General features: G+C 34.7%; 1 pseudogene; it reads right to left on the bottom strand.

The window, feature by feature from the left end:
• Positions 1-39,176: 39,176 nt before the first annotated feature.
• Positions 39,177-118,242, bottom strand: LOC149574745 (autophagy-related protein 18g-like; annotated as a pseudogene).
• Positions 118,243-144,179: the final 25,937 nt, after the last annotated feature.

Genomic DNA, 144,179 nt, shown 5'->3' with positions numbered 1-144,179 from the left:
TCTTTAACAATAATGCCAAAGACGTATTAGCATCTTAATATGCAAGTGTAGCTATTGTAGGTTCATTTAATTTCTCCCTCTATCACCTTGCTTGTGACTGATTTGGAACATCAACACTTTAATTACTTTAGGCATGAATCCTAAAGTAAACATCCTTTGCATCAATGTGTAAAATCTTCAATAGTCAGCTCATTTGATGCAGGGTAGTCTTGCTTATTCTTAAGTAGCCTTGGTTAGGGGTATCACCCCTAACTTACCTCTAATATACTCAAAAGCATCTTTAGGTAGTGCTTTTGAGAATATGTCAACAATCTATTCTTTTGAGCTAACATATTCCATTCTTACTTGCGTATCTTCCACCAATTCTCTTACATAGTGATACTTGATTGCAAAATGCTTGGTTTTAGCATGCATCATAGGGTTCTTTGATATGGTGATAGCACTTGTATTATCACAATAAAGTATCATAGGCTCATTTACTTCTTCCTTCCTACATTGCAACAAATGTTTGATCCATACAATATTGGTGCAATTTATAGTAGCTGCAACAAATTCAGCTTCAACAGTGGACTATGAGGTACAACTTTGTTTTTTTTTAGTCCATGTAATCAATCTTTTTCCCAAGGAAAGTGCTCCTCCATGAGTGCTTTTTTCTGTCATCAACGTTGCCTCACCAATCTGCATCAGTGTAGGCCCTTAGCTCAAACTTTTCACTCTTCTTGTAGTATAGACCAAAGTCATCAATTCCTTTTGGGTACCTCAGTATTCTCTTTAGTACCATTAAATATTTTCTCTTGGATTTGTAGAAAATCTTGCCGCTATTCCAATATCTAATGCAATGTCTAGCCTACTATGTACAACATATTGCAACTTTTCAATCATTGATCTATACAATGTTTGATTTACTTCAGTAGACTCATCATTCTTGGATAGCTTATGTCTTTTTGCCATTGGTGTGTTGACTGATTTTGACTCTTCTAATCCAAATGTCTTGAGTATCTCCTTAATGTATTTGGATTGGGTCACAAATATGTCATTCTTCAATTGATGTACTTGTAATACAAAAAAGAATTTGATTTCTCCAAACATTGACATCTCAAACTCATGCTTCATTTGATTAGCAAAATCTTTGCATAGACCATCTTTTTCTCCAAATATTATATCATCAACAAAGATTTTTGATATCAAAATGTCTTTTAACTTTTTCAGCTTTGATGTACAAGTTTCTATTGTCATCTATTCTCTCAAATCCTATCTTCACAAGAGATTTGTGCAGTCTCTCATACCATGCTCTAGGTGCTTGCTTCAAGCCATAAAGTGTCTTGTGTAGTTTGCAGATTGTAGGAGTTGAGAATCCGACTCCGATAATGCACCAAGATCACCTGTAATGCAAATAGCTTGCTAAAGAGAAACCTAGAGAGCAAAGAGCTTGAAGCAAATGCCGCACAAGAGAATATTTCACAATAAAAAATTAGAATTGCTATGTGAAAATGGAATGAATTTACAATGGGAGAGAGACCTCTTATAAAGGCCTCATGGAAGCTTGTAGAACAAGCTGGAAAGAGGTAGGAGATAAGGTTGACAACTAAGCACACATCCACAAGAGGTGGAAAAAATAAGTGTGTTAAGGGAACAAACTCCCGTGTTGTCAACAACTAACCTCAACTACACCCACTTACCTAAGTAAGCTTAAGTAATAGAATAAATAATTAATAATTCATTAATTATTTTCTCTAACACCCCCCCTTAAGTGCAACTTAGGGGAATGCCTTAAGCTCACAAAACAAAGGAAAAATGCCAAATGGGTCTTGACAACGAGGCCATTTTAGGTACCCAAGTACAATGCAACTAAATGCATCTTCTGAAAATGGAAAAAGAGGGAAAATCCAATGGGAAAAACCCTCCTCCAAAAAGAGGTAAAAACAACATGCTAAAAAAAACATGAAGTGAAGGGAGGAAGGCCTCAACCAATCCCCCCAAGGACAACTTCTGTAACCCCAAGCATTGAACGTAGTTGAAGAAAGCGTGGCGATGCAAAACCCTTAGTAAAGATGTCTGCAACCTGACTAGCGGTAGGAATGTACTCCAATGCAATAACACCATCCTAGATCAACTGATGGATGAAATGCAAGTGCAACTCAATGTGCTTGGTACGTTGATGTTCCACTGGGTTGTGTGAAATGTGGATGGCACTTTGATTATCACAGCACAAAATAGTAGGACGATCAGGGGGAAATACAAACTCAATCATCAACTGATGAAGCCATAAAGCCTCCTGACTAGCAAGAACTACATCCCTATACTCAACCTCTGTAGATGAAAGTGCTCGAGCATGTTGCTTCTTGCATGACCATGTGATGGGACCAGAGCCAAAGCAAAACACAAAGCTAGAAGTAGACTTTCAATCATTGACATCACCGACCCAATCTGAGTCAATTTAGCCAACAATGTGTGGAGTCCCCGTAGTGTAGTGAATGTCATACATGAGTGTGCCCTAAATGTAGTGCAGAATACACTTGGAAGCTTGCCAATGACTCTCATGAGGGTCTCGAGAAAACTAAGAGACTAGGCCAACCATGGAGGAAAGATCAGGGCGTGTGTGTGTCAGGTACAACAAGCTGCCAACCAACTGTCGATACAAAGTAGCATCCACTAAAGGTGAGGAGTAGGAGGTAGACAGAGTGACACCTGACTGAAATGGTGTAGGAGCAGCCTTACAATCATGCATGTGAAAGTGACTAAGCATGTCAAGAGCATACTTCTGCTGATACACACAAATGCCAGTAGGAGACTGATGAATATGAAGACCAAGAAAGTAGTACAGCAAACCAAGATCAGTCATCTCGAACTAGTCCATCAGTGCACGCTTAACTACCTGTAAGGATAAGATCATCAACATACAAAACAAGAATTGAAATGTCATCACCAAGATGTTGAATGTACACTATGGGATCGAAATGGCAACGAGTGAAGCCTGTAGATAGCAAAAATGAGTCCATCTTCTCATACCAAGCTCGAAGGGCTTGTTTGAGACCATACAATGAATGCCGAAGCCTGCAAACCAAGGTGGGATCCTGCACAAAACCTGGAGGCTGCTCCATCTAAATCTCCTCAGTGATATCACCATGCAGGAAGGCACTTTTCACATCCATCTAATAGACTGACCATCCCTGTGAAGCTGTGAGGGATAAGACAAGGTGAATAGAATTCATCTTGGCAATAGGGGCAAATGTCTTGAAGTAATCAACACCCTTGACTTGCAAAAAACCCTTTGCAACAAGATGAGCCTTATACTTATCAATGGAACCATCAACAACAAACTTAGTGTGATAAATCCACTTACAACGCACTAGTTTTCTCCCCTTATAAAGAGAACAAAGATCCCATGTGTGGTTCTTCATCAAGGAAGAATATTCCTCCTCAATTGCACTGTCCCATTTTGAATGTCCTGTCACCTCTGCAAAAGTCTGAGGATCAGTACTAACAGCATGACTAAGTAGACTGGAACTTGTAGTGTGAGAACAGGTGCGATAGGATGTGGATGGGTCACCAGCTAAAGATCTTGCAGCCTCAACAGTAGCTCGAGCCCATTTAGGCATCTCGAGAGGATCCTTTGGTGGAGGTATATTGGGATCACCATGTCATCATCCTCATCATCCGTGAAACAAAGTGGAGATGAAGAGGGAGTAGTGGGAGCTGGAGGCAAGGAATGAACTGTAGAAGGGCTCTTATCAAACTAGACATCCCGTCAAAATAGGACCTCTCTAGAATCAAGATCAAATAACCTCTAAGCCTTTACATCCTCACAGTAGCCAACAAAAACTAGTGGTCATCTCTTCGGTTCCATTGCTTTCCTCTTAGCATCAGGTACAAATGCATATGTTGTACTCCCAAAAACTCTGAATGATGACACATCAGGCTTGACATGGGACCAAGCCTCCTCAGGAGTCATATGTCGAAGTGCCTTATGAGGCATCTGATTCTGAATGTAATTGGCACAATTGACTGCCTCTACCCAAAAACATGAATCCATGGACCTAGAATGAATCATGCAATTTGCCATCTCCCAAAGGGTTATGTTCTTCCTCTCAGCCACCCCATTCTGCTAAGGAGTGTAGGGCACTGAAAGCTAATGTTGAAGACCATGCTCAGAACAGAAATCTCTAAAAGCTTGGTTCACATACTTCCCCCCATTGTCCATGCATATCCGCCAAATAGAAAGCCTAGATTGCTTCTCTAAAAATGCATTAAAAACTCGAAATTAGTCGAAGGCATTAGACTTGTACTTAAGAAAGTACACCCATGTACATCTGGAGAAGTCATCAATAAATGTAAGCACATATCTAGCACCCAAAAAAGGAGTAGGAAATGATATGAGGTCACTATGAATCAACTCCAAAGGTGCTAAAACACAAGTGGCTTGTCCATGTGGAAAAGAATCCCTATGTTGCTTGCCAAGTGCACATCCCTGACAAACACCATCCAGACAAGAAATCTAGTCAAGCCCAAGAACAAGTGCCTTTGTGCTCATCAGCTTAAGATATCTATAATTGACATGCCCTAAATGTTCATGCCAAAGTCTACTTATTGAATCTACATGTGCAACTAAGCATGAACCTGTGTCATCAGAAGACTCAAATCCATCAAATTTATAGAGGTGAGATGCAGAGTCAACACTCCCAGTGGCCACAATCATATCTGGATCATGCAAGTCCCGGATAACCACATCATGTGGTGAGAACTCGACTGTCTTCCTAGAGCCAGAGTGGCAAATCTAATAGATAGATAGAAGGTTCATCAAAATATTAGGAACACAAAGTACATCCTGTAGAGAATCCCCAGCCAAAACGACAGTGCTAGAACCCAAACTAAAAGTTGTGACGAGTTCCCAACTGCAATCTGTGTGGTGGTGCAAGGAGCAAGTGAAGTAAGCAACTTAGGAGTGCTTTTTATGTGGAGAGAAGTCTCGGAATCAAGAATCCATAAAGGTGCTAAAGTCATAGCTCGTACAGAAAGAGCATGACCTTTCCCTACAGGTGGAGATGAAGACTAAGGAGCTGAAATGTGATGCTCCTTCATGGCTTCCTCTAAAGCTTCTAATCATTTCCAACACCTATAAACTAAATGTCCATCTTTCCCACAAAAACTACAGTTCTCACTCGATTTCTTCTTAGTCTTTGAGGTAGACTCACCCGACTTTGAAGAATCTTTACCCTTGGGAGGGTTTGCTGGAGGATTAGCTGGAGGCTTAGGATCAGATTGTGGTGTATCTTTCTTCAATTTTCCTTTCTTCTTTGATTTATTCTTAGAATTTTGAGCAACCAATGCTTGGCTGGAAGAGCCAGAGCCATCCACCTGTTGGATCTTTGCCTATTCCTTAGTCAACCTGTCACAAAATGTCTCGAATGAAGGCATCCTATGTCTATCTCCAAGGGCATCCATGGTGGAGTAGAAAGTAGAAGAAAAGACCTGATACTGCCCCTTTAGCTTTGAGAGTATCAAAAATATGCACTCATCATCGATTTTGTTCTTCCCACATCCCTGTAAAACTACACGTAGGGATTTGAACTTCATCAAAAAGTCTTCGATGGTGGGAAAGTTGCTTGGTGATAAAGAAGTCAATTTTGCATCCAACTGAAGTGCTCAGAACTCATTCACTTATCCAAACAAAGTCTAAAAATTTCTACCAATAAGCCCATGGAGTAGTCAAACCATCCAAGTAAAATAGTAGACTATCTAAAATGTTGAGTGCAATCAATCCTATAGCTTCATCCATTTTGTTTTTGTGCTATAGAACCTCAAAAGGTCACGTAAAAATTGGTTGATTCTCATCCAGACAAGACCATAGACCTCTTGACATGAGAAGCCTAGTCATTTGTACCTTCCAAGTGTGATAGTTGTGCAGAGTAAGATGGGTCACAGATGGATCCGCCATTGAGAGAAAGAAAAATATAGAAGTAGAAGGGTCTTAACTAAAGTAAATTACAGAAAAGAAAGACACCCTCCCAAAAAGTACAAGAATATCACTCAAATACAATAAAAACAACTATGGAAAGCGAGAAAATTGGAAAAGAACCTGGATTTGTTGATACAGAATAGGAGGAAACACAAGCCTCTACTTTGATGCCAAAAATGGGAGCTCAAATGAACTGGAATCTTACAAAACTAGCACAGTGTCTTCGTCTCTAAGTTAGCTTTCTGACACTTCTTTCGAATCAGAAAAAGACCTCTGTATCCTCAAGTTATAGCCAAAAAATTGACTGCTACTCCAAAAATGCACCTTGCTAGAAAATTACAAGCACTGGATTAAATTTGATGCTCGTATGGCTATCACTAGAATGTTTCCAAAATGATGATGTCAGCTGTTAAAATGATGACATCAGTGGCCAAAATGATGACATCAGTAGCCAAAAAGATGACGTTAGAATGGGTGCCCAGAAAGGTGATGTGAGCTAACCAAAAGATGACATCAATGTTGTATGATTGCCAAAAAATGATGTCACATGTTGGAGTAGCTGCTTGGCCGAAAAATGGTGCAAACCACCAGTGGCAGTGGTGCCTGAGAGGAGAACCTAGTGGCACCACTGGCAATGGTGAACTCCGGGTTGCGTGCTAGCAGCGTGGGGCTAAGGGTGGTGCTACTGCAAGAGCTGCCAGCGGGGAGGGGAGCTGGTGGTGCGTGAGCGGCCTCACGGTGGCGCATGAGCACTACTGTAGCGGTGCACAATTTAATAATTTAATAATTTCTTTTGCTCTATTCATCCATACGGCTACCTAGGAGGCTAAAAAAATTTCCATAAAAATGCTTGAAGCCAAAAATGAAAAGTTTTATATGAATTTTTAGCTATAAACGACGTTCTGGATCCAATGGCAACATCTGTTTGGGCTAAAAATGATCTAGAAATTTGCTCTACCCTTGATTTGAAAAAAAATTACACAAACAAACTAGGGTTTGTGACTCCAACTTATGGCTTCAAAAATCCTTTGAACAAGAAGCAGCAAAGAGGCTCTGATACCATGTAGGAGTTGAGAATCTGACTCCAATAGTGCGCCAAAATCACCTGCAATGCAAATAGCTTGCTAAAAGAAACCTAGAGAGGAAAGAGCTTGAAGCAAATGCCGCACAAGAGAATATTTCACAATAAGAAATTAGAATTGCTATGTGAAAATAGAATGAATTTACAATGAGAGAGAGACCACTTATAAAGGCCTCATGGAAGCTTGTAGAACAAGCTAGAAAGAAGTAAGAGATAAGGTTGACAACTAAGCACACATCCACAAAAGGTGGAAAAGATAAGTGTGTTAAGGGAACAAACTCCCGTGTTGTCAACAACTAACCTCAACTACATGCATTTACCTAAGTAAGCTTAAGTAATAGAATAAATAATAAATAAATAAATAATTATTTACTCTAACACAAACTATGTCCTTGTTCTTGTCATTAACAAATCCCTCTAGTTGTTTTATGTATATTTCCTCTTCCACTATACCATTAAAAAAAGTAGACTTGACATCCATCTGGTAGACTTTGAAACCTTTGTATGCAACATATGCAAGTAGTGTTCTTACTCCTTCCATTCTAGCAATAGGGGCAAATGTTTCCCCATAATCTGGTCCTTCTTATGCATAGCCTTTGCAAAGTAGTCTAGCTTTGTTTCTTGTTATCTCACCATTCTCATCAATTTTGTTTCTAAACACCCATTTGGTACCAATTACATTCTTGTCAGTAGGTCTAGGAACTAGGGTCTAGGTTTTGTTCTTCTCAATCTGATCTATCTCCTCTTCCATAGTCTTATACGAGTCATCATCTTGTAATGCATTGTTGAATAGACATGATTCGTTCCTGAGTCTATTCCTTGTCATTGGTTAGGCATCCTTCTCACCAATGATTTGATTAGTAGGATGATGTCTTCTTACATATTTGGCTAACCTTGGTTCTATCCTCCTCTCCATGTTTGATCCTTCAGCTTTAGAGTCATCTTGATCTTCTCCATCTGGTACTTCATCATTCCTCTCATATATACTATTTTCAGAATTAGAATGTGCATTTTCTACATTCTGCAACTCAACTTCTGAATGTAGCTTGGCTTTCATTGGCTGTGACTTGGTTGATACTAAAATTTGTTGTTGATTCCCAACTTGATTTACAGCATTGTCTTCAACAGTCATACCTTCATAGAAGTATACAAAGGATCTATAATCCTCTTATTGCTTGCACTTATCAACTTGAACTTTTGCATGCTCATCAAAATTTAGATTTGTACTCTCCTCAATTTTGTTAGTGTTAGTGTTCAAACACTTATATGCTTTGCTTCTAGTGGAGTATCCAAAGAATATGCCTTCATCACTCTTTGCATCAAACTTGCCATTTCTAGTATCTTTAAAAATATAGCATTTACAACCAAAGACTTTGAAATTTTTGACATTAGGTGAGTGACCATACCATAGTTCAAAAAGTGTTGCATTTGTACCTTTCTTGACTTGAACTCTATTTAGTGTGTAGACTGCAGTGCTTACAACTTTTCTCTAGTACTTTAGAGAAAAAAATTTCTCCATCATCAAGATTCTAGCACAGTCAATCACTAATCTATTTCTTCTTTCAGCAATACCATTTTGTGATGGAGTTCTTAGTGCTGATGCTTTCCTTTTGATACCTTTGTCATTGCAGAATATTTCAAACTCCTTTGATGTAAACTCGCCTCCTTTATCTAATCTTAAGCATTTTTAGATTCTTCCCTATTTCCTTCTCAACTCTAGCCAAATACCACTTGAACATTTGAAATGCATTAGATTTTTTCTTTAAAAACATAGTAGTCATCATCCTTGAATAGCCATCTATAAATAACATTATGTATCTATCTCGTAGGTAGCTTTGCACTTCTATTGGACCACACAAGTCTGTATGGACTAGCTCTAGTACTTCTTTGGAAGTGTATGTTTTGCTTTTTAAACTAGACTTAGTCATCTTCCCTAGTTGACATTGTTTGCATATTGTGTTTTTAGGTTTCTTCAATTTGGGCAACCCTCTAACTTTCTTTTTGCTGATGCTAATTAGATTGTCAAAATTAACATAACACAATCTTTTATGCCATAACCACACATCATCAAGTCTAACAACAAGACAAGTTGCATCTTTTATCTCTAGGTAAAACAAATTACTCCTAGTTTGTTCACCTTTTCCTATTAGATTTCCATCAGTGTCATAGATCTTAGTAGTTTTGTTTCTAAATTCAACTTTACAACCTACATTGCCTAACTGTGACACACTCAACAAGTTGTACTTCATTCCTTCAACATAGTATGCAATATCACATGAAATTTTCTCTATGAGTTTAATAGAGCCTTTTCCTTTGATTTGACATGGAGCATCATTACCAAATCTAACACTATTTCCATCATGTTAAGTAAAGGTAATGAACTTAATTTTATCTCTTGTCATGTGATGTGAGCATCCACTATCTATGATCCACTTGTCATTCTTGTTCACACAGGTAACCAATGTTGTTGCTTCATCTTCATCTTTATCTGACTCATCCTTCATGGCTACATAGACTACTTCATCATCATTCTCATTAGAGTCTTCTTCAACAATGTAACATCTTTTACCTTTTTCTTTGTAGTCTTTGCTATCATCTTCTCTCTTGTTCTTGTACTTGTTTCCTTCTTTGGAGTTCTTCTTCTGTGTACACCTTGCGGCAATATGACCTACTTCATTGCAATTGAAACATATTATAGAGAGATTACCTTTGAATTTACCTTTGCCTCTATGGAATCTCCTAGCCAATAGTGCTTCTAACTATTACACATCTTCCTCATCAGTGCTGGTATCACTGGATGCATGTTTTCTTTTTCTTCTCTTCTTGCTTGATGTCTCCTCCTTAGTGTCTTTCATTGTCACCTTGGCCTTGAAAGTAGATTCAAGGTTCTTAGGTTTGTAGTTATCAAAATTGGATAGCTCAAATGTAGTAAGTCTTCCCACAATTCCTTCAAAGGCTAGTGTGTTTCCTTGTACACACCTTAATTCTTGGATGGCTTAAACTCTAATAGCATAGACAGGGAGCAGAGTTCTTAAGTATTTGTTGATGATAGTTTCTTTTTCCAATTGACCACCTAGACTTCTTACTGCATTTACTACTTCTTTTCTTCTAACAACATATTGAGTAGCATTTTCTCCTTCCTCCATTTTCATGTCATCAAACTTTCCTCTTAGGCTTTGTCTCTTTGCTCTTTGGACATTCTGATCTCCTCCATAGATATCTAATGGGGCTTTCCACATCTTGAATGTAGTGTCACAATCTTTGATGTCATCATATTCTACATAGCTGAGTGTAGAGGTGATCTCTAGCATTGCTTGATTGTGCTCCTTGCTTTTGCTCAAATCATCTGCAGTAAGAGGTCCAACTGTATTTGCATGTTCAATTCCAATTGAGCTTTGTGAATAGTCACCTATTGATCCAAGTTGCAATTTCATCAAACTCTACCATGTAGCAAAGTTGTCTTTGTTAAGCTTGGGAACTTCTCTCTTAGACATCTTGATCTTCCTACTTCTCATAACTTGAAACTAAATCAGCAGATGGCTCTGATACCAATTGTTAGAAATGTTTTAAAATAAATGAGAGGGGGGGGAGGTGGTGAATCAGTTATTCAAGTTCCAAATGTCCTATTCAAACTTGCTCACTAAGTGTAGTGAGCCCATTCAACCATTCATTCACCTAAGCATTAACTTTTATAATCAACAAGTTACTATAAATCAGCATGCAAGCATAACACAAGAAATCAAAACATAACACAATGATTTATGTGGAAACTCAATTTGGGAAAAACCACTAGTAACATGCTACTCAATTCTCACCCTTCTAAAGTGACCCTGTGAAAGGCCTATGCTATTAAAGGCTTACAACACACTGTTAAATGTGACCTTGCTAGAGGATTTAACCACCTTATTAGAAGTGGGTCTGGTTAGAGGACTTTAAAACATTCACTTGGAATGCCACCCTATTAAAGGATTTACAAATGGGTGTTAGGCCAACCTAAGCCCATAGGATTTTCCTCCTATCCTAACTGATACAATTGCTAGAAAGTAACAATTAGGAATTTTGACATGATTATAACATACAACTCAACTTGTAGATCCCAGATCACTTCTTAGCTCATACCATTGCCTGGCCTTCAATCTCTGCAACTTTGATAGCTTGCCCTCCTTTCAAGCTTAGTCTCCTTAAGTCTCCATGCTCAATGTACTAGTGCAATAATCTCTTCTTGACCACTTGTAGAAGTAGAACCTCTATACTCTTCCTTCTCCTATATGCCTTCTTCTTGACACCCTTCAAACCACTTCACAATTTGGCTCTTTAGCAGCAACATCATCAACAACATTTGCTTCTTGGTCTATGACTCCTTAAATATAAGTCTTGGATTTCCTTTTCTCACTTGATTCTTCCATTATTTAGTTTCAATTCCTATGGATTATGTAGGATTCATTGTATCTAACCCATATGTTGTAATTTCAATTCGTATGGATTAGGTAAGATTCATTGTATCTAACCCAGATGTTGTTTCCTCTAGAAACTTCTTGAATAATCCTTTTTGAATTTACCCAAAAATGGTTTACATAGAGTTCTATGCCACCAACTCATCATCTTTATCCTTCAAATGGTTCACAAAATTCAAGGTAACCACTAAATCAACTCAAATTTGGCAAATCTTCATTATTTAAAATAATGCAATAGCTCAACACTATTGAAATATTGGTGCTCGACACATACTGTGTTACTCAACATCAATTATGTTTTTCCTAATGCTCTACACCTAAAGATCACTCGACACCAACTAGGATTTTTTGATGCTCGATAGTTAAACTTCACTCGACACTTGAAGATCACTCAACACACACTAGAATTTCTTATTGCTCAACTCCAACTGAGAATTTTCTTGTCTTCAACTAGCTTGCTTGGCCCCCACTAATGAACTTAGTTTAAGCTTTGCAATCAACCTTTTTACAACTTATTCCTCCAATGTTTCTAAGTGTGACCAACCTTTGTATCTTTGAGTATGTTATCAACACATAATTTAACCATTGTCTTAATTGATCCTTGCACTTCATTACAACATCATAACATCATTGGAGAGTTGAGAGATATTTTGATTTCAAAGTATGCTAACAACCTCAATCTTCTTCAGTTCATCAATGAAGAGGTCCATCCTAGTGGCTCTTTCATTTGGAATGTGATGCAGAGCCACACCTTGAAAAAATCAGGAGGGATCAGTCACTCAAATTGAGTTGCTTCAAGGGGCATCTACAAACTTTAGGATCACACACTAAAATCATACCAAAATGATGTAGAGAAAATGAAGAATAGACCAAATCTCGATACTGATAACATTAACAGCATTAGGACTCACTGACAGCTACATTACTTTCATTGATTCTTCTTTATGACTTTATACCATGCCACCACCATTTCCTTGACAAGAATTGGGATCTCCTATTGTTCTAATTTATCTACTTAAAGAAAATATGAGCCTCCGCGCTCAACTACACCCATGTATCTGGTTTCTTTGCTCATCCACAAACATGTAAAACTACACACTTTTCTACCATGTTGTCACATGCATCCATGCCACCGCCTTTAAGCTATGTGATCAGGTTTCAACAACCCACCAAGGCCACTTTAACGGCGATAAATATGGGCTTCCACTTCCATCTATGACCTGAGCATCTACAGCAAATAGAAAATGCATTACTTACTTATCACGTTTCAGCTTCCTCCAAATTTGGCTTCTCCCCAACTTTGCAGCCGACTATTCTATTTCCATTATTGGCTCTCTCCATACTAGACTAGAGCCCCCCCTCTATTGTCAAATAAACTTCTAAAGCCTCGACATTCACATGGGTGTGAATACTTGCTATTATACACAGCCACCCCTTTCGTAAGCATTATGTGTTCAAACAGCCACAAAAATGAGTTGGTGAAACTACTTCCACCACCTTTTGATATCAATGGGGCAACTCATTATCCTAAACATTTCTTTTCATCCAACATGGGATTGGTAAGGAGAACCGAACATGACAACATAGATATAAATGGTAAGTACAAAAACAAATCCTCTCCTCATTAACCACAAAACACCAAAAAACTTATTACATGCATGGCTCTTTAGTTAGAGATCAGAGAGCCTATTTTTATCTTTCCTTGCACAATGAAAGATTAACTGTCTTGTAACTTCCCTCTCCATTCGAATTCCTTTTTACATAACAGATTGGCTATTTAAAAGCTCTACACTGCTAATGGCCTCTACACTGTGGCCTCTGGTTATGCATCTCTCCTTCCCCAAATCTAGGGCCCAGCATGGGCAAAAGCCTAGCTTTATGGCCTTACTCTGAAGATTAACTTCTTTTTCTGGACTCTCTTGCAAGATGGCATTCTCATGGTTGACAATCTCACCAAACGTGGCACCATATTACCCAATAGATGCATCCTTTGCAAAAGGCATTGTGAAAGTGTGGATCATCTATTTTTACATTGCCCCTTCATTGTTGATGTCTGGTCTCACTTCCTATCCTTTTTCAAAGTTTCTTGGTGCTTTATACACCCTTGAGCTCTTTGTTCAATGGTAGTTTGGTTTGGAAGGAACACACCCTAATTCTTTATGGATTTGGGCTCTCCCCCATCTCTATTGGGGGGTGTGGAAGGAGAGGAAGAACCACATCTTTAGTGATAAAGAGGCAAATGAGTTGGTTGTTTTCCAAAAATGCTTCCATGCCCTTATGGAAAACCACACCATTGCCAAAGGCCCCTCCCCTCCCACTCTCAAGATCAAGAATAATAGAGAGAATTGTTGCTGGTCCTTCCCCCTTGCTAGTTGGCTCAAGGCCAACTTTGATGGGGCTACTAAAGGCAACCCAGGAAGGGCTGGAGTGGGGAGAATTATCAGGAATGAACATGGCAAAGGCATTGCAACTTTCGCTACTCCCATTGGGCGACAAACTAATCACTTTGCTAAGGCCTTGGCTACTCACCAAATTATCACAAAGATGTGGGAGTCAAATGTCCCTGGTTAGAGAGAAACTCCAAAAACATTATCAACTACCTTAAGGGGAAAACTAAACCAACCTGGAGTACAGTGAATATTATCGGGGAGAGCATTGAAAACCTTCAAACCTTCAATAAAATTCATGTGGCACACAAATTCCATGAAGCCAACAAGGTGGCAGATAGGTTGGCAAAGTAGGGAATAAAAAATGGTGAGGTGGCTAGATGGATGGATGGAAGTGACATTCCATCAAAAATTAATGAAGCCATCGATATGGATCGAATCCCAAGAAGATTGGGTATTATTAATGATAATAATGAATATTAGTTGTTTGCATGCTGATTTCAGTACACACTTGTGTGTTCTCAAAAGGGTAATTACTTTCTTTTCAGGAAGGCATAGATCTATGAAGTGAAAGTACAAACTCATGGGTACTCCCCATGTCATCAAAATCTTTCACCACAAGCCAAGCATCCATTATGACAAGGAAAGTGCTAGAAACATGAAAAATAAAGGAGTCTATAATTGGAAAATTTTGCAAGTTTCAGCTCTCAGAGGTAAAGGCAAGAAGAGAGTCATGGTGGGCGAATGACACAGACGAGAGCCTAAGGATGAGGCCTTGAAATGGGAGAGAACTAAAGTCTGGAAGATCCTAAACAAAGGGGAGATCACCAATTACATTGTGTGGCTCCATGGCTGGAAACCTTCGGTCACCAAAGCTATGGTGAAACATTGGAACGAGGGCAATGTGGAGATTGATGGGGTGGACTTCAATATCACTAAGGAAATTATTTCTCATGTAACTGGCATCCCCATTACTGGGAAAAAATGTTACAGAGACTGCAAAATCTTAAGGCAAGTGGTGACGGAGTTCACCAAAAACTTAGAGGAGAAGAAAAAGCTGGTGAAAAGTGGAACCCACTATCTCCCGAGGTCTATCAAGCCCATTTGGAGGTTCGTGGTGAGAGTCATTAGCAAATACATAACTCTAGACACCAGGTTCGATCACACCTGCACCTATCACTTCATGCTGCTAAACCACTTTAGGTGCAGAGCTAAAATCTTCATTCCTTTTTACCTCTATTCATCGATGAATGATAATATCCAAGAATTTCAAGATAAGAAAACAAGGAACCTTACTTTCCATGAAGGGTCGCTCTTACTGTTATATGAATATTTCAAGTCTAAAACAATAAGAAAGAAAATTAAGGGAAAGAAACAGGGCAAAAGGGTTAAAAGGGATTTAGGTGATATTGATGAAATTTACTCCCCCTTTGAGATTGAGGAGGTGGAGTTGTACATGGATTCGAAAGATTACGAATCTCCTTAGTGCAATTTGGACATGTCTCGCTATTTTAGCGAGGTTGCCACTCCCCCTGAGACTGGGAGAGATACCTCTTCAAAAAAAGGGTATAATGAACAAGACGATGGCATGGAGATTGGGGGTGATAATGTTGATGGCGAGGAGATGACCAAGGCTGAAAAAGGAAAAGATAGCAAGAAGAGCAAGCAGAAGATTATTATCAAAGTGCCTTCTAGTAAAGACAAGGAAGCCATGGAGACTACCAAGAATAAGAGGAAGAAGGAAGAAGTCAATAAGGAGAAGTAGGGAAAGGGAAGTGTGATGATGGAGGAGAACCTGATGGACAAGCCTGAGCAATATTCCAACTTGGAACCTTACTAGGGTTACGATGATGTGGGCACTTCCACCTATAGGTGCTCCATCACTGGCAAGGATAGGAAGGTGATCTGGAGAAATTTTGACCACACCACTTCCAATTTGAGGATTAAGAGAGAGATAATCCATACCCAAGTTCCTAAGAATGAGGAGGGCAGGATCTAGATAGAAGAACTTAGAGACCCTTCCTTGATCATCCTCAGTGACATTGCTAGGGACAACCCTGAGATGGATGTGTTGAATAATGCTAAGAACAATGCTATGTATAGCTACAGGATGGCTAAATGGATCTACCATGAGATCCTTGATCTTAAACATAGACTCAGTGAGTTGGAAAGGGAGACCTACAACCTTAGGAATAGGGTTAATGAGGATGAACTCAACATGGACAAGAAGTTGGAGGCTTTCAACACTACCTCCTTGGATATGGTGAAGACCTTGCAGGGAATATCTGAGCAAAACCTCAACATCCTCAAGGATCATGATAACATAAAGAGGCTCATCCACCGTGGCAAGGTTCAAAGTGGCAAGGAGAAGGAACAGGGTATAAATTAGAAAGACAAGCCCTTGGAGGAAGGTGTTCAAAAAAGAACTAGGGTTAGCATCAGAAAGAAAGACACCACCGCCCCTGAGCAGGACACTATGGAAAAGAAGGAGGAGATGGGCAAGATGTTTGAGCTTGAGATCAATGTTGTGGAGATGCTCAAAGATATTGGTTGATCTACCGTGGCCTGCCCTAGTTTTTGGCACTCTTCCCTAGCTTTTTCTTGCTTTATGTTTTAGGGAGCTATTATTTTTCTTTCTGGCTCTTGGTGGCCTTTTTCATTTAAATTGTTGACTTTCTTTTCTATGTTTGGGGTTTCAGGGCCCTCTTAAAGCCTATTTTCCTTAATCAAAAACATCATAACTCAACCTTTCCTTTACGTACTCTTGTTACATCTTGTTGATCAAATCCTCGTCATCAATCAACCAAGTGATAGTACTTGGATCTTATAAGCAAATGTCATTCCTACAAATAGTAGGTTTGATATCAATGAAAAAATAATGATTGAAAACATTCTTTTAACATCAAACTTCCTTCTTTGCTTCAATCTCCCTCTTTGATCTTCAACAATGAGCTTTTCAATCAAATTTCCAACAAAATATTGCCATAATAATTGCTTCAAAGGGACTAATTTAAGAGATTCATCATTAAATACATCCACCTTACAAGAATCTATTCTAAGTTCCCTCAAGAACAATCCCTTTATCTCTTGTATAGTGATAGATCAAAGATTGAAGCTCTAGGGACTCGAACATCTCTTCTTGTGACTTCTTCTTTAGGAACATAAACGTATTCCTCTTCTTCTTCATCATTGTCTCCATATGGTAGATTCGATTCTACATTTTTCTCTATACTTTGGATAGTTTCTACCTCAATTGTAACCTCTTCTTTATTAATCTCATCCTCCTTTTCTTCATGTATGTCATCACTATGCCTTTCATGTGGTGAAGCTATAGAAGGCAGTTTTGGAGATTTTGGAGATGGAGATCTTCTTGCTGGATCATCTGGTACTACTACCTCCATACTTGGTGTTTCAACTATTCTTGGGTCAACATGCCTCTCTCCCATTCTCCTCCTTTGATACAATCTTAAGACCTCTAGGATCTCAGGAGCTTTTTCTGACTTAGCATCATGGGCTTGTGATTCCTCCCTTGTTCTCTTTTTTCCTCTTCTCTCTTTTGGGACTATATCAGTGGATTGCAACAAAACATTTAAGCTCTCTGCATCATCAACAAAAGTTAGTTTTGTCTTTTTTGCTCTCCCCAGCTTCTTAGTCATAGTGTCATATATACTTTGGAAATATCCCAAAAGTATTCTCAATCTCTATTCCAAGCTCTTACAGACTGTGAGGAGATCATATTTTGGGTCCTTTTCTTGAATCTATTCCAATGTCTCCTACTACATACACCAGTATGCCTTCTTTCTTCTTTAAGATTTCATATCTTCATCATTTCTAATGATGTCCTCTAGGTAATCAAATTCATGTTTACTCCTTGGAGCTTTTCTTATCTTACACATTAATCTTTCATAAAATCCTTTAATATCATTCATCCTTTTTTAGCTAACCTCCATGTTATAGGGTCTGAGTAGTTAAACCAAATAATTTCTCCCATCTTTAATAATTACAAAATGATGAAAAATTGTGAGGTTAGGAAAAAGAGCTCACTTTCTATCCTTCTCTAAAGGGAAGTCAATGTCTTGCAACATAGAATTCCACCTCATAATTTCAAGCAAACCAATTTTAAATGGGACATATTTTTGGAGCACAAAAGGCCTTCTTGGAAGTCCATATATTCTTATGATTGCAATGTAGGGGTAGAAATAAATGTCTCCCTACTAGTGGCACATATTTGGTAGTGAATTACAATCAATAGGTCTCAAGAAAATCTTTAATGAATGGGGAAAATCAAAAACAACTAGTAAAATTATTCTCCTCAGGGCAATTCCAAATTGATTCTCAAATAGTACAAAGCTTGAGACTTCCCAATCCATAGACATAATATTTGACCATAGTTGGACATGTAATTGATCATTGTCCCTCTCAAGCTCAAAATCCATGTACTCTATGAAATAGTTCTTATTATGAAAGAGAATCATATGCATAAGCAATGAATACCATTTGAAGTCTATGGATTCTCCTTTCTTTAGAACTGTCAATCCTTGATTTATGTTTATCTCCAAGAATTTGGGGAAATTATAAATCACTATATCCAAATACTTTTGAATTCTAAGGCACATCTAAATTGTATTTTTCTTGATTTTTCTCATGTTTGTGAATCCCAACACCTGATAGAGGGTAGTGTGGGTATTCACCAAAGTGTCATTATAATGTTCACAGTTACCTATGATGTATGAAATAGCCAAAGGTGTCAATTTAATCCCATCTACTTCTTTCAAGGAGGAATTTATCAAGTTTTGTTACTCATCTTTCCCTGCTTGATCAAAAGATTACTCAAACATCTTCAAATCCACTCCATTAGTCACATCTTCAGCAAGGTGGAGACTAAAAGCTTCCCTAACAAAATCAGTATCTATTTTCAGTAGGGTATCCCCATTTATGTCCCTAATTACTTGTGACAAGTGGTCATAGTTGTTTACCAATTCTAGAAGTAGGTCAATATCAAGGAAAATTGTGAGCATTACCAATTTATCTAAATCACATTGTCATACATTATTGAGGGGGCTTTCTACATCAGCTTGGCCATACCACCATCTAAACATTTCTAAGCCTTTAGTGGGCATGTCCATATCACATACATTTTCATACTTTTCCTTCAAGCCTAGATGTACCACATTCTTCAAAATTTTCCATGCTTCATTTGCTTCTCTGCCCTCTTTTGACATAGGAAATTGTCAGCATAATCATCTTGAAGCCTTATATCCTCATAATTAAACTTCCTAGAGTACCTTTTTGAAGGTATTTTTCTTATAACAAAGGATCAACTCAACTAGGGTTTATCTAGGGCTTAAGAATGCAAATAAGAGGTTACTTATGATAGTACAATCCTTAGATGATACAATTTTCCAATTCATAGCATAAGAGGATAGAAAAAACAACTTACTTGTTTACTTCATGAATTTTAGAGCATGATAATTTTGATTTTTTTAAAAATCCTCAAGCTTGAAATTCTGCTTCTTGTAAATTCAATATGTAAATACACACAATTGAAATGAGGTGTCAGCCTTTAAAATCCGTTGTATTAGCATTAAAATATCTAATTCATGCAGAATAACTATCGTGTTTTCATGCTCAAGAAAGCTTCCTTTCTTAACTTTGTAATTAGTTTGAAAATCCATCATCGATCATCTCCTAACTTACATCAAATGGTCAAGATCTCTTTTGACTCTTGTTGACCAACTGACTCATCCTTTGGGACCCATCACTAAACAATGAGGGATTAGGAAGGTGATTACATAAGGTCCTTTGAAAATTTGACACATTTGAGTAGGAGGGACATGTGGATACATCACTCCACATTGTAATACAAATACCAAACCCTCATCATAACATGTGGACTGTTCATCTACCTTTTTATTCTCAAGCATATGGATAGCTGATCTTTACTAAGGGATTGAGTCCCACCATTGATTTATCCCTCATTCTCTGTATTTCTTTTAAGTGGCAATGAATCACTTTGGTGCAGGTAGGACACGTGGAAGCATCATGCTTCATCACCATGAGAGAACAAGTCTTTAGTGAAGCAATGCAGACCATTTAATTATCTTTTAGAAATAATAGTGTAAGTTCTTATGTGATAATACTTATTGACATAGTCCACATGGCCCAATCATTAATAAGGTCCCTATGACTCCTCGGGTCCTAGTAGAAAATCTCTCTAGAAATTGAGACATGTATCATGATCTCACTTCCTCGCTATAACCCTTGTCATATTTTGAGAAGCCATGATAGTCACTAACTCACAAGGAAGGGACCCACTGTGATAGAGAAGGGAAAACCAATTCTTAAATCCTTGTGGAAACCTCTTAACATATTGGTTGTACAACTCATACCTCTGATCCATCTAAGCTAGCTGTCATGGATAGGCGAGGACTAATCAAAACATGGTTAGTTCCTGCTAGAACTAGTCCCACTAGAAAATTTCATCTTGAGTTTGACTCCACATATCAACATCCCACTTTATTGCTATAACATCAGCCAAAGGTTGCGGGTTAACGCAAGTCATTGATTTGTATCTTTGTATTTTCAAGCATATGGGCCATTATTGGATGCATGTCATCATCACATTTTAGATTATGGTAAAAGAAGGTTTTGAAGGGACCCCGAAACCCTTTAACAACTAGGGAAAAGATAAAGCAATAAAACCACTAGGAAAGAAGTCCTAAAACCAACAACAAAATTAAGTTTTACAAGGACATGGAACCACTAAAATAGTTTAGACTAAAAACTAGTTAACAGGACCAAAAACTAGTATCAAGGACCACATCCAGAAAATAGGACCAGAATAGGACAAAACCAAAGAACAAAAACCCAAGGCAACTATTGTAGCTCTGTAATCATCTTGATAGCCTCTTTACCAATCACAACAATATCCTGGATGGAATCAATAGCTAAAGCAATAGCATCTTTTAGGGCTTTCTTCCTCAAGCTTTGCCTAGTTCTTTTGCTTGGACCCTCAGGAGATATAATTTCTTCATTGACTCTTTCGCCAAGGCTCACAGTAGCAGCATATATACTAGATGTGACTTGTTCCATCCTTGTTCCACTTTCCTTGATAAGAATTCTGAGATTTTTCTCATAGTTTTTGAGTTTATTAGGAATATCTCCCATTTGCTCTTCCAAATGGCTTATTTTGGCATGGTCAGTATCCTAGATGTGTTGCAGAGTTCCACTTTCTTCTTCAACCCCATCAATTCATTATAAATCCAATAATCAACATGGAGAATGGATTCAGCTTTGAGCTTGGCCGAATGCAGGAAGGAGAGCTTGGTTTCCCTCTGTGGAGAATCAATGGTACCATTTTCAAACTCATGAGGAGGGGAGCGAACCATATCTACATGTTCCTCCCTATCCCTCTGTTCCTCCTCCCTAGTCTCAATAGGGATCTCATTCTAAACAAGGTCATCCTTGTCATGACCTCCAATCTCTATAGTAGGTAAGGTAGGATTAACCATTTGATCCTCCTTTCTCACCTCAATAGGATTCATAGTAAGAATATATTTGTCTTTAAACCCTCCACCAAGAATAGTCTGAATGTCCTCCTTTCAGGGTTGCTTTGTTATGAATTTCCTTCACTTATGTCTATCTCATTTCCTTTCTCAATTTTTTCTTTGGTCTCTGAATATCCTTCCAAATTTGAGCTAAAGTCCCCAACATCCATACCATCCTCTTCCTCACAGATATCATTCTCTGAGCTAACAATATTCTTAGACTCATAAACCTCTTCCACAACTTGTTTTTGAGTATTAGAGGGTTTACATTTGGGGTCCTTTTCTTTCCCTTTTACACTACTCTCCTTCTTAATATTTTTTGAATGAGAACCCTTATGTTTTTCAGAGAGGGTAGAGGAAATAGATTTATTTTTACAATAACCCTTTATGAGAAGAATCGGACCTTCATGCAAAATAGGACAAGACTCCTTCTTCCTATGAACATTCAAACATTGAAGCAAAGAAAAACACAAATAGAAAGGTAAAGAAAGTCTATCCTTATGCCTAAAATGATTGAGAAAAACAAAATGAAATTTATAAACCCTTTTATTTCTATCGTTGAGAATGAAATACTCATGAATACAACATAGCACATCCCTCCAAATTTCTTTTATCTGCTCCACATCAAAGAAATCTCCATTCTTTTCCAGTTGTTTCTCCTTAGCATTCAACGTCATAATTTTTTTGTAGGTAGCATTGGAAATATTGGTCTATTTGGTGAACTTAATGCCATCTGTAGGGAGCCTTGTGATCTCAACAATAAAATCCTCTATTAAATTCATAGTGACTCCATGAAGAAGGACCCTGTGAGCGGACCAGTTATTAAAAAAGGCATTTGTGATATGGGGTTTAAAACCATGCAATCTCTCTAGGTAACTGGTCACCTTCCCTTTCTGTAAGATGTTCCAAACTTCCTTTTGAGCCTTCCATTCATCACACTTTTTAGGTTCTTGCTATCGTGGTTCACCCCCTATATTCAGAAAATAGATAGAGCCAATAACCAGAAACAAACAAACATAGAGAGCCAAGTTAAAATAAAATCAGATTTTTGTCACTTGAAAAGGAGCTCACTTATTCAATGATATGTGCAAAGGCCACATTACATTCATATGAGTGTACTTTCATGGGGAGGGTGATCTGATAGCCATAAGGACACTCCAAGAAATCATTAAATTTCTAATCTAAGAAAATCTTTCCCACTTTGGAGTGAATGGCATCATAATTAATGATAGCTTGTAAATCAATGTGATTTTTTAATTCATCAAGCCACCTCACCTTATATCCTGACTATACTGCATGATTGGCTATCTAGTTAGTAGTCCCATTGGCCTCTCGATAAGTATGGGAAACGACAACTTTTTCAAATTTATGTATTAGGGATTTGATCTCCATGACCATTGCTTCTATTGTCCATGAAATTGAATTTTTGTTATTCAAAATGTTAACAATATTCAAAGAGTCACCTTCCAACCATAGATTAGGCTATCCTAGATCAACAACAATCTTTATAGTGTATAGGGCAGCAATAGCTTCAGCAATATGATTGTTAGAGTGACCTATGGGAACTGCGATTGCATTTATTACATTTCCCACATGATCTCTCAAAACTCCTCCACATCCTGCTCTTCCTAGATTGCCCTTAGCAACTCCATCAAAGTTCCCTTTAATCCAACCATTGGGAGGAGTATTCCATATTATGGTCAATCTTGGATTTTTAGTTTTCAAATTAGGATATTTAGATCACAAAGGAGTATCAAATTGAAATGTTGGACTAGTTTTACTTTGAGAAATAAAATTCTCCTGAAGGCTTTAATGATACTTTGTCCAAGCACCCATCCTAGTACTTCTTTATTTCTGAATATTCTATTATTTCTCTATTTCCAAATGCCCCACCAAAGATGAGAAAGAATTAATTTCCAAAGAAATTGAACATTAGGATCCTTCGAAGGAAAATTCCAACTTTTAAAAGAAAGTTCAACATTGTTTTGCTAAACCCAGGTCAAGCTCCAGTAGTTAAGAATCTCAACCAAGACTTGTTGAGTATAAGCACAATTCATAAACAAATTATCTCTATCTTCAAAATCATTTTTACATAAAGAACACCTATTAACTACATTAATGCCTCTTTTTTGTAGATTGTCCAATGTTAGAATTTTATTTTGAAGCATTAACCAATAGAAGATATTAATTTTGGGTATGAGACCCTTAATCCAAGCACAAGACCACAAAGGATGATTTCCCTTTTCCTTAGAAGCAAAGATAGTAGAAACTTTAAATAGGCCACTTGGATCAGCATTCCATATTATCTTATCTTCAAGAGATGGATAGAGAGAGGAAACATCTAGAGACAGTTGAATGTTATTGAAACCTTGATCAATATCGGATAAATTCACCCAGGAATTATTCTGCTAATAGTGAGACACTAAAATGCCATATCTCTATTTGCATATATCAACCTAAGCCTTATCCTAAAAATCTTCAATCAGAGGATGATCCTTTAACCAAAAATCTTCCCAAAATCTCAGCTTGTGCCCATTTCCAATTTTCCAAGAGTACCCTTTTACAAGAGTCTTCTTTGTCCCCTGAACAGCTCCCCAAATGATAGAAGGATGAATAACATCAGGAGAGGAGAAGAAATCAGCTAGAGAATTAACATTGAAAAGGTACTTGTGTTTCCAAATGGCACTCCAGTCCTTGTTATCGTGATAAGTTCTCCATCCTTGTTTAGCCAAGAGAGCTTTATTCATACTTCTAATATTCCTAATTCCTAATCCTGCTTCATTAAAGGTCTTACAAACTTGATCCCAAGAAATTAAACGCATTCTCTTTTTGTCCTTAGTGCTAGACCATAAAAATTTCTTTGAATTTTTTCAATAGCCTCTGCAAATTTTAAAGGAATTCTAAAAAGACTCAAGGCATAAGTAGGTATGCTTTGGAGACAAGCTTTGAGAAGAATTAATTTTCCTGCTTGACTTAGAAGATTACCTTTCCAACCTGTCAGTTTCTTGTTAAATTTATTAATGAGATCAACCCAAAAGGAATTAGGGACTTTCAAGCCTAGAGGAAGACCCAAATAGGTTGAAGGGAGAGACCCTATTGAACAACCCAAGATCTTGTCAACATCATGTTATAACACCATTCAGGGAAGGATACTTAGTGATATAGTGATGGATGTTGATCTGTCTTGGCTACTGGCTCAGAAAGAGAGGTATTTGGTTCCGCTATCTCCACATGGCATCATCATATGTTCTCACTAAAATACAAGTTAGGCCTTGAGAAGAGATGCATTTTGTTGATATGGGATTCCACCATTCCATGTGTTGAAAACCAAATTACACTAAAGGAAATTAAAATAAAGGTTTCACCATTTGATTAAAAGATGACCTTGGGTGACAAAGACATTAATGCTTAAGATATGCACATAGGGAACCCCCCCACACACCACCCCCTGACTCCCACCCCCCTCCATGATGATACAACCCTTGTTTAAGTGTTTTAAGTCACATACATATTAAAAGGGAAAGGTTGTGGGGTCACAACTTAAAATGATAACACCTAGGTGTTAGGACATTAAAAAATGATGGAAACCCCCTCCTTAAGTGAAACAAAAAAGGTAGTAAAGAAAAAGAAAGGCTTAGGGGATTTTCTAAAATCAACCTAGGGTTTTCACAATAAACCCTTGCAACTGGGCTTTATTCAACAGAAGGACAACCACATGCATTATAACATGAACATAAGAACCCTAAAGTGAAAATGAAAAGACTTTGGAAAAACACACCAACAATGTCCATATTGGGCATTATAGAATGTAATATTTTAAATAGTATAAATAAAATAAATGTACATGGTAAGAAGAAATAATTATATTTCAAGAATATAAATTTAAAAAAAATGAAAAGGAAAGCACTAAAATTTAACAATATGTTAGAATTGTACTTTTGAACTAGGGAGACTTTGTATGTCATTTCTTCTTCAGGGACATGCTAAATAACTTAAAAATATTATAAAGTTTATGCATTCTATTTAGTAATTTTCAAACTAAAATAGACATTAAACTCTTAAAATCTTTATTGAAGCTTTCATAAATTCATAATTTTAACTTTCATAAATCTATTTTCAACTTAAAATAAATAAATTATCAAAATTTTAGTTATTGCATTTCTAGATAAGAATAGCTCAAGTGAATTTTAATAGAGCATAATTGAACATATGATTTTACATAAAATTACAAATTAATTTTGAAAAATATTATGATAGAAAAAGTATAGTGCTCCAAATTAATTCAAAGCATATTTTTCAAATGTTATCACTAGAGATTACTTGATTGACAAGTATACAAAATGTCAAGCCATGAAATAACACAAAAGTTAGAGCACATTTGATTATTTGACCAAGTTGTGCACTAGTATGATACTTCTTATATATAAGTATAATGATAATGTCATAGTTTATTTGTGTAGTGTAATTATGATATGTGTTTAAGAACTAAAGATATTAAAGATACATAGATATCAAAGGATGCCTTCTAAGGTAATCTATCTTCATTCTATGGCCTTTTATGTTAATTTTTGGCATGCAATTTATGGTAGATAGTGACAATGTCCAATCTCCACTTTTTCTAACAAATTCATTCTCTTTTAGCCTGAGTTGTCAAATAATTTACATTTTCATTTTAACTACAGGCTCAACATGAAGGTATCTAATTTTTCTATTGTATAAATTATGACTAGTTTCAATGGTTGTTCCATTGACATTATATAATCATGCATGTACTTTTAATGTCCAAAACTCATCCTTAACCCAAAATCTTATGAAAATGATTTGTTTTCAATTAAGGAACATGCTTATTTTCAGACAAGGAAAAAAAGCTTGTATCTAATAATTTTAGTTCATAAATTAATATGAAGAAACATTACTCCTAAGAGAAGTGATGTAGGAGCATCCTAGGTTGCCTTGTAATCCTTTACTTTTGTCCATTTGGGTAGTTTAACCGAGTTCTAGCCATATTGACCAAGCTCTCTAGCGTTAACCAAGTTCGCATATGTGTACTAAGTTACAGTTTTGAGAAAGTTCTTTTTGATATTATTGAGTTGTAGTCTTTGTCAAGTGTAGTGCTAACCAAGCTAATTAGTGTTGATCAAGTTCCTTTAGGGTTAACCAAGTTGTTCAGAGCTAACTGAGTGTTCCTTTAGGTGTTGAGTGAACCTATTTTTTGTTGATGCTCAAGTCCTTTGACCAAGTTGTTTGTGTTTTGGATCTTAGTTTGAGCCAACTCATGTATTTAATTTAGATCATGAATTTAATCATAGGATGTTGTCTAGGGATGAGTGTTGACCATTTTGAAGTCAGCCTTTCTATTTTGTAATGTTCTAGAATATTTTGTAAGTCATTTTGGCAAGTATAAGTAGAGGTATTTGATTTAGTCTAGGGTAGAACTTAAGAGAAATTAAGAAGAAAAAGGGACTTAGATAATTTAGAGCATATGTTGCAAATTTTAAGTTATATTGTAGATCTTGAATTTGTGTTCTTTTGTATCTGGTCGTAACCCAGAAGGCCTTACAACTTGGCATTTATTTTGAAAACTTGATGAATAAATAAAAGTGTTTGCTCTCTCTCTCTCTCTCTCCTTCCCCCACTTCACCCCCCCCCCCTTGGTGTTGTTCTCTATGTGGTTTCTTTTGTTGTGTTTACTTAGCAAGGTGTTTGAATAGTTAGGTGTGCCCTTGGCCCTATATGTTGATACCTATTTATGTTCTTGAGAAACCTTGGAGTGACATCAATATGGATTTTGTTCTTGGATTACCTAACATAGAAAAAGAGTATGATTCCATTTTTTTTTTTGTTGTGGATAGATATTCTAAGATGGATCATTTCATACCACGTAAGAAGACATCAGATTTTGTGCACGTTGCTTAGATTTTCGTCAAAGAGATTTTTAGATTTCATGGATTACCAAGAAGTATTATTTCTGATAGAGACAGTAAGTTTGTTGGTTATTTTTGGAGGACTTTGTGGAAGACGATGGGTACTAAGTTAAGACTTAGTTCTACATTCCATCCATAGACAAATAGATAGACAAAGGTTATAAATAGAAGCTTGGGTAATTTGCTAAAATGCTTAGTTGGAGACAACCCAAGTAATTTGGAGCTAGTATTGGCATAATTTGAGTTTACATATAATAAATCTGTGAATATGAGTATAGGAAAAACACCTTTTGAGATTGTTACTATAATGCAACCTAGAGGAATATCAGAGAGAATTGTTGAAGGGGAAGCATTCACTATTTTTATGAAGTCTTTGCATGAGGAAGTGAAGTTGAAGATGGTGATGAGGTGATGGTTCATTTGAAGAAAGACAAATTTCCTATTAGAAATATAGTAAGTTGAAGATGAAGAAGTTTAGACCTTGTAAGATCTTGAGGAAGTTTGACAATGGTAATGCTTATGAAGTTGATTTACCTAATGACATGCATATGTCTCCTATATTCAATATTGCTGATTTGTATAAGTATCATGCATTAGATAATGAGGTTATTATATTAGATGATTATCCTAAGATGAATATTAAAGAGGTTGATCAAGTATTGGATTCGAGAGTTGGTAAGAGCACAAGAGGAAAATATTACTATGAGTATTTGGTGAAGTGGAAGAATAGACCAATTTGAAGATGCTACATGGATTTATTAATCTGAGTTGGATTTAGCTTAGGTTGTGATATTTTTGTGATTTAGGAGAATCGTTTCTTTCAACCCTAGTTGTCTGATGCAAGAGCATCCTAGGTTGCCTTTTAATCCTACACTTTTATTCATTCTGGTAGTTTAATAAAGTTCTAGCTATGTTTACCAAGCTCTCTAGTGTTTATCGAGTTCATATGTGCATGTCAAGTTACAGTTCTGACCGAGATCTTTTTGAGCTTGCTGAGTTGCAATCTTTGTTGAGTGCAATGTTGAATGAGTGGTTCAATGCTAATTGAGCTGGTTAGTGTTGACCTAGTTCCTTCAGGGTTAACCAAGTTGTTTAGAGTTGATCGAGTGTTCCTTCATGTGTCAAGTGAACATGTTGTTTGTTGATCCTTGGGTCCTTCTTTGATTGAGTTATTTGTGTTTTGGTTCTTAGTTTGAGCCGACTCATGTATTTAATTTAGATCATGAATTTAATGATAGGATATTTTCTAGGGATGAGTTTTGACCATTTTGAGGTCGACCTTTCTATTTTGTAATGTTCTAGAATCTTCTATAAGTCATTTTGGCAAGTATAAGTAGAGGTATTTGGTTTAGTCTTAAGAGAACTTAAGAAGAAAAAGAGGCTTAGAGAGTTTGGAGTAGATGTCATGAATTTGAAGTTGTATTGTAGATCTTGAAGTTGTATTTTTTTTTTGTATCTCGTCATAACCCAGAAGGCCTTATAGTTGGGCATGTATGTTGAAAAATTGATGAATCGATAAAAGTGTTTGTTCTCTCTCTCTCTGCTTGGTGTTGTTCTCTACATGTTTGCTTTTGTTGTGTTTACTTAGCAAGGTGTTTGGATAGTTAGGTGTGTCATTGGCCCTACCTAATCATACTCCTCCTTGCACCAAGAAGTTAGTAGATGGGTACATGGGTTGTGTATGTAGATGTAAAATCAAGAATGATTAGAAAATGGAAAATTCAAAAATTGGGTTTACGCCAACTGCCACATTGAAACAGGATGCATGTTTTACTCCCCACCATTCCAGATCCCAACATAGAACTATGTCAAGGCCTTCCTCCTATTGAAGCTCATAAATTTCCTAATATGTAATTTCCTTTCAATACACATTTTAAGAAAATCACCTTAATCTATAAAAGGCTCTTAATACCCATTTCAGGAAAATTCATAGGAAATACCAAAGACATATTTGTTGTCCTGAGGATGGCAATAAGAATAGTGATCCAAATTAGTGAAATGGTTCTAACTATGACTATTGAAACAAAACTATAAATCATTGAAGATCATGGTCTTCAAAATTATTAAAAAGAAATTGTTGCTAGAAATAGTTTCACCTTAATTCCATAGTTTTCATTGTTGGGCATGGTGGATGCTTTGGCTTATACAAGAAGAATTGAATTCTTTATGATCAAGTAGAGAGTATTTTTAGTATGGTGACTATATTATAATGTCTAGAGGAAAAAACCCTAACCTTACAATATTCATGAAAAGGAATTTGCAAAGATTAATTCAAAATACATTCCCAACCCAACATGGTTGATGCACCATCAGTTCTTGAAAGAGTCAATATCTCCATCGACTAAACACCATCTAACCCTGAGGGACTATTAGCATGAATGTTGATGCCATTGATTTGGGGTAGTATCATAAGGATTTCCAAAGCATTGGATATATTGTTAGCATGATTGACATGTTGCATTCATGATTGTGCTTATCATTGATGACAACATAGTATGGTTTCTATGAAGACTAGTAAAGCAACATACATAGATCGATGTACAAAAAAATGATTGATATTTAGATGAAGCACAGTTGAGGATGTGTTCTACACTGTGTCTTGATGGTGAGGTTAATCGTGCATAAAGAAACTTGAAGACGTATAGAAGATATACTTGATTTACAAAGACTAGTACAAAGATAGAGTACTTGATAAGCAGATTTTGATGACTGGATTGTATCTCCTAACAGAGATAGAATCAAGATATATGCAAAGGTATATAGTGATAGAGGATAGTCTAATGATGACATCAATGAGTGCATAAGTCTAAGATTCTCATGTGTAAAAATTTGTAAAGGTTGTGAGCTGACATGGTTTTGTAATTATGAAATAATCAATTATCTTAATGTGGTCCTATTATAATTAATTGGAAAAGCAAAGGTTGACTCAAGTATTTTTTTTGAGGAGATGGTATAAAGAAAGTGCTAGAAATAATAAAATTCAAATGAAATAAAATGAAGAACAATAAATTAATCCAAGAGAGTTTGTAATGAAAATAGTTACCATACTTTACATGACCTTTCCAAGATTAGCACAAAAGAGGAGACAAATATTTTGAAAGGGGAAAGCAAAGAAAACCCCTTGTGAATTTTATGAATGAGGAAAATTCCTAAAGAATGAAGAGAGAGAGGGAATAAGATAAAGTGGAGCCACAAGCTCATTACATGAACTACACAATGGTTATGTGTTGTTGAGAATGAGAGAGAAGCATCTCTTATAAAGAGATGAGAAGAGAAGTTATTTAGTTACTCTCATGTGAATGATTGCCACATTCATAAATGTGTGCATAACAAGTGTCATAATCCTCTTAAGGAGGAATAAATATTTTCCTTGTATAAGGAATTGCAAAAAAAGAGTTGTCCTCACATATGGACAATAGGACAAACAAGCGACATGTTTGCACATGTGGACTAGAGGACAAATAACATAAGAGATATCTTGGTTTATCCCATTTAATAAATAAATACAACCAAGGAAAGATTACTAATTCTAACACCCCCCTTTAATATTTACTTGGGGAAATTACATCAAAGGGCATTAAACCCAAAATTTTACAATGAAATTCTAATTTCTCTCTAGAAAGAGGCTTTGACAATATATCAACAACTTGGTTTTTGAGAATGTCTTCAATTGTGCAAGAGGATTCTTGTGACTATGGGTGGATCTTTGTACAACCAAGAGAAGTGGATAGGTCATTTGAATATGTTACATCTTCAAGTTGAATCATGGTGCTTAGGATATGTACACCAAATAATAATGTCTTGTATGTGCTTGAATGAATTACCTTAAAAACAGACACAAGAAACAAGACAACTATCCACAAGGATGATCTCATCTAAGATTCAAATTAGTAATCCTTTTGAATAAGGATAAGAAAAATCTTATAGAGAAAAAAAATAGGATAAAGATGAAAAAGTTGCATGTCACCACAAAGAAATGGAGTTAACCTGATATCAAGATAAATTATATGCTCAAAAAATTATCAAAGGGACAAAGTGATTTAAAATATTGATCAATGTTCTCATGAAAAGTATATACTAATGCACAAATGACCACAAACAAGGCCAACTAATGAAACTTGCATCAACAATGCATCAATCATGTGGATATAGACAGTCCACTAATGAGTCATCTCACTGCAAGTAAATGGGTCATGACTCCATAACTTGCATGACTCATGATCTAAGCAATAAAGTATGTAGAGCATTATCACATTATTATATGAATTAAATTAAAATGAGAGACATGCTTATCAAATCAGAATTATCACATCATGATGTTTGTAGGATACTAAAGGAAAGGATTATGAGGATTACCAACATATTACCTTCAAATAAGATCAAATCATCTAAAATTGGAGGGAAACTCCAAGAATAACATCCTTTTCATTAAGGAGCAAATTGAAACAACATGGAGGGAAACTCCATAAATATCAACATTCAAGGTAGAGCACATAGAACCAAATGAAGGGAAAATCCATATAAATATCATTTTTCAAAGTGAAACAAATAGAACCAAATGGAGGTAAACTCCATATAAATATCATCTTTCAAAGTGGAATAGATAGAACCAAATAGACAGAAAATCCATATAAAGTGAGTGCACACCAATATAGGATGGAGGGATACTCCATGGGCTAGATAAGGAAACTATGTATCAAATATACTGAGGGGACCTCATGATATGAATCAAATATAACTAAGGGGACCTTCATAGTGAACCTTAAAAAATTGGCTCCCTATGCAACTCAAAAAATCCAAATAACTTCATATCAATCAATGGTATAAAACCATAAAGTGCCAACATAAGCATAGAATGATGCTATAAAAGCATAAAATCACAAATATGTGCAAATCAATAGATCATAATAAAGTTGAAGGAAAATGTGTAAGATAACTCATAATCCAAAATTTTTTAAAGGTAAATGTAGTGATCCAAGGAAGATCAATGAGTAATAAATAATAAATAAATATCAAGTAGAAAACTCCACTAAGGGTAAACATGGGTACTTAATTTAGTTTTTGAAGGAATATAACAATTTTTTAATCATCATAGTCATATTAAATTATATATTTATCTGGGAATATATGTGTGCACCCATATATACTCAAATAAATATACCCTTAAAATGATATATACTCAAATAAATTTTATGATAACTCATAATAGAAATGATTCAGTAGGCATAGGAGCAATCATAGATGATTCTTAGATCAAGTATCATAGATCAAGAAAATCTTGAATCAAAGAGAGTTAGGAAAAAATTGACACTAGTTCTCCTTTCCTATCAAATTTTTTCATATTAGATAATCACTTAATTAAAAAAATGTAACTACAATATTGAAGCTTAAAAAAAAACTTAGTTTACAAAGATCTTAATTCAACTATGAATTTGACATAAATTGATATAAGAATAAAATAGTAGATATTAAGTTCTAGCTTAAAAAAAAACTTAATTATAATAATCTAATAATTTTTTCTTGTAAATAAGCCTTTTCAAACTATATATATATATATATATATATATATCCATTAAAAGTGGACATTTCACATTTCATTGTATATAAAGTTCAACTTGAAAACATAAGTGGACCTTTTTTATGTCATTACATCAAAATGTAAGTTTTTACGTCTTTGCATCCAAAATGTGAGATATAACTTAAAACATGCATATTCCTCCAATATATATATATATATATATATATATATATATATATATATATATATATATATATATATATATATATATATATATATATATATATATATATATTATAAGAAGAAGGAGAAAACTAAATAAGACATACTCCCCATAAGCCTAAAGATTAAAGGCTATGACTTTAAATTTTAGATTTAATAAAATTAACTTGTTATTCAAATCATCATGTCTCAAGGAGACTTTTTTCAAAAATACATGCCTAGAATCAATACTTACATTTTCTAATAATAAAACAAGACACGTGTGAGAGCTAGAGGGTGCTAACCCTTATTTGAACAAACATAATGTTGGTAATTTTGTAAAAGACTTAAGTGGTTTAGCCAAAAATAAAAATAAAAATATATTGCTCCATGTCATAATTATGAATGTTTGCATATAAATGAAAAAAAAAACTACGAATATAAAAGGAATGATAATTGGCTTTAAAAAAAAAAAAGTAGAAATAGAGGAACATTTTTAAAATGCTGAAAATAGTAACTGTAAAGGGATTAAAATAAGAGAGAGAAAAAAATAGACAACTAAAATAAGATGAAAATAATAATAGAAGACATTACCAACTATAGCAAAAATGCATAGAAATGATCATTATTCCAAAAATCATTATTCTAATAAAAGTAAATATAATTATATAAAAGATGAATGTTCAAACATTTCAAAGATTTTTAATTACATATAAATTTCAATGATCATAAAAAAATTATCAGTCAATGTTAATTTGTATTTTTTTAATTAAATGAGAAGGAATAAACATCCTAACTGAATATATTAAAAAAAAAAAACTTTTTAAACCACAAACTACTCCACAGTAATTAAAATAAAAGAAGGAATAGTCAAAGGGCTTAATCTTCCTAGAAAAGACATTGCTTAACTATCATAGACCATGCTCAAGTAGAGGTGTTACAAACATGATGGATTGGGCTGAATTGTAGTGACAGGAAAAGAAATGAACGTAGAGAATAGTAAAAAATGAAATCAAACATCAATATTCTCTGACAAATACCTAAAATAGTGTGTATGCTCAAACTAATGAGTCATCTTGCATGGAATCTCGTGGAGAAATATCAAACTCTGGAGCAAATAAATTATGGCCATGAGTGTCATCACTTATTGGTGGTTGAGTGTTATCTATAATTAAATCTTTACCATTACTCTCAAAATTTTCAAATTAGGTAGACACTCCTACTTCTTGGATCATGATGGTTTTCGAACTTATATATGATTGAATAATTATCATATTCATTTCATGTTTCAAAACTCATCTTAAAATGGGTGTCAATTAAATTTTACACAATATATCATGCATAAAGTGTCATGATTTTGAAATATAATATCATTGTTTTCTGAAAAAATCATGAAATTGTATTTGGTATATAAAAATCTATGCTAATCTATATAGGATTATAAACTATAAGCTTATTTAGAGTGATAAAAATAGTATGGAATTTTGTCTCATCTATCAAGAAAATAGAGACCAATTTGATTGGAATCAATGCTATCATATTCATGATGATTGACCCTATCAGAAACTATGTAGCAAACCTATAACCACAACCATGCATTAGTGTGGGTGATTGATAAATGGTGACTAAGGGTGGTTGCTCATGAAAAAATAAATAATTATGCATGTAAATAATGCAATGCAAATCATATTGTACATATAATGCAATGCAATGAAATATGAAACAAAAATGAACTTGGAAGATGAGAGGAGGTGAGATCACATACCTAGCAAAAGGAAACTACAAGTAAAAGCAACATGAAGGAGGGCAGCTAAGGGAGAGACCAAGGAGCAACACCAAGAAGTGGAGGAAGGCCACAGAGAGCAGTCGACCCATAGTTAACCAAGCACAACATGTCCACATGAAAGGAGGTAGTAGGAACAAAATGGGAATTAGCAAGTCCACATGAAAGGAGTTGGTAGGAGATGGTGAGGCTCAGCTCATGCAAGGCAAGAGGAGCAAGCTGCAAGGGGAGAAAGTGACTTAAAGAAATAACCCTCCAAAGCAACATAGAAGCTGTTTAAACAACTCTTCTACAATTTAAAACAACACAACAGATAGGAGAATGAGCAAGAACCAACAAAAGAAAAGGGAAGGCAATGAAAAAAGAAGAGGATTCAAAACACAGACAAAGGTACTACTAGAGGAAGGACAAGAGAGGTATGAAAAAAAATAACTTAGATTTGGAAATTTAAAAAAAAAGAAACAGAGAGATGCTAAAAAAGAATTTTGAAACTGAATATTGAATAAATACAAAAAGAAATAGAGTGAAATATATATTTAATTTTCAAAAAAGATATTTGAATTGGTTTTAACCAACTAATGTGTGAAATAAGATATATGGAAAAAGATATTTTAAATTATTGAAGAATTTCCTGTAAGGGAAATGTTAGAAAAAATAAAATAAAATTTTGAAAATATTATAAAATAAATTGCACAAATTATAATAATGATAACAAAATATTTATGAAAATAAGTGTTAAATGCTACTTGTTTTGGCAAAAAGTCTTCCAAAACAAGAGCAATTTTTTTAAAGAATAACCCTTTGGTAGTAAGCCTTCCAAAGAGGGTTAGAGAAAAATAGTAGAACAAATATTAAAAACTACACACACAAGATGTTAGAATGAGCTAAAAAATGACACACAAAAAAAAAAAAAATCTTCTCTCAATAACATCTCCAAATAAGGTGAACTCTAATGAAAGGCATCCTTTAACACTAAAACTGAAAACAAGGATTAGTAACTAAGCTCTGATACCATGTTAGAAATAATAAAATTCAAATGAACTAAAATGAAGAATAGTAAATTAATCCAAGAGAGTTTGTAATAAAAATAGTTACCATACTTTACATGAGCTTTACAAGATTCATAAAAGAGGAGACAAAGATTTTGAAAAGGGAAAGAAAAGAAAACCCCTTGTGAATTTTATGAATGAGGAAAATGCCTAAAGAATGAAGAGAGAGAGGGAATGAGATAAAGTAGAGCCAATTACATGAACTACATAGTGGTTATGTGTTGTTGAGAATGAGAGAGAAGCATCTCTTATAAATAGATGAGAAGAGGAGTTATTTAGTAACTCCCATGTGAATGATTACCATATTCATAAGTGTGTGCATAAAAAGTGTCATAATCCTCTTAAGGAGGAATAACTATTTTTCTTATATAAGGAATTACAAAAAAAGAGTTGTCCTCATAGATGGACAATAGGACAAGCAAGTGACATGTCTGCACATGTGGACTAGAGGACAAATAACATAAGACATATCTTAGTTTATCAAGTGATTGAGATTGTGCAAACAAGAGTAGAGTGCTTGGTAAATATGAGTAAGCAATCCAAGGGATTATTGGATGCAAAGTTGGTGATCTGGTATAAAAATTAGAAGAAGAAGAAGAGTAGTCTAGTTAATAGGATAGAGAAAGATGAAGTACAAGTACAATTCATTCATTTCTATTATTCTACAAGGAATAATACATAGATTATTTTCATAATGGGTTCATTGGTCTTGCCCTTAAAGTTTTTTGGATAGTGGGTCTATCTATCTTCTACAACTCCTAACAAGATTAGCACAACTCTTAACATGGTTCGAATCTCCTAATAGGAATTCAAAGTCCCATAATAAGGACTGATATGTACTGAATTTTCTTATTGAGTCCTAACATGTTCCATCCTCTAACAAGGAATGCTTATATTAGTACATCATTTTATGGGTACCATCCCCATCGAGGTTTTCCCTCTAATCAAGGGTTTCCTTAGTTAACATATATGGTGTTATTGTGTATGAGTATCTTGTTATGGTTTCTAATTATATGGCTCATATGGTTAAGGATTAATATGGTTGATAGTTGTTATAATAGTTGGATAGTTGATTCACCCCCTTCCCCCCTTTCAGTTATATTAGTGGACTTTACATCCTAACAGGGACCTTTGGAACAAGTATGGACATCCATCAAATCATAAAGGGTGGAGGTTTTTGGTTAAATGTTGCAATTTCAATTGTCTTGGTAAATATGTATGCAAAATGTGGAAGCAAATAAGGCATGCAAATATTCTCACTAGTACAAAAACAATAATATATGACTAAATAAACTACTAAAAACTACAGATATATGACTAATTTGATCATGTGACCATTAGAAGTTTATTGCCAATTATTAATTTAATGATTAAATTGTTTAATCATTAATTTGGTAGTATATTTGGTAGTTGACTTGATAGTTTATTTGGTAGTTGTTTAGTTATTTATTTGATAGTTGATTTGGTTAATTATTTTAGTTTTTTTTAAATTTATAGTTAATTTGGTTACTTATTTAGTTGTTTATTTGGTAGTTGATTTGATCATTTATTTGGTAATTTATTTAATTTTTTATTTGGTTGTTTATTTAATCATGAATTTAGTCATATTAGGGTATAGCAAGATCAAACCACCATCCTCCTACTTATAATGGAGGTGCTTTTCCATTAAGCTAGTACCCTTTAAAGAATCATGCAAAAAAAATTGAATTCATTTGAGGATGTGTGCTAAGTTTAATTTTGCGTAGATCACAATAAAGAATTTTCTATGTATTTAAAATAATCTTTTCCAAAGGGGATGTTTATTCTTAAATGGGAAAAATGGATGCTAAGATGAAAATATCAATTGATTTTCAGACTTTAAAAGGTTAATTAAAAGATGGGTATAACTGTAGTGGGTATAATAGAAACATGTGAAGATCAGAGTTTAACCATAATAATAGGAAAATTATTGCCCTTTAAACCATTTTCCACCTATTTAACACCACAACCAAACACACTTATATGGAAAACTACAAAATCATAATATTCCTTATAAAAAATAATTAATGGAAAAAATAAATTTGAAACAATCTTTTAGTTAGAAACAATCTCTATGAAATGACAACTAGAGACATTTATAGGTTGCCTAAAAATTGTGAACATTTGCACTCTGTGATTAGTTAGTATACTTTTTCAGTAGCTCATTGCATGGTGTCTCCTTGAAGAACATTCACTGAGGCATATCCCCCAATAGGCATAAAGAATATTACATTTACAACTCAAGAATATTAGAATTAATTATGATAACTCAAACTAAGTAGAACTCAAATTGTGTAACATACTTTGTGGGAGGGATAGCTCAATTATGACCTTTCAATGTAGGAATAGTTTCATGGACCCCTACAATAGTTATGGGTAATACATATATTATGTTCCATAACCTCCAAGATCTACACAAGCTAAGCTTACCTATAATATAATGATTAGATGACATGTTAATTTTTATTAACATTTATAACATATCATGTGTACCAAAAAATTAAAAGAGATATAACAATGAAAAAAAACTAAAATATTATTCATTATTGATTAATTACCATCCTTAAGAGAAGCTAATTGTTTCACAACATGCACCAATACTCGCCCGGTTCTCCAAACAATGGTGTTGACATCCTCCATGAGTATTTTTTGGCATTGTTGCAATTCTTTTCACATAACTAAAAGATTCACAATAAGAAAAGACTATCACTATTGTACAACACTATTGGCCACATAAATGTTTCACATAATATTTGAAATAGTAGTTCCCATATTGTAATAGTAGTTTCCATAAATTTAAATAAGAACAAGTTTCTTGAATATGTAGTTTTCTCCTATACTTATTATATTTTGATTAAGTTTTACCTCTTTAGCAACCAATAGTACATTATGTGTTATTAGAAAAGGTGGAGTGTTAATGAAAGGAATCAAGCTGATAAAAACTTGAATTAAGGTGAGGCTTTAAATGACCTCACAATATCTTATGAAGATGTCTTATCTAGAAATATAAATTTTATAAAGGCAATGGGCTAATATTATAACATAATCCTCTTAATTAATGCTTATATGTGCTTACATGTTTATATGTACTTAAAATTAGGACTACAATAAATCTACACTCTCCAATTTGTACCAATTATGTCAAACAAAGACCAACTTAAAATTACAATTTTGATTCTCTAACACATTTTTTAAGTGAAAAAGACTTTACAAATCAAACCATCATTGCAGAATTATTAGTTTAGAAAAACAATATTACTAATGATGCTTCTCTTCCACGTCAGCCTCTCATTTTCCTAGCCCTCAACTATTGGTTAGAATAGTTTCATTTTTATAGTGTCCTAAACCATTTATGCCTATCAAATCACCTGAAGTCACATGTTTAGATATATTATCTATATCCTCTTCTCTTTCCACCTTGATGGGTATTTGACAAGCATCCCATTTTCTAAGTGTCTCAACAACTACTCCTAGGTGTTGTTCAAGGGTTGGTTTACAAGGTGCACAACTTATTCCATAAGGCATATCAATGTAGTACCTTATTTCTATCCCATTAGATAGATGCAAAGAATATTCTATGAATTTCCCAAAAGGAGAGAAGACCCATAGCTCATCCTTTAAACTAAGATTGGCACTGCTAGATTGCATGCTCTACCCACCACTCTTACTTCAGAAAAAAATGACACCAATAGAAGCTGTCTTAGACTCCTACCTCTTCCCATAATTTCAACTCCACTCATAGTGTTTTTCCAACCACAATTCCCATTCTATATCCTTCTCACAATAGATAAGGTTATAGCTAGTGAAGGTTGTGGAAGGGCTTGTTGATTGGCCCTCAATGGCCTGGGGATTAATCACCAATCAATTGTTTGATTGTATATCAATAAGGAGGCCATGTTTTCATCCACAATATTTACCTAGTGGGTGTTCAAGCTCATAATGCCACCAAAAGGTGATATACAAAAAAAATATCTTGTGCCCCTAGATGAGATGATAACAATCTAGTCACTGTCATTGCTAAGACTAATGTCATGTATGACCACATTTCTAAGTTTGTAAATGAGTTTGTAGAGATGTGCATATAAATTTTTCACATGAAAGCTTGAATAATTAGATCCATTACCACCTAAAAATAACATAATTTGAAATAAGTTATGATTATTCACATTAACAAATGTACTCATAAGAAGAGTGTCATCAAGATCAAAGAATAATGGAGAGAGGGGGCTGGTATGTGCCCTACATTGAGTAATAACTGATTTGGTAACACAATCTCTCAAAATAATTGTTCTAGCATAGTTCAACTCATGTGCATACCTAGGTAAACCATTGTTGTTGTGTCTCTATCTTAGGCTTGTTGATCTTGGAGAATTAGCTCTATCTAGATGAAACTTAGAGAAATACTTTATGAATGTCTTGTATCCCATATCTCCAAGGGTTATGATCCCTACTACAATTTTCTTTCTTGATCCCTTTGCATAGTGTACAACTAAGCTTCTATTTGTAGGTGATGCAGATGGGCTTACACTAGGAGATTGAGTAATATGTTGTGGACTAATACTACCTGTACTTGAAATTAGAGCTTGATTACCAGGTTATGGAAACCACTATGGGCCCATAATTAAATGACCACTTCCTTGTACATCTTGAAGGATAGGGTATGTAAGAACACTAAGTGTATCATAAAAGAGTTACTGCATTATAACAATGTATTTGAGAAGAAAGGGAAATGGGTACAAATCACTGATTGCATCTAAGTAATTAGACCCAAAAACAATAGTGCATGACATGTAGGTATAACATGTCATGCTTTAGTTCCCCTTAAACATGAATCTTCCTTTCAAAACCACTCATACCTAGGATGTAAATGCAAATATATTTGGAAGTAATGTATGAAAAACTCATCATATGATTTGAAAGAAAGAACAAGAAGTAAAGGTCAAATTCTTGTGCTTAGAATGTCTTTTATAGTTTGTGCTCAGATATTTAAACTAAAATGGGATATACACTATTAAGTAGTGAAGTCCCATATATATCCATTGAAGCACAAAACATGTTTCAAAATTGATTGGGTTACATATACAATAGAGAAAAATGTCCTTAATAAGGCACAAATCATAATACTATTAATGAAAATGAAACTTACCCACAATGCTTAAAGATCATGCCATAAGGTTGTGAACTATTTTGGCCCTGCATCCATACACAAGGAACCACACTTATAAAATCTAAGACACAATCTCAACTAATCCAGAATACAAAAATTTCACTTAAAATACTTTTAATTTAAAGTGAAAACTTGATGTCTATAAGCCTTAGTACAAAGAAATCTAGATCATCTCATGTGAATCAAAGAAGTACTTTCAACCTTAGATAAATTTAAAATGGAAAATATTAGAATGCAATGTATTAATCCAAATACTGGTTCATAATGAGTCCATAAGATAGACAACTTTTGACACTTCCTAGAAGAAAACAACCTAATGTAGGTATTGTGGAAGCTTAAAAATTAAAAAAAATGATGATACCTGCTATATATTTTGATGATAATAGAGCTATGTATAAGTACACAATGATATCAACATGGATAATGGAAAGATATTTTACCCATAAAGAAAATATTATTTGAATGGCTTAGAATTTTTATAAATAGAGTTATTGCTATTCAATGTATCCCTAGGATGCAACCTAGAATATATGTTGGTGTTCTAGTACGTGGGTGTCTTAGAAATAGATGAGTCTTTCCTATCTTTAGGAATATCTGAAATATCCCCAATAGGTATATTATGCAACTACCATTTTTTAATAATGTCTTTATTGTCTTTGTTCCACAACCTTTTTCTTCCCTACTAAATTCCCTCATAGTTGAGATGTAAACTCAATTATATTTTCAACTATGAACCCAAACAAAAATTTATTTTCATTCCATCCAGAACCATGGAACTAATATTACCAATATCATATAGGCAAACAATTGTAGTCCTTTACATTTAAAATGACTTCAAAGTTCTTTGTGGTATCTAATATTGATGTGCATTTAACTGCTATTTTTATATAATGTCTTTATTGTATTTATGCCACAACCTCTTTCTTTCCTACAAAGTTCCCTCATAGTTGACACATGGTTCAATTATATTTGACTTTGTACCCAAATTTTTTTTTCTTTCCATTCTACTTGGAAGCATGGAGCTAATATTGTCAATATCATATAGGCAAATAGTTGCAGTCCTCTTCATTTAATAGGAATTGAGAGCACTTTGTAGAACTAAACATTCCTGAACAATAAAAAGATAATTTAGATTAGTTTGTTCACATTTAAATGAGACTTGGAGTCGACAAAAAAATGACAAGACTTAGTAAGAACTTGGAAAAAAACCAATTTCTAGTGAGTCTCACCTAGTGTAAGTTCTTAAGGAGTCTTAGACCCCTAAGAGACTTGGCTAGGGTCACTTGGCTCAAGACTTGCCAAAAATTGGTGAGTCTTGGAACTATGGTACTTTTTTTTTGGTGAAGCTTCTAGAAATTATTTCCTAGAATAAATTTGGTCTTTGCATTTAAGTTTTTTTTTACAAGTATTTTTCTTAAATTCTGAAGTGGAGACTCCTAACCATGTTGATTACCTTTAATTTTGAAGTAGGTGTATATAGTTATGCATAAAGGCATGTTATATTCTTGGATAAAGGCTTAAAATTTCAAGAATAAAATTTTATCCTAAGGAAGTATACTAATCAAAACTAGACAACCATATGTTCATCATCTACCTTATTGTTTATGGTAGATTATTAATAAAGTGTTTCACTAATAGTGAGTAGTTATTAATGCAATGTGAAGTATACTTTATACACTTGTAGTGCAATGCACTCAATGAGATTAAGTAAACAAAAAAAATCCAATTTCTACAGTTCATGAGTTATCTTTTTGCTCTATTTTCTCTATATATATGTTAGTGTGGGGTATTTTGAATCAATCCTTTCAAAATTTCTTTAAAACACTTATTTCCAAGGGTTTGGAAAAGGATCTATATATAAATTTCAAAGGAACCATTGGAAAATATTGATTCTCTAGAATTCACAAGTATTTTGGACATTCTTTCAAATACATTTTGTTTTAGATCAAGTTCTTTTGCTTAAAGAAATATCTTTGATGCTCTAGCATGAAAATTACCCCCATTTTTTTATTGTTACAACAAGTTAAAAAGTATTGATTAATCATAAAAAGATTTAGGATCTTCCATAGTTTTCTAAAGTTGGATAAAGTTTTGATTAAAAAATTTGATCATTTCCAATTGCAAGACAAGGATCTTATACTATTTATACCCTCTAATTTGGGTTTTTTTTGTTCAAGTATTATTATGATAGTCACAATTATAGTCAATGTGCTCTATCATTGAAAATGAACTTGTGATGATCAATAAATATTTTTTTGGTCCCTTGAATATGTCAAAGATTATTCATGAAATATGAAATGAACATGGAGATACAAATCATAGACTCTTGGAGCCATTTGATAGACACTATTAAGAAAGTCTAGGTCATGTTTCTAATACAAATTAGGCATCATTATGAATATTCATGGCCATGGTAATCTATATATAGATAGTAATCATAGTATAGTACCCTTGAAATTTTATAGTTCTCATTGTTAGTAGAAGTAAAAATATCATTTTATGTTGTTGAGCCGCCTTTAAATGGGTTAGGAGGTTGGGTGGAAGGTGATTAAAGAAGGAAAAATACTCAAGAGATTTGAGGATTTAAGTTTATAGCGAGTTGGCACATGCCATTTAAAGGTTTGATGATACAACAATATCTTGTTCAATATTATCATTTCCTTTGATTAATTCCATTAAGACATGTTTTAAAAGTTAGTTGTCTCTAGGGCTGATAAGAATTGGTTAAAATCTCTCTTTAATTGGACAACATCTCATCTTGGCTTAAATGTTAACAATCAACCTTAAACTTTGAAACTCTTTAAGGTTTAACTAAAGCTCATCGATCCATGTTTCATGCATATCTTCCCTATTTAATATATATATATTTTCCAAGGTTGATAAGAGTTGGTTGAACTTTCTGTTTAGTTGCGTAACATCTAATATTGACTTAAGGGTTGACAATCAACCTTACACTTCCAAATTCTTCAAGGTTTCATTGAAGTTTGTGGAACCATGTTTCATAGGCATCTTCCCCATTTTAAAAAGTTATCTTTTACATTTTCTGATTTATTTCTACAAATGATCTTTATATCCATGTTACTAAAATAGAAAAAAATGATTCAGTCATATTCATTAAGTTATTTTCAACCATAAAATTATGAAAGTTTAGCGACATTAGTAAAAAAGAGAGTAAGAAGATAAATTAATTCAATGATAAAAATAACATATATATATAATATGGCATAAAAGAATACCTAGATACCTCTATTAAATATCACAAATTATTAATGTCTTCTCACTACCTAATCCTCTAGCTACATCCTACCATGTAATTCCAACAAATACAAGTCTAAAAAATTATACCTGAAACAAACCCTAGACAAACTTATAAATATGTTTTATGATCATCTATGTAGAATAAGTTAAAACAAACTACTTACAAGAGTTTTGTAAAGGTAGGCTTGCAATTTGGATTTGTTGGTATTTCAAAATTGTGAAGTCAAAAATATAATCTCATTCAAATTATGTAGGTTATAAGAAGAAAAAATTATAATTTAATGTATTTTTCTATAAATAAACCAATAAATAATCTAGACAACATTTAGCATAGAAGTTTCCTGAATAGAAATGAACTTAAAATATAAATATTATTTGATTAAAATAGATAGCAGCTCCGATATGCAATATACTAATAAAAATAAATTCATTTTGAGTAAGCACTACAAACCACTAGCTTCTCATTCCACTAGCTTATCTTAAAACTATCATAGGTGAACCAACGGAGTAGAACCCTTATTGTTGAGGATATTCTATAGATGTCCACTAAAAATACAACCCAGTTTATTTCAAATAGTGATTCATGATTCAAAAGAAAGTTTTTTCGTTACAAAACATAAGCCTCTTGAAAAGAATCTGAACCATCACAATCCAATCTACCATATCCTACAATGAAGGTATATAAAAGATAGAGAGGAATAGTTGAGTTACTGATATTTTGAGTACTCGCTTGTCTCCATGAATAATCCAAAATATATTCTATATTGTGTTTATGGAAAACTGTAAGAAATTATTTCCAAAGTGTTTCTTTAAGCATGTGATTATATGTATAATTTATTAATTCATCTAACTAGGAAAAAAAAATCCATAACATTCACCAGATAACCTTTCAATGGATAAAATGTATCAAATTTGAAATGTCCCTTTACTGATTGTGTATGATATTTCCAACCTCTAATCAGATCTTAAGATCAAACAACCAATATTTCAAAGATCCACCAATTTCTCAATAAACCCCAAATCGGGTATGCCAGAAATAGTGCCAAAAGCTTCACAGCTTCACCTATTATTAATAAATCTAAAAGTGGAAATTTTTACAGAAATTTGAGCAGCATAACAGCCTATAAAATGAAATTTCTAAATCAGTATAACATGCACACAATAGCTCCCAAACGGAGGACAAAAATAATGCTCATCGGGCTCTCGAAAATAGCACAAAATAGCCTGAAATCACCACAAAAACTTAATAATTTATCACAAAAGTATAATCATATCCAAATACATATTTTCAGCTCTATTTTAAAATTTAAAAGTCTGATATACAGAAGTAACCCAAACTAATATGAAATACTCAACTGGAAACACCAAACTCTTACAAAAAATACACCAGAAAACTCACAAATCTGCATTGTTCAACACAAAGGCAAACTCTGCATGAGCATGCACATGGAATGGATTCAAACTCCAATCCTTAGCCTTCCTAGAAACCTAAAAAATCCCATTCTTGGGTCTCCCTGGAAACCTGCAAACTCCCGTTCTTGGGTCTCCTTCTCCACAGGTTTGGCAGCCTCTGAAGAATAACAAAGAAATGAGCCAAAAATCAAGTTTTGGAAATCAGCCCAAAATGCCTCCAAACCCCTTAAAAGAGGGCATAACCCTAAATCATGTCCAAGAGGGGTTAATAAAACATATTTTAATAATAATCTTCATTTATTAGTCCATTAGCTTCCAAAGATTATCCCCTTTTTCCAAAACTTCACCTTTTTGGGCCTGCCCACCTTAGCAAAGATTATTATTTTTAATTATATGAAAAGGGGACATGACAAGTCCTCCCCTCCAAAACATTTCTTGTCCTCAAGGAATGGCTATGCAATAAACCAATCAATCCACCTGGATCCCAAATGTAGTCATGAAGTATACTACTACCAATTAACACAGGCTCCTGCAATATCCTCTGCAATATGACCAAGAGGAATGCATAATCAAACTGACAATTATAGCTCAACCAAACTCCAAAATCACAACTTCCACAGTCAGAAACCCATGAGACACAAACTCTTAGAACATCAAAACCCAAGTAAAGTGGACTACCAACACAGTAAATACCATCAATGCATTCCACTGGCCTATACAGAATGTACAATCAACTCTGCAACAATGGTGAATGCTCCCGAATGAAACTATACCAAGTATGGAGAATCCACACACTATACAATGCCTGCAGTCAACAAAACTCTGTAGATCATCAACCACTATCTCATAACTATAACTACCATGCACCCCTAATGGTGAAAAGCCATCACAAGATAAACAACAAGAATTGGAACCCAAACCAAATTTTCCTGCCATCAATTCCTCAACACAAGGATCAAATGCTAACTGATGTACATACCTTGCAATATAATGTTGATAAAAAAAACCAACCTCAGTCAATAGCTCACCATGAACAAGTGATACAACCCACTATGACCGATCACCAGCTAAGTCAAGAGATGTCATAGCCAAAGGAGTAGAATCAATAACAACACCCACTGAAGCATCACTCTAAAACTCTTGCTCTAAGTCATGTATTATCAAGCTATCAACTGTAGAACCTATCGCCATGTCATGCCCATCACAACTCTCATCCTGAGGCATTAAACTATCCCATAATTGATGATAAGCACTAGGAACCAAAGTACATCTCTGTATCATCATCTCATCAACATGGTCATCAAAGGTAAATTGATGAGCATACCTTACAATGTAATGCAGATAGAATGCACCAATATCAGTCAGTGGCTTAGACTGCAATCCAAATGTAACTCTCAATCGATCACTAACCAAGTTGGAACTGACTACTACCTCCAAAGACATTGCCAAGGGAGTAGTATTACTAGTAGGAACCATGCCAACTATCGGCTCACCAACATCACACATGGTCTTTGATACAACATCTCTAGTCTTCATGCCGTTAGTGCTAGAGGTCACCACCATGTCAGGCATACCACAACAATCTACTACAGCACCCAACTCAACTAAACCTGACTCTAGTGGGGATGAACCCGATATGCCAATGTTAGTATCAAGGATGGATGCATCCCCATCTCCACTATCTTCGACAATCTCGACCATGGACATCCTCAGATCATCAAACACCACAACTTGTGACTGTACAAAATCTAGTAAAGATTGTAGTTGCTCTAACTCCATGGTCACCTTAGCCAAATAAAATTGTGACTCCTTGAAAGCCAACTGTGTACTCTCAAGAATCTTAGAAGTCACCTCAAGCTGCTGAGTAAGCTCACTCACCTCATCTTCCTTGGCCAACAATGCATCGTATGCTGTACTGCCCCACTCCATAAGATAATCTCTATTAGCTACCAACTGCATATAATCCTGTCTCAAAATTTGGATAGCCTCCCATAAAGAGTGGAACTCTATCAAGGAAAGATAACTGCCTCCTTGCTCATCACTAGTAGGAGAACCCCATCTATAAATGGCTAACAACTGATGAGCAGCATCAAAATGCTGGCAAGCGATAGCAATGTCTCACTCACTAACTCTCAACTGATTAGACACATGATGACACTGGCTAGACTGTCTCCTACAAACCTCCTCTAGTGCACTGTCTAAAGGAGTATCCTCAAAGTTACTAGTCTCTAGAGTATTACCATCCATATCCTGTGAATCAACTCCAAAGCTCATATCAACATATGGAGTATCAAAAACTGTAGCACTGATGTCTAACTCCTCTGTACCAAAAGAAATTGCCAAGGAAACTAAGTCTTCAAAACTACCCACTGCATCCTCCTAGATGTCATCAATGCCAATATGATCCTGGGACTCATTGGTACACACTGCCAAATATGAAAGATCATCAACACATTCTAGCAAGTATGGTCGACTGGATATATGAACAAAGCCCAACACTGGTGTATAAAAACTAATACCAGCATCGGACAAGCTGCTGGCACAAGAAAAGACAACACCGTGCAATCTACTAATCAAATCCATGATAGCACCCAAACAAACACTGCTACCAAAAAGTGTTAAAGATCTCCAGTCAACTGAATCCCAAATGACAATATAATAATCTCAAGTCCATATCTATAAACTAGAATCAGCTGGTAACTCAAGAAAACTCCTCACCTGAGTAATATGACCAATACCAACTAACTCTACATACCTGTCATGATGAGATAATGAAGTCAAAATACTGTCTTTGTTCACTTTCAGCTGGCTGGACAAATCATGTGAAGTACTACCAGTCTCAACCTCATGTGTCGAAGCATCTAACTATGCCTGATACTCTCTCTTAGAAAAGTCATGAATGCTCAATGTCTGATCATCTCTACCAGGTATCTTACCATCATGCACAACAACATCCTCATAATCATCATCCTTGAGGTCAAATCTATCTATCACTCTTTGACTAAAATCATCAAATGTAGCTACCTGATCATGACCTTGAGTAGTCATTCCATGATACCACCAATCATAGGCTGCATCTTCCAAGTGTAGACTTGCAATTTGAACATCATCACTCTCCTTCATGGGGTTAAGTGTGAAGAAGGTCTGTAATTTTTGTAGCCATGCTCTAGCTGAAATTTTATTTGTTCCATCAAAAGTAGGTGCTATAAACTTGCTTATTTTATTTTTAAGCTCTCTTCCACTTATGTCATGCTCCCTTTTGTACTCTTTCTTGGGCATCAAAGTGTTCATCATATCCACATATTCTCTAAAAGGAACCAAACTACGAAATTCATCATCTAAGCCATTGTAAGTAGCTCTTAATGTAATCAAGTTACCTGTAACCTCTTCCACAGGATTAATGGCTGGATTTGGTACTGGTGGCTCATCTGCAGGCAAGAAAATAGTTTTGGTTGATTTAGATGGTGTGGATTTCAGATTTCTTGGCTCCTATGAAGTGCTCCCTTTCTCATTAATAGATGCAACTCCTTGTAGTTTTTTTGTCAATAGTCACAAAGCCTCTCTAGTTTCTGCCAAACTATCCACTATTTGCTTCTGAGTATTTTGGATGTCTTGGAAGAATTTCTTTGCCATCTCATCTGGATTAGCCATACTTTTTCCTTCCCTGGATTTTATACTTTTACTTTCAACTGGAGGTTTGATCAAAATTTCTTTATTCTTTTTTCCCTGTAAATATCTCTTTTCTCTTTCACTTAGTTGCATGCAACCATAAATTTTGACATGCAGCTGATTAGAAGCAACATGCAACCACCAAATTCACCAAGAACTAACATGCAAATGATTAGAAGTAGAATGCAACCATAAATTTTGACATCCAGCTGATTGGAAGCAACATGCAACCATAAATTATGACATGCAAGATTTGGGTAGTTATCAAAACTGACATGCAAGATCTGGGTAGTTGTCAAAACTGACATGCAAGATCTGGGTAGTTGTCAAAACTGACATGCAAGATCTAGGTAGTTGTCAAAACTGACATGCAAGCTTCTACAAACCCTCAGGCTGGCAAGATCATGGCTCTAATACCACTGAAATTTCCCTTTACTGATTTTGTATGATATTTCCAACCTCTAATCAGATCTTAAGATCAAACAACCAATATTTCAAAGATCCACCAATTTCTCAATAAACCCCAAATCGGGTATGCCAAAAATAGTACCAAAAGCTTCACAGCTTCACCTATTATTAATAAATCTTAAAGTGAAAATTTTTATAGAAATTTGAGCAGCATAAAAGCCTATAAAATGACATTTCCAAATTTGTATAACATGCACACAATAGCTCCCAAACGGAGGACAAAAATAATGCTCATCGGGCTCTCGAAAATAGCACAAAATATCCCAAAATCACCACAAAAACTTAATAATTTATCATATAAGTATAATCATATCCAAATATATATTTTCAGCTCTATTTTAACATTTAAAAGTCTGATATACAGTAGAAACCCAAACTGATATGAAATACTCAACCGGAAACACCAAACTCTTACAAAAAATACACCCCAAAACTCACAAATCTGCACTGTTCAACACAAAGGCAAACTCTGCATGAGCATGCACATGGAATAGCTTCAAACTCCCATCCTTAGCCTTCCTATAAACCTACAAAATCCCATTCTTGGGTCTCCCTGGAAACCTACAAACTCCCCTTCTTGGGTCTCCTTCTCCACAGGTTTGGCAGCCTCTGAAGAATAACAAAGAAATGAGCCAAAAATCAAGTTCTGGAAATCAGCCCAAAATGCCTCCAAACCCCTTAAAAGAGGGCATAACCCTAACTCACATCCAAGGGGGGTTAATAAAACATATTTTAATAATAATCTTTATTTATTAGTCCATTAGCTTCCAAAGATTATCCCCGTTTTCCAAAACTTCACCTTTTTGGGCCTGCCTGCCTTAGCAAAGATTATTATTTTTAATTATTTGAAAAGGGGACATGACAAAATGCAACAACAAAAAAGGAAGAGCACTGATGTAGGAGCATCCAGAGGTAAAAGGGTAATCCTATGTCATCCAAAAAATATACCTAGAGATAGTTTCTATTTCATGTGTTTTCATTTTTGGATACCCATTTGGGTCAAATAAAGGTTCCAACTTTCACAATTCCACTATCAGTGTTCTGGGTTAGAGTTTTTAAGCACCTTGGGATATGTGTAAATGTCAAAAAAATAGGACTATATAATTGAGCCATAATTATGGTGATTTATAAGGTGTAAATTGGAGGGATGATTAAAATTGTAATTTAGAACATTCTAGAAAAAGAATCAAGTCAAAAGGTTGCACAGTTTGAAAGTTATCGCAGTTTTTCAATTTTTGGAGACCTCCTAAGAATGCTTCAAAGTTAGGATTGAGGCACTAAATGACCTTTTATGTGCCTAAAAAATGGGGTATGAGTGAAGCTCCTCTATAGATCTATAGAGAACTCTGAGAGCTTTCCAAAAATGTAAACAATTTGTTAATTAGAGCTATAGTTCAAAAGTTATGCCTCTCAGAAGTTTGGCTACCATTTTTGGATTCTTCTAATTTTACGCTGACTTCTAAAGTGACTTCTAGAGCCTTCTGTTTTGGTGGTGGATGCCAACTAGAAATTTCTAGAATGTATTCCTAATCCTTAACCCTTTGGGGTCTATTTAAGAACATTTTTGGCATTGTAAAAGTTAGTTCCAAGTGGAGTTTGAGAGAAGGTACTGGGAGAAGAAATTATCTCCAGATTTATACTATTGTAAGCCCATAGGGCATGTTTTGGAGTCTATTTACTCTGCACTAAGTGTATTGACATACTTTCATAGTTAATAAAATTTTCCCTTTCCTGTTGTGTCCATTCTATACTTGAGTTTTTTCTCCATCATGCACAAAAGTTTCAACTTCCTGCCAAAGTATAAAGGGATAAATTATCTAACTCATTCTAGTTCAACAATAATTTGTATTAATATATCAATATTCTTCCAAGGATCATGATTTTAGTCTACAATTAATCCTTAGACTATATAATTACACATACCAAATTTATATTACACGTGAATGTGAACAAGATTCAACTTTACACAATTTAGTAATTTACAAAGACCAAATAGACATTGCACACAAGAAAAAGTATATGGCTAGATTATTTAAATCATTTTGAGCCACATGATAATATGTTTCAATTAATTAATATGCTTCTAAATATATGGATTTATAGAAGAATCTAACTCTCAAATTAACTTTAAGCATTGAATTCAATAATTACATAGATGTAGAATAGTTTCTTATCCTTTATGGGCTCTATACCGAACATTTTTTTATGTTTTCTAAATTAATAGCTTCTATAAGTTATATAAAAATAATAAAAAATAAAAAACTATATGCATGGAAGACCTTTTGGGTTGATTTTACCTTCATAAAACTTCAGTGGTAAGAGAAAGAAAGAGAATATTCAAGCATAAATAGCCATCGGTTTGAATCGATGGTTGAGATGGGATTTGTTTTCATACCAATTTATTGACTTTAATTTGCAAGGAAGAATATAGGAAACCCTACTCACTAAAGTCTTATAAAAATTGTATAGTTGTCTATTCAATCTATCCACATTAAAAAGAAAAATAGATATTAAAAAGTTAAAAGCTAAGGTTTTTGAGCTACACAAGTCAAATTAGAAGACCTCATTATGATAATAGATAGCTTCTATTATGATAATAGAACTGTTTTATTGTTTTCCCTTGTTTTCATGAATTATAGTGCATATATAAGTCCCACAATAAATTTAGATAGATTGAATACCATTATGCAATTTATTATATCTCAACTTTCTTACTTGTGTTTGATTATTATGGATTTTACTTGTGTGCTCTTGTTTTCCATAGACAATAATTTATCCACTCTAGTTGATTCTTCAGGGGATTTTTAAAGCTATAGAAGTTGAGGCATTGACCTGAATTCTCCTACTAAAGACATTATATGTTTTTATTAGAAAACCATTTCATTTGATGATATAAGCTTGCAAGACCAAATTAGACATCAAGCATCATTCAAAACTTTTAATGGACTAGGAAAAATCTATTTGGTATCTCAATTATCTTAGTTTATGTTTCAACACATTGGATCATTTCAATGTTCATTGTGCCCATTATCTCTATTTTAATACCTAAGTAATCAAAATATACCTTCTTTTTACAATGTGCTAATGTTTGTGATAAAATGGTTAACTGATAAAGACCAATTAATTAAAGTTTAAGTAAATAAATAATAGGTCATTCTATGGGAAGATATAAATGTTTAAGGTGCACATCATCCCCATTTTAATACTTGAGCTATCAAAATAAAAATATTTTTGAATCTTGTAATGCTTGAGTAGAAAAAAATCCACATGTCATAGGAAAGTTGAGAAGATAGCTACACAAGGATGTCGAAATTGCTTTTGTCTAAAACCGTTCTAATTCATAATAAATGAATAATAGGTGAGTGTGCATTTGATGTAAGCTTCTCTTTTAGGTAGATGGTAACACTACTATCTCAATCTTCTATTGATAAGACCTAAAGATCATTTTTTAAAGAATATAGAAATAAGCCTCTCATAAAGAAAAATTTCACTTAGGTACTGGTATATGATGCTTGTAAATTAGGTGTTCCAAATTTTTTTTTTGATAACCTTGGTGTTGAGATTATTTATAGTAAATGTTACTTCAGATGCTATATCAATTTCATTAATAAGAAAGATTGGGGTATGCTATCAAACATTGAAAACTCAACTTGCTTAATACTAATTTTCTAGAAGCTTTCAGGAAGAGGAATCATTACTTGAAACCCTTCATACTTAAACCTCATTAGGGTATATTGAATGGTTCATGAAATGATTTTGTTTCATTGTGGGTTTTTCTGGAAAGAGTTTTCAAAGTTGAGGTCTATAATCTAAGAAAAAACATAGTGCAAAGCCTAAATTTGTGGGTTAGCTCCTAAACTACTATAGATTGTTCTATTGTAGAATTTGTGTGTGATCAAAATTAGATTTTATTTAAGTGGGAGCCCCTATTTTTTCTTCTGCACTAGCCACTCCTGGGTGTTGAATGATAATTTATATGGGGAGTCCCAAGATGCATAGCTTGCACCTGAAGTACTTGTATAAGGCCTATAAATATTTAATATTAGAAGTTTAGAAGGGAAGAAAGGGATCCCTTTTTAGTTATAACTATGAAACTTTAAGTTGAGAAGGGAGGAGGAAATAAATAAAGTAGATAAAATATTGGTAGGATGCACTACACTTTTTCCCTCTAGATATAGATTGAAAGGAATTGTTACTACTTCATGTTAGTTTCAGGGGTAGGAATGCTCAAAACTTAGTCGATATTGCTAGAAGATCCAGTCCTCTCACTTTCTGCTCCAAGAGAAATTCTTCCCTCCACAAAAAGTTGCAAGCCTAACATCCCATCATAATATAAGCTCACAAAAAGGAGTTACTTAGCTACATTATAGAAGTTATTCTAGAAATGAAGAGAGAGTTTCTTCTAGTAGATAAGATCAATTACTTCATTCTTAGTGTAGATCTAAATTCATTCTGGTGTGAGATTAAATTTGAGTGAGTAGTGTGTGATAAGTTGACTTCACCATAAGGTGGCTATGTAGAAATAAAAGGTAGCTCAAGGGGTTTAATTTGTTGACATATCAATCAATTTTTTTATTACTGACATACACTTATTTAGATTGTAAGTATCTATGGAGCTTATTGTATAGTTAATAGTGTTAACCAAGCATTTAAGTTGTTATTGAGTTCTATACTTGCTACTGAGTCCTTTGAAAAAAAATTAGTGTGTACTGAGTAGTTACAACTATTGTGAAGATTAGTAGTGTAAATCAAGCATCTCAGTGTATGCCAAGTTTACCAGTGCAAACTAAGCTATGTAATGCATACCAAGTTTGAAGTTGATGCAATGTGAGCCTAGTATTAATTGAGCTACTGAGTGTTAACCAATTGATTTTAAGTTTATACCAAGCTCATAGTCGAAGCATTGACTAATTTATACAGTGTAAATCAAGTGATTCAATTTATATGCTAAGTCTCATAGTATTCACTGAGTCACCAATGTAGACCAAGTTCAAGACTACTTGGAAGTGATCAGTATAGATCAAGCTTCTATGTTTACCAAGTGCATGATGATGCCAAGCATTGATAGTGGATATTGACTACTAGAACCTCACTAAGCCAGTCTTCAAAACTTGAGTGACCAACTTTGTAATTGTATAATTGGATTGTTATATATGTAATGAATTGTATCATATCCAAATATATGGATAAAATTTAATGTAATCGAATGTAATCAAAGAAGAGCATAAAGAGTGAATTAAAAACTCCACAATAGTATAAGGAGTAGCAAAGATATATCTATCACAGCTAGGTGATTTATACACTCAAAGGAATCTGACTTAGCAAACCAAGTTGCAGATAAGAGATCAGCTATTGCTTCATCCTAATAGGTGGATTAGTTAAATCCTTTAACAAGGTAGACATAAAAATCTTATGCAAATATCTTTACTCAGTGCATACTTCATTGTATGTTTGTAAATCTTTTAACAAGGTAGACCTAGCAGTCCTTATTGCTCCTAACAAGGTAGATCATTAGAAGTGATAAATGTAAGCCTTAATAGACCAACTTTATACTATAGTACTAAAGTTTGTGGGTATCATTCCCCACCCCCAATTTTACTTTCTATTTAGAAGGTTTTTGGTTCACCAAATCTATGTGTTAAAGTGTTATGTATGCTTTCATATTTTTAGTTTCTTATGCATGCAATTAGATCAAAATTTATGCAAAGGATTAATTGGGTAATTGAAGATAAAAGTTTTTAAAGTTACTGTTTCACTCCTCCCCTCTCAATAACTTAACTTTTCATAATATTTACAACAATTGGTATCAGAGCCATTTGGTTCTTAGAGAAAGTTAAATAGGTTGAGAAAAGATCAAAGACCATGAAGATATTCAAATTTGACAAGGCTATTGGCAATGAGAAGCTAGATTTTGAAATGGCTATTGCACAACTCAAGAAAGCAAAAGAGAAACTCTTTCAATCCTTGAAAAGAAGAAAAGATCTTGCAATTCAAATGAATTCTCATCTCTACATTGAATAAAGAATTGAAGACCTTCATCCATCAAGTAGCTCATATGAAGCAAATGAAGCAATTAAAGAACTCTTGGAAAAGAGTGGTTCACTACAAGAAGAAGTGAGAAAACTAAGAAGAGAACAAGAAATTTAGCTAGTAAGGCTATGTGAAGTCATGGAAGAGAAAAATAAGATAAAAGAAAAAATGGAAGGAAAAGATAATAAGATTCAACATCTATCCCTTCAGCAAACTAACTTCATTAATCAGCTCACCAATGCAAATAAAAAAATTATGAACTTGAGATCTGAGAATGAAAGATTGTAGAATGACCTAAACTCTCAAAGGAAAATCAATGAAAGAATGATGAAATATCAAGTAGACATGAATCAATTGAATGAGAAAAATCTCTATAGACCAAAGGGAAAAGAAGGAATTAGATAAAAAGAAGAAGGTGAATCTTCTAAACAAGGAGCTCAAAAGAATCAATGACCTACTTGCAGTCATTATGGTAAGATAGGTCATACTGTAAGAATTTTCTTAAGGGAAAAATTCACCCAAGAACCAAGAACTCAAACACAAGCACACAGTAGACCAAAGAAGGATATGATCAATTAATCAGAGTATGTCCGAATACATTGCTCTGTTCAGAATGTGAATATGCTATGCATAATTTAGAGTACACTAGGAGTGCCTGATTATAAAGGCAACAGGAGAACTTCTAGAATGCATAGAAGTTAGCACCATGAAGTGTCAAACAACCAAGCACATGTCCACCAGATATGGATTATCCTCCATTAAGCACAGAAGTAAGTGCGGTGATGAGAGGATAAGCCTAGAAGAGTGGAACACGCAAAACAGTGTTGTAGACACCATGTGCTCAAATAAAGGTGCAGACTCCTGTGTTGTCAACATGACAAATCACAAGGTGGCACAAAATCCTAAGTGTCTCATAATAAAAATAATAAAATAATGCAAAGTAATTAACTAATGCATTAACCTAAGTAAACTTAAGTAAGTGTAAATAGTAAAGTACTAATTTACACCAACACCCCCCCTTAAGTGCAAGTTAGGGGAATGCGCTTAAGCTTACGAGCTAGGATGAAGATGCAGAATGGGTCTCGGCTACTAGGCCATGTTAGGTACCCATGTACATAATGAAATGCAATGCAAATCTCCAATAAAGCGGGGAAAGAGGGAAAACCTCATGGGAAAAACCCTCCCCCAAAAAAAGAGATAGAAGAGGGATGCATTGATGGATGGAGTAATCAAGACCCCCCCATTATGACATACATCCAATATATACATAAGAGAATGAAAGAAGGAAGAGAGATAGAAGAGGCTCCCCCCCCCAAAAGAAGAATGCCAATATGTGAAGGCTCCTCCGATGAAGAAGCAGGTCCAAGAATGCAAAATGGTGTTCCTCCCCTTAGGAAGAAACAATGCCCAAGGTACTATCTTGAAGATGTGTGGTGGCCCAGAAACCTGCTCAAGTATCCCTGTACTGATGCTGAAGTTCACCCCATCCAACTGTGCTGAAAAGAATGAATGCAGATCTGTCAAGGATGTCTGTTGAACCTGTTCCATGAAACCATCTGTCTCCTCTACTGACAAAGAGACGTCCACTAATTTTTGTTCATAAGGATCCACAATCACGCCAACCTATGTAGATTGATCATGTAGAGAATGGACATGAGGGTCAGAGTGAGCCCTTGCAACAACTGTAGAAGTATCATCATCAATGAGAAGATGTGTGTCCTCAAGTCTGTCTCCCAAGTCAAATGAAGCTGGAGCTGGAAGACGAGATGTACCATGCTAAGATGGACCTTTCACTGTGGCAATATAAGCACGTGGACTGGACTAATGTGACCTCTCACTGCAACTGTTGACAGAACCCCAGATATCAGAACCTGTTGAAGCACTATCACTTGTGTCACGATCAGTTTCCACTATGTATGAAGTGTGAAGAGGAGTGGAGGAAAAGCTCAGAGAACTTTCCTCAAAGTGAACATCCTTCTCCACAAAAATCTCATGTGTCTCTAGATCAAGAAGTCTATAAGCCTTCACATTGTCTTCATAACCAATAAAGGTACAAGGCCTAGGTGTCTATGCCTTGCAACTCTTGGAAGAAAGGTTTGCCCATGCTGGACAATCGAAGACTCTAAGGTGACTCACAACTGGTTTTCTGCCGCACCAAACCTCAAAAGGAGTCTTGCCATCTAAGGCTGGATGAGGAGATCTGTTAAGTATGTGAGTAGCACTACTAATGGCTTCAACTTCAAGTGTAGGATCAAGAGACTTGGCCTTTATCATGCAACTTGCCATGGTCTTGAGAGTCCTAATCCTCATAGCTACAACATCTGTCTTGTGCGGACTAAATGCTGGTAAGTTCTGAAGATCAATCCTTTCAATTTTACAAAAGTTCTTAAGTCTCCTATCAACATATCTGTTCTCATTGTCCACTCTTAATACTTTGATGGCTTTCCTTGACTTGTGTTCAGCATGAGCCTTGAATTCTTGAAGCTTATGAACTACTTCATTCTTATGATGAAGGAAGAAGAACCAAGTGAATCTTGAAAAGTCATCAACAAATGCAAGTATGTAGTGGCCTTGGCTGACCGAAGTCACTGCAAACGGTCCTGCTAATAGCATGTGAACTAGCTGAAGAACAACTGGAGCTCGAGAAGACTTCCCTTTATCATACTTCTCCTTGAGATGCATATCCACTGAACAAGATGAACACTCCCCCTTAGAAAAGTTGATGTTGGGTAGACCTTTAACCATGTGTTTTGAGCAAAGTTGCTGAAGGGAGCGGAAGTCAAGGTGACCAAACCGCTCATGCCATAAGTTGTTGTTTGAATTAGAGTGAGTTAACAAGGCTTGAGAAGAACTCTTAGGTACAAAATGGGAGAAGGAATAAAGTCTCCTATTATCATTGACTTTCCCAACTGCTACCAATGAATCATCTTTTAGACTTCGCACCATCACTGAATCGGGAAGGAACTCAACCTTATGACCATCTCCAAGGTGAGTGATTTGGTAAATGGATAGTAGATTGGAACTTAGATTTGGAACATAGAGAACATCTTTGAACTCCCCATCTTCCATTTCAACATGTCCTTTCCCTTCAACTTCCATTTTTGCATCATCTCCCATGAAGATGTGTGGTACCTGTGACTGCTTCAATGAAGAAAAATCTTGCTTTGAAGAACCCGTGTGGTAAGAGGCACCTGAGTCAAGTATCCATTCCAAAGAAGAAGTTGTGTTTGCCATAAGTGCTTGACCTTTACCCTTTGAAGAGTTAGGAGTAGAATCCTTGGAAGTACCTGGCACTTGAATTCTGTTCTTCTTGAGTAGATTTTCTAACTCATCGATTCTTTTTGTTTTGCAATGATGCTCATCATGATTTGGCTTTTTACAGTATGCACAAAAGAGTTTGTCCTTCTTGTCATTACTTCCTTTCTTGTTGGAAGAAGAACCACCTTGTTGAGAGGAATCATGTTGTGTCTCAGATTGTGTTTTCTGCTTCCACTGCTTTTTCTTGTTCTTGCTTTTTCCCCCTTGACTCGATTTCTGAGCATCATTAGCCACCAAGGCTTTGGTCTTGGATGACTTGAGAAGACCAAAATCCACCAAGTGAGATTGTTCAACAATCAACATGTCCGCAAATCCATCAAAGGAAGGTTTCTGGTAAGCAGATCCCATGGTTAACTTGTGAGTATTAAAACTCGAAACAAAGTTGGCATACTCTTGAGGTAGCTTTTTTAGGATGTGATGTATCAACCTTTCATCCTTCATGGGATTTCCACAATCTTTTAGAAGTGTCCTATACTCATTAACTTTGATGATATAATCCTGAATTGTGTCATAATTCTTAGGATCTAAGAGAAGTAGATCATCCTCAATCTGAAATCCCTTTTCTTCATCCACTTTACCATACAACTGCTCAAGTTTATCCCAAGCTTCCTTAGATTCTGAACAATTTTTAATGTGGAAGAGAAGATCTCTATGGACACAATTCCTGATAACACCTAAAGCTTGTCGGTCTTGAAGTTGCCAAGTAATGAGTTCTTTAGCATCAGCAGGTTTAGTGATTGTACCATCAACATATAAACTATATCCTTTTTCCATTAATCTACTCCATGTAATATCTTTCCAAGTAGAATAGTTGCGTGAAGTTAGAGGAGGACATTTAAAAACCATGATGCAGAAATGAAGAGCACAAAATAGAGACACAAGAACACTGTACACACCCCCTGTTCACTCAATCAAAAGACCCCCCCAAAAGAGATGCTGTTGGCACTTTATAAGTAGTGCGTTTACAATGAGCCACTTGTCAAAAATGAACAAAGTGGACTGTCTGATTTGGCTTTTACAACTACCTTATGAGGCTGAAATTTGTCACTTAAGCACTGCAGCTTACTGTTACAAGAATTCTAAAAAAGAAGGAAAGCTTACAATGCCAAAGAAGGCCTAATTCTGAAAGTGAGAAATTTGTCCACACAACCCTAGAATCTGACTTTAGATCTGGAAAGTAGATGAAAAGACATGCACTTTCAAAAAAAATAGAACCTAAAAAAGTGACCTGATGTGCCCGTACGGAGCTTCTGAAGTTGCAAAAGGCAGGATTATGCAGGTATAGTCACCAAAAAATGAAAATTCTGCAAAATTTGTGCACCAAAACTAGAAAACAACACCACCAATGGAAAATTCAGGAAATTCTACCTGATTTCAAAAAAAATTGCACCTGAATCGGAGTTCGGATGACCAAGTTACGAGCTCGCAAAGTCAGGCTGCCAAACTGAAAAGCAATATGGAGAGGGGTCTAGAGGAGAAACTGAGATGCTAAATTTGACGGTCAAATGACCATCAACGCAGTTATAAAATGCTCAGAAATGACGTTCAGATGGGTGTCAAATTTAACACCATAAAGTGATGACATCATCAAAGAAAGAACGCCATGTGCTAACGTAGCTGCTGAGTCAACTGTCCGTACTGTACGGTTGTGTCCCATGGCAAGTCAACTGCATTCCAAAAGGTGACGTGGCTATCATGGTTTGTGTGGCAAGGATCTGTCCACGTGGCATAGACAAGGCAAAACGAGTGCCGAAGCCGAGAAAAATGCGCGGGTGGGCGGGAAAACCAACACAGTACGACACCGAAATCAGTGCATGTGCTGCCGGAGAATGGTAAATCGCACCCAAAAAATCTCTGCGTGTAGGCAGGACTTTCCTTCGTTGCCAAAAAGAACAAAACGCATGCTGCCAAAAAAGAAACAGCGACCAACGACGCCGGAGAACCTGCTGCGGGGGATGGAGAACCTGTTGCCGCCGGAAAACAAAAAACTCGCGCGGAAACCTTGACCCTGGAACTGTCTGCAGACTCTGAAAATGACACTGAGTTTGCAGATTGTGGTCGGAGAACAGGATGCAGCGGGAGAGAGTTCCGAAAAGTCGTTGCCAGAAATGTGTCTGCGGGTGCTGGGGGTCGCGGATTGTGCCAAAACGCTGTCGCCAATGGGTTTGGTAAACCGCCTGGCCCGTAAAAGAATATCCTTCTGCAGCGAAATTGAATGTGGTACGGCCGTGGGATAATGGAATTATACCCGACAAATAATAGAAGGTACCTGTAATGTAATAATACCTTCCAAGTGGCAGATCCGGGGGTTGATAGCCCGGCCTGCTAAAAAAATTTTTCTCTGCTGTGTGCCCGTAGGGCAAAAAAGATTTCTGAAAATACTGATGAAAAAAATGGAAAGTATAGAGAAAATAAACGTAGATCAGAAAATCAATTAAATCTGCAAAAGATGATCATACCCATACCGCAAATCGGTACCTTCGGGTGCCGGTTTGCAAAATTTTTTTGCCTCACGATCGATTATGGGCCAAGGTAGGCGTGCTTATAGTCAATTTTCACTAGTTCAGTGTTTCGGACGCAATGGAGAGGTCAGATTTGATGCTGGACGCTCCCAATTTCTGCAGCACTCCGGATTCAGGCTGAGGTGATGAAGCAAGAGGTCTCGAACGACTTGTGAAGAGAAAGAATCTAAGCTCTGATACCATGTAAGAATTTTCTTAAGGGAAAAATTCACCCAAGAACCAAGAACTCAAACACAAGCACACAGTAGACCAAAGAAGGATATGATCAATTAATCAGAGTATGTTTGAATACATTGCTCTATTCAGAATGTGAATATGCTATGCATAATTCAGAGTACACTAGGAGTGCCTGATTATAAAGGCAACAAGAGAACTTCTAGAATGCATAGAAGTTAGCACCATGAAGTGTCAAACAACCAAGCACATGTCCACTAGATATGGATTATCCTCCATTAAGCACAAAAGTAAGTGCGGTGATGAGAGGATAAGCCTAGAAGAGTGGAACACGCAAAACAGTGTTGTAGACACCATGTGCTCAAATAAAGGTGTAGACTCCTGTGTTGTCAACATGACAAATCACAAGGTGGCACAAAATCCTAAGTGTCTCATAATAAAAATAATAAAATAATGCAAAGTAATTAACTAATGCATTAACCTAAGTAAACTTAAGTAAGTGTAAATAGTAAAGTACTAATTTACACCAACACATACATCAAACAAATGTTGGAGTAATGGAAAAAGAAAATTCAATGGAAAGTACTACAATTGCAACCAACATGGTAATAAGGCTAATGAATGAAAAGAGAAACCAAGATTTGAAGGCAAATGTGCAAGAAACATGGACACAAGTCATCAGAATGCAAAACCAAGATATTGAATCTATTAGAAAAAATTGTGAAAGCTATATTTGGTTGGGACTATAACACTTGGTGTAGATGTCATTACTCTAGATAATTCAAAAATGTTGGAATGAATTGTGTAAAACATCATATGAGAAAAAGAGATACTACTAAAAGATGTTTCATTTGTACAAAACTTGGTCATCTTTCCAAGAACTGTATGAATATTGGAAGAATTGAAGATGAAAAGAAGGCAAAGGCTGATAACATTAGAAAATAGATAAGACAACAATAGGTTCCAAAATCTACCAAGAATGCAAGTCCAAACAATGATGAACAAGTCATTCAAGAATTGGGTGACTCGACTACTTCTACTTGATTTATCAATGGAGAACTAGAACTAGGTTACCAAAGAAGACATCCAAATCAGTTCTAGTTGAAAAGACAAAAGATCCATATTTGTATTCAAGATACAAAGGGAACATCGAGCAAAAGGGTACTAGTTACTATTGAGTTATTTTCCTTACTAAGTGAGGTCAGGTCACAAACTCTACCAAGCAAGGTCAAGAATAACTAAAATTTGATGTGGCTACTAAATGATGGAATACTCTACCAAGTAATCAATGCAAGGGAAGTGGATGACTTCAAGGTGTATAATGGAAAGTACCAGACTTCAAACACACTCCTACAATTGCTGAAACCTTAGATCCGAGTGGAGTGTAGTTACAAATCCCTCCAAAGGTACTATTGATTAATGACATTAATTCTCATTTTAAATGCACAATTCAAGCTATTGGTACTTTGGAAATGGACAAAGCCCTAGAAAAGTTGTGTGTAAATGGTGTTTTGAAACTTGAGCATCAACACCTTGAGACTAAAGGATTAACCTATATTCCTTACATGCCCCATGAATTCCAAGTGAAATGGATTAGATTTATTCTTAGTTAGGTGCATAATGTATAGTTATGCTTGGAGTAGCCAATTTTGATCATGAAGAAGATGATTCATAGAATCACTGGTCTCCCAATGTTGGCCAAAGCCAAAACAACCAAAACCCTAGGTTAGGTAGAACTAGAGAAGAAAATCCTAGTAGAATGGGATGGTAGCGAGATGAAGATAAGTAGTGTCACTGACATGGAATTAAAGTTTGGTATTCATATCATTGCACACAAGATCTATAGGTCAAGTAGGTTGAATAGTGTGTTATGCGAAGTAGTTGACCTTGCATACAAGGTAGTCAAGGACAACCTTTCTCTTAACCTTGCTGAGCTACTATTGAATTAGTTCAACAAGAACATGGAGAGAATTAGGACATCAAAGAATAATTCATGTAAGTTTGGCTCTTTGTTGGTATGTTTATTCATTTATATTCATAAATTCTTTCCTTCAAAAGGTTTAGTTCTATGGAAAAAAGATGTGTCATTACTCTACCAGATTAATGAGTACATTTCTGAGATGGGAGAGAATTACACTAGTATCATGGATAACTATTTTGATGCATTTTAGGAGAAAATGAATAATAGATTTAGGATTCCAAGGAAATTAGTTGAAGATTACAAGGATGATGTGTGTTTCATGGTAGATAGTGATAAGGTATACATTTAGGTAGCTAGGCCTAGAATTGCATGGGTGAAACCTCTGGGATATGAGGTCAATATTGATGAAACTAAGGATATAATAAAGGCACTAATAAATGAGCTAGTGGATGCCAAGGCTGCATATTTTGGTACCTATGATGAAGCCAAGGCCAAAATAGAACTAGAGATCAAGCTCCCTCAAGTGGTTAAAAAAGGCAAGAAAAGGATTGCCAAGTTGAAAACTAGTTCTACTCTTTTGTTGACCAAGGGAAATGGTGAAGATGAAGAAGTAGATGATGAAAAGAATTAGAGAAAGAGGAACCACTAAATAAAAAGGGCAAGGTAATCATTACCAAGCCTACCAAGCCAATATTTACTAGGAGATCATCAAGGAGGAAAATTGATAAGGAAGGAGGAGATATAATATTTAGGAAACCTCCACCCACCTTCCAAGATAGATTGAAAGAAATGGAGGCAGTAGCTGGTATAATTTTTTTTAAAGCATTAAAGTATGAAATCAAGACTAATGGAGAACATAAGTAGATTGAAGATCTAGTGATGGACAAAATGGGTAAGTGGAAATACTCACCTGACCAACTTACTTCTCAAATTCCTAATATTTTGATGGATAAGATTAAGCCAAGATGGGAATTTTCCATGCAAACTATAAAAGACATCTATGCACAAACCCTGAGGCAACTTATACTGAGCTTAACAGACAAGGAGGTTAAGGAATATCTAAAGAAAAATGAGGAGAAATTAACCCTAAAATTTAACACTTGTTTAGTACTGATGAAAGACATTGAGCATGTTTTGAAGAATGCAACAAATACATGGAAGAATGTATATCTTCTTCATGAAATGAGTGATTTCCCAGTCAGCATAAGTGACAAGGATGATGAAGATGATCAAGAAAAATATGAGGAAGGAAATGATGAAGAGAAAACACATTTTGAAACTATTGATTATAAAGAGGAACAAGAGCAAGAAGCTACCAAGGAAGGAACACATGATGATGAGGAAACTAATCTAGTTAAGATTGTTGTAGCAATTATTGCCCCACTGCCTCACTCTCCAAGAAAATTAGTGACAACATCAAGCACAAAGATAGCCTCAATAGGATTGATTATGACTACCATTGACAACACAAACATCCAATCAATCTTTTCACCAATTCAACTCAACATATCATTGACTGAAGTATCAAGTACTTCATCTACTGAGCTACAAGCTCTTCCCTCTTCAACTGTGATTAAGACATTAGTTTTGGACACAATAATTTTGGATACATCAATTTTGGCTACTTCAAGTACTTCTACTAGTATTTCTACAATAAGTGCAACATCAATTTTTGTGGCAAGTCCTATTATGTCTACTATTGTTTCCATTCCTAGTAAGAAAGAAATAAGTGCAAGGATAGTTGAGACCAAGCCTCAATTGAGCACAAAATTTTTGGGCAAAGGAAAAGAAAAGGAGGAGGAAATAGACCTTGATGAGGAGATAGTGATCTCAAATTGGGACATATCCAAACTCAATCTAGATCAAATGTAGTCATTTGATGAACTTCTCCAAAAGAAAGCCAAGGAGTAGAGGCTAAGAGAGGAAAGAGACAAAGAATTTAAAATCATTCAGGATGCCAAGAATATTTTGGTAGAGGCTATAGGTATAGAGGTTGATTCTTCTCAACTAATTTTGTATCAATTGGTAGAGGTAGTCTAGAAGTTTAGTAAAGATGTAGATGGACATGACAAGTTATTGTAGAAAGTAGAGAAGAATTTTGAAAATAAAGTGTTAGAGAACATTGCTCAATAAATTGCCATCTACCACATAGAACTTTCTACCATTTTGGGCTCTCTAGAAGCTTCTTGTACTAATGTATCATCAATTTTTGGTAAGTTATGTTATGTTTCAATTTCTTCTAAAGAAATAAAGGACAAATTTTCCAAGATTGATGAAGACCTCAAGGTGAGTGCACAGTAGTTGCAGCTTGATCCAAGTTCAAGTTTTGCTCATTTCAATAAGATTAGATTTTTGACAAATATGTAGGTATAATTTACTTAGAGAAGAAGTAAGAATCATATCTACATTGGTAGATATATAGAATATGGTTCTCCTTAACATGGATGCACTACAAAAGCTTATTGCACATATAAAAACCCTCATCTATGACAATAATTTCTCCATAGAAAACTACATGATTGAGTTGTCAATAGAAGTGTAGATTGAACTACACAAATGTAAGGTCTTGTAGGACAATTGGGAAAAAAATTTGGCACTCATATTAAAGGTACATTCAAACTTCCTATCTCATTTTGGCATTACTATGTAAATATATAGAAGAAATTTTTGGCATTACTGTCAAAAAGGGGGAGAAAGATGTATAGTTGTGTAAAGGGGTAGAAAAATAAAGAAAGATGTAAAAAGTTATGGGGGTGAAAATGTGTTGTAGAAAAATGTAAAAAGAAGAAGAAGCTGTAAAAATGATGGGGAAGAAAGATGTGAAAGAAGAATGTACATCATGTACAACAAGTGTATACTATATATAGCAAGGAGATGTATAGTATAATGTACATCATGTACAACAAGTGTATACTATATATAGCAAGGAGATGTATAGTATATTGTACATACATATACATATACATATACATATACATATAGATATACATACAAAAACACACACACACACACACACACACACACACACACACACACATATGTATGTATGTATGTATGTATATATCTTACAAAACCAATTATGAAAAATCTCAAAAATAGTATACTTTACTGAGTTAGAATCAAAAGGTGATAGATAAAGGTATTTAGGAACTTTTTGAATTTAGTTTTGGCTGATAAGTGTTTTTGTCACTAATGCCAGAGGGGGAGATTGTTGACATATCAATCAAGTTTGCTATTAGTGACATACACTTGTTTAGATTCTCTACCTAGCTTATTGTATAGTTAATAGTGTTAATCAAGGATTTTAGTAGTTATTAAGTTTTATAGTTCATACCAAGTCCTTTGGACAAATTTTTGTGCATACCAAGTAGTTACAACTATTGTGAAGATCAATAGAGTAAACTGAGCATCTGAGTGTATGTCAAGTTTACCCATGCAAACTGAGCTATGCAGTGCTTACCGAGTTCATAGTTGAAGTGATGAAAGTCATGTTAACCAAGCTACTCAGTGTTAACTAGGTGATTCAATTTATACCAAGCTCATAGTGAAAGCATTGACCAAGTTACATAGTGTGAATCAAGTGATTCAATTTATATACCGAGTTTTATAGTATTCATTGAGTGACTAGTGTAGACCAAGTTCAAGAATACTTGGAAGTGATCAGTATGGACCAAGCTTCTATATCTACTAAGTGCATGATGATGTCTAGCATTGACAGTGGATGTCGAGTACCAAAACCTCACCGAGTTAGTCTTTAGAAGCTGAGTGTCTACATTTGAGCTGAGTTTATAATATTTGTGTAAACTTGTATTGTGGTTGACTTTGTAATCGTATAATTGGATTGGTATATATGTAATGATTTGTATCATATTCAAATATATGGATGGAATGCAATGTAATCAAATGTAATCAAAGAAGAGTAGAAAGAGAAAATTAAAAAGGTCACAATAGTATAAGCAGCATCAAAGATATATCTATCACAACCACATGATTTATACACTTAAAAGAATCTCACTCAACAAACAAGTTGTAGATTATAGATCAATTACTACTTCATCCTAACAGGTGGATCAATCAAATTCTTTAACAAGGTAGACCTAACAATTTTATGTAAATCTCTTTATCGAATGTATACTTCATTGTATGTTTGTAAATCCTTTAACAAGGTGGACCTAGCAGTCCTTATTGCTCCTAATAGAGAAGATCATTAGAAGTGATCAATGTAAGCCTTAATAGGCCAACTTTATACTGCAGTACTAAAGTTTGTGGGTATCATCCCCACCCCAATTTTACTTTCTATTTGGAAGGTTTCTGGTCACCAAATCTATGTGTCAAAGTGTTATGTATGCCTTCATGTTTTTAGTTTCTTATGCATGAAATACGATCATAATATATGCAAAAGATTAATTGGGTAATTGAAGAAAAAAGTTTTAAAGTTACTAATTCACCCCTCCCCTCTTAGTAACTTAGCCTTTCATAATATTTACAACATAAGTGTCAGTAGTTCACTCTAGAGGAGGCATTTACCATGTTTTTGCATTTTGGTTGTTTCTATATTCATTATAGGATCCAACACCTAGCATATGAATAATTTCAAGGCATTTGAAGCATTTAATATAGTCCAACCTATATCAAGCAAGATAAATTTCAATCCAAAGAATCATAAACTTGTTTGTAGGACATGTGCGAGAATTTAAAGCATATTCTAGGATGGACAATCAATTGCTAGAGTTCATTGAATATCTAGATTGAATTTGTGTGTAGACCTATATGTACTACATTTATACTATTAAATTTTATAGTTATGCATTCTAAGTATGTACCTTAACTTGCACAAATATCCTTATATTTATAATTAAATTAAAAGATTTATCTTAAAATCCTTCTACTTGACACTTGATTCTTCCAACAAGGAATGGGGCAAAAGGAAAAGTGACAAATTTTGTCATGAGTGTGTAAGAATGTATTTAGATAACAACCAATTTTAGAATAAAATAGTAAGGACAAAAATATCAAAAATCATGGAAAAGACTTTTTTAATACAACCCTATTTTTCTTAATAGCTATTTTTGTTCTAAGATTCTTTTTCTATAATGGGAGATTTGTATGCTTACTTAGAGGATATTGGTGGATACACAAAGAACTAAGAAACCTTGCAACCCAAAGAGAAAATATGCATAAATAGAACAAATATGCACAAAAATTAAATGAATTCATTTAGCAATTGTATTAGTTTATATCTTTTAATTTTGTACCAACTATAAATAAAATGAAACCCTAGTTAAAATAATGGAACAAAGTAAAAATTATATTGACCTTATCACCAACACTATCATTCAGTTGCTCACTACTATTGGATACAATTGTCTAATTGTGTGTTGTCTTTGATGTTACACAAATGTCATATCAATTATTAGATAGTTCTTACCATGCTCAGTTGGATAGCAAAGAAAAGTTTTGTGTCTACTGAGCATTCTTGAAAATTATTCTATTTAGACAGTGTTTACTAAGCTCACTTGGGCGTCGAAGGAAAATGTGGTAGAAAGTAGTGTTAATCGAGCTCACATGGTTAATGAAAGAAAGTTAGTGCTTACTAAGTTCACTTGATCTCCAAAAGATTTTGCAAGGTTTAGAGTGTTAGCTAAGCTTCTGTTGGTTAACATAGGAAATCATTTCAGGAATAGTGTTCACCGAGCAAGGTCAACTAATGATAGATTTTGTTAATTTGAGAAATAAAGTTTAATTGTTTCAAGTATTGATTCTAGCTGATAGAGGTAATGTTTATTGGTGATTGTAACTTGTAATTAGGCTGACTTGACAATTTGTAAGGTATAAATAAAAGGTCAAGTTGAGAATTCCAAAGTGTAATGAGTGAGCATGCAACTGTATGTTAGTCCTTAGATAGTTTTGACATTTGAGTGTCAACACACTTAATTACTTTTTATATTGAAGCAAAGTACATTATGTATGCTGAGCCACAATGTGTGCCAAGCTAACATTTCAATAAGTGCTAAGTAGTATATAAGTGCTGAGTGATATATAGGTGCCAAGTCATAATTGATGTTGAACACGTCAGAATTTAGTATATGCCAAGTGAGCCAAAATCATATATGTGTCAAGCAAGATAGAGTGTAGTTGGTGCCAAGTGATCTAGAATAGTATGTATCGAGCACCAATAGTCCAATATGTGCCAAGTAACACATAATCAACATATGAGTTTGTGCCCTCAAAAACTCAAATGTAAACCATTTTTGGAGTTGACATAGAGGGATTTTGAAATGGAAAAAGGATAAGAATGAATCATTTACATTCCCTATGCAGTCCGCATGCAATCTATTAGAATAATGGAGAAGGCATGCAACCAATGAGAAAAATGCAAAGTATGAGCAAGAATTTGAGATTCAATATGGATCATAGATCCATACCTAACCCTAAGTCTTTGCATTCTTTAAAAGGAGGTCAAATACTCCATTTCAAAGTGGGATGATAACAATATATGGGGAGATTATAGATAAATTTCAGTGTGAAAAAGGAAAGACTTAAAGGAATAGAGTAGTAATTTCATATCTGGTCGATTAGAATAGCACAAGGGGAAAGGAATATGATCAGACATCAAATCTTAGAGGATCAATATTAGAGAGAGTAGATCAAGTGCCTAAATCCAATAATTAGAGATTGCATACTATCAGGTCAAATGTTCTAATACTTTCTTACCATTGTATTAGATGTTGAAATCCTATATTGATAGGTTAGCTTAATAGCTAGGTAGGAGAACCTTTGGAGAAAGTGATGAAAAACCTATGTATTAGGTGGGTTTAACAACCTATTGTAAATCCTTTAATAAGGTGAAACTTCATGTAAAGTATTTGAAAATCCTCTAACTAGTTCACTATTGACACAATGTAAAGCCTTTAACAGGGTAGGCCTTTCAAAGGGTAAACCATCAGAAGTGGTTGAATATACATATTGCTGTAGTACTTTTTGTGGGTATGATCCCCACCCTAGTTTTACCTTCTTATTCTTGGAGGGTTTCTAGATTATCAATTCTGGTGTTATGGGTTATTGCATGTGATTTACTTTATGATACTTTATATGTTTAAAGGATTGAATAAGGTTAAAAGTGTGGTACTTTTGATTCACCCTACCTCTTAGAAGTACTCTTCCCATTTTGAACATTCCAACAATTGGTATCAGAGCTAAGGTTCTCACAAGCAGAAGCCTAATAGCTTAGAGAAAAGGTCTAGAGAATGGAAGTCTTCAAACTTGGGAAGATCATAGACAATTAGGTGATTGATGTACAACTAGCTCTACTCAAAGTGAAAGAAACCAGAGAAGAATTGAGAAAATTCTTAAAAAGAAGAAAGGAGATAGCCATAGCTGAAAATGACATACACTACAAGGAGATTGATACCACACAGGTGTTTTCCAATGGAGATTCCAAGGAATTTGATGCAACAATAGTAGAATCGATGGAGAAAAATTGAGCTCAAGCAGAAGAGATAAGATCTCTTAAAATGGAACAAGAATCACAAGCCATAATGCTTTCTAAAGTGACTAAACAAAAGAAAAGAGCCATTGAAGATAAGGCCATGATAGAAGATGACAAGAGTAATCTCACCAATAGACTGGAGGAGAAGACAATTGAATTTGAAAAGATCTCAAACATTTAGCTAGACATCTTAAGCCAAATGATGAATGCTCATCATGATCTAAACATGAAAGATATTGAGATTTCCACTCTGAAGTTTCAAAATGAACAATTGCAAAATGAATTGAAAAGAGAAAAAAGAAATAGAAAAAAGCTATAACAAACCCAATGAGGCTATCAAGTATTTTGAGCAATTACTAAAATCACAAAGGGCCAGTAATGATACTTCAAGACTTGGCTACACCAGCACCAAACAAGGAGAATCAACCAAAACTACATAAGAAAGGAATAACATAGGTAAGAATACTAAACCTACTTGTCATTTCTATGGTAAAAAGGGACATACCTCTAATGTGTGTAGGAGCAAGAATAGTCATCAGCATGATAAGTCTACAAATGCAAGCTTTTGTTATAAGTGAAAAAAGTAGGGACATCAAGTACATGGATGCAGAACAAATATTATGAGGACACCAAGATTTGAAAGTCACTACTACAATTGTTAAAAATATGGGCATAGAGCATTTGAGTGTAGATTAAAGCCTATGTGGACACTTAATTAGCCTGTAAGAGGAACCAATAATGAACATCACTACAATTGGGATTACAATACTAAGTATAGCTGTCACTATTGTCAGGAGTATGAACACATCCCTAAGAATTGCATAAGAACACATTTCAAGGGAAGTTACAGTAGGTGGCTAAACCAAACTACATGTTTCAATTGCTTGAAGACTGGTCATATCAGTAGGAACTATCCTACAAAGTCAAAAGCACCAAAGATAAAAGTCAACAAAGGAAAAGAGAAGGTTGATGATGAAAAAATAAGAGGACAAATGAACGAAATATGGAAGAAGAAAGGTGAGTGCAACACATCTAATGGAGAGATCACTTCACCCAAGAGGTCAAGTGATCACACTTCATCCAATTAAGCACAAGAGAGGAATATGGAACTGATATACAAAGCTATATCATACATCAGTTCCAAAGAACAAACAAAGCACTACAAAGAAGAAATCTACATGAGAAAAGATGCCAATAAATTTTTTGAAGAAGCTACTGAGTTACTCTTAGATGCCAAGTGAAGCTCCAATGCATGCCAAGTTTCTAGTAGCTGCCAAGTTTATAGTTGAAGTCAAGTGAAGTAAAAGTCTAGTGGAAGCTGAGTAAATGAACTACAATGGGAGCCAAGTCATATTGAATCCATCAAGTGTCGAGTTTACAACTATAAGCATGAAGCATTTAATGTTAGGTCTCTAACAGGTATAAGGTCAAATTTTGTATATTTTCATGTCATTCTAATGCAGAGAAAAGATGAGAAGAGAAAAGATGCAACCAAGCAGCTACCTTACAGTTATTTGCATTGATTACAACAAAGATTCAATATGAACTCATCGATTCAAAGGTATTTATCAAGTGCCGAGCTACACATAGTTTCAATTTTTAATGCATTTTAAAGCCCTAGTTTGGTAAAATGGCCTCTAGCTCTAGAAACCCTAAGGCTAAGGAAGATCATGAGATTCAATTGGTTAGTAATGAAGTTAAATAGCTCAAATTTAGGCCAATACCTAAGGTTTCCTATAGAAATAACCTAGCTAGCACACTATCTATCATTCCACCCAAAGTTGTCATGGTTCAAGATGTAAGAAAGTGCTATAATTGCAAAATTGGTGCCATAGGTGATTTAGAGATTTTCAATGCCTATGATAAGCTATGTGAAAATGGAATATTCAAGGACAAGATTTAAATTATTGAGAAGAAAGGTTTGAACAAAACCCTAGTTTTCCCTATAGTGTTCAAAATAGAATGGATTCGTATTGTTCTATACTAAATTCATGATGGATATCTATGGCTAGAGATAGGACCTTTCAAGATTACTAAGAGGATTGTGGATAGGGTTACTAGTCTTCCAACCCTAGATCAACCAAAGACATTAAGAAGTGACAAAAAGGAAGTAATTGAAAAGAATACTGGAGCAAAATGGAATAATAGGGGAATGACTATTGATACTATGATTGAACCCCTACTTGAATTTTCTATGAGGATAATTTCACATAAATTCTATCAATCCAACAGACTAAACAACATACCCTACATAGCAGTTGATGTGGCTTATAAGTTGGTGAAGAAAGATCACACCTATGATCTAGCATAACTCATGTTGCAGCAAATCAATGAGAACCTAGGAGCCATAAGGAGATCAAAAGGTGCACAATGAAAATTTGGCTCAATTCTCATGTGCATATTCTTCTATGTGATGGAAGAATTCCCTTTAATTGGGAAGGTGAACAGGAATTCTAACAAGTCAACAGTCACCCAAATTAATGAATTCATTGATCAAATGGGAGATAATTTTGAGACACAAATGACTAGCTATTTTGAAGACTTTAAGAAGTCTATGAAACAAAGGATAAAGATACCAATCTCATTAGTTGAAAAGTATACCAATGATATATTTTTCTTGGTTGATATTGATTTCACCTACATTTAAGCAGCAATACCAAGAGTAAGATGGCTAAGGCCATTAGGTTATGAGCTTGATATATATGAAGCCTCAACAAAAATCAAAACATTGCTAGCAAAAGAAATTGACAAGAAGGCTCCTCACTTTGGAACATATGATGTTGTAAGTCCAAACTTGAGACTGATTTGAAAACTACTTTAGTTATCAAAAACAAGGATAAAATGGTGAGAAAAAAAAGAAGACATTTGGGGCAAACTTTGAAGGTGAAGTTGAAGAAGAAGAAGTAGAAGAAGTAGAAGGAGATAGTGAAGAAGAAGGTGAGCAAGGGCAAGAGCTAGAAGAGTTGACACAAGGCCAAGGAGAAGAAAAAGAGGAAGGTGTCAAGGAAGAAGAAGCCAAGGAATCATCTACACCTACCAAGAAAAAGAAGAGGAAGGCAAAAATTCAGCCTACAGCTCAGCCAAAACCCAAGAAAGTAACAAAACTAGCTCAAATCAAGCCAACTCTAGCTAAGCCAGCAACAACAAGGGCCACAACAAGAGCATCAACTCAAAAGTCCAAAGAGACAGTAAAAGAAAAGAAGAAAGCTACTACACAGCTAGTAGAAGAGCCCAAAAAAAGGAGAAGATATGTGGATCAACTAGATACAAATGATGAAAGGACATAATCTGAGGACAAAAGCCAATTTAAAGTGGTAAGCCATCCTCCAAAATTTGCAATTGATAAGCTTTGTAATAAGATTAAAAATGTAGATTTAAATGATTTGAAGTCTTTAAATTTCAATAAGCTTAGTAGGGAGGAGCAGAATAAAATAGAGGAATCTGTGTATGCCATGATGGTAGAATTCAAAAACACACCTCTAGAGCTTGATAACGCTATGCCAAAGAAACTATACGAGATAGTGGAGCATAAATGGCATTATTGTTTACAAATGGAAAGGGAGATCAGAGAATCTACCCTAGCTCAAGTGAAGCCTGACATGACAAAGGCTCAAATAACTAAGGCAAACAAGAAACATAGTGGGAAATTTGTACCCAAATATAGAGCCTTTTGCATTATTCAGAACAAAAGTGAAGATGTTGTAAATAAATCTACACAGATATGGAAAATAATATACAAGATAAATAATGATAAGGTGGAAGAAACAAATAAGGAAGAAACTAGTGCCAGTAAGAGGGTAGAAGAGTAGAAAGGGGAGGAGAAAGAAAAGGAAGAAGAAAAGAAGGAAGAGGAAAAGAAAGGTGAGGAAGAGAAAGGAGAAGAGGAGAATAAGGAGAAAGAAGAGGAGGAACCATCTAAGGGAGAGGAAACTATGGTAACAATTGACCAGCAGCAAGAAGAAGAATAGAGTGTGCAAGACACATAATTGCCACCTCCTAGTCCACCTCATGTAATCACTACAAATGGAAAAATAGTAATCATAAAGGAAATTACTAAAAAAATAGATTAGAACATCAATCCACTTGCTACAACGGATCTCTCAAAGATCCTTCACCAATCTACTCTACAAGCACAATTGTGTACAAGCCCTATATTGGTGAGTATAGATGAACTACAAATAGTAGTAGTCACACCACAAAGGGAAAAGGTGAAAACACAAGAACAACCTTTTACATACACTACCACTAGAACTAAAATTTTGATGCTGCCACCACCACCTCCACCAAATGCAACAAATGACAATGATTAGATGTTGAGTGTAGAGGAGATGAAATAAAAAAAAAATGAAGATGTAGCAAAAGAAAAGGAGTAGGCTACCATTTAGACATTGGTAGAATTACCAAAGACTAGCACTCCTACTAAAACCTTTCAAAAGCCAAGAACTAATGCTATTCCCTAGCAATTTTCAACTCTAGGCTTGAGTTCAACAAGAGTAGCCAGGGTAGTTCACTATGGAGACCCTGAATTAGATGAAGAGATTGTGATACCCTCCTATGATTCCAAAACTATCACAATAACACAAATGACTGAAATGCAAAATGCATTGGATAGAAGGATGAGGCAAGCAATAATGAGGAAAGAGTTTAAACATAAGCAAGCACTTCATGACATCAAGGACATCTTCATGGATGCCTTCAGCTTACAGTCACCAGATGAAGGAAAGCCAATAATTGAGCAACTATTAGACATAGTTGACCAAGTGACAAATAAGGACCAAGACACCAATGCCAAACTCATAAAATGGTTAGAAAGAAAGTTTCAAGGAAATTTTAATGAGAAGATATCAAGTGGAATTGCACTTGAATAGGTAGAGTTGGCCAAGACAATAGATAACGCCAAAGTTGTTCTTGAAAACATTTTTTTGCTGTATAAGAAGTTGTGTGACTTTTCAAATTTCACATAAGAAACTAATCAAAGAATGATGAGCTTGGAAAGTAACCTAAAAATATCTATCATGCAATTACCTAGAGATCTATCTTAGAGTGAGAATCATGTTGCACAATCACTTCACACTCAAAGGGAGTTAGCTATACAAACAATAGAGGAAGAAAATATTAAGGAAAAATTAATGTAGATCTAGTCCTCTATAACCCCTCATTTAGAAGTCCTCCACAAGGAAATTTTTTATGTTGAGACAATATTAAAGAAAGATCCAAATCTTTCTACCCTTGATGGAATTGTACACCTTTCTGTAGAGACTTCCATCCGGCACAAGTCATTAGACATTGCTTTGGAGAATTGGGATATAGCTCTAAAAACAATAATGGAGGTAAACAATTTTTTTTGTGGCTAAATATGGTATTACTCCTTAGCACCCTTTGACATTAGTGTCAAAAAGGGGGAGAATTAATAAAGGGGGAGATATATGTTTAAGGAAGATATAGTATTTTGATGAAGATATAAGATAGGGGGAGAATACCTATAAATTTTGATAGCCAAGAGAGGGAGATACAAAATTTTGAAATTTTGGCACTCTTATGGAAAATAGTTCTGATGCAAATGTAAAAATTCCATAAGTAGATACAAAGGCATAGGTACAGAATACAAGTATAGGACAGAAGACAAATAGTATCAAACACATTCAACATATAATTTTGATTACAAAGAATGACAAGTCACAAATCAACTAAGGGGATTTAAGGTATTTTGAACAATTTTGAAATTTTGTAGATAAAGCACTCATAAGGATAGAATAGAAATGATTAATCAAGTGTTTTTAACACTCATGTCAAAGGGGGAGATTTTTATTCCTTATATAGTTTTGTCATTTGAGTGTCAACACACTTAATCACTTTTTGTATTGAAACCAAGTATACTGTGTATGTCGAGCCACAGTGTGTGCCAAGCTAGCATTTCAACAAGTGTCGAGCAATATATAAGTGTTGAGTGATATACAGGTACCGAGTCAAAATTGTTGCTAAGAAAGTTAGAATGTAGTATATGTCAAGGGAGCTAGAATCATATATGTGCCAAGCAAGATAGAGTGTATTCAGTGCCAAGCAATCCAGGATAGTATGTATTGAGCACCAGTAGTCCAATATGTGTTGAGTAACATAGAATCAACATATGAGTTTGTGCTTCCACGAACTCAAATGCAAACCATTTTTGGAGCCAACATAGAGGGATTTCAAAATAGAAAAAGGATACAAATGAATCATTTACATTCCCTATGTGACCTACATGCAACCAATCAGAAAAATGGAGAAGGCATGCAACCAATGAGAAAAATGCAAGGTATGAGCAAGAATTTGAGATTCAATATGGATCATAGATCCATACCTAATCCTAAGTCTTTGTATTCTTTAAAAGGAGGTCGAATACTCCATTTCAAAGTGGGATGATAATAGTATATGGGGAGATTATAGTGAAATTTTAGTGTGAAAAAGGAAAGACTTAAAGGAATAGACTAGTAATTTCATATCTAGTTGATCAAAATAGCACAAGGGGCAAGGAACACAATCAAACATCAGATCTTAGAGGATTAAGATCAAAGAGGGTAGATCAAGTGCTTGAATCCAGCAATTAGAGATTACATACTATCAGGTCAAATGTTCTAATACTTTCTTACCATTGTATTAGATACTGAAATCCTATATTAATAGGTTAGCTTAATAGCTAGGTAGGATAACCTTTGGAGAAGGTGATGAAAAACCTATTTATTAGGTGGGTTTAACAACCTATTGTGAATCCTTTAATAGGGTGACACTTCATGTAAAGTGTTTAAAAATCCTCCAACTAGGTCACTATTGACATAGTGTAAAGCCCTTAATAAGGCAAGCCTTTCACAGGGAAAACCATCAAAAGTGGTTGAATATGTATTGCTATAGTAATTTTTATGGTTATCATCCCCACCCTAGTTTTACCTTCTTATTCCTAGAGGGTTTTTGGGTTATCAATTATGATGTTATGTGTTATTGCATGTGATTTAATTTATGATACTTTATATGTTTACATGCATGCAGTTTATTTTTTAGTTATATATTTAAAGGATTGAATAAGGTTAAAAGTGTGGTACTTTTGATTCACCCCCCCTCTTAGAAGTACTCTTCCCATTTTGAACATTCCAATAGTGTATTGATTGGAGGAGAAAGTGTGCGTGAACTTTGAAGGATGGTCAGTTATACTTGAGGAGCAACAAAGTTTTATTTGATAATGAAGGATCTAATGGAGTAGAATAGAGATCAGTATCAACAACTCATTTGCATCTCATTTAGGTCATTACATTTTTACTTTTTTTACCATTTTAGCAATGATTCCAAAATTTCTTAATAGAGTTGGTCTGACAACCATTTGTAAATCCTCTAACAAGGTGACAGTTTAATTGAATTGTTTTAAGACCTTTTGCAAGGCCACTCCTCACAAGGTGATTAAATCCTCTAACAAGCTCACACCTAACAGTGTGTATTGTAATGTTTAACCAAGTTGGCTCCTAATAGGGCTCACTTCAGAAGAGTGAAAATGAATAGCTAGTTACTTGGTGGATTTTCCCATATTGGGTTTCCATGTTAAATCTAGTGTCTCATGCGTTCATTTTTTTTCTTTTATGGCTGCATGTTAATCACTGTGAATATTTAAGATCTATTAAAGTAACATACACTACATTTACAAAGTTATAACATTTTTCTATATGTTTACCGAGTGACAATAATAACTAGTTTTATCGAACATCTAAGGGATCTGTGGATTTGTTTTTGTGTTAACTTATTCACCCCCCCTCTCAGTTACTCCATCTATATTTCCAACAATTGGTATTAGAGCTTTTGGTGCTTGCAGGAAAGGTTTCAAGGACCTAAGCTAAAGATCAAGATGTCTTACAAGAGAGAAATTCTAAGGGTTAACCGAGATAACTTTTCAGCATGGTAGGGACTAATGAGACTTCATCTGGCTTCCATTGGAGATACATGATTGAAATACCTTGATGAAAAATATATAACTCCTTCTGGTACATTATCTATTAATGAAATTATTGAGAAAAAGACTCATAACACCATGATGATAGACATTGCATTTGCTCTAAGCTATGAAGAATTTGATGATGTCAAGGACTGCAAAACTGCCTTTGATATGTGGAACAAGTTGTAGAATATCTATGGTGGTGATGGAAATGTGAGGAGAGCCAACACAGAAAGCCTAAGAGGACAATTTGATCATATGAGAATGAGAGGGGATGAAAATATTGCCAAATATGTTGAAAGGGTCAAAGCAAGTGTTAGTGCAATCAAAGCTTCTGGAGGAGACATTGAAGAGGAAATAGTTGTAAGTAAAGTTCTTAGAACATTGCTTCCTATTTATGCAATTAGAGTATCTACAATTCAAGAAAGAAGATGTGAAGCAAATCATAAGATAAATTTGGATGCCATAGTAGGAAGGAGCTAGATAACTATGACAATTATGTTCTAGCTTCCAAGGACATTGAATCAACATTTGAGGCCAAGCTTTCACTTAAGGAAAAAGGTAAGAAGATAAAGTATTCCTAGTCAGAGAGTGAAGAAGAATCAAAGGAAAGTTCTGATAGTGATCTTGAAGTAGTTGAAGCTCTACTTGCACAGAAATATTCTAGAGGTAGAGGAAAATACAAAGGTAAAGTTCCCCTAATTTGTTTTTCATGTGAAGAGATTGGTCATATTGCTGCTAGGTGCCCAAACAAGAAAAGCAAGGATGAGAGGAAAGGTCACAAGTGCAATGACGAAAAGGATTTCAAATCATTCAAGGACAAAGGTAAGAAGACATGTTTTATGGCTAAAGATTCTGATAATAGGGAGGATGAAATTGTTTACTTTTCTATGAAAGATGAATTTGATGATGATGAGGAAGTTAAGATGGCACTTATCTCTCATGTGAGAAAAAATGATACATGGATCATAAACAATGGATGATCACATCATATGACTAGTGACAAAAGAAAGTTTAAACATTTTGAAGACTATGATGGTAGTAGTATAAGGTTTGGAAAGAAGGAACCTTGTTACATAAAAGGAAGAGTTTGAATCTCATTAACCAAAGAAATTGTATGTGATAGTGACTATTGGGTTGAAGGACTAAAACATAATTTATTGAGTGTGGAACAACTAATCAATATTGGATTCAAGATGGAATTCATGCATGGAAAGGCAAGACTACTGGATGACAAAGGAAAAAAAATTGGATTAGGCAAATAAACAAAAGGTAACTTGTTTTATCTTGATCTTAGTGAGTGCTCATGTTTTATTGCTCAAGTTGAACAAAGTTTTTTATGGCACAAAAGGTTATGTCATGTAAATTTGGATGACATGGTAAAGATAAGAAAATTCAGGAAAGTAAAAGACATTCCTAGTATAAAGAAACCTAATGTTGGTCTATGCAAGAAATTTCAGATTGGTAAAATGGGAAAGACTAGCTTTAAAAGTAAAAACTATTAGTTTGAAGATATTTTGAAAATTGTGCATACTAATTTATGAGGACCCATTATAATTGAGAGCTATATTGGATAAAAGTTCTTTATTCTTTTTATTGATGACTACTCTAGAATGATGACTATTATGTATCTGAGAGAGAAGTTAGAAGCATTTGAGAAATTCAAATGGTATTTGGCCAAAGTAGATAAGGAAATAGAGAAAAGAATACAATGCTTAAGATCAGATAGAGGTGGTGAATTCATCTCCAATGAATTCAATAACTTTTTCATTAAAAGAGGAATCAAAAGATAGGTATCAACTCTTGGAACTCCCAAGCATAATGGCATAGCTAAAAGGATGAATAGATCTATCATGCATTGTGCAAGGACTCTAATGATTGAAAAGAACATTGCTATAAAATATTGGAAGGAAGCTATTAACACTGCAGTTCATACCTTAAATTGAGTACAATTGAAGAAGGACTCATTCAAAACCCCCTATGAGTTATGGTATGGCTATAAACCTAATGTAAGTTACCTAAAAGTATTTAGAAGTAAATGTTACATCTTGAAAGAATCTAGAAAAATAAAATTTGATGTGAAGTATGATGAAGGTATATTTTTGGGATATTATTGCAAGATTAAGGCATATAGATGTTTAAATTTGTTTACTCACAAAGTCATAGAAAGTGCACATGTAAAAGTTGACAATTTTATAGAAAGGACTAAAGAAGAAAGAAAAAAGGAACTAGAAGATTATAGGAGATTTATTTTCATTGAACCTAATACATTGCTAGACATATTTTTCAATCAGGAGACTACAACTTTTGAGTCTTTTGTCACTAAGTTACAAGAAGTTCAAACCAGGTCACAATCTAAAGGTACCGAGCTAATGCCTACCAAGTCTAAAGGACCTGAGTTGTAGATAGAACAACCAGAGCTAGAAGCTGAAATTCAAAATGAGGATAGTGGAACTTAGTCAAAAGGCAAGGAAGCTTTATTGGCTAAGTACGTTAGGAGGCATCATGCACCAGATCAGATTATTAGAGATAAAATAGAAGGTACTATGACAAGAAGTAAGCTAAAAAGTACTTGTTTACTTGCTGATTTTGAACCTAGAAATGTCAAAGATGCATTGGGAAATGAAAGTTGGATTAAGGCTATGAATGAAGAAATAGAGAAAATTAAGAAGAACAAAACTTAGACTCTTGTACATAGGCCTAAAGATAAAAATGTGATTGGAACAAAATGGGTATTCAAGAATAAGTTGAATGAAGATAGTAAGGTATCAAGAAACAAAGCTAGATTGGTATGTAAAGGCTACTCTCAGAAAGAAGGAATTGATTATGGTGAGACTTTTGCCCCTATTGCAAGATTGGAAGGTGTTAGGACCTTACTTGCATATGTAGCACATAAAGGATTTAAGGTATATCAGATGAATGTTAAATCAACATCTCTTAATGGTATTCTTGGTGAAGAAGTCTACATTGAACAACTTGAAGGTTTTGTTGATCCAAACAAAAAGGATATGGTCTGCAAATTACATAAAGCATTGTATGGTTTAAAACAAACTCCTAGAGTATGGTATGAGAGATTGCATAACTATCTTATTCAGATTGTTTTTTAGAGAACTAATGATAACAATAGCTTGTACATCAAGGAAGGACTAGATAACAAGATTGTACGAGATTGTTTTGGCAGAAATATTTGTGGATGATACTTTGTTTATAGGGAATGATGATCAATGCAAATAATTTTCAGAGAAAATAAACAAAGAATTTTGAAATGTCTACATTTGGTGAGATTAAGTTCTTTTTTGGTCTCTAGATACAATAGAGCAAGAATGGTATCTACATTACTCAGCCTAAGTATATCAAGGAGATACTCAAGAAGTTTGGTATGGAAGATTGTAAACCAATTGGAACACCCATGTATACTAGATTAAAACTTACCAAAGATGATGAATCAAAAGATATGTATTAGACCTTGTATAGATCAATGATTGGAAATTTACAATATGTAGTTCATACAAGAGTTGATATTGCTCTTTTAGTTGGTATAGTAGCAATATTCTTAGCTAAAGCTAGAGAAAATAATATGATGGCAATCAAAAGGATCTTGAGATACTTGAAAGGAACTAAAGATTATGGCTTGTGGTATAAACTTGGAGGAAATCTAGACTTAAAAGTGTTCATTGATGCTGATTGGGCTAGAAATCTGGATGACAGAAAGAGTACAAGTGGAGATGCATTCTTTCTTGGAAAAAGATTTGTATCTTGGACAATTAAAAATAAAAATTGCACATCCCAAATCTACAGCTAAAGCAAAGTATGTTGTAGTAGCAGTGAACTATTCTAATATGGTTTGGTTTAAATAGTTATTAGAAGGCATGAAGGTTGAGATCAAAGAACTAGTTGTCATGTTTTGCAATAATGCAAGTGTAATTAACATATCTAAAAATCTAATGATGCATTCCAAAACCAAGCATATTGCTATAAAATATTATTTTGTTAGAGAATTGGTGTAGGATAAGGAAATTGAATTGGAATATGTCCATACAAAAGAACATATTGCAAACATATTCACCAAGCCATTACGTAAGAATGTATTCTTGTATCTAAGAGGTAAGCTAGAGGTCATTCCCCTATCTGAAGCTCACTAAAATGAAGTTTTAGTGATGCATCAATAGGAACCAAGTTGAAGATCTATCAGTTGATGCAACATAGTCATGGGAATATTGCATATGAATTATTACTCAAGGTACATTGATACTCATTTGGTATGTGTTGTCTTTGGCATGTGTTGTCAAAGAGGGAGAGTTTATTGTCATATCTTTCTAAAATTTGGATTTGTATGAGGGAGAGTTTACTATTTGGAAAATAAGCTACATAATTCCTTCACAGAGGGAGATTATTGAATTAGAGAAGTTTGTGGCATAAAATCTAAGAGGAAGAAAATTTTCTATCAAAAAAAGACTTGTTTTCAAATTTTATTGTGTTATGACATGTTGTGTTGCCATTAATGCCAAAGAGGGAGGTTGTTGGATGCAATTATCTAATTATGTGTTGTCTTTGATGTTACACAAATGTCATATTAGTTATTGAATAGTTCTTACCAAGTTCAATTGGTCAACAAAAAAAAATTCTATGTCTACCAAGCATTCTTGGAAATTATTCTATGTAGACAGTGTCTACCAAGCTCACTCTAGTGTTGAAGGAAAATGTGGCAGAAAGTAGTATTAACCAAGCTCACATGGTTAATGAAGGAAAGTTAGTGCTTACTGAGTTCATTTGGTCTCCAAAGGATTTTTCAAGGTTCACAATATTAACCTAGCTTCTATTGGTTAACATAGGAAATCATTTTAGGAATAGTGTTTACCAAGCAAGGTCGACTAATGAAGGATTTTGTTAATTTGAGAAATAAAGTTTAATTGTTTCAATTATTGATTCTAGCTGACTAAGGTAATGTTTATTGGTGATTGTAACTTGTAATTGGGCTGAATTGACAATTTGTAAGGTATAAATAAAAGGTCAAGTTGAGAATTCTAAAGTGTAATGAGTGAACATGCAAGTGTATTGATTGGATGAGAAAGTGTGAGAAAACTTTGAAGGATGGTCAGTTATCCTTGAGGAGAAACAAAGTTTTATTTCATCAGGAAGGATCTAGTGAAGTAGAACAAAGATCTATATCATTAATTTAGTTGCATCTCATTCAAGTCATTACATTGTTACTTTCTGACCATTGTCGTAGTGATTCCAAAATCTCTTAACAGAGTTGATCTAACAACCATTTGTAAATACTCTAACAAGGTGACAGTTCAATTGAATTATTTTAAGACCTTTTTCAAGGCCACTCCTCATAGGGTGATTAAATCCTCTAATAAGGTCACATTTAATAGTGTGTATTGTAACCTTTAACTAGGTTGGCTCCTAACATAGCTCACTTCAGAAGAGTGAAAATTAGTAGCTAGTTACTTGGTGGTTTTTCCCATATTGGGTTTCCACATTAAATCTATTGCCTTATGAGTTCATGTTATTTCTTTTATGGTTGCATTTTAATCACTATGAATGTTTAAGATCTATTAAGATAACATACACTGTATTTACCAAGTTACAACATTTTTCTATATGTTTACCGAGTGACAATAGTAACTAGTTTTATCAAACATCTAAGGAATTTGTGGATTTGTTTTTGTGGTAACTAATTCACCCCCCCCCCCCCCCCCCCCCCCCCCCCCCCCTCAGTTACTCCGTCTATATTTTTGACAACTACAACCACATGATGCATGCAAAATATCACTTTTTTCTTTTTCCATGACATTACTAATTGCCAAATTAGGGTTTTTTCTATTAGTGTGAACTATTATTTATAGTTGAGAATAGATTCATGGATTCAAGTAAAAATTGGGCATATTATGCAATGAAGATAGCCTAATAGGGAAACTTAAATGCATTTGTGTTGCAGTACTCATTAATCCTTGCAAGATCCTCAACATCTTGTTTTACTATTTTGAGCCTTTTTTTTTTATCATGATGGTATGATGGTATGTCATTGGGTGAATCATTACTTGCTTTGGTAGAAATTAATCAAGGACATCTTTACCACAACAAATTTATGGTAGGATAATTTCTTTTATCTTTTGTTACTAATTATCACATTGAAAAGTGCTCAAAAAAAGAATTATTTGTATTGGTTATGCCAATTATTATTTCTAAGAAATCAAACTAATTTCAATTATATATTTAGAGATAACTTCTATGTTTGATAATAGATTTTTATTTCTTTTTAAAAATATTATTGTAGATTTGATAATACTTTAAACCAAAAAAATTCATTTTATACAATATTTTAAACAAAAGTCAAAGAAAAAATAATCATATTTATCATGATAGATTTGGTGCTTGCATGAATAATTATAATGGTTCTATATGTGCCATGCCAACTTGCATATTAGTTATTTATGGTGTGTTGGAAATATCAATGGGAAAGTAAGTTTTGGGGCAGGTCTAAATCAACACTTTAAAACTTTAACCTTTAAAATAATTCACAATACATCCATCTCATAAGTTTTCATGTAAAATGAAATAACTAGCCATACATCACATCCATAGCATAAAGTAAATCAACACATACCACATAAGATTTGGTTACCCATAAACCCTCCAAAGAGAAGGTAAAACTCGAGTGGGGATGACACCCACAAATCTTCACTACTATAGTTGTAAAGTCTAGCCTATTATGGCTACAAAGTGTTGATCATAAACTATGATCTACCCTATGAGGGGTCTACCCTGTTAAAGGCTTACAAAGGCTACTAGGTCTGACCTTACTAGAGGATTTAAAATCACAATAAAGTAAGAACTCATTTAAGAGATTTAGAACAACTTGTTATGACTACTTTGTTAAAATATTTACTCTATATCACTTGTTATAATGATCCAACACCTAATCCTTCAGTTAGCACCTTACTGCTTAATGTTAGATCTCCTCTTTACTATTTAAAATTTGATTCTCTTGATCAAATATGTCTCCTCTATCCTTTCACTATTTTACTTTGTTCTCCTTAAACTGATTTTGTAATGTATAACTTTTTCATAGCCATCGAAGGCACCATGAATGCCCTCTGAACACTTAACATTTATATCCTCATGCATGAGTTAAACTCCTTAGTGTTTACCTTTCTTAAATAATAATTGGTGGATATTGATTAGGTTAGAATCAATGACTGAGGTTGATCCTTATTGCCACCTAATGCTTCTCTTAATCTAATTGTTTGCATGCATTGTATAAGGATGCATATTAAGACTCCATACTTATCTCTTATAATCATAAATTCATTATTATGTCATCCAAAAATGGTTTACATAGAATTTTTTACCATAACAAAAATCTATGCCAAAAACTATTCACTCATCATCAATAGGCTCTGATGCTCAGCGTTCGCTGTGCTTTGAATGTTGTTACTTGACTCCCATATACTTTGACACTTACAATTGCTCAACACTTGAATCAATCAACATGTATAAACTGCTTAGCACTTGATTGACTCAACACATACTATCTTCTCAACACATATTAGTCATATTATTTAGAATGTATTATCTGGAAACTTATGCTCAGTATGCTTTGATCACTTGGCTCACACTAATTGCTTGGCTTGCTCTGCTCACTCAACATGCACTATGTACTATGCTTGCACTATTATTTGCTAATAATGACTAAGTGTTTTCTCACTATAATTTCAAAACTAAAATGAGATCAACAATCTCCCCCTTTGACATGAGAGGCAAAAATGATCTGTCATGGCATATACATCCTTATTTTATGCATAAGTCAGACAATGTATGTTCGCTACTCACCTTCTATACAAAAATTTCAAATTTTCAAAATTTTCATCTGTATCAAAAATTTTGTCTATCTACCATTCCTTAGTAATCTCCCTAAGTAAATACTTCATTTGTGTTTCTACTTCTATTACTCCTGCTAAGTAGATATCTACCTTGACAAACAATTTTCTCCAAAATTTCATAATCCCCCTTTTTTTACACTTATGTTATTTGGGTTGTACAATTATAGTGTGTCTTTCCAAAAATGGTTTGTGTAGCTCCAAAATGATCTTCATAGCTACATCTCAATTGTTACATGCTACATCTTGTGAATGAATTTGTATTTGAAGATTAGCAACAGGTCAACTAAGCCTTCATATGTAGAAAGATGGGAATCTTTCTTCATCAATGTTTATGCATAGGCTAGTTCCTTGTAAAATACTTCCATGTGAGGTGTCGACATGGATTAGATATTGATCAAAGTAGATCTAATATTGGCATCATGTGCTTGTAGCTTGGCAAGACTACTTTGAGATGTTAGTAACCTTTACAAATGTAATTGACTATTACCAGGAGATTGTTTTAGTGTGGTACCCATGAGTTGAAAATTTCCCTATAGCTGGTCAATAGCCTATTGTGTTGCCTTGGTGAATAGATAAATGTTGCACAACTTAGTGTACAAAGAGAAAATATTCTTTAACACCTTCTTTACATTTTCCATCTTGGTTTCTAGATCAACCTAGCTAAGTGCAATGACACTAGATATCTTTTCCAAAACTTTTGTATAAAACTTCCTTTCAGACCATTCCAATAATTTGGCATTTGTGTCTAAGTCTTCATCTTTAATCTTGTCCACAATGTTGATAAGCTTCTCTAGAAAAGGCTTGTCTAAATTTGAATCTAGAAGGTTGAAATCATCATGAATATATCTTTGATTTTAGATAACACTTGCTTATGCTAATGCTCCCTCCTTAATTTTTCTTGCCTTTTCTTCCCTTGTAGAGCATCTTGAAGAATACTCATTTCTTCAATAGTGATTGTTGTTAGATAAAAATTTGGTAATTCAATCACCTCATCTAAGTTGACATCCTCAAATGATGTAGCATTAACACTCGTGGGTGTGCTGGGACTTGGCCTTGATATTTGCAATGGGTTGTCTAGTGTACTTGGCCTCAAAAGAGTTTGAATATTGAGAGGAGATGTAGAAGCTAGTAAGATAACCAGTGTCTTCATAGACATTTTATTCTTAGGTGCAATAATCAACATGTTCTCTTCAGTCTTTTCTTCCTCTTTTTATACTTCACCTTATATAGGTGGAATGGGTACATGACTTGCTTCCTTACCCTTGTTTACTTCACTTCCATCCTTGTCAATGATCACTATAGCTGGTAGACTTAAACTATTTAGGCTTGACAATGATGTAGGTGCTGGTTGTGCTTCTACCTCTCTCATCTAAATGACAATTATAGGAATTTTAAATGGTGTTTGTGTAGTGTCATCTTGTTGTTCAAGGTTTACACTTTGATCTTTTTGTAGACTCCTTTTCCTCTATAGTTGATGGGGGCACATTTGGTTTAGCTTGTTGGTTCTCCCCTACAGATGTAAATTCTACCTTCTTTATTTCATCTTCCCTTACCAATACAAGATTAATGCATGAGATAGCTACATTGGTAGAGTCTTGTTGTACCATCTTCAGATCATCTTTAGTTAAAGGATTAGAATTCTAAGATGTATTATTAGGAAAATCCTTGATAATAACTAAGTCCTATTGACTCTCTTGGTCTGCATGTGGGGGAATGACACTTGAACATCTTGTGCATCCTATTATTCTTTCCCAACTATTTCTTCAATCTCCTCCATGGTACTCTACTTTATTTGATCTTGTGTAGTTTCTACCACTTCTTGCTCTCCTTATTCTTTCATAGCATTTGTAGATAACCCGTAAATAGATTTCCAAATCAATGTGCTCTTGTTTACCACATTTTCTACTTGTTTTTTCAAAATATGAAATTCTCTATATTGAGGGTCAAATTTCCCTTTGTGTTCCTCCATTGCCTCTGCACTCATCTAATTATCCAAAGTAGACATAAATTGGGCTAATGTAGCCTCCCTTATCTGTCTTTTAGTTGTTAAAATGAATTACCGCTTTTTCTCAACTCTGGCATATAGGCTCTTTGGTATAGAGTTGGAAAAATCTAATGGAGTGGTCTTAAAAGTTACATCATACCATATATGGCTTCTTTAGTATTATTTTTATCTACACTTCCTAACTTATAAAAATCAATATGAGTGAAACTTGATAAATGATCTACACTAGTCTTAATATTTTTACACAAATTATCAATGTTAGATGAAGGATTGTGGCTTACCACTTTGAATTGACTCAAGTTTTCAAACTCTATCTTCTCCTCATATGAATCCTCTTGTGGATTCTATTTCCTCCTTGGCTTCTTAGCAAGTTGGATCAACTCTATTGTGGCACTTTCTCTCTTCCCTTTATCCTTTGTAACTTCATTTTCCTTTGTAGTGGCTTCCCTTGTGCTTGACCTTGTCATAGGTAAGGTGGCTCTTGTTGTGACTACTTTACAATCTTCTTTGGTTTCTTCACTGCATATTTCTTTGCTTTCCTCTTCTTCTTAGTTTCCTTGGGTGCTTCCTTGGCTTCTTCTTCCTTAGCATCTTTGTCTTCACCCAAACCTTGGGTAAGTTCTAGAGGTCCTTGACCTTGTTATTCTTTTTCTTCTTCTCTTTCACCAAATTTCTTATTTATTTTCTTTATCATCTTGTTCTTCTTTCTTATTACTAAGGCAATCTACAAGTTAATAGTTATTTTGGAATTGACCTCATCATAATTCCAAAAGGATGTGCAATCTTTATCAATTTTTTTTAATTGTTGTTGAGCCTTCATCCATATTTATTTCATAAGATAATGGCTTTAGCCATCTAACCCTAGGAGTTGTTGCTTGTACATATGTGTAGTTAGCATTCATTAGAAAACAAATATCATTGTAGTGTTGTTCTACTAGGGATACAAGTATTCTTAACCTTTTTTTCATGGATTTCTTAAAATCCTCAAAATAACTAGTCATGACTAACTCAAAATTTTCACCGAGTTTTTCAATAAAATTTTCTATATGGTGGGTAACTAGCCTATTTGTCTTCCAAACAACTTTTCCAAAAGTGGGGAATGTATTTTGCAGATGAAAGAATATGAAAATGATTAATGAACCAAACTTACATGTTGCACTTTTGGCCTTCTTGATGGCTTCCAAATTTTTTGAGAGTTGTTGAAGCTACAATTTAGATAGGTCATAAGAGTGATCTCTCTTTACAATTTTGTAGCCAACATCAACTACCATATAGGATACACTATTGAGTCAGCTTTATTGAAAGAATTTATGTTGTATAACTCTAACTATAAATGCTACCAAGGGATTTAAAATTGTATTGGTTTCAAGCTTTGGGTTTAACAATGGAGGAAACTCTATAGTTAAGCGTGCTTAGGCTGGAGTAGTACTAGGATAGGTGACCTCTTAGGAAGTCCTAGTGCTTCACCCTTGTAAGCATCACCTAGATCCAATGAGTGCTAAGTGTTCCATTTATTCTCATTAGAGATGTATTCATGTTGAATCACTACTCATGAAACATGGTTCAATGAGTTTGACTCAAAATCACACAATTAAATATTAATAGCAATATCACAATCCCTCCTATGTTCCACATGGCTCCAGTGTTCTTTTAAATAACTTTCTTTGCATCTCTTCTCATACTTTTTAGTCTATCAAGGGTAGGATACCCTATCACTCTGTGAATAATCCTCTTTGAAATTCTAACAGGCCCATTCTCTATCCATAGCTAATTATCATGTATATGGATCAATACAATCTTAATCCATTTAGTTTTAAAAACCTAAGGAAATTTTAGGGCACATGTCAACCCTTTCCTCTTGATGATTTTATTCTCCTCCTTCAATACTCCATCATCACATAACTTCTACTAGATTTCTCTTATTTCCATGCCACCTACTTCTCCTACTTTGCAAGTATAGCAACATCACATATCCCAAATCATTAAAGCCTTTGGTGGTATCAAGGATAACATACTAGATGGATCTACCTTGTATGCAATCTTAGGAGTTGCACACGATGGGGGCTATTACACATCATTGATAATTAATTGAACATTGAAAAATTCGTTCCCCTCTTTCCTCACTATTTTTGAAGAACTAGCTTCCATATTGATTTACTAGGGTTTGCAAAAAAAAATAGTGTAACTTGACACAAGCTAAATACATTTTTAATTCATAGGATGTTGTTGAGTAGTAGCTGAATCTGGTCCACAAACACTTGAATCTCTTTGTTCTAATCACCTTTGTGCTCTTTGTTCTCTTCAAACTTTGGTAGGTGCAAATAAGTTGACAATCTACTATATAACCCTTCAATTTCAACATTTACTTCTCAACGTTCACACAACAATAAGTTTGACTATCATAGGATTAACAACATGCCTTGGTTACATAGAAAGCTTGGCTATCACTAGCATATCTCCATAACTTGGCTATAACTACAATTTTCCAAATGCTTGATAGCAACTGTAATTCTTTCCATGCTCGACAACAACATAGAAAGACATAAAATGATATATTTTCTCTTGGTTCCAATCACTTCATTACATCTTAGTTCATGCATATATAATCTTTTCAGATCTTATATATATGAAACTGATGCATAATATTACATTTCAAATATTAGTTCCACATATACCTTTGATTGCCTAGTTGGGGGTGATGTGATCACCTAATCCATTGGATGAAGTGACCTCATTTTGACTTGATGTGTTGAAATCTTCTTTCTTTCTCCATGTCTTATTCATTTACAACCTTATCTTCTTAGCATCTACCTTTTATTTTCTTTTGTTGTTTTTATTGCTCGATGCAGGTGATTGAGTTGGATAGTTTCTGTTGACATGGATGGTCTTAAGATAACTAAAGCATACAATCTCATTCAACCATCTATTGTAGTTACCTCTAAAGTGTATCCTAATGCTATTTTTAGGGATATAACCATATTCTTGGCAATAGTGATAATTATAACTCGTGTTGTAATCCCAATCATAAGTATTTTGATTATTATGTACCTTTGTTTGCTTGTTTGATATCAACTTGGATTTGGATCTACATTAATGTACCGTGTGTCCATATTTCTTATAGTTGTAACAATAACCTTCAAATATCTGAGTGTTGTGGTCTCAGTTTTGCATTCATGTGCCTGATGTCCTTGCTTCTTGTAGTTATGGCAATGTCAATTGAATTTATGCTGAGGGTTTCTATTTCTAGTGTTACTCCTACAAAAAAATTTTATGTGACCTAATTTTCCACAGTGATGAAAAGTGGTCTTGATGTTCTTTCCTTTATTGTTCCTTTGTTCACCACTTTAGACAATTCTCCTTCCTTAGTAGTAGAATGTCCCAAACCAACAATATCATTCTTTTGTCTTGGTGCTTCCATCAGTTTTTCAAAGTACTTGATGGCTTCACTAGGCTTGTTAAGAATTTATTTCTCAATTTTCAATTCATTCTGTAGTAGGGCATTCTATGTTTCCAAAGTTGTAATCTCAATGTCTTTCCTATTCATTTCTTGATTCACAATCATTAGCTGATTCATCATAGCTAATTGAATGGTTGACAATCTCTACACATCTGATGAATTCTCCTCTATTATATTAGCTAGTAGTTTTTTTTCTTCTTCAATCATGGCTCTATCTTCTTCATCTTTCTCTTTTAATTCAATTGCCTCACACAATAATACTGATTGTGCTTCTTATTCTATTTTTTGGTTCCTAACTTCTTCACTTAGGGCATTGGCTTTTTTCATTAGATCTATAATTGCTATATCAAATTCTACTAAGTTCCTATCCTCAAATAATCTAGTAGTATCTTCTTCTTGATATTGATTTTCATTTTATTGCATAGCTATTTCCTTTCTTCTCTTCAACGAATTCTGTAGTTCATCTCTTGCCTCCTTGAGTTGATGTAGGGAAAGTTTGATTTCAATCTTCTTGTTCTCAATAGTCTTTCCCTATTTTTAGAATTTTATCTTCAAGATCTTACCTCCAAAGCTGAAAAAAATTCTTTCAAGAGAACACATCTTGGATACCAATTGTTGGAAATTCCAATGGGAAAGTAAGTTCTTGTTGGGGGAGGGGGTGTGAATCAACACTTTAAAACTTTAACCTTAAAAATAATTCACTATACATCCATCTCATAACTTTGCATGTAAACTGAAATAATTACATCATTTAAGGCATTGGCCTTGTGCATCTTGTTCTATTTTTAGGTTCCTGACTTCTTCACTTAGGGCGCTAGCCTTTTTTATCAGATCTATAATTGGTTTATCAAATTCTTCTAAGTTCCTATCCTCAAATAATCTAGTAGTATCTTCTTCTTGATATTGAGTGTTATTTTATTGCATAGTTATTTCCTTTCTTCTCTTCAATGAATTATGCAATTCATCTCTTGCCTCCTTGAGTTGATGTATGGAAAATTGTATTTCAATTTTCTTGTTCTCAATAGTCTTTCCATATTTGTAGACTTCCATCTTCAAGATCTTACCTCCAAAGCTAAAAAAATTTCCTTAAAGTAATTTTGGGGATGGGGGGGTCGTGGGGGGTGAATTGACACTTTAAAACTTTAACCTTAAAAATAATTCACCATACATCCATCTCATAACTTTGCATGTAAACTAAAATAACTAACCATACATCACTTCCATAACATAAAGTAAATCAACACACAACACATAAAACCTCCAAAGACAAGGTGAAATTGGGGTGGGGATGGCACCCAAAAATCTGCTAGGTCTCACCTTATTAGAGGATTTAAACTCACAATAAAGTAAGCACTCAATTAAGAGATTTACTATGTATCACTTTTTAGAATGATCTAGAACTTGATCCCTTAGTTAGCACCTTATTGCTTGATGTTAGATCTCCTCTTTATTGTTTAAACTTTGATCCTCCTAATAAGAAATGTCTCCTCTAGCCTTTTACTACTTCACTCTATTCTCCTTAAACTGATTCTACAATGCATAGCTCTGTCATAGCCATATAAGCCACCATGAATGCCCTCTAAACTCTTAACATTCGTCACCTTGTGCATGAATTAAACTCCTTAGGCTTTACCTTTCTTAAATAAGAATTGGTGGATATGGATTAGGTTAGAATCAACTATTAAGGTTGATCCTTATTGCTACCTAATACTTCCCTTAATTTGATTGCATGCATTGCACAGGGACATGTAATATGACTCCATACTTATCTATTATAGCCATTAATTCATGATTATGTCAACCAAGAATGGTTTACATAGAAGTTTGTGCCATAAAAAACATCTATGCCAAAAACTATTCAGTCAACATCAATAAGCTCTGATGCTCAGCCTTTACTATGCTCTAAATATTGTTACTCGGGTCTTGTATAACTCAACATTTATTGTTGCTCAACACCTAAATCAATGAACATGTATAGACTGCTCAACACTTGAGTGACTCAGCACATACTATTTGCTCAGCACATATTAGTCATATTACTCGGCATGTATTCTCTAGAGACTTATGCTTGACATGCTTTGATCACTTGGCTTGCATTTATTTCTCAACTCACTTTGCTCACTCAACATGTACTATGTGCTATGATTGCACTATTCTTTTGCTAAATAATGACTAAGCATTTTATCACTATAATGTCAAAATCAAAATGAGATCAACATGACAAACTTAGATGTTATAACTTGTTTATGTTAAATATAAAATCTTTAATGAATGAATAAACAAATATGCATATCTTAATCAACATATTCTATAAAAAGCTCATCTTTATACATATGTAAAAAAATTTATAAAGACTAAAATCTCCTAATAGTGAAGCCAAATATTAATACTTGATTTTGAATTGTATGCCTATCAAACACCTCAACAAACATAATTATGAATTATGTCCATATGTCAAACATTGTGAAATATGGAATTAAATGAAAAATTATGGTTAGAAATTGTCTTAATAAACAAAAACACATGGACCTTGTTGTTCCATGTCAAAATCTAAGTTTGTACCCTTCCATTCCAATAAATCTCCACGGTTCTTCTAAATCTTTACACCCTTGATGATTTTACTACAAAACAAGTTTTAAAACATTGTCATTGTTGAAAACTTTAGTTTGTTGAATAAATAAAATTTGAGGATTTCATAAATAAATTTTAAGAAGTTTGAGTGCAAATCGAGGTGATTGTGAGTTCATTTCTAGTTCAATTTTAGTTGAGAGACAATTCAAGGAAGTTCATTGATAATGATGTATTGATAGGACAAAGACTCTATCAATTAGCAATAAAAAACTTAAAGATTGTATTAATATATACAAAAATTTATCAATCGTTCATTTAGTCATTTACTTTTGTGACTAATTATTAGTGACCAATTGTTTAGTCTTTCATTTGGTCACTTATCTTTTTTTAACCTTGTGATTTTAGTTGATGACTAAATTAGTTATTTATTTAGTTACTTATACTTGTGAACTATAAAATATTGCCATACTTTGATCACTTTTATTCACATGACTAAAAGCTTTAGTCACATAGTCATTTATTTGCCACATTCTACTAGTGTTGAAAGAAACATGAAGTGGATGAATCTATCTCTTTTTTAATTATAAATGAATTTGAAATGGTAACTGATTTTGAATAGATTTATTTTGTATTTTTTTTAAATGATAAAGAATGGGTGATTATTCATAAACCATTTGAATTCTTTTTATACATTTCTTCTAAACCTTGAAAGATGGATATATGTTTATCAAGAAATTTGACACAAAACATGTATAATTGAATCTTAAGTCAATTCAAAATGGTACCCTTATTGTTTGGTAGGTTACTACCCATGTTTTAGCCTCTACTTGGGCCTTTATAATTCTCACAAAAACTAGAAATTCTAGAAAAATAATTAAAGGCCTAGTTCATTTACTATTCAACCACTAATGTATTAGGCAAAAGGTTCCAGTACAAATTGAAAATGCCAATATAACTACAAAGCTTGTCTTTGGTTTTCACCTAATAAGGAGAACGTGAACATATTTATCATTGTATCACAATATAATTGTTGAATTTAAAGATCATGACTACCCAAAGATATGAATTATGTTGTATGTTCTTGCAAATGTAGAGAAACTCATACTTTTCTTCATATGTCTATGATTGGAGAAAAAACCTTTGCTTGTACCTACTTTAGTATATAGAAACAAACATTTTAGGGAAGCTTTAGGAAGTTTCAAGTGTTCTAGATAACACTTCCATAATTTTCCCATATAATATGTCATAACTCCTATCAATCCAATAAACAAAGTAAATATTCCTAGGTTACGAAGTTGAGTTTCAACACAAGAAAGCTAAGATCTATAATGGTTATGGAGAACTTATTGGGAGTGGAGAACAACCAAGAGGTAACTTTTTCTACCTAGACTTATCTAATTATACATGCTTATTTTCATAATAAGAAGATATTTGGCTATAGCATAAGAGGCTATGTGATGTCAACTTTGATAATTTGGTAAGCATTAGTAAGAAGAAAATAATAAGAGGATTACCAAGATTAAAGAAACATGATAATGTAATGTGTAAAAAACATCAATTCAGAAAAATGACAAAGTCTACTTTCAAGAGCAAGATCTATTCATCTAATGATATATTTCAGTTAGTTCATACTAACCTTCATGGGCCTATTGGAATGCAAAGCTATTGTGGTGATTGTAGACACCCAAAAATTGGCAAAGGCTTTAAAAAATACAAATTTCAATCAAATGATACGAATTAAGGACTGTTGAGCTGTCATTTTGCACGATGCTGAATGATAGGAATTCTTTCAAACTCCTCTCTTGAAAAGTCAATCTTATAAATCAACTCCAAGGTTTAGGGTGATCTTGTGACCTACTAGAATCTGCTTAGTTAAAGATAAATGTTTTTGTTCATGAGGAGGCCTTTTCTGGTTTGTTTTAAATTTTGGATGAGATGTAGAACCTGTTCACTACTTCAAACTAAACACACAAAAAGAACTATGTTTTTTAATTTTTCTATTTTTTATGAATGTAATCTAACAATGCAACTAAAATGAATTCCTAATTTAACAAGGGCTTAGTAAAGCAAATAACAAGTACTTTAAAGAAAATAATATGAAAGTAAAATCCAAATGGACATAAGCTATAGAAAACAACATGTCTGCAAGTTCAGCTTTAAAAAAAATTAGTAGGTAACCAATGAAAATAGGAGCAATGCTTTCTCGATTCTATTGATGCAATCGTTAATGGGAAACTTTAATAACCGAATGATGTTTCACTCTTTATCAAATTGCAAGGCCACAAAAAGTGTGCTCATGCTAGACAAAGAGTTATGTAGGTACAATTTGGTGATTTCTTCTCGAGCTAGATACATTAGAAAAATTTGTAAAATAGTAACAAACACAGGAATTAAAAGATCATACAACCATAAATAATGCAACAAAATTTTAGCTCAATCATAATTCCATTAACATAAATTCAAAAAATAATAACACATTTAGGAAAGAATTACTACACTCCAAATGCGAGCACCAAAAGCATAATTTTATTGCAAAATAATAGTGGCCCCAATTACATATTACAATGGAGTATCTATAAGAAATTGTCTCCTCAATTTGTGTTGAGAGTGAGATATATCTTCATGCAATAATATGCTTTTAACTTAATAAAATAAACTAATTATATACAAACTGATAATCCAACTAGTGCTTAGTATGAATCCATCCATTTTATATTCATTAATTGGATGCATGAGCCTTTACATGTCATAAAACAAAGAGTTTATTGAGAAAAAAGAATAAGAAAGCCTTCAGTCAAAGTAGAAGTGTCTAGACATGTCAAAAATAGAAGTTGGACCTTCATTGGGCATCTGTCAAAGTTAAATTGTTGTCAAAATGCATTTCTAATGCATGGAAAGCTCTATTTTTGGAACTAGTAGTTAACTGTTAGTGCACCTTTGGAAAAGAACACCATCTCACCTGATCTGCACACTTGTGCAACTATGCACCTGGGCACCTCAAAAGGTCCAAAAACTCAAAATCTTACAGAGTGCCAAAACTAAAATTTTGACTTCTGGGTTTTATCGCCCTTCATACTAGAGCTATGTCTAGATGTTTGCCCTTGAATTTCTCAATATTCTTAGTAATTTTCACTACATCCAATAGATCTAAAGCATCATAATTGTCTTTGACCTTTTATCTTTAGTTGTCTACTTCAATATGGGTATCAAAATAATCCTTGAGTTTTGTATCCAACTCTAGCAAGGCTTCTTCTATTCTAAATGCCTACCTAATGTCATTCTCACAAGTAGATTCTTCAAAAACCTTCTAGAACTTCTCTACTACTACCTCTATGGGCATTAATTTCTCCTACTCATCATCCTAAAAAATATCTAGACACGCATCACTATAATTCTTCTCTACCTCCAAAATTTGCTCTTGGGCTTGGTCCTTGAGCCGATAGATCTCTGCATGTAATGTTTCCATTACTTTATTGCTTCTCAATCCAATCATCAATTAAATCTAACTCTTCTACTATATATACATCTACCAAAATCCTATACCTCTACCCTTTTATAGGCTATAATATTTATAAATCTTTACTCCAAGCACATATTTCATCCATAATGCTGAAATCTTGCTTCAAAATTGCTACCATTTTGTCTATATTTTCCTATGTAGCATGTAATAGCTTAAGATTTCCTTGGATGATTAGGATGCCCTTTTCCTCAAAACTTTCCTACCACTACTGTTAGGCTTTCAAGAATGGATCCAATTGTACACCTCCCCCATCTCTAAGTGTAGAATTTAGAGTCTCCTCAGGGTGTTCCAGATCTAAGGGACCAATAACATTAGCTAAATAGCCTCTTAGTACTTTATTTTGCCTATGAAGTGTTCTAAGTTTTGCTCCTTCTTCCTCTAAGGTTTTGAAAACCTCTTTTATCACAATTGTGACCATCAACCTATTGTTTAGTGTGGAGCCTGATCAGTCCCCAAGTGGGAGATTGTTAGATTGTGGCGACTGATCAGGAAAGTACTGTACATACTTCATAAATACTTCATAATTATGGCCGACATATGGCCGACATGTTATAACCCTAAAGTGGTTTAATACTTGTATAAAAGGGCTTAGGGTTGGGTATTTTTCATAATGTTGTGATACGAAATTGGTTCTTGTGGCGGTATTGAGCTGTAAGGGATTACTGATTGTAATTAGGTTGTAATCACTGGATTGTAATAAGATCAGACTTGTTGTTTGGTGGATGTAGCCCAGGGATTGGGTGAACCATGTTAAATCTTGGTGCCTTGTGTTCATTTCTATGTGTTCTATTATTTTCTGTTATTGGTTATATTTGCATGTAATTTTTATTTTTGTCCGTGGTTTATCTTAACAAGTGGTATCAGAGAAAGGTTGTCTTTCAGTTATCCTCTGTAGGAAAGTCTCACAGTTAAGTGGGAGTCTCACAGTTGAGTGGGAGCGATGGCAGATGAGGGTAAGTTGAGGGTTGGCAGGTTTAATGGGCAGAACTTCTAGTTATGGAAGATGCAAATGGAAGACTATTTATATCAGAAGGATTTATGGAAGCCGTTGGAAGGAAAAGCCAAGAATCAGGGAACTATGTCAGAGGCTGAATGGGATCTTTTGGATAGAAAGGCACTCAAAAGCATTCAGTTATGCTTGGCACCATCGGTGGCATTTAATATTACAAAAGAAAGGACAACAAAAGATTTGATGAAAACCCAAGCGACACTGTATGAAAAGCCCTCCGCTTCAAATAAGGTATTTCTCATGAAGCATTTATTTAATATGAAAATGGCAGAAGGTGGATCTGTTGCAGATCATTTAAATGAGTTTAATACTATTACTAGTCAATTATCTTCTGTGGGTATCAATTTTGATGAAGAAATTAGGGCTCTCTTGATTTTGTGTTCTTTGCCTAAAAGCTGGAATGGATTGGTAATGGCGGTGAGTAATTCTGTTCCTAGATCTAGTAACCTAAAATATGATGATGTGATTGGTGTTATTTTAAGTGAGGAAACTCGTAGAAAATCCTCAGGTGGATCTACATCAGGAAGTGCTTTAAATGCACAAAGTAGGGGCAGAATGACTGAAAGAGGAAGTAACTCTGGAAATTGTGGGAAATCAAGAGGAAAGTCAAAGGGGAGGAGGTCTCAATCGAGAGGACCAAATGATTGCTGGTGCTGTGGGAAACCAGGGCACAAAAGGAAAGATTGCTGGAATCGAAAGAAAAATGAAGGAGATAAATCAGATGGAGACAAGGAGGCAAATGTGGTAAGTAACAAATCTGAAGAGGATGCTTTGCTTCTGTCTTTAGAGAGTGTTGATGATTCATGGGTTTTAGATTCTGGTGCTTCATTTCATGCTACACCTCATAGAGGTTATTTCATTGATTATGTCCAAGGGGATTTTGGGCTTGTTTATTTGGGGGATAATGAACCCTGTCAGATTGTTGGAAAGGGAAAAATTAAGATTAAGTTGCAGAATGGGAATCATTGGCTACTACATGAGGTAAGACATGTTCCAAACCTGAGTAGGAATTTAATTTCAGCAAGGCAACTCGGTGATGAGGGTTGTGTAGTTACTTTTAATGATAAAAATTGGAAGGTTTCAAAAGGTTCCCTTGTAGTAGTAAAAGGTGTGAAAGTAGGCACCTTATATCTTTGTACAGGTCATATTGTTCCTTCTACTTTGATTGTTTCAGAGAAAAATGAATATTCAGGAACAATTACTGCAGTTGAGCAGGAAGAACAAATAGCTGCTATAGATTCTGATACAGTGCTGTGGCATAATAGACTTGGGCACATGAGTGAGAAAGGTATGAAAGTACTTCATTCAAGGAAAGTTTTACCAGGTCTAAAATGTGTGAATATGGATTTTTGTGAAAGTTGTGTGTATGGAAAACAAAAGAGAGTGAGTTTTGTAAAGAAAGGGAAGGAAAACAAAAAGGAGAAATTAGAGCTTGTGCATACAGATGTATGGGGACCAGCCCAGGTATCTTCCCTTGGTGGCTCTCATTATTATGTTACATTTATTGATGATGCAACTAAAAAAGTATGGGTTTATTTCCTTAGACAGAAATCTGATGTATTTCAAACTTTTAAGAAATGGAAATGCTTGGTTGAAAATGAGACTGGTAAGAAATTAAAGTGTCTCAGATCTGATAATGGCTGTGAGTATTGCAGTCATGAATTTGAAGATTATTGCTCCACTAATGGTATTCTTAGACAAAAAACTATTCCAAGGACTCTATAGGAAAATGGAGTGGTTGAACGCATGAACAGGACTATAATGGAGCGTGCAAGGAGCATGAGATTGCATGCTGGGTTGCCCTTACACATGTGGGTGGAGGCTGTCAATACTGTAGTATATTTGATTAATAGAGGTCCCTCTACTCCTTTGGGCTATGGTATTCCAGAGGAAGCATGGACTGGTAAGAAGGTGAGTTATTCTTTTCTGAAGACCTTCAGTTGTGAAGCTTTTGCTCATATAGACTCTGAAAATAGAACCAAGCTAGAAGCTAAATCAAAGAAATGTGTCTTTATTGGATATGGCATTAATGAATTTGGTTATAGGCTTTGGGATTTTGAAAATCATAAAATTATAAGAAGCTAGGATGTCATATTCAATGAAGAAGTGTTGTACAAAGATCTGTTGCAGCAACATGAGAAGAAAGAAGATGATTATGTAGTGCTGGATGATACTCCAAAAGCTGATGTTCCAGCCATTCCTCATGATGTGCAACAACTGCAACAACAAATACCATAGACACTAGTGAATGTTAGATGGTCAACAAGGAAAATTAGACCTCCACAAAGGTTTTCTCCCTCTTTGTATTCTATTTTACTTACTGATGCTGGTGAACTTGAAAGTTATGATGAAGCTGTGCAGGTGGATACTAAGATTCAGTGGGAGTCTGCAATGAAAGATGAAATGGACTCTTTGCTGAAAAATAAGACATGGGATTTGTGCAAGTTGCCTGTAGGTAAAAAGGCTTTACAGAATAAATGGGTTTATAGGTTGAAAGAAGAGGAAGGAGGTAAGAAAAGATTTAAGGATAGGTTAGTTGTAAAAGGATTTGCACAGAAAAAGGGAATTGATTTTGATGAGATATTTTCTCCTGTTGTTAAAATGACTTCTATTCGTACTGTTTTAAGTCTTGTGGCTACTGAAGATTTGCATTTAGAATAGATGGATGTTAAAACAACCTTTCTTCATGGTGATTTGGATGAAGAAATATATATGGCTCAGCCACAGGGTTTTGAGGTCAAAGGTAAGGAGAACTTAGTGTGCAAATTGAAGAAAAGTTTATATGGCTTGAAGCAAGCACCTCGGCAATGGTATTTGAAATTTGAAAGTTTTATGCATGAGCATGGATATAATAGGTGTCATTCAGATTACTGTGTTTATTTTAAGAGGTTTGATGATGATAGCTACATTATTTTATGTTTATATGTTGATGATATGCTTGTACCTGGGTCTAACATGGATCATATTAAGGTGTTGAAATGCCAATTAGCACATGCATTTTCTATGAAGGATTTGGGGGCAACAAAACAAATCCTTGATATGAAGATTTGTAGAGATAGGAAGAACAGAAGATTGATGCTATCTCAAGCTGATTATGTTGAGAAGGTGTTGCAACGTTTCTCTATGGAGAATGCTAAAGCTGTCAGCACACCTTTACTTGGTCATTTGAAATTGACTAAGGAGATGTGTCCCAAGACATAGGAAGAGGAGGATAAGATGTCCAAGGTACCCTATGCTTCAGCTGTAGGAAGTTTGATGTATGCTATGGTATGCACTAGGCCATATATTGCACATGTAGTGGGAGTCCTTAGCAGGTATATGAGTCATCTAGGATTTGAGCATTGGAATGCTGTCAAGTGGATTCTCAGATATTTGAGAGGAACATCCAATAAGTGTTTACACTTTGGGGGCTCTACTATTGATTTACAGGGCTATGTTGACTCAAATTTGGCTAGGGATATTGATACCAGGCAGAGTACTACAGGTTATGTCTTTACTGTTGGTGGGGCAGCCGTGAGCTGGGTTTCTAGGTTACAGAAGATTAATGCTTTATCCACTATAGAGGCAGAGTATGTTGCTGCTACAGAGGCAGCCAAGGAGATGATATGGCTTCAATTCTTCTTGGAAGAATTGGGACGTCCTCAGAAGGATAATTATTTGTTTACAGATAGTCAAAGTGCCATTCATCTTGCTAAGAATTCAGCTCTGCATTCTAAGACCAAACACATACAGTTGCAGTACCATTTCATTCGGTCTATTTTGGAGGATGGACAATTAAAGCTAGAGAAGATACATACCAATGAAAATCCAGCAGATATGTTGGCAAAGGTTGTAACAAGGGAGAAGCTGAACTCCTCTTCAGCTTCGATTGGTCTTTTAGACTGAACATGAATAAAAGAACAGTGGAGTCTAGGATGGTTTGATCCAGTGGGAGCCCCATGTTGTAGTGGTATTGCTATAGGATCAGTATCCAAGTGGGAGATTGTTGTTTAGTGTGGAGCCTGATCAGTCCCCAAGTGGGAGATTGTTAGATTGTGGTGACTGATCAGAAAAGTACTGAACATACTTCAAAAAATAAAATTTGGGCAGTAGCTGACATGGTAGCCGACATATTATGGCGGTCATATGGCTGACATGTTATAACCCTAAAGTGGTTTAATACTTGTATAAAAGGGCTTAGGGTTGGGTATTTTTCATAATGTTGTGATACAAAATTGGTTCTTGCGGCCGTATTGAGCTGTAAGGAATTACGGATTGTAATTAGGTTGTAATCACTGGATTGTAATAAGATCGGACTTGCTTTTTGGTGGACATAGCCCAGGGATTGGGTGAACCACGTTAAATCTTGGTGCCTTGTGTTCATTTTTGTGTGTTCTATTATTTTCTGTTATTGGTTATATTTTCATGTAGTTTTTATTTCTATCCGTGGTTTATCCTAACACAACCTAGTGGTATCCAATGTGGGATTCCTGAGCATAACCTTTCTAATCTAATAGTCTTGTGGACCTTGATCTTTTGCATTTGCAATTAGGAGGAGGGATAGCCACTTGTGTGAATAAATCTTGATTCTGGTCACTTTTGATAAAAGCCAATGCTCTTGATTCTCTTGAAGGGGACTCAAGTTTGGTCAAAAATTCTACCAACTCAATCATGTCCTCTTCATTGGCAGTGAACTCTGGCTTTTTACTTCTTATCTTTTCCTTTCACAAGCACCTCAAGACTTGTGCCACTGAGGGCCTGCCTCTTGAGGATGAGGGAATTTGTTCTATCATTTCTATCCCCTTATCACTTCTCTCTAGGGTTCTTTCCCTCTGTGAGGGTTCTCCTTCTGTGGTTTCCATTTCAATGGAGCCTACAGTTTGTACCTCAGTGTCTTGGGAGGTTTGCTGATGATATTCAACCATTTGTCCCTCTTTAGATACTTCATTAGTTACTGTTTGTTGTGGCTCTTCCTCTTACTCCTTTTGAATATATTCTTCTTCTATACTTGGAGGTAAAGGAGTAGCTGAGCCTTTGTCCACCATTGTGACTTGCAATGGGGATGGAGGAGTAAGATCAGGACCCTGTGATTTTGGTGGCATTTGCATCCTTTCCTCCTATTGGGCTCACTTGTCAGGGTGTCCCTGATTTGGCCTTCTACCAATTCCATCCCTACATGCATGAAGTCAAAATCTAACATTTTAAATATGTCAATGCCCTCTACATCTTACTTATCAACCCATTTTTGTACTTCATGCTCTGAAGTAGTTATTTCTAGGGATTCTTCTAGGACTGATGGCGATGTCATGGTGGAACTTCTCCTCCTTTCCTACTCTGTGGCTCTTGCTAGCTATGTTCTTCTTTTTAATAGCACATCTTCCTCCTCATCTTCCTCTTCTTCTTCTTCCTCTTTAGGAATGGGTTCTAGGATAGATGGAAAGGGAACCATTCTTCTAATCACCCTTTTCCTTTTCTTGATAGGATTTTTAATCTTTCTTCATCTTTTAGGGGTGGAAGGGGATGATTTTTTAGCTTGTTGAGGAGAAGAGACCTCTTGTACTTCAATTTCTATCTCCATTTGGTTGGGTGTAGTGGCTAGTGGCAATAGTGGGTCTTCCTAAACCTGTTGTGCCCTAGTATCCTCTGACACTTGCACATTTTCTTCTCATTGCTGCAAAGGCACCAAAATTTCACCCTCCTCTAGTTTGGCTCTTTGAGGAGAACTCCTCTTTCTTTTGTCCTTTCTTTTTTTCTCTAGAGGGTGATAATATCCAATTGGTCTATCTAGCTAGTATAATGTTTCGGGCCTTATGGGTGACTGAGCTACGAAGGTAGGAATAGTGACCTTCTTCCCTCTACCTTTGGCTAGATGGGCCTGTGCATGGAAGGCCACTATCTTAGGTATTGGATGAAGTTTAAATGGTTTTCTAATCCAATCCTACATCATTTTGATTATGTACCTCACCCAATGATTAATATCATCATTCTCTTCCCTATCAACTTTTGCATTCATATTGGTTGTTCCCCAATCTTATCTTCATTGAACAAAGGGTCAAGAAACTCCCCCAAGTCTTGCTTCAATATCTCCATTGGAATTTTTATATTAAGAGCCTTCTCTACCAAATACAAAGTCATCCTACAATAATCCCTAATATGGACATCATAGTTATTTGTCACATTCATCCAATGGTCTTCAATGACTTCTTTGTGCTAAAATTCCTTGCTTGCCAAACATTGGACTCTCCCAATATTATCAAAATAAAGCTTCAATTAATTGTCTTCTTCTAGGGGATGTTGATTCCATTCCCATTCAAAAGGAGGAATATCTTGCCTCCACTTTATTTGATATGGATCTATGATTAGAGGCCATGTCCAACATGGTCTACACTACTTTCTAACTTTGTCATATGTAGATTCAATTTTTCATGCAATCTCCAAAAGAACAAGCTTATAACTTGGATATCTTGGAAGCTTCATTGGATTGACAGTGGCTCTTACCTACACTATTGACTCATCTGATAGCCTCATCACATAATCTCCTTCTATGAATTTGATTATAGCAAATATGAAGGCATCATTTCCAATTTTGTATTCTTTGCTCTATCTCAAGAGTCTCTTCTTTACTAATTGTGGAAAAACAATATACGACCAAGCATCAAGGTCCTACATGCTACCTTTCCTGTATAGCCTTGGATATTTTGTTACCCTTGTGGCTAACAAGTACATTAAATACAATGTCATGTAGAACTCCTTTTTTCTTTCACTGCTTCAACCTATTCACATAGGTTTTCACTCAATGTAGTGGCCTAGTCAAGTGGCATCTTTGCTATCTTGATAGTCTCAATAAAATTGATCATGAATACATTTAGGTGTCCAACTACCGGTAGAACCATCACTCTACTCAAAATTATGATTGAGTATCCAGTGTCTTCTTTCATATATCCTCTTGTCATATCCACCTTACCAGTTACTTTCCCTAGATGAGTCTTCTCAATAAGATAAGAGGATTGGATGATCTCAATAGCCTCTTTTAGTTGTTCTTTGTAGCACCTTTCTATTGCCTCATAGGTTAGTCTAATGAATTAATTTGACCTTGGAAGATGGAGTACCCTTTCAATGTTATTGGGTTGAAGATCAAGGGCAATTTATCCAATCACACTCTTAACCACCCTTTCCTCTAGAACAAAGTGTTGTGCAAGTGTCATTATGAGCTTTGAGGATTCCATTAACATTGGTTGTAAAGCTGTATTTACCAACCCTGATCAAATTACCACAAAAATCATTGTAGACCTCTTAGTGGGCTTGTTGCATATCTTTAGGAACTCCCCCAAATTAGTGTGTCCAAAATCTATGTCCTTAATCTCTGAATAGTCATCTTGGAACCTTGATTTTGATGGTACACCTTGAAATTTGAACACAATAGGTTTTGATGCCATTTTATTGCCTGATGAAGATGCCATTATATCTACACAAAAGAGGAAAAAATTGATTAGTCCCTATTGAACCAAAAATTTACAAAGAAAAATTTGTTCAAAAACACAAATACACTCATTTTTTAAACTCTTAAACACAAAATTAAATGCACCAAGCACACTAGGAAGGTACACATAGTGCATTTTTTGAATTTTCCTTTAAACCCTTTTGAAAATAATAGGTGTGCACTAGTGACTTATTATTTTTTAGGTTTTTTAAAACATTTTTTTGTTAAATTGGGGGCACACTAGCACACCCAGACAGGTGCACTAGTGCACACCTCACTTTGGAGGGTGACTTTTTTTTTTCAAAGAGAATAGGTTTTTTTTCTTTGAGTTTTTTTATATGCGTGTGCACTAGCACACTAAACTAGGTACACTAGTGCACATCATTAGGCATTTTATATTTTGTCTTAACACTCTTGTGTTTAAGTTTTCTATGGACTCATGTACACTAGCACACCAAGTTAGGTGTGCTAGTGCACACCACCTTTGGTGTGTGTTTCTTTGTGTAGGGAGATGGTGGGGTGGCATAGTGACAAAAATCAAGTTTTGGCACACCTGTTTGGGTGCAAAAGTGTAGAGTCTATGAAGCATGGGTCAAGTGTGTAAGAATAGTAGCATGGGAGCTTGGGAAATGTGGAGAGGCAAAACAAGTGAGAAAAGAGGAGGGGTAAGGGCTTATATAGCCTCACTCCACCTTTGGTGGCATAGTGATGTGTTTCTACACAACTATGCATCACCAATGCATATGGCACACTAGTGCACTAGACTAGGTGTGTTGGTGTGCCTATTTTATATTTTGCACCTTTTCTAAAACCATCTCCTATGATAATTGGATTTCTTTGTTAGGACTTGGGATGCGAAAATGGGGTACTAGGAAAGACCTCAAAATGATAGAGACCCTGGACTAGGGCTTCAAAGAGAGCCAAAAATAAAGTAGGGGGTCCCCATTTCTAACTAAAATGGGGTGTGCATTGTGTAACCACAAAAAATAGCCCCAATAAAAGGAGGAAATGATAAAGCAATTTCTTGATCAGAAAACAATCTTTCAACGTGGGTCAAACACCAACTAAATTCTAGATGTTTCAAGCATATTTTGAATGACTTTATAGCCAAAAATTTTAGGATCCAAATCCTTCAAGTTTAGTGTGTGCTTTGTGTATTCATTTCCTTTGTCATCTTAGGATGTAGTCTATCAAAATTTTCTAACAACTTGGGAACAATCTTCCACCCCTTCTGACTCATTCATTAGGAATCTCCATAAAGGTTATTTATCAATCATTTTCTTGACTATATGAGAGAATCAGTTCGAGGACTCTTAGTGGGATGCCACTTTCTTTTAAACTTTCTAGAAAATTATTGAATAATTGCTCCATGTAGTTCATAATGTCATCATTTGATCTTCAGATGAAGCAATGTTTTGGTATTAGATAACACATATTGAAAATATATCCTTTTGCCATTTTAGATTTTTTAGAATCCTTTAGTCTTAACACCATTCTTTTCTTTTTTTATTTTATTTTCTTTTTATTTTGTATCTTGACTAAACTTAGACTATGTAGCCAAGACATCAGTGTTGTTCCTTGGATTTGATCTTTTGTGAACATCCCTTGCATTCCTCTTTTAGAACTTTTTAGAAAATCTCACACCAAAAAATGATCTTAGCAATTCCTTTGAGAAGATCCTTCCATTTGAATCAATTGGGGTTTGGACTATCCCTTGCTATCTTCAACGTTAATTCAACAACACTTGAGATAATTTATCATTAAATTCACAAAGTTTTGAGAACTTGTGGTCTAGAATGATGAATTCAAGACTGAAAGTCCTCCAATTACTACAAGTAACATCCACTCCTTAGTTGGTATAAGACACACCATCATCCAAATGTTTTGACAAAGAAATACCTCTTCCTAAAATCAAAACCAAAAGATTAGTTAGTAAGATATCTCAAGATAAAATCTCATGTGCACCTTACCCCCCAAGACTAACACAACTTTGAAAGCAAACACACAACTAAGAGAAAACACACTACTGAAAGCAAACACTCTTGCAAAAAATAAACACACTTCCAAAAATAAAATCTAACTGATTTTATTTTATTTTATTTTTTTTATAAATGGATTTTCCCAATCAAGACCTGGTGATGCGAAAAAGGGGGACTAGGTAAGACCTCAAAATGGCCGAGATCCTAGACTAGGGCCTCAAAGAAAACCAAAAGTAAAACTATGGGGACCCCATTTCAGTCGAAAATAGGGCATGCATTGTGGAACCACAAAAAGAGCACAATTAGATAATAGAGAAAACAATGGACTTTCAAAACAATGGTAACATCAAGTCATTAATAAATCAAATCACCTATCAAATAAAAAAGGACCTAAATCACTTTAAAAAGAGGAAAAACAATTCATAAAATCACAAAATGAAATTTTAGAAAAAGGAAAAAGGAAAAGAAATTTTTTGAAAATAAATGGAATATTTGATAAATCAATGAAATCCATTTATCCTCTCAAAAGTGAAATTTAGGTCCTTTTTACACTTAAAAGAATTGAAAAATCCTCTTTTAACCTCAAAAAATAAGTCTCTTGGATTCTTCCTCTTGGTGTCTTATGAGATATATACAGTTTCACCATTACCCTCCAGTCAAAATTAAAATTGATGCAATGGAAGCAATAATGCGTTAAAACAAGGTTCCTAGAATCCTCTTCACTAAAGGTATGATGCAAATAGTGTCCTTATAAAGCCAATATACCCCAAAATACCTATCTCAATTTTTAAAAAAGATGGTTATGGTTATATTAACCTAAAACCACTCCTAGGAATTCCCAATCAAAAGGAAAGCCAATCACAATGAAAACTAATCACTAGTTTCTCTTAAGGGCATTACAAGGCAATTTTGACACAATACCCCCAAAATTCTCATAAGAACCAAGGGTGACTCTAAGAAATGGTCATGGTATATTTTGGTCCAAAACAACATGAATCAATCATTAGAATCAAACTATGCAACATTTATTGGATAGTTCCTTGATAACCTAAGGCAAGACTTATAACCCTTGAAATCTAAAGCTTGATTTTGTTTTAGCAAACTCCACACAAACCAAGGAATGGATCATAGATTTAGATACCCTTTTGAGATTTACATAACATACCAAAGCACTAGGATCTTAAGATGAGAATGCAGCAAGTGAGTCACTCTATTCCTCAAATACTCAAAAATATTGTTTGCCTCATTGGTCAACAAGAATTCAGTTTTCTTACCTCCTTTGATCATATCCTAATTTTTGAACAATCTTTTTAGAAACTAAATTCTCTATAGAATTAGAATCTATGAGAAAATTGCATACCTTTCCTTGACATTTAACCCTTGTTCTAAACAAGTTCTTCCTTTGGGGTGGCTCTTGAGTGTGTAGGACTTGTAAGAAAGTCTACCTCATCATTAGGATTATACCTTCATTAGCTTCAAGTTTTGAATTGTCTTCTTACACCAATTGTGCTCTTCTTTCACCTTTGTTATTGTTTCTTTTCTTAGGACATTTGCATGCATGATGTCCCAACTATTTGCAACTGTAGCATTTGATATGGCCATTACCTCTACCACCTCTACCTCTATGAAAGATTTTTCCTATCCTCTATAGTTCCCTCTGGAACTTGATTTAGTCTAATCCATTTCCTTTGGATTCTGATTAGTAGCCTTGTAGTTGCTATACTACCCCTTGTTCCATGAGTTATTCTTTCCTTTGAAGGATTTATTGTCATTTCATTTGGCTTTCTTATGATCTTTCTTTCTCTTGTACTTTTCCTCCACTTTTATTTCCAACTACTAGCACTTGTTTATTGAAGTAGGAGTATGAAAACTCAACTCCTCTTGAATAGGTAACTTCAAGCCATTCATATATCTAGCAAGTTTCTCGTCCTTCTCTTCCACTGCATTTGTTTTCATGCATGGTTTCAAAAATTCCTTAGTGTAAGAACTTACATATAAGTCCTTCTACTTCAAACATTGCTTCCTCCTATGGAGTTGAAACCCATAGTCATCATGTATATAAATTTCTCTCACTAGTGCCACCATTCCATCCCATGATTAAATCATGTTCCTTTCCTCACCCTCTCATTCTAGATGAAGTTCCTCTTGATCTCATATTGGCTTTGACATATGTGTGTCTCTACACTTAAGTCATTTACAAGTTAGAACTTAGTTCATGCTAAACAAGTAATCCATGCAACCATAACATGTTAGATAGTACATGTTGAGTGAGTTACTCAGTAAGTGTCAATTAAATAGTTAGTATTGAGTCACTCAAGTTCCAAGCAGTCAGTATGTATCGAGTCATTCAGATGCCATTTTTGAGCTGACTTAAGGATTTTTTTACAATCCTAGATGATAAGAATGAATCTTAATTGAGAATCGCTATGCAGTACATGTAGCCAATTAGTTAAAGGGATGAATTAAGCACCTAGATGAATGAATCACAATTGTTGATTCATACCTAACCCTATGTCACCTAGGTCTTATTAAGGAGGAAAAACTCTAAACATTTGAGAGGTGTGGAAGGAGAAAAGAGAGAAGTTTGCATGCACAAATAGAGTATTCATGGTGGCTAAGGAGTTGTGAATGAGATATACATTGTAGAATTAGTTAAAGGAGAATAGAGGAAAGGAATTAGAGGATAGAAGAGATAATTTGATCAAAGGAGGATTAAGGACACCTGCAAAGAGATGATCTATTATCTAGCAGCAGAGTGCTAATTGTAGGATCATTTTTGATATATTCTAATAGATGAGTTAGTTAAATCTCTTAATAGAGTAGTCTTAAGAAGCTATTATAGATCTTTTAATAGGGTGATTACTTAATTGTAAGTTGAAGTCCTTTAACTAGGCACACTTCTAATAGGGTGTTGAAATCCTTTAATAGGGTAAGATCTAACAATCTTATAAGCCTTTAATAGGGAAGGCCTTTCACATGGTAAATCATGTTTCATGATCAAGCATTGTAACCTTCATTGAATATACTTTACAATTGCAGTAGTGAAGATTTGTGGGTTTCATCCCCACCCTAGTTTTATCTTCTCATTAGATGGTTTCTGGGTAATCATATCTTGTGTCATACATGTGAATGTTTATTTTATTTCACACTATGGATGTATATGCTTAATTTGGTATTTGAATTTACATGAAAATTGTGAGATGAATGTGTGGTGAATGAATTTATGGTTGAATTTTTGAACTATTGATTCACCAACCACAAACCCCCCTAGAGTTTACTTTCCCTACAGTATTTCCAACAATTGATATCAAAGCCTAGTTCTTGCAAGAGAAAAGCTTTACAAATTTGAGGAAAGATCTTGAAGATGGAAGTCTACAAGTTGGGAAAGACTACTGAGAACCAGAAGATTGAAATCTTGCTTGCCCTACATTAGTTAAATGAAGCAAGAGATGAGTTTAAGTGATCATTGAGGAGAAGGAAAAATATAGCTATTGAAGAGAATGACACACAATACCAAGAGGAAGATGCTACTAAATTATTTGTAGATGGAAAAACAAGTGAATTTGATGTTGTAGTTGTAGATTTGATGGAAAAGAATGGAGCCCTAATTGAAGAGGTTAGAAATCTTAAGATAGAACAAGAAGTCCAATCAATATTACTATGTGAGGTGAGCAAGCAAAAAAAGAAAGTTGAAGAGGACAAAGTCATGATTAAAGATGACAAAAGGATACTAAACAAAAGACTAGAAGAGAAGACATAAAAGGTGAATAGGATTGCTCACATGAAATTGGAAACATTGAATCAAATCATGATTACTAATCATGAATTGAATGGAAAAGATATTGAAATCACAACACTAAAGTTGGAAATTGAAAAACTAAGAAATTATCTAAAAAGAGATAAAGTGTTTGTTGAGATTTTCAACAAACCAAGTGAAGCCATAAAGTATTTTGAGAAATTGACGAGATCTCGTAGATCCAATAATGATATTGTTGGATTGGGCTACACCAGTAGTGAAGAAAAAAAATCATCCAAAAGTGGTGAACAAAGGAGAAACAATGGTAAGAACTCCAAACCTACTTGTCACAATTATGGAAAATTAGGACATTCTACTAATGTTTGTAGGAGAAAGACTAAAAATTAGAATCCTAAGTAGAAGTTCATGAGTCATTGTCACAAGGGTAACAAGCAAGGACATCAGGCACATGAATGTAGAGGCAAGACAATGAGCACACAAAGATTTGAAGGATACTGATATAAATTTCAAAAGTATAGACATAAAGCATATGAGTGTAGATCCAAACACAAGTGTAATCAAACAAGTATACAAAGGTAAAGCACAATGGAAACTCTTATAATTGGGACTATAATACTAAGTATAGTTGTCACTACTATCAAGAGTATGGACATATTCCTAAGAATTTCATAAGAATACATTCTAGAAGTGATTACAGTGGATGGATAAGTTAGACTACATGTTTTAGTTTCTTAAAGATGGGTCACATAAGAAGACATTGTCCAAAAAAGTTAAAGGAACCAAGTAGTGAGTTCAACAAAGGCAAAGAAAAGGTAGATTTTGAAGAAGTCAGAGTGACAATGAACAAAAGGTGAAAGAAGAAGGAAGATTGTAGTACATCAAGTTTATATGGGATCACTTCACCCAATGGATCAGGTGATCACACCACCCCCAACTAAGCAATCAAGAGGTATGTATGCGACTAATATTTAGATGATATACCATACATTAGTTCCAAGTATTTAGTTTTGATTAGAATATATATGCATGAATAAAGATGCAAAGTTTTGTTTAGAAATTGGAAGAAATCTTTAAGATTTGTCACTTTTCATGTTGCTGTCAGGCATGAAAAGTTTCACTTAAGCTTCTAAGTGAAATCTAGTTGATGCTAAGCTATTGTAGGTGATATTATTGGCAAAGCTTGTAGTGTTTTCCAAGTATAGAAGGAATTCCATGTGTTGGCATTTGAAAATGTTGTAGGTTTCCAATTACCCCAATGAGAATAGAACATACCTAGGGACAACTAACTCCCATTCTTGGCATATCCTTTTAGACACTGGGCCAACTCTAAGGCTTGACCCTTCTTCTACTTCAAGCTCTGCAAAACCTAGGTGGGTAGACCCTAGATTCAATCAATATGATACTAGTGCAAAAACATATTTATGAATCTATTTAAGTAGATAAAAGCCCTTATATATCCTAACACTTATGCAATGGCACATATTTGTAGTAGAAAAATGCAAATCATATGATATTCACAAGATGAGTGAGGGCATCATATTTAGGTTCTTCAACATGAAACGGAAATACAATTGATTAATGATGTTGGGTTCAACAAAACCTCAAATATGCAATAGTATAAAAAGTGATCCTATAACTAATCAGTTCCTTAAACATTGGGCAATTCCATGGATTCAATACATATATCTGTGATATCAAGACATATTTCATATACCCAAACATCAGATCTATCTAGTCACCTTGTGATTCAGACATCGGTGTTCATTTAGACCTCATTCTCACAAAATATCCTTCTCAACATAACAAACAATCTTGTCAAACACATCAAGCATTTACTTGGTTCTTTGTCCTAATAACAAAACCTATTTGACATACAACTTTAAAGGGATGCAAATGGGTCTCAAATCTTTTTCCTAGACCACATAAGACTGCAAATTATTGAGACAAGAGATGAGAATCAAAATGAAACTAATGGAATTCTTGGTCACTTGTATTCATTTCCTTGAAAAAATACAATCAAATACATGAAATCAAAACATGAAACAACCTAACAGATCTGAACTATCTATATTTTCTCTACAACTACTGTTCATACAAGAAGAAATGTTGAAGAATGGTGTCATAGTATTGGGAATACATCAAGACTGGAACCAAAACCTAGTATCACAATGATGAGCAATTTTTCTCCAAAACTAGAACCCTTACAAAGAATAAGAAAGAAAATGATATAGAGGAAGGGATTCCTAGATCTACTCTGCATCTAACATGTGTCCACTTGAAATCCCCTCTCTTTCCCATGAAAAGACTCTCTCTAATCTCTTTATCCATTTGATTTGATTTTGATTTTCATCATTTCTATTACTAATCTCAAAATATCTCTTTCTAAATGATGAAAACATTTTTAGTCACCAAAAATCAGAAAGCCTACTAAAATGTTGGTAAAATTTCAAGTTTTTACCAATTAAATTCGATCAAAATTGACCCCAACTGCATTTTCACCATATGTTACTAATCTTGCAACTGCATTTTCAATTTTAGCCCATTTCATTGAGAAGGCCCCAAATTTCACATTTCTAGCTATAACTTAAACCCACGAATTCCTATGTAGAAATGTACTCCATAATTGAAAAGTTCATCTTCTCACAATTTTGGGGATATATAATATCACTATATTAGCTTAATAGAAACTCCTTAAAAGTCAGTTTGAAAAATGTCCCTCTAGTATGAAACTCAAGTATGCAAATTTTAAAATTTAAATTTTCAAAAATTTAAATTAATCTAAAGTCTAAACTGTAGAAAAAGGCCCTTTTGAATTTAAAATACCTGAACGTACAACCACTTGAGAGGTAATTTAAAATAATAATTTTTTTATGACTTTAAATTTTTTCCTTCATTGAATCTTGGGGCCAAACCCAGTTTGACTAGGCCATGTGTCACTTCTTGATTGGTTTGCCTCTAACCAATCACCTGCATTTCATCACCATGTCATCACCTGAGCGGGGCTTGCTAACACATGGCAGTCTCCTGCAATCCCACATTCCTTAACTACCTTGCATTTTTTTCTTGCAAAATTGTGTTGACCATTGATTTGGACACGTGGCATGATCTCATGCACTAGTCTTGATCTACTCTTGTGGTGCCACCTCATTGTCAACTGGGACACTTTGCCACATGTTAGATTCTTGCAATCTTACATTTTTTTAATGTTGAGCATCTTGATCTTGTAGGTATGTGCCAACCCTCCAATCTTCTACATGGCACAATCTAGAGCTCCATTACCACATCAACATGTGTGCAAGTTTGTCTTAAATTTTCTTGGTCTATGTGCCAGCTAGCCATCTAGGTCAAATCGGTGGTGGGGTCCTCACATTAGCATGAGGCTTCTCAAAAAGCCATGTCTTAATTACACTTGCCTATTGAGTATTTTGGTATTTGAAACTTTTGAAATCCCATGATCTAGGCAATGTGGGATAATAAGTTTCCTTTGTGTTGCACCTTGAAATGCTACTTTATAATATTCATGTTCGCATGCCCTACCCACATTCTCCAAGTCTTCTAAATTCAAACCTCTTAGAAATGATGATACTTTGTTCTAGATTTGTGTGGGGAGTCATCTTATCAAGGTTTCCATTTTCCATGAAGTTGTACACTATGAAGAATGTTTTACCTTGCCTATAGTAGCCTCTAGTCTACACTAAATTCTTGTGCTTGAGATCACTTAGACTTAAAATCCAGCTATGAATTCCTTCAATCCTTTAGTGGTCTACCTAAAGATTGATTTCCTAGCGACTTGGAGGCCATTAGAGGGGAGAACTCCTTTGCGTATGTCCTCTATTTTTTTTGGTGTAGTTTTCTTGCAAGATTGCCATAAAATTTGTTGCTATGACTTCCTTATTTCATGCATTGAGTACTACTACATAGCATGTGAGCTAATCCCCTATTAGGCTACGTGAGGCTCTTGTCCATTACCACAAGTTGCTCTTTATCATGCTCTTGCATTGAAGGCATGCTCCTTCTTGTTAAAGTTGACTTCCTTTTTTAGTGTTGACCTCACAAAAGATGCCCTTGTTCAACATGGGCAAAACAAGAATCATTAATAATGTGTAACTATGGGTTTCCTTTGAGCTATTTTCCTACTGCATTAAACAAGTGGGAAAGGGCCTCTATATTCTCCTTGGCTACAAGAGGTTTTAAATCCTAATCCAAATCTTTTTTTTTGAAAAACTCTCCAATAAACCTCATGTTTCCTAGAGTGTGAAGCTTAACACTTTTCTTCTTGTCTAATGTTGTTTACTTTGCTAGCATGGGAGGCTTCCTTAATTCATGGGTCTTGCTTTTCAATTTGTTGTTGTGGATTTCTCTGTGTTGAGTTTCCCTATAGGCATCTACCATTACAATATTTGCATAGGGTCTCCTTTTTGCTCCAAGTTGGAGACTTTCTCCTACATGCATGTTCAAAGGTATTTCAAAATTCAACTCTATGTTGCTACATTGCATGTTCTCTCCCTTTATCTATAACTTGTCTATATGCTTAAGCTCTGACTACTCTTTATAATGCGGGCTATGTTTATTTTCTTGCAGGTTGCTCTTCATGTGTTTTCATTTGTTCAAAGTGGACAATGATAGCATAATTAAACTTACCTTTGTTCTTTGTTTTAGACCATTACCTTTAGTGGCTTCTTTATATACAAGTCACCCTTTATGTTGTGGGGTTGTATTTAACATGCCTTCATGCGTGGGACTTCTCTTGTTAATATAGGCACCTCTACTCTTAAGATGTGTTGCCTTTGGTCTTGTCCAAGAGAACACAATGAATGAATATGCAATTCCCTACACTCCCAACATGCCATTTTTGTCATACTACCCACTAGTTCTGAGCCACTATATTTTTCATATCCATATTTTTTTTGTCCGGACCAATTTCAAAAATTATTTTCAAAATTGGATGTAAAACAACTGATAGAATAGCAAGGTCATTCAATGAGCTATAAAGCTTATGTAAAACATAGTTCCATGTTTTCCAACATGAAATTTGCATAGACACATCACATTTACTACACATTTACTACTCATTACTCTAACTATGGGCTTCATTACTCCTCCTTTAAGACACCTTTCTGCCATGTCTCATTCTCTTTTATCAGTACTGACAAGTCTTTGATAAAATGGAGGAGCCCATATATGAGCCAAATCCTTCATCATGTTACTTGCTTGGGCAACAAGTTTGATCATAGCCTGAAATGCTTCAACAGTTGTGGATATAGAACCCATTGGATTATCAAGTGCATAGACCATTACCCTTATTATGGAATGGATGTGTGAGACTATGAAGCAACTTTCAAATTGTTGAATAGAGATGCACTACATAGCTAAATTGCAAATAGCTTTCATCTTGGTGGTTGTGATAACATCTAGAAAAGATTGAAGAATGACAAGTATAAGGTCCTTAAATTTTCCAAATACTTTTTGTTATTGTTAATTTGAGCATTACTATATGATCCAAGAAGCTGCAACATTCCCATCCTCATATGTCTCTATAATGCAGAAATCACACATTTCAATAACCTTGCAAATACCACTTAAAAAAATTCCACATTTGATATAATCTGGATGCCATAACAGCTTGGTGAAATTAGTCAAAACCCAAGTGGGTCTGGCTAATTTTTTTTTTCATTTTCGAACACCTGACTTCTCAAACTGGCCTATTGACCCATCATACTGATTAGAACTAAGTTTGACCACTTATCAATCAATTGAAACTCTTTTTACAATTGATCTACAAACTATCACTTTTGCATTAGGAGGTCCTTTGACTGGCTTTAAAAATTCACCCGAGCATTTGACCAAGCTCTAAAATTAGACACATTGACTCACTGTTCCACATTCTTTCACCCTATCAAATCTTGTCACATGATGAATTATTGGTGAAAATATATTTGTTGTCAAAGTTGACCACTCAAAATTGCCTACAAGAAAACATGTCAGAAAATAATAAATTAGGTTTGGATTTGGCTTTTAAAACTGAGCAAACAGGCACTTGGGGAAACAAAAACTAGGACATTGGTTCAATGTCACAAGGAGAGTATGGATCTACAATTTGGGCTCATAAAAAATAACTAGGTGTAAATGATGAGTGGTCAAAGTGGGCTACTCAAATTTGTGGACAGGAAACAATGACAGAAAAGTATTTTTTGCAAATGGAATTGACTTGGAAAAGTGTGTAGACGGATTTGTCAAGACCTAAAAATAGGTACACTTGAAGTATTTTTAGAGTACAACATAGTGATACAATCCATTTGATCTCATCTATCATGGATTAGGAGTTATAGCATCACAAACAGGGGTTCTGAAAAAATTACAAATGTTGACACCAATAAAAAGCTAGAAATTGCATTTGGAATCACATCTGAAAACTAATGAAATAGATTCATCATTAACTCAAACTTGAAACTTAGAAAGCTTCTGACCCCTAGAATGCAACTCAAAAGGAATTTTCTCATTTTGGTCAACTAGGTCAAAGTTATTAAAGGTCAAACTGGGCTTCCTAGAATTTAGAATTAATTGCATTAGCATGACATTGATAAACAACCAATTTTGAGGGATTCAAAATCTAGTGAAATAGATTCAAAATGACTCAAAATAAAAAACATAGGTTCTCAGGTATGGATACTAGACACTCCCAAAGTGGTGAGTCATGAAACATATTTGGGTATGAGATATTCAATGATAGACATAGGTTCCTATCACTATTTGACACTTAAGTGAAAATGCAAATTTGACAAATGCTCAAAATGGGACTTCAGAAAATAGCTTGGAATGCCAAATTTAACTTCATGAAACAAGTGGATGGGATGAATGGAAGGTGTTAGAAACATTAAACACCTCACATGGCTTAGTACAACTAGGTACACATGCATTAAAAAGCATTTAAAGGGCTTGATTCTTCCAATGGTGCTCAAAATTGACCATGCAATTTTTAGTCCCAACACCACAGAATCCTAGTGAGTTAGAATTGCTATTGTAGCTGAGTTTATAGTTCTATAAGCATTGAGCATTAATTATGAATTTTTAAGGGCTATATGGTAAATTTTGTATTCATTTGACATCATTTAAATATGGAGAGAGCAAAAAGAGCTTTACGTGAATTGACAAGATCATTCCAAGCATTTGCAAGCTAGATTCAACCACTATTTGATACTATGCAATAGATTTGTAAAGGCATTTATCGTGTGTCAAGTTGCACTATTTGAATTTTTGTAAACCTTAAGTAATCAATATGAAATCTAGTTCTTCTACTACTAAGGTTAAAGAGGGAAAGTAAGTTTTAAATGTTCAATTAATCAACAATGAGATTAGACAACCAAACTTTAGAGCAAATCCTTATATTGCATACAAGCAAGACCTGTCTAGTGTGCTATTAATGATACCATCACAAGTTTTAATGATTCAAAATGTAAAATATTGTTACACATGTAAGGTGGATAAAATAGGTGACATGGAGACTAGAGACCTATATGGAAAATTATGCGAAAAAAGAATATTAAAGGAGGAATATAAGATTGTAGAAAGAAAAGGGTTAACTTGTGCCCTATATTTCCCCAATGTTTTCAAGATAGAGTGGATAGAGATTGTTTGGAGCATGATCCATGACAACTCTATATGGTTAGAGTATGGACATATTAAGATTGCTAAGAGGATTGTACATAGGGTAACATGGTATCCAATCCTAGACATACCTAAGACCATGAGAAATGATGCAAAAGAGGTTATTAGAGAAACATAGGGGCTGTATGGAATAAGAGAGGAATGACATTTGACACCATCATAGATCCCCTAATTTCTTTTGCAATAAGGATAGTTACACATAAATTATTTCAATTTAGAAGATTAATTAGTGTACCTTATATGGTTGTTGATGTAGACTACAAGATAATCAAGAAGGATCATTTTTATGACCTTGCCAAGTTATAGTTACAATAGTTATGAGAAAACTTAGGAGCCATAAGGAAAACCAAGAGTGCATAGTGCAAGTTTGGTTCAATACTTGCTTTTATATTTTTCTATGTGTAGAACACATTTCCTTCTTTTGGTAAAGTTGCATTGGAGACAAATAGATCTATTGTAGTGTAGATAAGTGAATACATTGAGTAACTTGGAGAAAATTTTGAGTCTATAATGACTAGATACTTTGAAGACTTGAAGAAGTCAATGAAACAATGACAAAGGATTTCAACATCACTAGTTGAGAAGAATTTTAATGATGTTTTCTTTATAGTTTATACTAACTTCACATATGTTCAAGTTGTTCCAAAGGTGAGATGGTTAAAGCCTCTAGCGTATTTGATAAGTATGGATGAGGCATCTAAAACAATTACTACTTTGCTATTAGAAGAAGTAGATAAGAATGCTACAACCTTTGGTAATAATGATGTAGCCAAGTCTAAGATAACTATGGACTTGAAGACAACCTCTACAATGTTAAGAAGCTCAAAGAAAAATTTTGTGAACGGGTAGAAGAAGATGAAGAAGAAGAAGACAATGAAGATGATGTTGAAGAAGGTGAAGATGTACCTACCCAAGCACCACTAGCCATAACTCAAGGTCAAAGAGAAGACCAAGATGGAGAGGAAGTAGACATTGAAGAAGGTGTCGAGGGAGAAGAAGCCAATGAATCACCTATAGCTATAGAGAAGAAGAAGAGGAAAGACAAAGCTCTAACAATAAGAAAACCAAAGAAGGTTGTAAAACCTATAGAACCTAAGCCTATAGTTCCTACTACCAAGGCCAGCACATGAGCTACTGTTAAGAAGGCTAAAGAAGTAGAAAAGCCAAAGGGAAAGTGAGCTAGGACAACTAGAAATGAAGGTGAGTTTGAGAAGAAAAAAAGAAGAAAGTAGATTTCTCTAGCCAAATTAGATGAGGATAGGACAAGATCTGACAACAACAACCAATTAAAAGTGGTAAGTCATAGTCCTCCTTTTGATTTGGACCACTTGTCTAAGAATATAAAGAATAATGCTGATTTATCTGGATTCACACATGTTGAGCTTGGAAAACTTGGAAAGATTGAGATGAACTAAGTAGAAGAGTCTATATATGCCATGATGGAAACATTCAAGAAGACTCCAATTGAGCTTGCCAACTCTATGCCCAAGAGTCTATGTGATAGAGTTGAGGAAAAATTGCAATTTAGTCTCAATATAGAAAGGAAAATCAGAGAGACTAAACTAACCAGAATTGGATAAGGCCACAATGAAAAAGGCCATTAAGAAGTACATAGAGAGATTTTCTCCCAAATATAGTGCATTCAGTATTTTGCAAAATGACTTTGAGGATGTTGAAAAATCCACCCAAATATGGAAAACAATATATGGACTAACAACACCTAAGGCAATTGAGGAACCACCTATTGAGGTAGATGAAGAAAAAAGTGAGCAAGAAGTAAATGAGGTTACTAAAGATGACACTAAAAAAGATGCACATGTGGAAGGCACTAAAAATAATGCAAATATAGAAGCAACAACTAAAGTTGAGCAACAAAAAAAATAGAGTATGTCAGATATACTAATGCTGAGTACCAATCCATTGTTGGAAATAATCAAGACTAGCTAGGTTACTAAGAGGGGAGGGATGAATTAGTAACCTCAAAATTTTAAATAAATTCAACATTTAACCATATAAATCATTCATCATTCATTTATCTACTCTACTACATGAATGAAAAAGATAAACTATAATAACACATGAACATAGTATTTTGGTGACCCAAAAACCTTCCAAATAGAAAGTAAAACTAGGGTGGGAATGACACCCACAAAACTTCACTACTGTAGTATAAAGTTGGCCTATTAGGGCTTAAATTGATCACTTCTAATGATTTTCCCTATTAAGAGAAATTTGGATTGCTAGATACACCTTGTTAGAGGTTTTACAAACATACAATGAAGTATGCACTCTGTTAAGAGATTTATACAAAGACTGTTAAGTCTACCCTATTAAAGGATTTGGAAAACTGATTCACCTATCAGGATGAAATAGAAGAAATAACTTACAACTTGATTTCTGAATAGATCTTTGAAGTACAGATCACCTCTTGTGACTAAAATGACTTTGTTGCTCTTTGTAAACCTTGTTGTATACTCTACTTTGCTACTGATTCACATTCACTCTTCTCAAAACATTACATGTCCATTCCATTCATTAAACATCCATAAATTGCAAATGATACAATATATTACATATATACCATTCCAATATTTACAATTACAAGGTTAGCTAAAATACAAGTAAACAAAATATTACTGAGTTGGCCAAATAGTAGAAAACTCAAGTTCTTCAAGCTAACTTGGTGAACTTCTGATACTCAGCATCTACTGCATTACTTGGCATCCTCATACACTTGGTAGAAGTAGAAGCTCAGTCCATACTAATCACACAACATAACTTGGAACTCAGTAACCATTGGAGACTCAATAGATATAGTCTTACTCAGTAGATACTAAATCCTTTGTTTACCTTGATGTCACTTGGTAAACACTACACATGCAACAATTGGTAGAAATTGGCTTCATATTATGTAAACTAATCACTCGGTAGACACTATGAAGCTCAGTGACCACTGTCTATTCGGTGAACACTGTAAGCTTGGTAGATACTACTGAACTACATACTCACTCGATAGCTTTAGGAATGCTTGGTGTGAACTACTTAAGTAATGAACTTACTAGGTAACCATTGAATGCTTGGTATAAATTGTAGACTGAGTGATGGGCTTGGTAACCATTCAAAGTTGAATTAGTGTTATCACTAATGAAAAATAAAACATAATGCCAACAATCTCCCCCTTTGGCATTAGTGAAAAAAACACTTATGAGCAAAAACTTATGTACCCTAACTGTATGCAAGAGAATTTGACCTATTAGAAGCAAGATTTAACAAACAAACATTAGTTGGACATAGATATTAAGATATTCAAAATAGAATGGAACACAACTAATATTATGCTTGAGTTTTGTAACTCTAAGCAACCAATAAATCAAGTCCTCATGCAACCTCAAACAGCTCAACAAAGGCACCCATGAGAGGCCATGTTGGTGTGTTTTAGATTGGAGGGATGTGAGTGTGCTCTCCCCAAACACAACTATGAATCCCAAGATGATGAAAGATGCAATAATAAATATGTAACTAAGCTAAATGATGAAGAATACTTCAAGAGATGGCTATGGAAGAAACCATTCTTGAGAGCACTCAATGGATAATAGAAATGGATGTAGAAAGAAAATCTAAGGATGTAATACTATCATGAATATGCAAAGAAATGCAAGAAATAAACAACTACCAAAGGGTTAGTAACTATACATAAAATCTCTAGAGAGTTATAACTCTACATTGGCATGATAACAATGCATATGGAGGAGATGGAAAATGCTTGAGACAGGGGCTCTATTTATAGGCTTGAAAGAGGCCATGGGGAGGTGGCATCTATGTGGCATCCACATAGGTGCCACAAGGGAGACACATGGGAAAAAGGACAAGCCATGCAAAAGTCAAAAAGAGCCTTTAATGTTTGAGAGGCTCAAGGTGTGCTCACACATGTGTGAGAAACCTTGGGGGAAGAAGTGGGGGAAAAATGTGTAAGAGGTGGAAGCTTTATTAGATGAAGAGCTTCTCACACGTGTGAGAAAACTCTTAGGAGCTAAAAGGTGTTTAGAAAGGGATTTAGGATAATAAAGTAGGATTAAGTAGTGGGTAGGCTTAGAAGGATGAGAGTGATGGTTGTAGACTAAGTTTTAGGATAGGATTATGATTAAATTAAATAGGATTTAATTTAATCATGAGTTTAGAGGAATTAATAGGATGTGAGGATTAAATAAACAAAGTTTATTTTAAAAAGGGGATGATGGAGAATCATGTGTTAAATTAATTTAACACATTAAGGCTAGGAGTATTTAAATTAAATTTAAATACTTAGGAGAATGAACTTATTTAATTAAAATAATTTAATTAAATAAGTAGAACAATGTGAGTAATATAATTAATTAATTAATAAGTAATTACAATGTCACAGGCAATATTAAAATTAATTAATATAGTGTTTAAGACAATTTTAAGTGTCTACATTTTCCCCCTCTTTGATGTGATGTCGAGATGGCATCATATCAAAGAAAAGAAAACATAAGTTGCCCCAGAGAAAGATAGGAGTCCTAGGAGTGGTGTCATAGTGACGACAAGGGATAGCGGTGCCCGCGAGCATCGCCCCTGCGGTGGCTCCCCCTTCTCCCCCGACACCGCCACCCATCTCCTGGCTATCCTCGCCCCCTCTATAATTATGCCACTCATCGAACACCACACCTCCACCACTCACGGTGGCTCCCGTCGCCACCTGCCCATCTCGCGGTTGCCCTCCCCCTAAGCTTGGCCATTGTCATTTTCCTCGCCATGGCTCCCCATTAGAAATTTCTCTCCAACGTCCACCGCACAACTTTGTAACTTTCCACCAAAGCCCCACTCCCTTCTCCCATGTCATCTACTCATCCCGACCCACCTACATTCAGTCCTTTCACTGCAGCCTCAACTTGCTCCCCACCCACGACGACCCCCGATACCCTCGCTGCCACGTGGCCCAAAAACCCTGCTCACCACTGACCTCCGTAGCTCCTTGTAATCCTTGCTCCGTGGCTATGAAATTGTGCTTCCCCTACAGTCACCCGTGGCCAAAACCACCACCACCCATTTTATCAGCCTCCTACGATCACTCGTAACCCGTTGCACCATGCTTCGTCGCCACTCAAAATTGCAGCCTCCTTTGTGCAGCCTCCTCAAACCCACCACCCTACACAAAACCCTCTACCACTACCTTCCTGTGGGCCTACAACTCCTCCTCCCATGCACTGCTGCTACTAACCCTCCTCCTCCCATGGCTTTGCTCCTCCAAACCCTCCCTTGTAGTTGCTCATGCCCCGCCTCTTGATTGTGGCCTAACCCTTTAATGCACCACCCGAGGCCAACTCTTACACCCTTGCTCATTCTAAAACTTGACCCAAAACCCTAGCTCTGCTAATGTTTTTTTTTAATTAATTTATTTTTTAAAACAAAATTTTAATGTTATTTTATTTGCATTTTTATTTTTTTATTTTAAAAATGCAAAACAAACCACAAAAAGAAAGAAGTTCATGGTCTTTTTATTTTTCAACATATCATTTGTACGTTTTTTAATATAAATCAGATTTCTTATTTATATTTTTTTTCAAAATGTAAAAAAACAAAAAAAAATTGCTTGACGTGGCCTTAACCATCAAATTTAACCTCGCAAGTCACTGAAGTCAGCACTGCATCAGCATTCCATGCTCTTTTAAGTCATAAGGACCAACCTTTAGTTTTTTGCTCATAACTTGAGCATACAGACTTCGTTTTTGAAAAACAAAATATCGCCAGAAAGCTGATTCTGAGCTTGTCATCATGGTGCTAGTTTCATGAGATTTTGATACTATTTAGATCCCTAATTTTTCTATCAAAGTCAAAACTTTATGCTAACTCTTTCATTGCAGGGTTGTTTCATGTTTGTCCTACATTTTTGCTGCCCTAACTTGTGTTTTTGCAGGGATATTTTCTCACTAACCATATTGCTTGTAGGTTTTGGCTTAATTTTGTCTTGGGAATGAACTTGTATGCCTAAACACTCATCTTTGAATGCATGGTTAACGCTAAAATACTCAAACTCAATCTTGAATGCATGGTTAATTGAACAACACTTTTTCTTTGAAATGAATGATCACACAATCTTGCATGTCTAAGGATCATTGCAATACACATTTCAATTTGGTGCTTAAAACAAACTCATACAATCTTGAATTCCTTAAGGGAATGGACATGTATGCTTAGGCTAGCAAACATTTGGAATTGGTGCTTAAAATGAACTCATACAATCTTGAATACCTTAAGGGAAATTGATTTCATTTTCAACATTTTTCTTATGCACACGCTAAATTTACTTTCTTGTTGACGAATCCACGCCTTTCATTCATGTTGATAATGATTTCAAATTGGAAAGAACATTGTATTCTATAATCACGTGTGTTTGCAAAGTAGGTTACAAAGCCTAAAGCTTCACTAGAAAATAACACGTGTCTCTTAAATCCCAAGGCCACTTATGTATTATCTCCCCTCGTACCTTTGGGTGATCTTGGGTGCACAAGAAATAAGTGGTCTTATTTTTCTTTTTTTAGGAGGCCTTCTTGGGGATTTCATCACCCCTTGGGACAACCTCAACTCCAGTGTTCTAGTGGAGTATAAAAATTGAGAGGTGAATTGAAAGAAACCTCTCTTGGAAGCATAATATTGTCACTCTTGGCCAAGCCCTAAAGAACTTTATACCTTTGGGAAGTGAAGGAGGAGATTTGGGTTACCGTCTCCCTCTAGTTGTGTGGCAGTATTTTTTTCATCTATAGATTTGGGCCTCATGTACCTTGCATATATCGAGGACACCCTCTAGTTGATCCTTGTATATCCTAGTCAAAACCTCATAGGATTGTTGGTGTGTTTGACGTGCTTGAGTGTTTGAAACCTCCCCATTTGAAGGGGAAACACTAAATACCTTTTCCTTGTACACATTTCCTTATTTGATTTTGCATCTTAAAACTTAAAAATCCAAAAAAATCATAAAACATAAAAACCCAAAAATTTTTTTTTGTAAAACTTCAAAAATCCAAAAAAAATCAAAATTTTCAAAAACAACAAAAACAACTCTTGGTTTAGATTCCCCTAGTCAAGTTGTCCACATCATTCCATGTCACTTCTTCTTTCCATCACATTCATCACCCTCATACATCTCTTGTCTTCATCATTCAAACCATTCCTTGCAGTCTTAATCATCTCTACTCATCCAAATCATTTCCTCATCATTCAATCTAATTCATATTCTTCATCCTAGTCATGCTTCATCATCATCTAGATCCAATTTCCTCCGCCAATCTCATAATGCATTCTTAATTCAATCCTTCACATCATCATCATTCTAATCCAAATTCCTTGTCAATCTTCATCCATAATCAATATTCCTAGTTTCATTCATGCCTTCTTCTAATTCAACTTTGCATCAAATCTTCTACTTTGGTCATAGGAGTATAATCATACACTTTGGACTTTCATTCACATCTCACATTCACTTGTTGGCAATATTATAGGGTTTTTTATCAAATAAAATCAAACCCTCATCCAATCATATCAACCCTAAGTTGGCAATAAAATTAAACTTTCATTCACATCTCACATTCACTTGTTGGCAATATTATAGGAGTCCTAGTCCTAAGTTCATATCAAATCTTTCATCACTCTTCATCTAACATCCATGGATGTGAATTTGCTTAATCAAATGGTTGACAATCTTGCACGACAATATGTAGTTATACCTCCCATTCAACCTATAGATCAAATCCATCCTCAACACTTCATATCCAACTCTAATCCATCTCATGTTCATTATTCTTCTACCTTTGACAAGGGAAGTCCACCTCATTATCCTTACACTACATATGCTTCTATTCATAGCGCACATAATTCCTCAAACACAAATACCCTTGCCATGAAAATGGAACAATTAAAGAATTATCTCTTAGCAAGCCAATAGAAAAAGGCCACCTTCCATGCCATGTGTCCTCTTCCCTCGTGTTTTGAAGACCATAGTCCTCATGTCCCATCCAACCCCAACCCCCCATGCAATCCCTTAACCATAGTTCCACCTCCCCACAATCCTAATCCTCCAAAAACATCATCCCCACCTCGTAAGGGGTTTTTCACATCACTCTTGGCTAAGTGTAAAATAAAAAATGAATAGAGCCAATCACCCCAAGTCATACCCCCAATTCCATCTCAAGACCTTCCTCCAAAGCATGACATTATAGATTCCTCTTCTCCTCTAGATCCAAGCATTTCTTCATCCCATCATTCCCTTATCCCTCAAGATGCATTTATCCCCCTTAGTCCATCTCATGATCCTCTTCTTAATCAAGATCAAGACATTCCATGCACCATGCACATTATTGCTTCCATTCCATCTCAAGAGTTAGCCTCCATAGATCTTCCACTTCATGAAGATATTTCTTCCACACCATCCATTAATACTCCTCCATGTCAAGATCAAATCACCCCATCTCATGTTTCCATTCCCTTTACTCCATTCAATGATCCTATTCCATCTCATGCTCCATGCATTCCACTCCATGATCCTCTTCTAAGTCAAGATCAAAGTACCCCTTCATTTTCCTTTCATGATCCCACTGCATCCCATGATCCTATTATTCCTCGTGATCCCCCTCATGATCCTAATCCTCCACATGATCCTATTACACCTATCCAATCCACTCATGAACCCCATATACCTAGACTCACATCTTGTATTAAAAATGATAAATATCCCATTAACAAAATAATTTCTCAAGATGTTGGTATGCTTTCCACTCCTTCCAAATCTAAAATTCCTCCATCGAAACCTAAACATTCCCGTCCTCCATATTCCAAATCCATTTTGGGACCTTATATCCATATCCCCATTTCCTCAAGGGGGCACCTTCCTCCCTTGTCATCGCTATGACACCACTCCTAGGACTCCTATCCTTCTCTGGGGCAACCTATGTTTTCTTTTGTTTGATATGATGTCGTCTCGACATCACATCAAAGAGGGAAAAAATGTAGACACTTAAAATTGTTCCTAAACACTATATTAATTAATTTTAATATTGCCCATGACATTGTAATTACTTATTAATTAATTAATTATATTTCTCACATTCTTCTACTTATTTAATTAAATTATTTTAATTAAATGAGTTCATTCTCTAAGTATTTAAATTTAATTTAAATACTCCTAGCCTTAATGTGTTAAATTAATTTAACACATGATTCTCCATCATCCCCTTTTAAAAATAAACTTTGTTTATTTAATCCTCACATCCTATTAACTCTTCTAAACCCATGATTAAATTAAATTCTATTTAAATTAATCCTAATCCTATCCTAAAACTTAGTCTACAATCATCACTCTCATCCTTCTAAGCCTACCCACTACTTAATCACACTTTATTATCTTAAATCCCTTTATAAAAACCATTTAACTCCTAAGAGTTTTCTCACACATGTGTGAGAAGCTCTTGATTCAATAAATCTTCCACCTCTTACACATCTTACACATTTGTCCCCCACTCCTTCCCCCAAGGTTGCTCACACATGTGTGAGCACACCTTGAGCCTCTCAAACATTAAAGGCTCTTTTTGACTTTTGCATGGCTTGTCCTTTTTCCCATGTGTCTCCCTTGTGGCACCTATGTGGATGCCACATAGATACCACCTCTCCAAGGCCTCTCTCAAGCCTATAAATAGAGCCCTTGTCTCAAGCATTTTCCATCTCTTCCATATGCATTGTTATCATGCTAGTTTAGAGTTAGAACTTTCTAGAGATTTTATGCATAGTTACTAACCCTTTGGTAGTTGTTTATTTCTTGCATTTCTTTTTATATTCATGATAGTATTACATTCTTAGATTTTCTTTCTACATCCATTTCTGTTATCCATTGAGTACTCTCAAGAATGGTTGCTTCCATAGCCATCTCTTGAAGTATTCTTCATCATTTAGCTTAGTTGCATATTCATTATTGCATCTTTCATCATGGGATTCATAATTTTGTTTGGGGAGAGCACACTCACATCCCTCCAATCTAAAACACACCAACATGACCTCTCATAGGTTCCTTTTTTGAGCTATTTGAGGTTGCATGAGGACTTGATTTATTGGTTGCTTGGAGTTACAAAACTCAAGCATAATATTAGTTGTGTTTCATTCTGCTTTGAATATCTTAAAATCTATGTCCAACTAATCTTTGTTTTTTAACTCTTGCTTCTAATAGGTCAAATTCTTTTGCATACATTTTGGCATGCCTGGTGGGACCCACATCTTTGATTTCATTCAAAAATAAATAAAAAATTGCAGACAACAGAATGTAGGCAAAGATGATAGAATAGCACAGATGACAGAAGAGAAAATTGTTGAAAAAGAAAAGATGCCAAAATAGAAGGTCATTGAAAAATTGTAGACGATAAAGTAGATCACCAAAAAGTGCAAACAACAATGCATTATTTTGAGACTAAACAAGGTTCGTTTGTAAATTTTTTGAATGAAATCAAGGACGTGGGTCCTTCTGAGTGTGCCAAAATGTATGCAAGAGAATTTTACCTATTGGAAGAAAGAGTTAACAAACAAAAATTAGTTGGACATAGACATTAAGATATTCAAAACAGAATGAAACACAACTAATATTATGCTTGAGTTTTGTAACTCCAAGAAACCAATAAATCAAGTCCTCATGCAACCTCAAACAACTCAAAAAAGGCACCCATGAGAGGCCATGTTGGTGTGTTTTAGATTGGAGGGATGTGAGTGTGCTCTTCCCAAACACAACTATGAATCCCAAGATGATGAAAGATGCAATAATGAATATGCAACTAAGCTAAATGATGAAGAATACTTCAAGAGATGGCTATGGAAGCAACCATTCTTGAGAGCACTCAATAGATAATGGAAATGGATGTAGAAAGAAAATCTAAGAATGTAATACTATCATGAATATAGAAAGAAATGCAAGAAATGAAAAACTACCAAAGGGTTAGTAACTATGCATAAAATCTCTACAAAGTTCTAACTCTAAACTGGCATGATAACAATGCATATGGAGGAGATGGAAAATGCTTGAGACAAGGGCTCTATTTATAGGCTTGAGAGAGGCCTTGGGGAGGTGGCATCCACATAGGTGCCACAAGGGGGACACATGGGCAAAAAGACAAGCCATGCAAGAGTCAAAAAGAGCCTTTAATGTTTGAGAGGCTCAAGGTGTGCTCACACATGTGTGAGCAACCTTGGGGGAAGGAGTGGGGTACAAATGTGTAAGATGTGTAAGAGGTGGAAGATTTATTGGATCAATAGCTTCTCACACATGTGTGAGAAAACTCTTAGGAGCTAAAAGGTGTTTAGAAAGGGCTTTAGGATAATAAAGTGGGATTAAGTAGTGGGCAAGCTTAAAAGGATGAGAGTGATGGTTGTAGACTAAGTTTTAGGATAGGATTAGGATTAAATTAAATAGGATTTAATTTAATCATGGGTTTAGAAGAATTAATAGGATGTGAGGATTAAATAAACAAATTTTATTTTAAAAAGGGGATGATGGAGAATCATGTGTTAAATTAATTTAACACATTAAGGCTAGGAGTATTTAAATTAAATTTAAATACTTAGGAGAATGAACTCATTTAATTAAAATAATTTAATTAAATAAGTAGAAGAATGTAAGAAATATAATTAATTAATTAATAAGTAATTACAATGTCACGGGCAATATTAAAATTAATTAATATAGTGTTTTGGACAATTTTAAGTGTCTACACTAACATTCTAATTTTTGATTTTTCAAAATCGATCTTTGTAAAGCTATTGTATATACATATCTTACATATCTCATGTATCTTTCCCATACATATGGCATAGTGTATACATAGCTTATCACTGTACATATATCAATCTATTTTCTCTCTTAATTTCTCAATAAGTCTCTTACTATCTCATACTCCCCCTTTTTGACAATAATGCTAAAGAGATATGCAAAATATTCAAATAGAGATATAAAATGTGAGAGAAATTACGAGTGTACCTTGAGAATAAGAGTCAATGTCTTATCCCAATTTTCTTGCAAAATTTTGCAGGTTGAGAGTGCCACCTGAACTTCTATAGAAAGTTTAATCATATGATTTGTTATGGAAAAATTGTTATCCTGGACCAATATTTTTGAATATGCAATGTGTTTCTGCATTGAGTCCATAACTAGAAGGATCATATTTTGTATATCAATTAGTGTAGACCTGATCCTAGCTTCCCCTCTTAGCAATTCTACTTGCATATCTAACAAAAAACTCACATTTATGTGATGTGATGAGCTTGAGCTAGGGTCAAGTTGTAGCCTTTGAGCACTTGCTTTCATATCAACATCAATCTTACTTAATTTCCCCTTTATATCCCTAGTATACACAGTAACATCACAAAGCTTGCCAAAAAGTGATGTTACATTAGTGAAAGATTGTTCAAGATTGCTCAAAATTGAAGATAACTCTACTTGGTTAATTGCAATGTGCTTAAGCACCTTATTATCAAACTTCTTCTCTGCCTTCTCAATGATTTTTTCTTGGCTAGAGGTGTCTTCATTGAACTTATTTACAACTTCTTCCAATTGCAACAAAATGTGTTGAGATGAGTCCACATCAACACCTATAGCCCCAATTATTATATTTTTGACATTTTCAATTATTATAAATTCTCTATCCCTCTCATCTCTAAGCTGCTTCTGCCTTGCCTTTTTCTCTAAAAGTTGACTAACCAATCTCATTTCATCAACTGTGGTAGTGTCTAGATCCAACTTAGGAATAACAATTTCTTTGTCCAAATCTATGTCTTCATCAATTGATTTGCTAGTAAGAAGAAATTTTAGTGGAGTCTTTGGCTTTACTTCTGAACTTACTTCCTTGGAATTAGAAATGGAAACAATAATAGAAGTTTTTGAACTTGTAATAAGGACTTGAATTGGTCCAACTAAAGGAAAACTAAGAGAGGTACTAAATATATCCAAAATTAATGTGCTTCCCAAAAATGAATTATCAATAGGTGGTATACAAACTGGAATACTTACAACTAGAAAACTGACTGGAGAAAAAGTTGGTGTAGTTAAAGTTCTAATTGGCAAAACTGTAGAGCATAATGGAAAACTTATTGCACATGGTGTTGTACTACTAAAGTAGATTTCTCAGGAGTTGATTAAGAGGGCTACAACTCAATAGATGAAGTAGGTTACACTTCCATTGTAGATAACTAGAACTATGAGGTAGCAACTAATAATTGTACAAATGTTGTATGTATGGTTGTGGCAATCATACTTACCGAAGCTATCTCCAACCCTGATGATGTAGCAGTTTTAGGTAGAGAATGAGGAAGAGAAGCAATGACTTCTACTACAATCTTCATTGGATCAGCTTCTTCATCTTCTTCCTTGTCTTCCTCTTCACCTTCTTCCTCTTTCTCTTCATCATCAACCCTTAGTGCCTGATAGTCTTGAACATCAAATGTAACACATGGAATGTTATCCTCTTCATCATCATCATTGTCACCATCATCATCCTTGATCTCCACTAGGTCATTACTAGGCTTGTGCAAATGATAGATGTTCTTCCACATGTTTTTTGCATCTCTAATAACATGCTCAATATCTTTGATTAATATCAAACATGTATGGAATCTAATCATCATTTTAGCTTCATTATTCTTCATTGCTGCCTTCACTTCTACATTTGTAAGCTTTGGTAGTAACTTCCTCAAAGATTTTCATAAATATCTTTTGTTGTCTGTACAATAGATTCCCACCTTGGTTGCAATCTTACTAACAATTCTTTTGAGATTTTAGGAGCAATCTGATCCAAGGAATACTTCCATTTTCCCATTTTGGTGACTACCAACTCCTTAATTTGCATCTTCTTAGAATCACTCCTTGTCTTAAACATTAGAGCCTTGAAGTTTGTGAAGCCTGCTCCTTCTATCTATTTAAATCTTTCTTGGAAGGTAAGTGGGGGATTATTGAGCACAACTTCACCTTTTCCTTTTCCTCTTCTGGTGAAAACAACTGTGAAGGCCTTTGGTGGCTTGTTAATGATTACCTTGCCCTTCTTCTTTGCTAGCTTTGCCTCCTTTTTAGCTTCTTGTTTTTCTCCTTTTTCTTGTTCTTCTTCTTCATCCTCTCCTTTACCTTCTATAAGCATAAGAGGGCCAATGCCATTTTTCATCTTAGCTACCTTCCTCTTGCCTTTTGTTGATTGCTTGGGGTAGCTTGATTTCAAGCTCAATTTTGGCATCATCATATGTACCAAAAATTGGTTTCTTGGGATCTATAGGTTCATTTACCAATGCTTCAATAATATCCCTAGTTTCATCAATATTTACCTCATATGGGAGAGGTTTTACCCATGCAACTCAAGGCCTAACTGGCTAAATGTAAACTCTATCATAGTCAACCATGAAACACACATCATCTTTGTATTTGTCAACAAGTTTGGGAGGAATCTAGAGCCTATTGTTCATCCTTTCCTTGAAATATTCAAAATAGTTATCCCTAATGTTGTCAAAGTTTACACCCATTTCTGCAATGAACTCATTTATCTAATACAGAATAGGAACATTTTTTCTCCATACAATAGAACCTTTAGATTGGAAAAAATTTTTCACATAAAAGAAAAGACATGTCAACAAATAACCAAATTTACAAGTGTTGTTCTTTAATGTCCTAATACTATCCATATTCCTATTTAATTGCTTCAATAGTAATTCTGACAAATCAAATTCCATGTTTCTCTTCACAACCTTAAATGCTAAATCCACTGCCTCACATGGCACACTGTTCAATTGACTAGAGCTATAAATCTTGTGGGCAATTACATGAATCCCAAACCTTAGTTCTACATTAGACATAGTGCTGATTTTCAAACCTCTACCACCCCACTCGGCTAGGGTTTTCTTTTGGAATTCATCCCAACCTAGGGTTTTGGTAGATTTTTCTTTGTTTAGTATGGGAAGGCCAGTAATCTTGTGAATCATCTTCTTAGCTATTAACATGGGCTACTCTAACCATAGTTGACCATTGTGTACATGACTGAGAATGTATCTAATCCACTTAATTTGAAAACTTATTGGTAGGTGTGTGATATGAGTTAACCATTTTGTTTCTAGATGTTTATGCTCAGGTTTTAATGAACCATCAACACACATATCTCCTAAAGCACTATCCGTTTCTAGGGTTCAAATTTCCTAAATAGAACACTTAAAATAAGTGTGAACATCACTAATCAAAAGTACCTTTGGTGGAATCTGGGATTGAGCACCATTAGGGTTGAGTGCCTCTACAACTGTTGGAACTAGCTTGAAATTCAGTGCTTTCCACTCCATACCTTTAACCAACATTTTTTAACCTCTTTTTACCTTGCTACTATTTTTGCTCCTAGATGCCATCACTTCTTGATAAATGATATAAACTTTCAAACAAATTCTTCATTGGAAATTTGCTTGAAATCACTTGGGATTGCTTGTGTGCACCTGGAAATCTCTTAGCTCTTTGAATACTAAAGTCATGATGAAAAATGAAGTCAAATTCTACCATTTTTGATGAAAATTCACCATTAATGCTAGGTACCATAATGATATAGTGCATGACAGACTATCATCCACTCGCTAGCTCAATAGAAACTTGTGACTCGGTCATCAAACAAAAATTTCATTACTCCTAACTTAGCTTGGTTGAGTCTGTAACTAACCTTGCTTGGTAAGACCTAATCTCATGTGATCCCTTTATATCTGATATACTAATTTGGATCTTCTCCTTTCTTCCATTTGGAACTACTTGAGATATAGCTTGAAGATACTGTTCCAATTCCTCCTTCATGAATCTAATTGGAAATTGTGGAGTCACTCACTTCTTGATTGACATTGCCATCATTTGAACTATTCTAATTCGTAGATTTAGGGATCCCCTATTGTCTTATCTGCTTCCTAATGTTGTTAACTTTAGCTTTCTTCTCATCTTCAACTCTTCCTATATTCATGCAGTTTTTAGCTATATGACCAATCTCAGTGCATGTATAACATCTTACTATTGAATCTCTCTTTCTCAAGTGATGCCTTGTACAATCTATGCCAATGTGTCTATATTCTCCACAATAGTGACATCTACACTAAGTATTGTAGTCCTAACCAAATATTTCTTTGACAATTTGTTTAGCTAGATTGAATGATTTGGATCTACATTATGATGCCTTGTGACCTTGTTCCTTATATTTGTGACATTTTCCTTCAAATTTTGGTTTCTCCTTGCATTCATTAGCTTTTTGACCATGCTGACCACAATTGTAGCATTTTGCATTGAATTTTTCTTTTCCATTGCTCCAACATTTGTTTAATGTATGACCTAAATTACCATAGTGATTGCAAGTAGGTCTTTGATTTCTTTGGGCACCTTGTTTGGAAGATTCACCTTCTTCTTTGTATCCAAGTCCTGCTTTACCTTTTTGCCTATAGAGATTCTACTCATTTTGTTGAGTCAATTGATCCATGTTTTCTTGAGATTTCATCATCCTTTCATTGAGTTACTTTTCAGAGATCGGATCAACTTTTAGTCTTTCAGTGATCTATCTTTTAGTGATTAAGTCATTCCTTAGACTTTCATTTTTAGATCTCAGATTCATGATTTCCTCATTTGCATTGGAGAGCTGATTGATAAGACTTTCTTGCTGAATGGATTGATTTTGATTTGTATTATTCCTTGCTTCCAAGCCTTCACTTGCCTTATTCCGTTGTTCTAGAATTTTACACATTCTTATTGACTAAATTTCTTGTTCTCTTTTCAATTTTCTTACATCTTCTTGCAAAGAGCCATTCTTTTCTAAGAGTTCTTTGATTACCTCATTAGCTTCATCTGAACTACTTGAAGGGTAAAAGTCTTCAATCTTTTCTTCAACATACTAGTGGTCTTTCATTTTTTTGAGTTGACTTATGGCCATCTCTAGATCTAGCTTTTGATTAGCAATAGATTTATCAAGTTTGCATATCTCCATTGTCCTTTATCTTTGCTCAAGCTATCAAACTTTATCTTGAGAATGATAAAGCTCTGATACCAATTGTTGGAAATAATCAAGACTAACTAGGTTACTGAGAGGGGAGGGGTGAATCAATAACCTGAAAACTCTAAATCAATTCAGCATTTAACCATATAAATCATTCACCATTCATTTATCTACTCTACTACATGCATGAAAAAGATAAACTGTAATAACACATAAACACAATATTTTGGTGACCCAAAAACCTTCCAAATAGAAAGTAAAACTAGGGTGGGGATGATACCCACAAAACTTCACTATTTTAGTATAAAGTTGGCCTGTTAGGGCTTACATTGACCACTTCTGATGATCTACCCTATTAAGAGCAATGTGGACTACTATATCCACCTTGCTAGAGGTTTTACAAACATACAATGAAGTATGCACTCTGTTAAGAAATTTATAGAAAGACTGGTAAGTCTACCCTGTTAAAGGATTTGGAAAATAGATGCACTTATTAGGATGAAATAGTAGAACTAACTTACAACTTGATTTCTGAATAGATCTTTGAAGTACATATCACCTATTGTGACTGATATGACTTTTTTACCCCTTGTAGACCTTGCTGAATACTCTACTCTGCTACTAATTCGCATTCACTCTTCTCAAAACATTACATTTCCATTCCATTGATTACACATCCATACATTGAAAATGATACAATATATTACATATATACCATTACAATATTTACAATTACAAGGTCGGCTAAAACACAGGCAAACAAAATATTACTGAGTTGGCCAGCAGTGGAAAACTCAGGTTCTTCATGCTAACTTGGTGAACTTCTAATACTCAGCATCTATTGCATTACTCGGCATTGTCATGCACTTGGTAGAAGTAGAATCTTAGTCCATACTAATCACACAATGTAACTTGGAACTCGATAACCATTGGACACTTAGTAGATACTAAATCCTTCATTTACCTTGCTATCACTCGATAAACACTACAACTCCATCACTTGGTAGAAATTGGCTTCATAGTACGCAAATTGATGAATCAGTAGACACTATGAAGCTTGATGACAACTGTCTATTCGGTGAACACTGTAAGCTCAGTATAAACTGCTAAACTACATACTCACTCAGTAGCTTTAGGAATGCTTAGTGTGAACTACTTAAGTAATGAACTTATTAGGTAACCACCGAATGCTCGATATAAACTATAGACCAAGTAATGAGCTTGGTAACCATTTAGAATCAAATAAGTGTTATGACTAATGACAAATACAACATAATGAAAACAAGAAAGTCCTCTAGCAAGTGTGATGCTAGAATTGGATAAGGCCACAATGAAAAATTCCATTAAGAAGTAGATAGGGAGATTTTCTCCCAAATATAGGGCATTCAGTATTTTTCAAAATGACTTTGAGGATGTTCAAAAATCCACCCAAATATGGAAAACAATATATGGACTAACAACACGAAAGGAAATTGAGAAAGCACCTATTGAGGTAGATGAAGACAAAGGTGAGCAATAAGTAAATGAGGTTACTAAAGATTGCACTAAAAAAGATGCACATGTGGAAGGCACTAAAAGAATGTAGATAAAAAAGCAACAACTAAAGTTGAGCAGCAAATAGAGTATGTTAGATATACTAGTGTTGAGTACCAATCCACAACATGTAATACATATAGACATAGATGTAGTGAAGATCAATAATTTTTCTGATACTATAGCTTAGAACATCAATCCCCTAATAGAGGAGGATATGAATAAAATATTGCTAGACACCACCATCAAGGCACAACTATGTAGTCATCCTGTATTGGTGAGTGTAGATGAAATTGAGAAGGTAGAAAAGACATCTGCAGAGGAGGAAACACAAGACATAACTGAAACCTCTCAATTTATAGTGATACAATCTACAATTATTGTTGTTGTATAACAAAGGAAGGAGACACTAACATCTAATATCAACACAATGGTGCAAGCTACTCCTATACAAACAACACAAACTCAAGGTGCTATTGAAATTGAACTAAAGAGTCAATATTAACTACCAACCTTGAGGAGAAATTAGAAATACAAGCACTAGTTACATTGCCAAAAAATGCTACTCCTCCAAGTCATGCTCTTCATAAGCCAAGTGTAGAAGCTACACTATTGTAGTCATCAAGGCATAGCTCTAGCACATCCAAGGAAGATGAAGTTACATCATTTGGTGATATCAACTTGGATGAGGTAAAATGTTGCTAAAGTTTAATCTTGTAAAAATCACAATTGTACATATGAGCATAGTTTAGGATGCTCTTACAAGGAGAAAGAACCAAGAACTACTTAGAAGGGAGCCAAGGAAGAAGAAAGAATTACAAGATGTGAAGGACATTTTTCTTGATGCATTCAACCTGCCTAAACCTGAAGTAGATGAGCCTTTCATTAAGTAGTTGGAAAATATAGTAGAAAAGATTAATGATACATAAATGGATTCAAATTTAAAACTACTTGAATGGTTTGAAAGGAAATTTCAAAGAAAATTGAATGAAAATATATGAAGTGCCACTTTACTTAGTTAAGTTGAATTAGCAACCAAGATTAATAGTGTAAAAAAAGTATTAGAGAATATTTTCTCTCGTTACACCAAGTTGTGTGATACAACTCTATTCAAACAAGAAGTGAAATGCTATATTGACAATTTGGAAGGAGATATCAAGAAAATAAGTACTACACTACCCATTTCTCTAGCTCAGAGTCAAAAGAACTTCAAGAATTTGATGAACTCCCAAGGTCTTTTGGCAGCCCTACATGCTCAAGATGCAAACATTTAGGCTACACTGATAAGTATCCTATCCATATTGACACCAAACATGGAGATATTATACAAGGAACTAACCTTTGTAGAAATAATGATGAAGAAACATCCCCATCTTTCTACACATGAAGGCTCAGTTCACCTTGCTGTCGAGTTAAATATCTAAATCAAATCATTGGAGGTAGTTTGTGATAACTAGAATAAAGCTTTGAAGATAATACTTGAGGTCCATAAAGATTTCTTGGACAAACACACTATACATGTATAACCATTTGACATTACTATCAAAAAGGTGGAGAAATAAGTAAGGGGGAGTAATAAATTTTTGAGAGACACAATGACTCCAAGGAAAGAATGAATATAGTTTTCGAGGAGACGAAACTAAGGGGGAGTCAAGGATAGAAATAGAGTACAACATAGTTCAACACATGCATATTTACTTAGTAGGAGTATTGGCTCAAATTTAGAACAACACAATCAACTCAAGAGGAGTTATAAGATTTTGAGGTATGACTGTTAAGTCAAGTTTTGCAAAATTTTGAAAATTTCAAATTTTGTACAATGTTGAATAGAGATAGTGAGTATTTGAGTTATTCTCATAACTTAGATCATTCATGCTTGACCAATTTTTTTTTCCACTCATGTGAAATGGGGAGATTGTTCACCTCAAATTGAATTTGACATATGAGTGTCTATACACTTAAGTCATTTACAAGTTATAACTTAGTTCATGTAAAATAAGTAATGCATGATGAGCATAATGTGTTAGATAGTGCACATTGAGTGAGTTACTTAGTAAGTGCTAAGTAAATAGTTAGTTTCAAGTCACTCAAGTATTGAGTAGTTAGTATATGATGAGTTATTCAGATGCCAAGTGATAGCATTGAAGTTGCAGTTAATGCTGAGCATCAAGGACTTTAATGCCAAGTAAAATAGTTTTGACATAGTTGTTTGTAATGGTACAAACTACTATGTAAACCATTTTGGAGCCAAATTAAGGATTATTTTTTGATTCTAGATTATAAGAACAAATCCTAATTGAGAATCTCTATGTAGTACATGCAACCAATTAGTTAAAGGGCTAAATTAAGTGGCTAGATGGATGAATTACAATTTTTGATTCATACCTTATCCTAAGTCACCTATTTCTTCTTAAGGAAGATAAACCCTAAACATTTTAGAGGTGTGGAAGGAGTAGATTAAGAATTTTGAATGTGTAGATATATTCATGGTGGCTAAGGAGTTGTAAATGAGAGATACATTGCAGAATCAGTTAGAGGATAATAGAGGAAATGAATTAGATGGAATAAGAGATACATTTGATCAGAGGAGGATCAAGGATACATGCAAAAAGATGATTTTTTTCATCTAGTAGTAGAGTGCTAACCACAATATCATTGCTAGGATATTCTAATAGGTGAATCAGTTAAATCTCTTAATAGAGTAGTCTTAATAGGCTATTGTAAATCCTTTAACAAGATTCTTACTTGATTGTAAGTTGAAGTCCTTTAATCAAGCACACTTCTAATAGGGTGTTGAAATCCTTTAGTAGGGTAAGATATAGCAATTTCATAAGCCTTTAATAGGATAGGCCTTTCATAGGGTAGATCATGTTTCATGATTCCTTCATTGGATACACTTTACAACTACAGTAGTGAAGATTTGTGGGTGTCATCCCCACCTAAAATTCACCTTCTTATTGGAGGGTTTATGGGTAATCATATCTTGTGTCATATGTGTGAATTTTATTTTTTTTCTTCATGCTATGGATGTATATACTTAATGTGGTATTTCAATTTACATGAAAATTGTGAGATGAATGTGTGGTGAATGAATTAATGGCTAAATTTTTGAAGTGTTGATTCACACCCCCACCCCACACCCCTCTTATAGTTGACTTTACCTATTGTATTTCCAATAGTTTCACCAAGTTAGGGCTTCTCCCTTCAAGTTGGATTTCACCATTTTTACCCTATGCTTCTCTAGAATGTCTTCACATTCAAAGAAACTAGTGAGGGCTTCTATCTAATCCAATGTTATGTCAGCATTCATTTTTCTATTAAAAGTTGGCAATTCCAAATTTCCCTCCATGGTTATATTCTCCATAGATTTGAGATCATTCAAGAGTGGTCTCTATTCATCAAGGACTTCACCTTCTTCTTCAAAGTCATTAGCCTCATGTTCTTGATCTTCATCACCAGATTGTGCCCCTTTTTGCTTGTCTACTCTACCTTCCAATTCTCTCAACTTCTTTGGAAGAGCAACATTGGTTGATTTTTTCTCTCTCATCAATTTTACCAATTCATCATTTGTCACCCTTTTAGGGATCTCTTCATATTTCTTAGTAAGAACCATGCTCTAATACCACTTGATACAATGGAACTAGTAATGGGTTAAAAACAAGGTTGCTAGAATCCTCTTTACTCAAGGTATGATGTAAATAGTGTCCTTAAAAATATAATATACCCCAAAAAATCTATCACAAGTGTTCAAAAATATGATTATAGTTATCTCAACCTAAAACCACTCCTAGGAATTCTCAATCACAAGGAAAACCAATCACAAAGACAACTAATCCCTAGTTGCTCTTAAGCGCATTACAAGGAAATTTTGACACAATACCCCCAAAACTCTCGTAAGGACTAGGGGTGACTCTAAGACATGTTCATGGTCTATTTTGGTCCCAAAAAACATTAATCAATCATTAGAATCAAACTATGCAACATTTATTGGATAGTCGCTTCATAAACCTAAGGCAAGGTTCGTAGCCCTTGAAATATGAAACTTGATTTAATTTTAGAAAGCTCCACAAAAAATAAGGAATGAATCATAGATTTAGATAACCTTTTTGGATTTACATAACATACCAAAGAACTAGGATCCCAAGATGAGAATGAGTAAGTGAAACTTGAAATCTCACCTAGTAGGATTAGGCAATTAGGCCACCATTTACAAAGGAATTACTCTAGTCCCTTAAAAAACTAAAATCTAAAAATTGGAACATGAGGGGGATCATATGAAATATTTATAAATGAAATCCTAGGCCTTGAAAACTTCTCTAAAGCAAGTTTTGGAAGATGTTTCTATGCATTTCTAGTATACACATGGATCTTGCAAGCCCAGGGCATAAAGTTTCTCTTGGTTGTCTACATATTTTGACATTAGAAAAAAATAATCTTAATATACATTTTCCACACTTGGATTCCACCTTGGGTTGTTAAATTCCCATGGTGGAATCTCAAGATATGAGAGAAAATTGATGAAACCCTAGGTAGTTGCACAAAACTGTGATAACAATCAACAAAATGATATATCTAGAGTTGTATAGTGAGTCAAGATCTCATTCTAAGTGCAAGTAAGAGGTGGTTCACCAAGCTACCCAACAATGTCAAAAATCTATACCTATGTGTCAGAGGGAGTCTATATTAGATTTAGAAGAAATACTTGGTATTTTTACTGATTAAAAGAAATCTACCCATTGTGTACCTACCACCCACTTGAAAGGGATATAGGCCTTCATAGTGGTTCTAACAACCATTTGAACCAAATATGGCCATTAGAAGTTTAAACTACAACTTTTCCAAAAAGTTGCTAAAAGTTGCTTGGCAACTTTTTAGCAACTTTGCAACTTTTAGTGCAAGTTTGCCTATACTAACCAAAATTGGTTTATAACCAATTCAACATGGACCAAAACATGTTATAACATGAGAAACTAATTTATCCTAATAGTCTAGGCTATTTTACATCTTTGA

The sequence above is a fragment of the Cupressus sempervirens genome, chromosome 2 (assembly GCF_028749045.1).
Source record: "Cupressus sempervirens isolate cs-2001-9-10 chromosome 2, ASM2874904v1, whole genome shotgun sequence".
NCBI classification, from domain to species: Eukaryota; Viridiplantae; Streptophyta; class Pinopsida; order Cupressales; family Cupressaceae; genus Cupressus; species Cupressus sempervirens.
Note: the sequence above shows the minus strand (reverse complement) of the source record. Positions and strands in the feature narration are given on the sequence as shown.